This window comes from Amphiura filiformis, chromosome 1 (genome assembly GCF_039555335.1).
Source record: "Amphiura filiformis chromosome 1, Afil_fr2py, whole genome shotgun sequence".
In the NCBI taxonomy this organism is placed as follows: domain Eukaryota; kingdom Metazoa; phylum Echinodermata; class Ophiuroidea; order Amphilepidida; family Amphiuridae; genus Amphiura; species Amphiura filiformis.
The window spans coordinates 44,425,176-44,565,316 of record NC_092628.1 but is presented as its reverse complement, the minus strand read 5'-3'; the positions used below and the strand labels follow the sequence as shown (position 1 = coordinate 44,565,316).

At 35.5% G+C, this 140,141-nt stretch overlaps 1 protein-coding gene and 1 non-coding gene across 2 annotated transcripts; both read left to right on the top strand.

The window, feature by feature from the left end:
* Window positions 1-18,773: 18,773 nt before the first annotated feature.
* On the top strand, window positions 18,774-87,758 carry LOC140147516 (ELAV-like protein 3). The gene is given in 9 exon segments (XM_072169300.1): window positions 18,774-19,207; window positions 35,881-36,086; window positions 64,236-64,339; window positions 73,416-73,602; window positions 74,412-74,667; window positions 77,418-77,483; window positions 79,601-79,708; window positions 79,995-80,269; window positions 80,272-87,758. Coding segments are annotated over 8 exon segments (1,230 nt in total). The 5' UTR covers window positions 18,774-19,207; window positions 35,881-35,902; the 3' UTR covers window positions 80,322-87,758.
* Window positions 87,759-118,853: 31,095 nt separating this feature from the next.
* On the top strand, window positions 118,854-118,926 carry Trnaa-ugc (transfer RNA alanine (anticodon UGC)). Its single transcript has one exon. It is a non-coding gene; the product is annotated as a tRNA-Ala (tRNA).
* Window positions 118,927-140,141: the final 21,215 nt, after the last annotated feature.

Here is a 140,141-nt window from a genome sequence, read left to right as displayed (position 1 = left end):
AGCTACTACCTTAATAATTCATACATGTTTTTCTTCTTTTTCGTTTCTTCTTTCCCCCCTTCCGATAGAAAAAAACAACTTGTTTTCAGTATAGGGTTATTCACCCTGGTCTTTGCTGGGGGTCTTTGATGGCATTTGCTTCTTGTTTCTGCGAGAAGGCATATAGGCCTACATTGTCACCATTTATATTTCATCAAATCCAGACAAGTTTTCAATATCACTATTATCAGCGTATTTAAAGTACCAAACTTTTGTTTAATTAGGGCCAATTCACTTCTGTTGGCTTTGATTCATCTTTTCTACAGAAAAGTTTACTTCTGCTTCTTTTCCATAGCACATGCTTCAGAGAACCGATACCAGTTTTGTTGCTCCAAGTGTAATCAACCAATGCATGTAAAAGAAAATTTGCGACTGCTTTGCGCAAGGTGTTTATGGCGAAGCTTTGATCCCGTTTTATATCATCCGTGTCTATTCTGAAGTTGGGTCTACATCCTTTTTTTTTTAATGCGAAGCCCTATGATATTACATTGTTATTATTATTGTTGGTACCACTGCTCTCCTGAATTCTTATCACCTTACAACATACTCCCTCTTCTGCTTGATGCATGATTCGGATTGTGTTGATGCACCCAAGGCTTATATTAACCAGGCACCCAGGCTTTTTTTACCCCATGGTTGCCAAGTTTTGGCTCCTGGTGTGTCCAATATTTTACACTACAAACTATAGGACCAGGAGCCATCTTTGAGCCCAGAAGCTCATTTTAGCTCCTGGTCCAGGCATACTTAATATAAGGCCTGGATGCACCAATGCATCTAAGGAACAAAAGAAGATACAGAGGTTACTAAAAGTATATTTCCAAAAATTAATTTTTAATACTTGAAAATAGGCATGTCCAGTTATTTCTTACAAAAACATTTGAGATCAAAAGTTAAAACTGTATTACACTATGATCAGCTCTTAAATAGGCTTGAATTATTCGGTTTTTGTTACTGCGCGAGTCAATAAAGTTCCAACTAACGCACGCGTAAATCCACAAAAGCATGCCGCACGCGTCTTCACGCAAAGCGCAATTCGCGTAAGTGCTGCGCCCAGCTGTGTGTAAGAGCTGATCAGAGTATAGTTCAGATGCAAAAGGGGATACATGCCATTTTAAAACCGATTGCATCATGGATTGTCACTTCTTCTGCATCTCTGTGCATCAGCATTAGACCTCATTTTACAGGCATTCAATGGGCCCTATGCCTAATAGCAAACCATGCTTTATACTTTTGGCATATGTTGGTGGCCTTAGTGCAAACGGTTTAAAAATGGCATGTATCCCTTTTACATCTGGACTTCAAATTTATGCATAGCAAGCCTAAATGAATGCACAAATAATTGAGAACTCTGGTTTCTTGATAGAAAAACCTGGTTTCTGGTCTAGCTAGTACTATTAGGCTATGCCTACAATATTTGCAATGTATTGTCAGGTACATTTCATTCAAGGCTCAAAATAAGGAGGGCCCAAAAGGCACTCGACCCCGAAAATCAGTGAGGGCCTGCAAAAGACATATCCGGCGGGCCCAAATGGCCCATAAAATTTGTGGCAATTTTTCTCACTTTTTTTTTTGGTTCATAGGTTAAAACCAATGGCCCAAATTCGGACCCACAAAAATTTGTGAGGGCCCTCGAACATTTAAGACCAACATGACCAAGGGCCCAACCAAATGGCTCTCAGAAATTCTGGCTTATTTCGAGGCCTGATTTCATTGTAAACTGTATCCTGCCCTAGGCTAGCCTAGCATGCGCCGTAGGGTAGGCTACACATGTAGTGATGTACACCATAATAAAATCCAAAATAAGACAATCATCATGATCATGTTTTGCTACATTATTTATGTCTAGGGCTAGGCCTAACCCAGTCAGTACTACTAGTACTACGGTACTAGTTTTGTATCAGCTTTATACTCGTAGGCCTACTTAGTAACAGCTAGACGGTACCAAGCATGCTCAATTGCTCATGTCATGTGCTTAGACTTAGTGCCTGCCCTAACGTTGCCTAAAAGCATGTAAAAAGTTAAGGCTAAGCTAAGCCATGTCATGCATGTAAGCCTAATTAGCCCTAAAGTAACAATCCATGCAAAACACAATTCACCAGACACCAAATGAAGGTAGAGTAACTGAGTAAGTTGGACCTAGAAATGCTATGGCTAGCTAGTCTTAGACAGGTCATTATACAAAACAATGCATACCAATTACCATCATAGTCAACATGGTCAATGAGCAAGGTAAACATGCATGCATTGTAAATTTAAGCTTATACACACGATACATGTCATATTATTACAAGCTGGCTAAACTTAAATGCTTCATTTTGTTTCCTGATAATGCACAATTCACAATCAATCAAAATTCATACAATAATTTACAGAAAAATAAAGGTGTACTTACCTGTTTTTATAAATTTGCAAAATAAGTTCAAAAATACGTGCATCATTTCTCCTGCTGCTTGTCCAATTAGCTGGTAAGTAGTGTTGGGCAGTATCCAATACTCATGTGTAACAGTGTTGAGTGATATGCAATGCAATTGGGTAGAATTAGGTATTGCAAATTTGCAATACATATCAACTTCATAGGCCTATTATTAAAAGTAAATAAATATATAATTTAAATAAATAATTTAAATAAATAAACAATTAATTAAGAATTAAATAAATATTAATATTAAATAATTATTAAATTAAGCAATTACTTAGTTAATCAAATTATTTAATAAATAATTACATTATAATCATTTTTAAAATATATAATTTAAATGAATAATTTAAATAAATAAATAAACAATTAAATAATAATTAAATAAATAATAAATAATTATTGAACTAAGCAATTACTTAGTTAATCAAATTATTTAATAAATAATTACATTATAATAATTAAGAAAAAAAAATAAGAAAACGTTTCATAATCTTTCCTTAGTTTCCTAGCGTCTAGAGTATACATTTTAACATTATTTGGTAACCTTCGAGTCCTTTGAAATGTTATGAAGAAAACCAAGAAGGGTCATGTTTGTTGGGCTTAACTGAGGGAGATAAAACGGGGACCCTGAAAACGGGGATTCTAAAAACGGGGACCCCGAAAACGGGGACCCCTTAAAATCACCCCATAAAGTTACTGACAAATTTCTAGGGGGTCCCCGTTTTTCAACTTTGGGGTCCCTGTTTTACAGATTGACCCAGGGTAATCTGTAAAACAGGGACCCCAAAAACGGGGACCCCTATTTTTCTCTCTATTTTAGGACTGATGAGTCTCCAAATCTCGACAAAATATTCACCATGGATATACTAATATTACAAATGTAATTTATGAAAGTAGTAAGCACTTCTTATATAATTGTCCAATATACAAAATTTTGGGGTCCCTGTTTTAGGGTCCCCGTTTTACAGATTGACCTAGGGTAATCTGTAAAACCACCCATAAATCACCCCATAAAGCTTCTGACAAATTTCTAGGGGGTCCCCGTTTTTGGGGTCCCCGTTTTACAGATTGACCCAGGGTAATCTGTAAAACGGGGACCCCTATTTTTTCTCTCTATTTTAGGACTGATGAGTCTCCAAATGTCGCTAATATATTCACCATGGATATACTAATATTACTCATGTGAGTTGGGGATCGGAAGACCCTGGCGCACCACACATCCACGTGGCCACACCCACAATTAATTCACACAAGGCCCGTGACCTCACCACATATTACACCACTTTGAATTAGATCCAGAGGATGATTTAAGGAAGCCCCATCATGCACCGTAAAAGTGTTATCACTAGAGTTTCAACTGCCACTTTACTTTTCAAATCCCATTGAACTCTGTGCAAAAGATGTTGTTTTAGAATTGCCCGTGTGTCGTCATTACTTGGTCGATTTTAGATCTAAAGTGATGTATGCATGAAGGATAATTCACACCTTCTGTAGATAACATAAAATGTGAAATCGACCAACCTTTAGAAGGTGTTTTTATTGTAAATATATCTGTCCAAATTCAAATTTAACCATGCACGTGTGTATGCAGTGGGCGGGCAGTGGTGTCATGTTCACTCACACAGCTGTGCTAACCGCAAGACTTCTGGGAAGTGCTTAAATCATCCTCTGAATTAGATCTGCGTCATGATTAGATCAATTTTGATTTATGAAAGTAGTAAGGACTTCATATATTTTTGTCCAACATACAAAACTTTGGGGTCCCTGTTTTAGGGTCCCTGTTTTACAGATCGACCTAGGGTAATCTGTAAAAATCTCAACTTTTTTGGGAAAAGTGGGGGATGAGGCTGTGGATCACGAAATGCCCTTTAAGGAACCGTTCACAAACACTTGTTAGGGGCCTGATGCAAAAAAACAAATTCATTGCGAACACAAAGGCTACCGTTGGGGCCCCCCCCCCCCCCACCATGGGTGGGCAGAATAAGCACCATAGTATACTAAGATAAAACAAATAATGTTGGTTACAAGTGAATCAATTAAAAACAGATCAGGATTTTCTACAAAAATCCCACCCAAAAATACCCCCAACACGCCCACCCACCCATCCCCAAACACATATAGGCCTATACATGTAGGACAAGTGACAAAACAAACCACAAATAACTTTTCCATATATATCAGTACAATTAACATGGTCACAGTACAAAAACATGGCCCACCAATGCAAATTACATCCCATTAAAAACCAAGATCAAAGGAAAATTTCTTAAAATAATTACCCAGTTTTCCCTTGCTTTCTGCAATTTTATATTCTGTGCCAAATTTAACTTTCACCATGTTCTTGATTATTATAATGGTTTAGTACTGCATATTTCGGTTTAATCTTCACTAAGCGGCGGCAGGATTTTTTTTTGGGGGGGGGGGGTGGTGGATGTCAGGGGCGGGGGCAAAAAGCAACAACTTTTGCACAAAATTGCCACAAAAGGGGATTTTTTTGTAAGAGGTTGGGATTTTTGCCTAAAAGAGCTTGGGGGGGGGGAAAAAAAAATGGGTGGGGAAATTCTCCTCACCCTCAGCCTGACGTAGTGCCGCCGCTGAAATAAATGACCCGTCGGGTATGCTTCCCTGGAAAGACCGCGCACAGCTCCGAAAGCCTCTGAATTTAGCGCTGACTGATATCAGTTCTAAACGACACCCAAACTAATTTTGGTATAGGTGACTTTCCAACCAGACATACTGCAGTTACTGTCCGTTTTCCTATACACAATACACAGTGCTCTTTCCCATTGACGCGTAACCCCTACAAATAGCCCTACGTTAAAAGTATGGGGATATGACTAGTTAACGTCGCTGTGTGAAAAATAACCGGCCAATATTAAAAGTACTCTTCTTAAGTTCTAGAAAATATAGTTTTTAACATGTCCTAAATTTTTAGCTAATTTAGATGTTTGGAAATATTCGTACTTTGGTGTTTTAGTTAATGTTATAGGTAATAGTACATTGCCTAGTTAACGTCGCTGTGTGAAAAATAACCGGCCAATATTAAAAGTACTCTTCTAAAATTCTAGACAATATAGTTTTGTAACATGTCCTAAATTTTTAGCTAATTTAGGTGTTTGGAGAGGGTCGTACTTTTGTGTTTTAGGAAGGACATGTAAACGACAGATAACACCAAAAATATGAAGAAATTATTTCGAAACCGTGTTAAGTCAACAATCATTATGTTGCTCATTTTCAAGAATGCTGGTTTACAAAAAGCACGCCATTGTCTGATTTCGTGAACAAAGCCACACATACCATTGTTTCCTTTCGTTTCCTTTATAATCGGTTACCCAACTGAAGCTATGAATACCAGCTTTATTGCGATATCGCACATGAAAACAGACACTTGTAGGCTACTTGTGCACAACCAGAGAAGATCCGATTTAATCAGTTGAGCTGTTTCAATGAGTGTTATCTTGGTTTAATAGCTTTTAATGGGGTTAAGTCCTGCAAAGGTCGAGATGAATTCTACTGTAGACATGACTGCATCATGAAAGGCAAGAAAGAACATTTGTTTTGATCGTTTGCACCTCCAAAAGACCACCATTACCTCAAAATCATTCAGGAGGAAAATTCTCACCAAAAATGAAAAAGAAAGGACAAAACACAAAAATGTACATGGACGGGTCACGTGTACAGGGTTATATAACAGAAATGTTCATTGTACATGTTGTAACAGAAGAAGAAATTGGCAGAAGAAAAGATGAAAGGAAGAAGTGGAAAACTAAGCGATGTGATAGCAGTGGCGGATCTAGAGCGGGGGGGGGGGGCAATTTTTGACGCTTGCATGCACGACGCAAGGGGTGTCTGAGGGGATGTGCCCCCCCGCAGTATACCTTTTACACACTGCAAAAACAAGTGTTTATATTTAAACACCATATTGTGTTTATCAGAGCAACACTTAATAAACACATAATTCATGTTAATGGTCTAACCTAATGTTAATGGTTCTAACACTAATGTTCATAAATTAACACTTGGTGTTATATTACAAACATTAGTGTTTGTAATATAACACCAAGTGTTAATTTATGAACATTAGTGTTAGACCATTAACATGAATTATGTGTTTATTAAGTGTTGCTCTGATAAACACAATATGGTGTTTAAATATAAACACTTGTTTTTGCAGTGCATGAAGACCTAATTGAAGCGATTTGGTGGACCATTTTGGCACTATCAGTTTGTATAATTGGAGTTTGAAAAAGCCGAATTTGTGAAATGAGCGCGGTCCATGAAGCCTTTCCCAGCAAACACAAAAAACGTTTTAAAAACGTTTTAAATAAGTTATATTTTGGCTTTTGGTTTAGGTAAAAACGTTTTAATAATATTAAAATGTCGGGTTATATAAAGGTCATGATAACGTTTCAAAACGTTTTGTATGAAAACACACTACAACAATATTTTTAAATGTTTTCAAAAATGTTATTGTAAACTATTTTTGCAAACATTTTTGCCAAATATTGTGTCAATACTTAAATAACATTATGTTAAAATATTTGAACCCAGCAAACACAGAAATGTTCTTAAAATGTTTTTTCCAAACCTTTTAATAACATTTAAATGTCGGGTTATATAAAGGTCATGAAAACGTTTATAAAACGTTATTGAAAATATTTTGGGCAAACATTTTTCGCAAAATATTTTTTCAACCCGAAAATAATATTTTGTTTAAAATGTATTGTATCAAGTTTTCAAGAATGTTTTTGGAATGTTATTAAAATGTTTGTATACCCTTTATATAACCCGACATTTAAACGTTTTCTGTAAAACATTTTTGTTTGCTGAGCAGTAGATTATCAAAAATGTTTTTAAGGTTATGAAAACGTTTTATACTCTTAATATACCCTTTACATTTAAACGTTTTCTGACAACCTTTTATAACCTTTTGCGAATGATGTCGAAAACGTTTTGTGTTTGCTGGGTTCGTGGACAAGTTTTCCTCATTTTTCCCTATAGGCCTATATTGTGTTAAACATTGGCAAATGCACGAAAGCAGAAGCGAATATGGCCAGTTGCATATCGATTAGGCATAATACGCAGGGGGATGTCTGAGGGACTGTTCCCCGTCAGAAGTTGGAAAATTGTGCAAAATGAAGGTCCAATTGAAGCCAATTGGTGCATCATTTTTGCTTTAAAGAGAAAAAAGGGCCTACTCTCATCTCAATTTGCAAAACGGCAGCGAAGTGGTCAATAACCTTGAATTACGAAAAGGTGGATATGCAGAAATGGTACCAAAATTTGAGCAATCTATATTATTGGTTGAAAATAGGCCATAGGCCCCCTAATGATATGAAAAAGAACATCAGAATATAAGTATATGGTACAAATGCGCGCGAAAAATTAAAAAAAATTAAAGCTAAAGTGATATGATAAATATGGTGCAAAGATGGAATAAACTCGCACGAAGCGGGCAAAATTTGGTCCTTTTGGGGAATGGCCGGTAGCCAAATATATGAGGTTAATTTGGTCAGAAACATATGTACTGACATACAGGCGTCAACATGGGAAGGGGGATTGTATGGATCCCCCCCCCCCCCACCACCCACTAGCATGTGTAGCAGGCTGATGGTTTATACAAAATATTAATGTGGATGCACGATCCGAAAGTGTTGAGAATATTATGTCGGAAGCCATATATTGTAGGCCTATATTTAATAGCCTAAATTTTACTTTACGTGCATGCACATTAATATTTTTCATTAACCATATAACTGCTATTATAGGCCTACACATGTTATAATGTCTTGTTTGAGGTATTCAGTTAACTACATTTGTATTTAGCTCTATTGGTGCAAAAGAATAGGCCTACAAGATGGTTTCCGACACTGTTTGTCCCAGTCTTGCGGATGGTGCACATCGTGCATGCACATTAATATTTTTCATTAACCATTTAGGCCTACTTGCTACACATGCTATGTTTAGAATTTGTCTTCTGAGTATTTAGTCAAATAAGAGCCCGCAAGATGAGGTTGAAGTGATGTTAAAATAGGTTTGATATTTCAACGTTGATTCAACGTTGAATCAACGTTGAATCAACGTTGAATCAACGTTGAAATTGATATTTCAACGTTGATTCAACGTTGAATCAACGTTGAAATATCAACCTAATTTCAACGTTGATTCAACGTTGAAATATCAACCTTATTTCAACCTTACTCAATGTTAGGTTGAAATAAGGTTGAAATCAAGTTGATTTAAATTTCAACCAGATTTCAACGTTGCATCAACGTTGAAATATCAACCTGATTTCAACTTCAGGTTGAAATCACGTTGAAATCAGGTTGATTTGCATTTCAACGTTGATTCAACGTTGATTCAACGTTGACATGTCAACTTGTGCCCACTGGGACGTCTGTCATATCACATTTCTCTCGTGCATTTATTATTTCCGGTATGACAACCTCAGCGTGTATACACATCATCAAATTTCTCACAATAATAAATAAATAAATAAATAAATAAATAAATAAATAAATAAATAAATAAATAAATAAATAAATAAATAAATAAATAAATAAATAAATAAATAAATAAATAAATAAATAAATAAATAAATAAATAAATAAATAAATAAATAAATAAATAAATAAATAAATAAATAATAAAATAATAAAATAAATAAATAAATAAATAAATAAATAAATAAATAAATAAATAAATAAATAAATAAATAAATAAATAAATAAATAAATAAATGTAATCAATTAATTAAAACAAATAAATAACATTTAGTTTACTTCTGTGTCAAAAATATCAACTTTCTTAAAAAGATTCCTCGTATCAGAGATCATTTTACCAATTTTTTTTATTTCAAAAACACCTAATAGGCCCCTAAAATGTTTTATCTCAATCAATTAAATTCGTACACTTTCCATGAAACATAGGCCTAAGTCACGCAAAAACTTTTTTGGTCAAAACTGAATAAAAATAACAAAAAGTCACATTTTCATCCAATTAATAAATATATTGAAGTTAGTGATGATTCCGCACACGAAGTATGAAGTTTGTACTCCCATTTAGTTTTAATGAAATAGTTAAAATGTGACATTTTTGGGTAAGAAGTACTAAATTCAATTAATGGGAAACGGAATAATTATAACACGCACGGGTAACAAATTTGTCAAAATGGCAGCAAAGACTTTTCAGACTCTTCTGAACATTTTGATATAATTTGTCCATTTGAAATATCTACCCAACGACGGTATGATAAACCCTACTCTCTAAATGTAAAAGAGTGAATTTTTACTCTTTCAAGGAGTTGAATGAATGACAACCCGTTTTTTAGTGGAAAACACTCTCAAATGAAAGAAAGAACATTTTCTTTAGGCAATTATTCACTCTTTTCAGAGTATACAGACTACTTTTTTCAACCTTCATTTCACTCTCTCACTCTTTTCTTCCACTCGGTGTACATTTAGAGAGTATCACGCGAGACCGTTGGAAGTAGAGGCCTTTTAGAGGTAAATGTCGTGGGGAAAAAAGGGGACATTGGGTAGGAATAATAAGTTTGAAAAAAGGAGCAAATTTGGTAGAAATTGTGAAAAGGGCGTCATTGGTTCGCAAATTCTCAAAACAAGGGTCATTTGCTAGAAGCATGCTGCTCTGGCTGTGCACATGTGTCTGTTTTATATGTGCGATATAGCAATGAGCTGCTATAAATACAGCTTCAGTTTGGTAACCGATTATAAAGGAAACGCAAGGAAACAATGGTAGTGGACCTTTGTTCACGAAATGAGACAATGGCCTGCTTTTTGTTAACCAGCATTCTTGAAAATGAGCAACATAATGATTGTTGACTTAACACGGTTTGGAAATAATGTCTTCATATTTTTGGTGTTATCTGTCGTTTACATATCCTTCCTAAAACACAAAAGTGCGACCCTTTGTCAATCACCTACAGTACCCAAGTTCGGCATACTATATAAGAAACTCATCATAATGCTTGCCAGAGAATAGTTTAAATGTAGCTTGTACCGTTTTTTTGTGGCATCCTTCAGAAGTGAGCGGTCCGATACCAATATTTTCGGTCAAATCTCCATTCAATTAACACGGGGAGTTGGCTAGCTATGCCTTGCCCTCACTCATATTTTACAAAAGTGCGACTATTTCTGAACATCTAACCTAGCTATAATTTTAGGTCATGTTAGAGAAATATATTTGCTAGAAGTTTGGAGAATAAGTTAAATATTGGCTGGTTATTTTTCACACAGTGATGTTAACTAGGCAAGTGCCCATTCTTCCAACATACATCATTTGTAGAGGTCACGCGTCAATGGTGAGAGCACTGTGTATTGTGTATAGGAAAACGGACAGTAACTGCAGTATGAGCAGGTCTAAGAGACTTGGAGCCTGGAGACTTATTTATCTGTTTGTTTGTTTGCTTGTTTGTTTGTTTACATTGGTTGGTCTGAAAAGGGCCACGCTTGTGTCCAAAATGCAAGGAAATTAATACAGTCATGTACCCAGACCGGATAGGCCTACGCGGATCCAGGCGCTGGTCCAGACCCATGCAAAATGCACAGGCCAGCACTGTTTTGTATTATTTTAATGATAATGTCGCTTTCCCTGGAAAAGAGGCTAGCCTAAGTATTTTTGTCGTTTAAGCATTTATGGGTATTTTTTTTAATACCCGCTTTTCATTCCTGTTTCAGTTGCTCAAAACACACACACAAGTTACACAAGTCTCCACTCCAGGCAGATTGCAAGTCTCGATTCAGGGTCTGTCTCGATTGATTTGGTGGTTGAGCGCCCTCTATACAGCATTTCGCGATGGTGTTTTTAATGCTATCTACTGAAGACAGCACTGAACTCCGTCAGTTCGAAACGTGATTATTATAGTGCCATTCAGGCGAGCCTGATTCAATAAGTTTTGCAATATTTTCGCTTTGTTTTCTTGATTTTACAGCTTGAAGTATATCGTCTCATACGATAAATTATTAAACTGTAAATAACAAAATAGGTATGATACTCTCTGATTCCTAAGATTAAAAAGTTAGCAGCGTGGATACTGATATTGAACTCTGTCATTTTTGACATTTGCTTACAAAGTTATCTTAGATTACGATTAGGGACAATTCCGAAATTTAAGCTAATCTTAAAGTTTAGCTAATCTGAATTAGATTACAATTTATAAGATTGAATTTGTAATCTTATCATCTGGATTAGTCTTGGATTAGTTTCTATTTTAATACGGTACAAAATTAATCCATGCTAAGATTTAAAAAGTCAATCTTATGGATTTGAAAGTTAATCTATATAAAATTAACAAATGGCCAAAAAAATACAAATTTGTATCCAAAAGGGGCAAAATTGCAATTTGTGTTCACTGCAAAAAATGCTTACACAAACCCATGTATTTTTAATAGATTCTGAAGTAAAGGCAAGTTCCAATTCTGCTCCTTTTTCAAAGAATTTTATCTGAACCGAATTGGATATGTCCCTTGTCGCAATCCAATAGACTAACTTTTTAGAATTTAGAAAGATATGAACAAAGTTTCTTATATAGTGTTTCTAATTGCATGCTTGCACGGGTGTAGCCATGAGGAGCACCCCCACCAAAAAAAATTCGGGCTAAGCCCCTGTATGGTTATTATATCATTTATTTTACCGACATTATAATACCTGTAATTGTGCATGTGTGCTTTTACAATTATTGCAACTCCACGAGATTGAGGAAAGTTTAGGCATAAGTACGTTTATTAAGACGAAAGTCAGTACAGTATCGAATCCAAATAAATGGTTCATTGTTTTGTTTTTGTTGTTTTTTGCGCCATTGAAATGAAGAACCACGCTATTATAAAACGGGGATTTGCAATTTTATGTAATACCATTTGGTCTAATACCCATTTCATCTACATGTAGGGTACCTGCAGGGAATATGGGACCATTAAGGACGTTTAGCTTATTTGCATAAAAACTAAAGAAGATATGCCCACAAGAGATTGTTATGATGAACAACCTGTCCTTTAAGATTAATAAAACAGGCAATGTTACCTTGTTTTTATGTTTGTTTGGACGCTATGACGTCAAAATGACATCATCGTCAAGTGTCCCATATTACCTGCATGTGCAGGTAATATGGGACACTGTGTTATCTCTATGGTGAAAATCAAAAAGTTCAGAAAATCACTCTTTTGTTCTAAAAACATTTTTGTTACATGATTTTGAATGTTAAATGCAAATTTCTACAAGAAAATTCAATTTTCTAAATAGTTTTGCTTTTCGCATTGACAATGCACACAATTTCCTATGTGTCCCATCCCAGCAAACACAAAACGTTTTCGACATCATTCGCAACAGGTTATTAAAGGTTGTCAGAAAACGTTTAAATGTCGGGTTATATAAAGGGTATATTAAGAGTATAAAACGTTTTCATAACCTTAAAAACATTTTTGATTATCTACTGCTCAGCAAACAAAAATGTTTTACAGAAAACGTTTAAATGTCAGGTTATATAAAGGGTATAAAAACGTTTTAATAACATTCCAAAAACATTCTTGAAAACTTGATACAAAACTTTCTAAACAGAATGTTACTTTGGGGTTGAAAAAATATTTTGCGAAAAATGTTTGCCCAAACTATTTTCAATAACGTTTTAAAAACGTTTTCATGACCTTTATATAACCCGACATTTAAATGTTATTAAAAGGTTTTAAAAAAACATTTTAAGAACATTTCTGTGTTTGCTGGGTTCAAATATTTTAACATAATGAATGATATTTAAGTGTGGACACAATATTTGGCAAAAATGTTTGCAAAAATAGTTTACAATAACATTTTTTGAATGTAGTGTGTTGTCATACAAAACGTTTTAAAACGTTATCATGACCTTTACATAACCCGACATTTTAATGTTATTAAAACGTTTTTACCTAAACCAAAAGCCAAAATATAACTTATTTAAAATGTTCTTAAATTGTTTTTGTGTTTGCTGGGATATTACCTTCACTTTTCAGTTGAAAATCAGAGAAAATAATCATTTATAAAAGGAAAGTGCCACTTGTCAGTGGAATTTTACCTGCTGATAAGCTTAACCCATCACCTAAAGATCATAAAAAATGACGAATGCCCCCTCAGTACCAGAGTTTTTGGAGACACAATCATAAAATGTGACGTCATTGTTTTTATATCAGGCCAAAAAAACGACATAATTTTTTGGGCAATTTCACTCTTTTTGGCATTGATTTCCAAGAGTTTGATACAGAGACTCCAAAACTGCAGAAGCACAATTGATGTCTCTAAACACTTAACAAATCAACTTAAAGTGTTTACCTTCTCTAAGCTACTTTTTGTTAAAATGAAAACAGGTGTCCCATATTACCTGCTGTCCCATATTACCTGCAGCTACCCTACATCCATATTTTGATCTAAACACATGAGGTGTCTTTATACCACTACGTCCAATAACCATTTGGTCCGATTATCCAATGAAAATTCTTGACAGACATTTACATAAATCAACATTTCTTTAGCAAAACTTTCACGAAGGATCAAATCTATTTTATTTTCATCCAGACTTTTATATCTTGTGTTCTTTCTTAGCAAAGTTAAGATCTAAGTTCTCCAAAAGTTCGGGCCGGAAAGGTGCCGATCGCGGACGTAGTATTGCCCAGGGCTGGATTTAACTTTTTTGCGGGCCCTGTAGAATTTGCGAGCGTATCGAGCAAAAAATCACGTTTTTTACGGGGTTTTCGTCAAAAAATGTCCAAATTTTGGAAAGAAAGTCCACTTTTCACAAAATCCCCCCTTGGGAAAAAGGCCACTTTTTCAAAATCAGCACCCCCCCCCAAACAAAATCATGCGTACGGGCCTGGGGCCCTGTATGGGCCAAGACAAAGTTTGGAGGCCCAAACTCACCGTAACTCAAGTGGCCATGGGGTGGCCGTGTAAAATGCAAGTTTTGGTTTCCGAATAAAGAGCTATAAAGATCGACAGTAGCCGCAGAAGCATTACAATTTAGAGGTGGACGAGCATATTTTGTTTTGATTTATTATAGGAAAAAATTCCAATTTCAGACTATAGGCCTAATTAGGGCCTATATTTTTTAGCGCAAATTAAGGGGAATTCTGCTATCTGAAGGGCCAGTGCGCGCGAAGTGCGGAAAATTTTACAATTTTACACTATTTTATCGTTAATAGCCCATAAAAGCAACACATGTGCCATCTGGCCCTGTGTAGTGGCGGGGGCATTTGACCATCCAATTTTATTTCAACGAGCCGAAAGCGCACAATGTTGTACAAAAAAACCTGCACTTTTCGCTCCGCGCCCCCACCCCACCCTCTCTCGAGTCAGAGACAAACTCGATTTTTTTGGTTTTCAGTTAATTTTGCGGATATGGGCTGTAGGCCTACATGTCCATGCAATCAAGCTTTTTAAATTCTCACCCCTCCCCTGGAAAAATTAGGTAAAATTGCATTTTCCAGAAAATCATGGAGGGAATTCCCATCTGATTAGCACTACCTAAAAATAGAATTTGACGTCATCACTCAGAGGTGAATGACATGAGAGATTGACACGACATATACGCGTATCCCAACCCTCATCCCACACCTCATCCCATGTCATGGGGGAGGCGATGGGGTTATGACTGGGTCAAATAGGTATATGGGCATTGATGACCGAGTGAAGATGAGGGGTATTTATCGATCGATTCGTCTGCGAAGTATTCTAACCAGATTTATCCGATGCATAAGCCGGCGGAATTGCAAGCCCGTACTTGCCCGGAACCTTCAGGGTTACCATTCGCTTGTATTTCTTTGTGTTCTCCGGAAGAGAGGTCGATCAAAAATAGGGCAATTTTATGTCTGAGAATTTGCTGAATTTGTGGCATAGTTTTTTCTTTCAATTCCATCTTAAATCATGCCTGTTTACATTTATACAATAGACTTTTAGAGTAAAAGTTTTTAAACGTTAATTTGTTGTTTCTTGATGCTTGGAACTAGGCCTGAAAATGAATAGGAATATAGGCTACTTTCTTGATGTATAAAAGAGTGAGTTTTCCTGCATCCCAAAAAGAGTAAATTTCACTCCAAAAGAAAATTTCACTTCAAAAGAGTATACCGGTATACCCCTAGGAGCCACATGCAGTATAGGAAAACAGTTTCTCTTTTTGGAGTGGTCCTAAATAGGCCTACATAAGCTGGCTTCTTGAAAGAGTAACATTTTACTCTTTTAGAGTAAAATTTACTCTTTTGGCGTGAAAATGTTTTGGATTGCATAAGTAAGCCTAGGCCTACTCAATCTTTTGGTTCACTCATTTACATTTAATAAGAGCATTAATATTGAGTGCGTATAGGCCACTTATGGTTGAAGATTGTTTATATTTGTTGGCAAAATTGGCACTTTCTCCCCAAACGCATGTATGCAGGTCCATTTTTCTTGATCATAAATTCATCATGAAGAATTGAATACCTGAGTGGAAGAAGGGCCCAACTCCAATTTTTTACAAAAATGAGTTAGGCCCAGCATTTTATTGCCAGCAGACTGTTCTTCCTTGTGTGTGAAAGATGAGCCAAAATCCACTCTCTAAATAGTCTTCCACGTACACTTAATCATGAGTTTTCATGGAAGAAAGGCCCAACTCCATGGAGTTGGGCCCTTCTTCCACAAATATTAGAATTTTGGTCATCCATTAAATCTGCTTTTCACTACAACAAACTTACTTGCCAGCATATTACATGCTTCTACTTGAGCAATTAATGGATAATTATCAAATTTCTGTAGCTATTTATAACACTCTTGCTTACGGAACTGGCACTTACAGTATATTAGTGGAAGAAGGGCCCAACTCCAGCTCGTATTAAGACCTGTACCGTTGCTATGGAAACATCATATATAATTTCGAATGTATGTAATATTGTATGTTCATGTCTTAAAGGTCCCCTGAAGATGAAAACATTCTGTCTATTAAACTTGTCCAAATATTAAGTTTTTTCTTAATATCTCAAAAACAGTTTTGATGGAGTTGGGCCCTTCTTCCACTCAGGTATTCAATTGAAAGGGACCCGAGTTCTGAAAGGAGAGAACTGTCCTTCCGATCCTGATTTTATTTCACAAATTCCTGATGTAAATAATTACCTGACGCCTGCTGGAGGGAATGTAGCATACACTTTTCGTGATTTAACCATTTTAAATTGTTGTAATAGATGTTCGGCAATGCATTGCAAGTAAATTTCAACTTTTATACTGTAGGAACCACATGCATGGAAACGGTAAACGTACAACTGGCCATCTTTTAAAACCCCATAAAAAAAAATGCAAAATGTTCATGTAACATAATTATCACAAACAAACAAACAAACAAACCCAACAAACAAACACCCGTATCAAGCAAAAACATTTCTTGTATACTGATTTAAAAAGGATTTTCTTTCAACATGTTCAAAAGGGTAGGTCAAAAGACATTGGATCTACTTTGTTGGCTTTCAAACACCGCGCAAGATTATTATTTCTTCATTGACTGCAGTACCGACTTTGGTCACGTTATGAAGTAAAACACACCTGTTCATTCCGTATGCAAAATAGCTCACCTGAGTCGAGCTTTGTTTTGACGCTAGAGCTGTCAATCATCCGATCTGACAATGTCTGAGGTACACTCGCAAGCTACTCGCGTGGCTCAAAAACTTTCTCCAGTAAAGTGTGTTAGCGCCCTCTGTTTAGCGCTTCATGATGAATGTTGAACAAAAATCACTGAATGAACAAAATAATTGTATTTATCCCGCGAATGGAATCGAGCAAATTCTCTACCGTACAATACAGCCAACTGTTTTTTAAAAAGTTGCATCACTTATTATGTGATGATGATGCGAATAATGATTTCATATTTTGAAGATAAAATAAAAAAAAAATTAAAAAAGGATTAATGATAAATCGAGGCTCCTAGCTCAAAAATTAAAAATCGCATCCGGATCCTCGACTCGTCACCGGCTCCAACCATCATAGGCCTAATCCTAACCAAAACCACAATCCTACCCCTAAAACCAAAGCCTAACCCTAATTCTAAATTCCAGACCTGAAAACCTAAATCCTATTAAATTCAATTTCTTGGGATACGGCGGATTTGCTTTATAAAATTGACCGTCAGTGCCTAAATTTTTAGTCCCGCGCTTTTACTTTTAGTTGTATGATTGCGTCATCAAAGTGGTTGGATTTTTCTGTCCACTGAAGTTAAGCAGGTGATGTATGAAAGCAAAGTAGTCCAACATTATTGTTCTTTTATACTACAAAATTATTCTTCAATGCCCAAACATTGAAGGCCTACAAAGAAAAGGTCGTTCGGCCCCGGGGTCTTTGTCCTATCAACATTGATCATCATCAACAAATTATAGGGCCTATAATTTTTTGGAGACAAGACAGTTTTTGGCCTGATCATCTTTTCCTCTGCCATTTGGTCATCCCGATTCACGTTTGATAGACGAAAAACATTGTGGTTTTAATTCTGGTGAATTGAGCAGCGATTGGAAATATTAAAGTCACTTTTGTCAAAAATTTACAGTAAATGTATAAAGAGGGAACCTCAATCTACGACAATGCGAGATTACGGAGCTATTTTGGCATCTACGTATGTATATTAATATAGCCTATACTTTTATTTCGTTTGAATAACTTTAAAAAAAAAAAAAGATTTGACTTAAGTCAACGAATAAAGCTTCACTATACTTTTATGTCTATTAAAGATATAATTTCCTCCGAAGCTAAGAAAATCAAGATGTTACTCTAGTGCACAATAATTAATTAACATTTATAAAAAAAAATGCCATATTCCTGTTTTGAACACCTCTTTAAATATTACTTCGGAATGTTGTCAGTGTTGCGTCCATTAATATTTTACAGTGGGGAAAATGCGAGTAAAATTTGCTGTTATAAACTTTTATAATAGTTTCCAGGTTTGTTTCAAAATTTATATGAAACGAACCGAAATAACATTTCAAATACACATAGGCCTAACACACTTAAAGAAACCAACCTTTTTTGATACATTTTTTGAACTATCAGGAGCATTTGTTGGGAAAAATTTGGAACTGAGATCTGAAAAGTAATCAAGATGGAATATAAATCGGGGAAAAGTAAGAAGGAAAAAAATGCATTTATTTAGTCTAGACTCTAGACCGACCGCAGTCAGTCACTGCTTTTACCTTTCATGCTTTATTAAAATTGTGTAACGTATTTTATGGATGCCTTCGTCTCTTGAGTCTATGGCACAAGCCAGCCACGCGACCAACTCATTAACATTTTAGCGAGCGGATGAATCCACAGCATGCGGTGATGCGGCGATATATAAAATCTCTATATCACGGTAATTGTGTATTTCAGTTTAGGTACACGGGCAAGTACCAACATATACGTTCTGTTGAAATAGTAGGAAGTTGAAAAGTCTATTTCTTTCTGTATAGAACCCCGTTTTATCAGTTTACCCGTTTTCTGCCAAACCAACTGGCAGCGACAAGCAGATAGTTGCACGCTTTTGCTCCGTGCCACGGAAGTATTTTTAAAGGCAAGCCAAAGAGTGTTCTGAGGCCAATGGTTTTTGCCTCGCAAATCTTACACCGCCGCCGCTAGCTTGGAGCTCCTTGTATTTTTGTTTTGTTCTGGTGCCGGTTAATTTCTGCCGTTGGAATAGTCTTAAGCGCACTTTGGATAACACCCTTGGACCGTGGACAAGGAAACATACATTATTGAACCAACCTTTTTACAAGAAACGATAAGGTAAGGGTAGTAGAAATGTGAAAATTTTAGTAAAACATGGAAGTGTACTGCAAACGTAAAACGTGCATGAGCCTCTGCTCAGCTGATGCGAAGTGAATAAGTGACAGCACCGGGTCAGTCATGACAAGTCGACAATTTTATTAACCTCGCACAACAGATGGAGTGAATCTTTAAATAGTGATGTTGAATTATGTCATTTTGTATCATATGTTATTTTGTCCGGAAGAAAAGAAATGTTTGAGTATTTAAGACGGGTACCGTACAGAGCCAGCCCCGGGTGCGAAGCTCGTGTTGTATACCTGGATGCCCGCCCCCCGTATGTGACATATGTATCTCGTGCTATAACCTTTGCTACATAGCGCGTACGGGAACTTGCTACATTTGTAACTGCGCACGTGGGGAAGTTAAATGCACGTGGGTCGAGGGCAAAAGATAGCTTTAACAGTTTTAATAAGAATAAATTTTGTTATAAAATGTGACTATAATATGTGCGGAGACTCCCAAAGGTGTTGCGGAAGTCGCCGGTGAACATGGAGTGGGTGTGCTAATGTTGAATGAAACGAGTTGGAAAATGAAAAACACATCGATTTTAGTTGCGATTTTCAATTTGTATTTATATATTAAAAAACGTATTAAAATTTTAAATGTCATTTAATGATTTACGATTAGGTCTTCACGATATTCAGCTTTGACATGTTAAAAACGTATGTTTATGCACAATATAGGGATTGTGCCGTGGTAAAAAATCAAAAGGGCAGTAGTGTTCCTATTAAATACATGCAATATTAAGGATGTTTCTCATTACCGGTTCTCCCATATTACCCATATAGAGAAAATGCAATTCATGTTTTTACCATGCATGTTTACTGGGTCTGGGGTTTCAAACCTTGTTGGTACGAATTGAGTTTAGGCCTAGCCAGTTAAACTGTCATTTTAAATAACCAAAAGTGAAAGTCCGCAAGGTCAGGAAGCAAGCAATAATTTTACCGTACAGGAAAAAGTATAATAACGTAGGCCCAGTTTGTAATAATAAAATAATCCGTCCAAATACCCTGTACCGTTATATTTATATTCAGTTGATAATGAACTTCACAATTTTACATGTGTATTGAATTCAATTCTTTGTGTGCACAAATTGGAAGCTGTATAGTAAACACACCGGCTTTTCATCGGTAGGCAGTTGTTTGGGGTCAATGGTGCACATCGACCGCTACTCGCACGTGGCCCACCAGAAATAGCTCTTGAATAAGATTTTGTTTTGTCTGGGCCAATCCGCTGAATTTTATGAATGGATCGACTTGATAACCCTTTTGTTGTCTGAAGGGACCATTAACAGTACACAACATAATAATAGTGACAGCGGTCGCGTGCCGTGTATTGTCAATCAAAAACCTAAAAGTAGTTCCCCGTGGTGCACACTTCATTGCAACATTGGGAACCCAGCATGTTACAGAAAATGTAGACACGAGTTTTTAAAGTCAAATTACTACCGCAGGAAGTATCAGTATACCGGTAAATCATTCTGTAGTTGAATTTGAAACTGATGAAAGATCAAACTGAACCAAAAAAAAAAAAAGTTTTGACTGAAAATAAACATGCAACTTTTAACATTGTGCATATTTCTCAAATTCTGAATACCTAGGTTTCTTTATTTAGCTATTTTATTTAGATAGTAGAATCCCGGAAAAGAGGAGTTGGATACATAATAAACAATAGACTTCACAAGTTGTGCTGTATGGACAAAACTTTGTAAATTGTACTTCTAGTTGTGGTTTCCATAATGCATGATAATTGATATGATCATGATGATAGGGCTGTTAATATAATTATTGTCCTTACTTTGGCTTGATTGAAACCGCCAGAAAATGCAATAAATTTTTCTTGATTTTTAATTATATATTTTGAAAATAAAATGACTGGAGATTAATAAAACGAAAATATATCATGCACCAGGTTGTTTAAAATATTGAAAACGGAAATCCCGACAGATTCTAAAATAGGCATAGGCTACATTCATCTTCCAACTTTGTAAACATTATTTATTGAACCTTGCGATCAACATCAAGTGAAAATTGCACTGAACATGCAATAGATGGCATTTTAGGCAGAAAATAAGTTCCGGACCAATCAATTACCGTGAGATGGCCAGTAAAGTAACTTTACAAATGACTGACGAAACTTCGAAAGTGACAATTTCAAAACTATTCATTTCAAAACTGGTTTGGTTCGAAAGATAATTTCCAACTTGAAATCATAGATTTTAAATTTGTTGTAAAATGCGAAATGTAAAAGCAAAAATCTTGAATGGGATGAGGAACTCTTTGAGCAAAGTTGGAAGACCACCGTCTTGACGTGGACGGTGATGGTGACCGATCAAGCTTTAATTTTGGACGCAACAAGTTCCGTGTCTTCGACAGTAGTGAATTTCGCTTAAAATCATGCCAAAAGAGCAAAGAACAAGAATTTTAGCTATTCCGAGCCGTACCAGAAATCTCCGACCGGAAACGTGGATGTTTCCTGTCCGTGGCCGGATCCTAACAATTGGTAGGCTACCTGGCTCTGAGACGAAAATGGCTGTCCTGAAGAGGAAAGCTTAAACATGTTTTGTACCCACCGGCTTATCGTTCCCTTGCACATGGACGGTGAAGTAGAGGACGTTGCCCGAACGCAAGGTGGAAGATGGCCCCGGGGGGGGGCACTCACATTTTTTTTGGGTAGGGGTGTGCCACCGCCAGTTTCGAACTCGAGGTCTAGGGAACTGATCGCCCGTCAAAAAGGGAGGGTCTAGGGAACTGATTGGCCGGTCAAAAAAGGGGGGTCTTGGGAACTGATCAGCCGCCAATGGGGGTCTCGAGAACTGATCCAGGGTAATTTTCTAATTTTTTTGTTGCATTTTTGCCACAGATTTTCGAAAAAATCGATTTCGATTCTTGTCAAAAATTGTGCATCGAATTAAGTATATGTCGGGATGAAAAATAAATTAAATGTATCTCAACATCTGGACCTGGATCATTCCAAGCAGAATGTCTGCATCACACTTAGGGACCGATCGTTATTTACGGCAGGGTGGGGGATGGGCGTTTTTTTGGAAAAAAATATCAACACAAATTTTCGCGTTCCCCCCTCGCGTCCGCTCAAAATTTCCGCGTTCCCCCTTGTTTTCCCAATTTCTCCATTTAAAACTTCACAATCCCGCCCCTCCTGGTTCAACTAAAAATTTCAGGTTCCCCCCTCTCAAGACTAAAAAAAATTGTGTTCCCCTAAGTTTTCCCATTTACCCCCCTGCCATAATAACGATCGCTCCCTTAGTAGGGAGCCTACAGGGATCTATTCTATACGATGATTTTTATTTTTGGGTGGATCATTTAGAAAGGATAAAATTCAAATTGAGAAAATATTCCAGGTATGACTTGTACTTACCAGAACACGATCATGTTAGAAATTAATATTTTGTTCTGGGTCTGATTATTCGGACTAACTTGTAGGCCTACTATAACATCCAGATCATAAGAAAATGACAAATAGCCTAAATTCCCTGTACTGGCCTACTTTCTCACCTACTGAATAATTATAGCAGCAGTAGGCCTACTACAAGCCTGAGATTGCCGCAAAGAAAAACATTATAATTAATAGTTTTATGTGAATGGATCGAGCCATTTTAATGTCAAGTGTGCAGAATTCGGCAGTCTTTCCACCAGGCTGATAGATCGAAAATCACTTCTAAATTCATTATTCGGGCCAGCCAATGAAGTGTACATATTTGAGGTACTATTATAGTCATAATATTTACTTCCAGTTTTATTCCCAATGATGGTCTCAATTCATCAAAATGTTCATGTCACCATCATCATCATCAGCTGAAAAGCCGATGATTTTCAATGTAGACAGCACATGCACAGCTCGCTCAAGTTTCGAGTGATATGTTTACATTTTGAAAACAATCACAAAACTAGCCCAGTGTTGCCTAAAAAGGAGCCCAAAATTCACCTTATTCCTTACAATGTGTTAAATGGGGAAGAAAATGATGGAAAATCCCCATTGAAGGAAGCTTTTGGGCTTGAAAAAGTAGCTTTGGGCGAGATTTTGGGCTTGTAGCCGGAAAACATGCCAATCTATTGTCAATGAGAGCGGAGATGATGAATTCTGTGAGTCTAGCTTAACGGCTAGAAAAAAAATTGAGTCATCAGAGCGGCAATCAGTGAATTCAGGGGTCTAGGGAACGCCAGCGGCTCTGAAAAAGGGGTCGTCGCCGCGGCACATACCCGTATAGCTGGCAAATGTGAGTGCCCCCCCCGGGAAGATGGCCTGGGTATCGTAGGCCTAAAGTATTTTATACGTTGGCAAAAGATAAAAGTTCAAAGTTGCATACAAAAACAACTCAATGATATTTTGAGCTATTTTGAATTTTCTTAAAACTCAAGTGAAAAGCAGTGCGCAGTTGGGCAGGCTTCACCCTTGTGCTTGAGCCTTTCGACAGGCTTCAGCTTTTGACCAAATGAAAATATCAAGCTTTTGACCACAATGTTGTGAAGTTTTAATGCCACAACTCTAATTTAATTTAGTAGAATCAATGGTTATCAACGTCAATTGCATTGTTGTAAATTCCAGAATTTTTAGTCCCCAGAAATTTGAAAACTGAAAAAGCAATCCTGGACTGGTAGTTTTTCGACCAAATTCCTGGAGGAATAAAATAAATGCTGCACGCTCAAAAGGAGTAGTGGACTACCTAAAGTTTAGTTGTTTATTTTCTGTGATAATGTCATGTGAATTTCAAAAACGGCCAATTGTTGCTCCAAGTAGGCCTACTTGAACTAAATAAAATAAGGCCTACAAGTGCAACATCTTTTTAAGATGTCAAAATAGTTTTATCTTGTAAAGCTGTCAAAATATTAAAATATAGGCCCTACAGTCTTTAAACCAATTTGGCTGAATTTGTCCAATTGTAATAGGCTGGTCTACTGTGTTGTGATCTAAGTGTGTGCTATAAAGCAGTGCTCGAAATACAGGGGAGCATATCGGTAGGCACACATTGATTTTCATGGGTTTTTGGTGCAACGCCAACGGCCCACAAAATGTTGCCCTGGTAAGGCCATCTTAATTTAATAGTTTGTCTCAAAGCCCCCGTGCGCAAAACTAAAATTGCCCGCTTTTTGCATGTTATTCAGTTTTTTCCCGCTGTTTTTTTGTGGCAAATCCACCATTCCACCACACACAAATCTCACATCTGACATATCACCAGACGTCAAAATAGCAAAATGGTAAATCTCATTGAAATTCTTCTTGACCAGTGTAACCTCCTTGAAAGAAAAGGTGGTATTATTGTCAAGAGATCACACAGATGAAAAAAAAGTAAAACAAAATGCATTTTGCATTGGGTTTTGGCTTTGAGACAAACTATTAAATTCAGATGGCCTAAGGTGGACTCTATGCTGATTGCTGATTTCAACATTCAATGGCAATATATGACCATTTATTTGCAAATCTGAAGTCATCCGAAATGTGGACCTGGGTAACATGCAAATGTTGCAAACCGAGTTCTGGTTCAAATGTGAAAATTGATGAGGGCCTGCCTGTTGATTTCTAACTCAAAAGACCAGAATGGTCCTGGAAGATTGAGCTTATTTCAAGCACTGTGCACACAAGTGAAATGAAGTGAAAATTGGTCACACGCACAATTTGTTCCCGAATATCCCAGTAAACCAATCTCAAAATAAACCCCCGGACACCGGAGTCACTCCAAAAATGATAATTTGCAGAGAAATCATCTCAAATATATTGTATTAATCCTAAAGATCAAAATCAAGAAAAATTATATAGTGTCGGACTCCCGAGATATGAAGATTTTTATTTATAAACGGTTCTGAGAAGGGACTCGTTTTGATCGTGAAAAAAATAGTGTCGGATTCCTGTGATTCGAACATAAAACAGTTCTGAGAAGGCCCAGAAGGGACTTATTTTGAACATTAGGCTGGTCTACTGAATTTAATTCAACCTGCAACCTGCAAACCGTGTTTATTATCATGTATAGTGAATGTCTCAAAAGGTCAAGCATTTGAACGAAGGTTGAACCGATTTCTGTTAAGTTAATGCAGAACTCTGTAGACCCAGGTCCGGGCCCAGGTCTACATGTACATAATAGTTGGTGAACAAAGTTTGTGAAATTAAGTGTTCCTGAAAGATAAGTAAAGGACTTCCTGTTGGTGGATGGGATATACTTCCTGTCCCTGAAAGTAGAAGGAACATGGTGGGAAACTAGTCATGTTTTGATAAGAATGCTGCCTGAAATTTGCTGAAAGTAAATTTATAGGCCCTTAGATACTAAAAGGAAGATGGTGGAAAATAGTGCTGCCTTGGCATTTCATTTAATGTCTCGGAGACATGGTGCAAGTGCAACTAAAAAAAACCAAATCAGTTGAAAAAAGATAATACCAGGTCCTCCTGACTGCTTTAAATTTTCTGGTAGTCCAGTGAGATATTGTCATCTACTGCATGGTCAGGGACTTTCTTTTTGAAATGATAGTGTAGTGCTCTTCTGGTCAAATTTCTCTTGCACAACTTAAGAGGAGGTATAGACATGATAGAGGAGCAATTCACCTCATCATCGTCGGCAATGTGCTCGTATCCGAGTATTCGTACCTACTACATGTACCTCATACTCATGACCAATTTGTACATTTGTTATAGATAACAATTTACTAGATACATGAAGCCTTGAAGATGACACATTTATAACAAAAAATGTGAAGATGTTAAATATGGGATTTTAAAAAGCAGATGGTTTGTCAAGGTGATTGCACTTGTGCACTTTTCCGTGCTGTCAACATATCACACACGAAGCATTCATTATATTAGCTTACATCAATCAATTATGCAAATTAGTGGATCAATTCAAAATTAATGAATATATGGCAGTGTTAATATGCTAAACTGATCAATTATCATGCAGAAATGTTTAAGCTGTGTTCTGGATGAATCCTTCAAGTGTTAAACAGTACCCCCCCCCTCCACAGATGTATGTATGCAACAAAATGATAAAAGCAGTGGCATAACCAGATTTCCAAATTTCATTCCATAGAGGACTCCCATTCCATCCACTAACCCTTACCTGTGTAAAGCCTTGTCTTGAAGTTATTGGGCCCTGGGCATCATGCTGGAACATTGTCTGACCAGGGAGGTGTCCGGTCTGACACCACCTAGGTTTAATTAAAAGAAATTTTAAAAAAGATGTAAAGGCTAAACACAAGGTGTTGTTGTTTTGGGGTCTCAATATGAAGAGTAATGTAGCAGCATTGGACTGTGTTGCAACCAATAGGCCAACATTATTGGCAGAAATTTGCAACTTGAGTTGCAATTTGGTGATAATATACTAGATCAGATGATACGGAAACTGATCAAAAAACATTTTCAGGGCATAAAGCAGCACTCTATTTCTTATTTTCCTATAAAATGAGCTCTTCCTATATTTTTCTAGGTTTCAAAATGTCCTATATAATAATTCATATTTTAGGAAATATCACTTTTTTCACTTACAGTGAATAGAAAATATTTGCCAATGCCTCTCCTTGTACTTGACATTGTTGATATTTCATTTTTTTTCTGGCCATATTATGTGTTGCAAATAGGGGCGCTAATTAGGAACGGCCTTTCCCCAAGTCTGAAAACTTGCAGAGGGCACAGTAAGGGTGGGGTCATTTATTAGCTTCAATACAAGTATTTGGATGTTTTCATAGTGCCGAATGACCATAACTTTACTTGGAAGGTAAGCTTTAAATAAAGAAAAGTATCACTTTTTTCACTATTGAATTTTTTGCAAAATTGAAAATATTTGCCTCTCCCTGGGCTTGACATTGTTGATACTTTTTTCTGGCCATATTTATGTAGGGCGCTAATTAGGAACAGCTTTTTCCCCAAGTCTGAAACATTGTAGAGGGTGCAGTAAAGGTGGAGTCACTTAACTTTTGTAATGGAATTTATTTGGTGGGCCCTTAATAATTTCTTGTTTGCAAAATATGAAGACTCACTGGGTGGGTGCAAATGGACAAGGGCAGTTAGTGGAATGACTATGGTACCATACGGTACTATTATAATATAATATTATTTAAAATTAGGTGAGAAACAACTTTGAAATTTACATGAAAATTTATGGATTCCATTTTATTTGGTGATCATTTAATTTATAATGAGATAAAATTGACAGTTTGTCATCAAAAAGATCCATGATACCATACTATTTTTATGGCATTTTCATATTTGCGTCTTTGTTTTTATAAGCCACTATTTTTTCAAGATGATGCTCATTTCTGTAGCCCTAATTATTCATGCTGCATAAGTTGAATTTAGGCCAAGCGTGAAATGCGGCCCATAGGCATGTCCTGCTTGCATGTCTAATGAAGGTTGGAGTTCAAGTTGGTGGCCATTTTGCTAGAACTACCATTTTAAAGTGGTTTGTCACATTACCATGTCCATGAATGAATAAAAATTCCTTTAAAAAGGAAATGGGCGTACCAAAGAAAAGTGCCCATAGCTACTTGAATTTAGAGCTACTTTGGACACTTTTTGGCTTCACATTGGACCAACTTTTTTTTTGAGCCGTCAGTTTTATATAAAGTTACAGCATTTTTGGATTGATTATGATGCATCACTTTTAAAAGCCACCATTTTAAAAGATTGTTTTTGGTGCCCTGACAGTGACACAGGAAAAATATTTGGGCCAAGGGATCATGACAAGGTGAATGACAAGACATGAAAGGGGTTCATTATTAAATTTCTATGTAAAATATTCTCCAAGCTGACCCAACCCAAGCTAATCATTTGATTTTGCATGTCGCCACATCCCCCACACCCCACACCCACTCACCTACACTGGCTTGCCTTCACTTTCCAATCAGCTAGCCCTTTTATAAGACCCGAAGTATCCTTGTAAATGCAAATTTTTAAAAAAAATTAAAGGATTTCTACAAACTCGCGCACATTTGCACAAAAAGCAATGATGAAATTAGTGACATTCTGAATATAATCCGCCGTGTTCTTCTGTGACCTATGTATTACTCTTTTAATAGCAGGAAAGACAAAATGAGACCAATCTAACGATAGACATGTTTATGACGTCTAATTTGGGGTAGGTTTCTAGAGCACTGTGGATCAAAGTAGATTTATTTGTGGGCTAGACAAGTGTATTTCATCTCTCGTTAATCTCTCCCTCGCACTGAATAAAACAAAAATCACTCCAGTGCATTCGCATAATGATTTATTGTGATACATGACTTGGCAACATAGTTACATATCATAATTGTGCTAAAATAGGCTCTGGTTTTGAGTGCTGGTATCTGACGCTGCATCGTTTCCTGTTAAAATGGTACGGTACTTAAAAATGTGCTTGGATTAATTTTACATGTACGGATATGGTCAGTCATGTAGGACCAATTGGCAAGATTTAAAATAAATGGCTGTATTTTTGAAGTAAATGCATGCAAAACAATATCGGGATGAAATGTTTTGAATATGTTGATGTGCATTACAGATTATCTTTTCAAAGACTGGGGCATCTAGTACTTCACTATCATGAAGTAAACAAAATTTATTTATAAAATAATAAACAAAATATTTAGATATGTGCAAAATGTTTTTTGTTTTATTTTAATAATTACAAAATAATTAATATATAAACAGACTACATAAACTACTGTGTTTGAAATGGTATAATGGTGTGTGCCACAGACATCATTATCATAGATGGGATATACCCTATTGTGGATTTGGCCATTGCATTGCTGTGTACCGTACATATTTTAAGGTGCAATATGTTTGTGTTATGTATTCACCCTTTCCAACAGAAGACTAGTTCATAGGATATTCATGTTAGGCCAAGCAAAATAAATAACATGTATATCATCCGGATTTTTTCAATTTGGTGAGGGAGGCCCTTATTATTAATTTGTTACAAATTTACTGTTAGTTTCTGTGTAATATTGCAACTGCAAAGGCATTGAGAGGCCCTAATACTTTTATTTCCCCAAAGCCTTAGGCCTACCCTTAGCTTGAAGGAAGTGTTTTCAATGTGTTTATAAATAACAAGAACTTCTCAACATGTCTTCATCGCAACAATTTGAGAAACAATTAAAGTAAGGGAGCAAATAAGGAAAATATCAAAAATATTTGAAAATTTGTGTTGGATGGGGATGAATCATGATACATGTTATTTATTTTACTTGGCCTTGTGCAAAATATATTTTATTTTTAAGGGTCTTCTATTTTTTTGGAATTTGCTATTCCTTGTGAAAATATATTGATACTGTCAATACAATATATATATGAGCATCATTCATTCACCATGTCTAATCCATGCCCCCAGACGGTGTCGTCGGTCTGACTCGGTCACTGAAGGATGAGCTACGTCACAATGGTGAGATAGTAGTCTGCAGCGACCTGACCTAAGCCGCTCCTCTCTAGCGCTTATAGTGAACTATCGGTATAGAAATGCTCAAGGCAAGCATCTGCATCGCTAATCAGGGATGCCCATTGCATTGTCGTTGACCCAAATTCAATCTGCAGTATCGCACACCCTGAACATTTCATTTTTTTCTCCTTCTTGTTATGCCCACAAATTCAATACCGTACATATGATGACGTCACCTATGTGAAATGAAGGAGCACTCATTTGTTAAAGATGAGATTTGGAGGATGAGAAAATTAAACATTGGTATGAAATCCCTTGCTCAAGCTTGCATAAATCAAGCCATTGATATTGGAGTTGAAATGAACCGTTTAAAATAAATTGAAGATATTTTGTTCCTGATAAGCTATATTTGGACACTGTTTTATTTTGCATTAATTTTTTTAAGTGCTTATTTCTTTTTTTAAGGATTGTTCAGTTTGATTTTCACACACTTGGCAAATGACCCATTTCAATTTTTTGTAACAGTTTCATTCAACTTGTGACTTGCAGAAAATGTCCTTGGCACCAATGTTGCAAATTGAATAATGTTGCTCAATGTGATTGTGATTGACTGAATGTAGCAAAAGAACAGACCGATTTCATTTTGTTAGGAAGTGAACACATGCATGTGCTGTAAGAGCATTGCTTATTGCCCAGACAACATGGAAGACTTGCTTCCTGATTGATAATATTACATCATAGTTGATGGCACAATTCAGGTCAGTGGCTCGCACGTCTTGTTGTTTCCACTAGCATGTGGACAGCTATTGTATCTGGGGATGAGATTATGGTACTGTGACCTATCCAGAAGAACTTGGCAAGGGTCACTAGAAGGTTGCTGAAGAAGGGTCATTCATAGAATGAATTTCCGAGTGAATGCGAAACCTACAACATACAGTATCTTCATTGCAAGTTTTGCAATGTATTAAGCCAGTATATTTGCGTAAAGATATTTTCATGATTTGGGCTTGAAATTTAGCCATTTCTAGGCTGCTCAATTCTGTCCCTATGTACAGTGCAATGCATTATTTGTAATATTTCATGTATTTTTCATTGCACGGTTGCTGCTAGGTTCCCAAAAACTTTTTCTATTAATAACCACTATAAGTGACTGAAAATAAAGAGGAATTTGACATTTGAAAAGTATGTTAATATTCATGAATAATCATCAAAAATTCTGAATCTGATCATCTTGTTAGACTAGTCTGTCAGGATTTGAGCTTTCAAGAAATCTTTCTTTTGAAGGAAAAGTGCACTCTGGAATTAATATTTATATTACGCATTTGGAATTCAAATTCAGTGTTTTATTTTAAGCTAAATTAAGCCGAGATTCATTGTAGAGTGTGCCAAATGAAAATATCACAGCATTTAAAATATTTTGAAATAAGTATCGTCAATTTACTCAAAATTGAGATTTGAGAATTTATTTAAACGGTTTAGGAAGTTGTTCAAAATTGGCAAAGCGTGAAAATTGCTGCTTTTTAAAATACCGTATTCATGTTTTTAAGTTAAATTATGTCGCAAACTTGCCTCTCTTGGAAACTTCAATAAATGTTATGTTCATGAAACCCAATTACTCAAAGATTACAAGATCTTTGGATCTTTACACTTTACAATAAATTATCTCGACTCCCTCAATAGTTTTCAAACATGAAATTGCTATTAAAGCGGGATTACCATCAAAAAGTATCCTTGTTGCGAATTCAGATCGGTACTTGTTAAGTTGCGTCACATTTACTGCAGGCCATCAGATATGAAAATTAAACATAATCCCATATTTTCTCAAAGAATCTGCGTTCCAAACTTGCATATTGAATTTTATTCTGAAAGTAAGACTATTTGGTGTATAATTGGTATCATCTTGCATGTATCAAATTGCTGATGATGATTGCAAAAGCATCAAGGTTTTGGAATGTTCTGAAAAAAATTAATCCTGCGAAAATGATGTTGCCTTGACACAGTAATGTGATGAGACATATATTACAGGAAACGAGATCTGGGTTCCATTTTGCTCCTGTAATCCCATGAGTTGTCATTCAGTACGTATGACCGAGAGGATAATGCAGTATGTTTGGGGTCTACCATGTTCCTGGTATATCACATCGTCGACGGGGACCACCGTTATTTAGAGCTTGGGGCATGTCATTCAGTCGGTAACTGCAGTATTGAATTCGCATGCCGCCGTGGTTTTATCTGCATACGATTATTATAATACGAGTTGAGCTATTAATAGAAATGTGAACATTATATTTGGGTCATAATTTATCATCATGAGAAAATGATGCGAAATGTGGAAGTAGTGAGAAGATATCAAATGCCCAAGCATGATCATGTAGATGGCTTGTAGAAAATTATCCTTTCGTAATTCAAGTAATGCTGGGTAAAATTCTCCATGGCAACGGTAAGATGTTGTAACATTCAAACAGATGCACTGGTATTCATTTTCTTGGACAAATAGATCAAATTTCATTGGATTTGTATCCGGTGTTGCGTATTGATCCACATGTATAATGCACCACACTACCAAGGCGCTTTTTTGTCTTTGCTTGCCTTCCTTTTTTGCCGGCATAATACGTGCGACATCAATGCACGTTCTTTTCAATATAATAACCGCACTTTATTTAACTAATTCATATAGAAGCCGGTGAAAGGAAGCCATAATTTGGACGGACAAAAGAGTGAAATCGTATATGACATGCTTTAGTACTACATCTCACTTTAATTTAACGAGAATTCTGAAAGGGCTTTTATTCAGAGATTAAGAAAATGGTTTCATGATGTTTCTCGCTTGGTTAACAGGTTTAAGTGGTTTATTTGATATGGAAAAATCAATTTCTTGCAATTATTCATTAAAATAGGTGTACAATGTATGCATAATCATTGAAACTTGACTAGGGGGTAACTATGGGCATGTAAATTACCCGCACTCATTTACTCTAATAAGTAGCAAGGAATTGACGATTTTCTGACAAATCCACAGAGAATTCCCAATTTTCGAGAGATGATCATTTTGGTAATGAACCAATTGTTTTTGATTAATGTATAACAAACTTCTTAGAAACTGAAAATGTTGTAAGTTGATTACATTTTATTGCAAAATATTGGTTTCAATCAAATTAGTTATAATTACAATCTGTGAAATTTGTTTTTCCTAAATGTACTCTGCAATTACATAAAAAGTAACTAAAAATGAAAAATATATATTTCTGAATAGCGGCTAAGCATTGCCCCATATCTTGAAGTGGTGATAATAACCGAATTTATAATGTATGTAGTGAAGCTGGATGGCTTTTAATTACTAACCAAAGGCGATGTAAACCAGACTGATTTTCCATAAACGAGTATATTACTGCCAGTACACTGTGGATGACCTTTGCTATATTGATCTATACTTTATGTAATATAAGACAAGATCGTTCTTGAGCTCACATCCCAAGTAGCGATATTTTCATCGAAAAATTATGCAGCGATATATTTTCATCGAAATTATGCCACAATATATCATAAGATATTGTCCTAGAATAGTAGCTTAGTCATAAGGCATACTAAAAGTAAACCTGAGCTACTTTCAAGTGCAATTTCTAAGTGGTCGCTTGCATTTAACCTCTCCCCAGCGCACGCGTGGGTGTCGATCATGGTTAAAGACTGAAATTTTCCTGGTTTAAATAGAATTATTGACCATATTTGTAATCGACATGGAACATGGAAGTTGTACCCAAGCATGCCTAGTATTTTTCTTGGAATATCAAAAAAAATGTCGTAATTTGAAACTTTTGTACAATAAGACCTTAGCCAGTGCAAATGTCTTGACTGCACCATTTATACACTAGGATCCACAGCATGCTCATCTATCAAGGCACAATTCTTTAACCCCAATACAGTTGTTCATTCATCAAATGACCTTTGAAAATTTGGGTACAAAAACTCATACTCTGTAACTTGAGATCAAATTTTTCACTATGATTGTTTAATTGAGGTTATTGAACTACGCCACTGGGATGAGGCCATTGTGGTCCTTAGTGATAGTACTACATGAAGTCAAAATGAAGACATGTGACAACTTGCAATATTGTATACTTCGATGATACGTCTCTTTCCATTATAAAAAATTAGGTTGATATTCTTAAAGAGTATTTTGATTACCTATGAATACGATCAAGACTTCAAATTACTATTAATTTTGAAAACATTTATTTCCCAAATAATTGATTGAGAAGTTGTATCGTTTCTCATAACAAGTAGGACAGCGCATCAAGACAGCTTGAATTGCATTTTGATTCGGAATAACTTGACGGAACATCATTGTTTGAACTGGGGGTAGAATTGAACAGGAAGATTAATATACAACAACAAAAATAAACATTACATTTTAATGAGTTTACTTTCCCCCTACAAGTATACAGTATTTCCCCTCGATCACATTAACAATATTGGAACTGGTATTTATTTACACAACATTTTTTAGTCAAAATAATATATGATCTAGAAACATTTATAATGCTAAGAGCATGTGTGTGCATGTTCTTTGCTCATTGCACGGACTGACTTTCAAATCCTTTTAGTTTACCAGACTTCATTTCCCGAGATGTGCTGACATTTTTCATTAATTACGGTTGGATACTAAAAGCAATATGTATGCTATTGAGACATCCTTGATTTCTGAGTATTGGTAATATTGGGACGATTTTTGATATGCGTGTAACAAATGATGAAGCAAATTCAATGTGATTTCACTGCCTTATCCATTATGCAAATAAAGTACGCTTCAGTCTATTGTACTCTGTAGGCGTAAAGACTAAAGAGTATATTATTTGAACCAATTTTTACTATTTGAAAACTTGATTATGCTTACAGAGCGTATGTAATACAATTATATGAATTAAGATTCTGACCTCTGTAAAGTACCACAGGGCAATTCGCATGATAATACAATAAAACAGGCGATGTGTATGGTTGTGGAATAGAACTAGAGACCTGTCCCCCAACATGGCTGCCATTTCAATTGTTACACCGTTCCGGTTGGTTTATTCCATAGGGTCTATATATGGACATGAATTGCATATCAGATATTGTGTAATGCAAATTGAGACAATACCCACACAAATTTATAATAACATAATAATTTCAATCTTAACCAAATACAAACCATTGTTTTTTACTTGCCTTGAAACATTCTAAGCAGAACCCTTTTACTTGCATACATGCATAAGTGAACATGAATATTACCAGCGGCTTGAACGCAGTCGTGCATACATTTAGTCTGTCTCCTTCATTCATTCATATATTCCATTCACTGGATTTAGTAGTTTGTATCCTTTGTTTTTAATTATTACAGACCCATTGTTAATTTGATGCCAATTTGTCTACTTCTGAGAACAAAAGCAAAACATTAAAAATTTTTGGAAAAAAATATTACAAAATGGTGGATGCTACTGTTGCCTGTGGCTATGATTACAACATAACTGTTACATGATCATCATTTCTGATTATGCAATTTTTTGTGATGTGATGAATAAACTGATGATTCATGATTAAAAGTTCCTTGATAATACCAAAGTAGTTTTAACATTTCCAACAATTCAGGGATGCAAGTTTTCAGGCTTTTGCCTGAATTCGGGCTTTTTTGTAGTCCTATAAAACACAATTGTTATTTTCAGCCCGTTTTAGGTTCTGTTGTCATTATTTTCACCGTTTTTCATGCTTATTCAGGCTTTTTGTCAAAAGTGCAGTTTCATCCCAGCAACAATTATGTACCGTACTGTTCAATAAAATTGCTCAAATACTAGGCTCATGTGAAAGGGGTAGCATTAGCCATCTGATTTGGGGGGGGGTATGATGCACAGGATGCATGCATGAAGGGGGGGGGGTACTCTGGCCATTTTTGTCATTTTGATTGGACAATAATACCATATCTGTGATGCAAGTTGTGTGTGGCTTGTGTACTTCAGCACTTTTTAGCTGGGCAGTGGTCACCTTTTCTTACTCAATAGCTTGTTGGTCTTGCACAACATTAGTTCTGGCCCAAAGCTGGCCCAGTTCTGACCAGGCTGCTATACCGCAGTGTTGTGGATGCTGCATAGTCTAACTGGTGTCCGAGATCTGCCGTAGTTTGCACAAATTAATTTTAGTGTGCAATTTGGGTAAACCTAGGGTAGACTAGTGTAAATATTAATCATTTCTGTTTACTTGTAACTTGTCAATAAATTGATTGTCATTATTTTTTGTGCATTTTCTACAGGAACATATCCCCCTTGGTGAAAATGGAAACACAAAGTGTACCAAGCACACAGCAAATGACAAATGGACTAAACGAGAAAGAGGACAGCAAAACAAACCTGATTGTGAACTACCTACCACAGGATATGACCCAGGATGAAATTCGTTCTTTGTTTAGCTCAATTGGTGCCATAGAATCATGTAAACTTATCAGAGACAAACGGACAGGTGAGTCTGCATTCCATATTGGGAGAAAATGGGATGAGGGGTGGTCCCCCGTTATTGGTTTTGAACTTATCAATTCGCCTTTTTATCCTGCTTTGTAGATTTTGATATAAAATTGGATCGATTGAGTCCATATTTATTGGTCAAGCTACAATTAAAACTCATAGCCAGACCAATAGATATTGGGCATAAAGCATCCAATTTTATCATTAATTAGGTTTTGGATATTATCTGAATGTTTTTCCTCTTGCTTTGTAGTTTTCAGCATTAGAAATCGATCATAATGTTGATCAAAAAGTGGTCTTGGTGTAGATGATTCGAGTAAATTATCAACATCTTGTAATTTTAAACTAATACTGGGACTCGCTTCACTCGAGTCGGGTGCTGCAGAACTTTATGGGTCATGGGGCATCCAGTTGGTGATGATTTGGGTGGAGAGTGGAACAGCCTATCACTCTCATGGATCCTGGTTTTATGAAGCTCGTCGGACATGTTGGAGGAAACACTATTTGGTATGGTACATCAAATTCTTGAAAAATTGATATCTTAGGTTGTCTTGCAGCATTGGTGAAGGGTGCAGCTGCCCTCCTGTGGGATGCTGGCCACCATGATGCCTTGGATCTTTTGACCACCCCCGGAAAACATTGACTACGCCACTGCCTCGCAAATCTGTGGTTATATACATACCGTATTTGTCAATAAACGCCCTTCGGGCGTTACATTTTCCCAAGGGGGGGCGTTTATTAGAGGTCATTTGTAGCACGACAATTCCCGTTAAAATCATTAGGTAAGCTTAAAAGTCACGCTAAAATGACGAACTATGAACTTTTGACACTGACTTTTGGTTCACTTCCGTGTTCCGATGCAGATTTTCGCCAATTATTGACGCTATTATTGACCATGTGGGGAACTTGGTAAGCTTTTCAACTGGGGTACAGCAGAACATGAAACGGCCACTTTCAAATGAAAGTTTGAGGTTGCACCCTTCTGTTTGAAGACAATCTTGAACTTGGTAATTTTAATACCAATGATTTTGAAGAGGAAAGTACCATAACACATGAGAATCTTTAATTGAGGCAGACAATTAACTTTTTGTTGGCAAAAACAGCAAATATTTTTCTAGTTTTTTAGGAAATACTTAGTCCAAAATTCTTATTGACTTCACATGCAAAAGTCTGGTAGCACTGTCTACTTCATTCAAAGGCGATAAAATTATGTTTTTTGTTGCATTTTTTAGTTTTTAAAAATGAACAAAATAACTGCCCGTTAAAAAAAATTGTTGGCCTACTGAAACAGAATTTGCTTTAGTAGCAGTTTGATTTTTGTCAAATTTATCATCGAATACATGATGCAATTTGAAGGAGAACTTGAATCGTGCATGACTTGATGATTGATCCGTTAACTAATGCATTTTACCAGGTGTTAATCGTTGCACTTTTAATTCCAATAAAAACCTACCATAAATTGATCCGTTTTTTTGCTGCTGATCACTAGTGATCAGGTTGGCTTCATGTACTTTCCAACCTTTCCTAGTTTTATTTATTTTTTCATTGGCAGTGTTTTTAATGTACGGGTAAAAATATACCAGTACATGTAAATATTATTACTCATCACTACCTGTGATGGCAAAATTACACATAAATATTTCTTTTTCTTTTTTAACAATACCTACTACTACCCAGGTGTACAAAATCTGGTAGATGCATCATTTAATATTCCCATTATGCAAATGAGGGTTATCTCCTTTGCATATAATGGGATATCAAATGAAGCAACTATCCAAATTGTAGATACGGTATTATAAAAAAACTGCCATAACATGAGCGGAATTGGGAGGGAAAATTAGTTATAATATTTTTACTTATCTTTCATTCAAAGAAAAAATATTGCATTAACAATTTGACCTTTTCATCTCCGAATAAGGAGATATTTTTACAAAATGGCAAAGTGGTACGGTAATCTTTGAAATTTTGTTCTAAAAATAAGTAAAATTCAAAATTCAGTATTTTCCAAGTTTTCTTCAGTCTTGTGCACTAGATTCGGTGACCAGTTTTTAGTTTCCACAGACTTGGACTAGCGTGAAATGCATAAAAATTGTTGCTTTAATTTTTTTACTGCCCCATTTTTTGGGGATAGTTTTTCACAAATATTTTCCACTTCAAGAATTTGAACCCATGTGTACATGCCTACTTGTGAACTACCTATCTGCAATGTGTGAAAGCCAGTCGCTTATTAGCTGTCATAATACACTTAAAGCTATCCTTCTCTATGCAAGCTGCAATAATTGTAATCGGGAACAAAGACATGGCCGCTTGCCTATTGTGTTCAATTCCAGTGTATGCATACATCTCCCTGCTATGAATTATTATTAGCCAGCACAGGCTTTGTTTAACTCCATTTCATCACCTGGTCTAAAAGGAAATCCCCATGCAAAGAAGGTCAATATCTATTCACTGATTGATAAAAATTAGTTTTGTAAAATGGAGGTCACCAGTATGATGATAATAACACACTCTGTATAAAAATGCATTAATTTTGTTGCCTTGATCTTACCAGTGCATCTTCCCTATTATATAGCATGGCTGAGCAGGATGCACAGCTCCGTAACCAATTATTAAAGGCTAGATGATATTGTCAACTAGCTTAAAAAGCATGGAAATAGGCTAGCATTTGTAATTATCATATTTGCAGGAGAAACTGAACTGTGAGTGGTGATAATTTGAGTGGAAAGATGCACTGGCTCCTATGATTAAAGGCAATCGTGTATGTCATCGTCTGGGTCTATTTGCATATACTGAAGGCAAAGTTCATTATTACTGCACCCTATGTAAGAAAATAGGACTGACCATGCATAGTCGTGATTGATATGCGTAACCAGTAGCCAAATGATTTGGCATTGCAAAAAAGGACCGATGAACTTTGCCATTGGTGAAGATATTGATGCAGGCATTGGACATTCAAGGTCAAGGGTAACAAGGCAGATGTTGATGAAGCTTGATGACCAGCAGTCTGGAAAAATAGATAAAGAAAAGAAATAAGACTTTCACTCTGTCCTGTTTATATCCAGAATTTAAGATCAAGTAAACCATGTGTAACAAGTTTTAATATTTTGTTATTAATATTTACCATTTTATGTTTTAAAAATCAGATAGCTTGAAAATGTATTATAAATGTTACCAAGTTCACAACAAATTTGAAATTTTATCATTTTCCAAAATTACTAACATACAAAAATTTTTGTAGAAAATCTATATTCAAAATCCGGCCAAGAGAGTGGACTGGCTGGTCAGACAGACTGATGGTCGGCCATTGATCAATAATGGGATGTTTATGATATTGACAAAACTTGCATTGATTCTACAATGGACTCCAATGAATCTGATATTATATTATTTGGCTTTGTGTAATGAATGATTTTTATGGAATTACCAGCTGTTTTGTTTAACTGCTTACCAGTTCTAAAATCAATGCTATACATTTAGCTTTGGAATAATTTTGCCATTAAAAACTTATTGTTAAATATTGTTGTCATTAAAAATTAAATCAAATGACTGATTTGCAATGTTTAATTAAACATTGAAATGATAAATCAAAACAAAAGATTCAAGTGATGCATAAAATGTACTTAATAGAATCATTTGGTCATTTGTTGTCATTAATTTTAATGGATTTAAAAGATAAACAGTTAGGTTACATTTCAACCAATCCAGCACAAGAATATCATTAAACTTGGGTTAAATTCTTATTGATTAAAATGGAAATTGCAGCTGTTCAATGCCAGAGTAAGTAAATATTGGGATACAGGGACAAAAAGAGAAAACATATTTTAAAGGAGTATTTCGTGATCCTAGCATCATCTTTTTATGACATTTTTCAGTACATATCCACGAAAAAACCATATTCCCAAAATTTCAGTTGATTCCGATTTTATGCTTATGCGAGTTATGCATGATTATGTGTATTACGGCTCCATAGACAATACGTTGTAATTTCGTTCTGGTGCACCAGAACGAAATTCAAATTTCATGTATCTTTGCTAAACTAATTAATCTGCAAGAAATATTTTGTACATAAACATTATGTAGCCAGAGTATTCCAGTGATATAAAAATCTCAACTTTTTTTTGAGTAAAGTGGGGGATGAGGCTGTGGATCATTTAAATGCCCCTTTAAGGGCCCGACAGTCCCAGGTTTTGCATTTTGGGAGATTGTTGTTTTTAAAATTTTTCTAAAATCATGTACATTTGGCCATTTTAGGTGAAAATTTGTAAAAACTTTGGACAACTTTGAAAATATGTTTCTCATCAAATTTTTACCATATTTTTGAAGCTATGATATTTTGGGGTTCAATTCCAACTGACCCTACTTAAAAATTCGTGTTGGCCCATGAAACTCACAATTTGGTTTTTTTCGTCGCCTGAAGGCAATGCATATGATTCTACTTTTTGCTGCTGCTGAACCTTCCATCAACATAAAGCCATAGATCAGGCAACTGCTTTGAGATGAAACCAAACAGATAAATTTTATTTTATCGAAAAATTATGCAAATAGTCTAGAACGGATATTATGATTTGTATCTGAATTGAAAATCAGTATCCAATTTATTTCTGATGTAATCTAATTCTTGAAGTACTGCTGTGGAAAGTGGGTCGGGTTTTTAAGTGTTGACATCATGATGAGAATTGAGAAGAAACAATTTGTTTAAAATTTAGTATGCAATTGTAATGGTTAAAATGTCCTGACTGGGTAAAATGGGGTTTCAAAATATAATCAAAATTTTATGAATTTATATTTTATGCAAAGTAGCACCTTAATACAGCCTCAAAATTCAGGGAGGCTGCAAAGGCCATGGCCTCCGTAGGACTAGGCCTTAGTGCCCCAATGTCAAATCATTCTCCAGTACATGTTTGTCTTGTCCTTTGCTCACTGGCCCTTAAATGAGTGCCCTCAAAAATTCAATTTCAAGGTCTGATCTGATATTTAACATTATTCATGTGATTGAAATGAACCAAATTATAGATAACTTTTGTGCTGCAAATTATAATAGTATCAGTCACTATAATTATGATTGGCTCATTTGTATAGGATTATTGACAATAATCATAAAATGAACTCAATTACAGCTGTTGGTTTTTATTACCTACACAACAAAACAAAATGTCATGATAATTCAGCACCAATGCACATGTAATAAAAACCCGAAAAGTAATAAATAGCAGTTGTTGATTGTAAACATAAAGGTTTTCCAGTTCACTTCCAACTAAAAATAAAATGGCATAAATATATTATGCTAACAAAATTTAAGGAAATTTATTCAACTTCACTTGGAAACATTAAAATTTTTAGGCGAGTTGAATAATTTTGCATTTGTTGAAATTTCTAGCTGCTAGTTTTCCTTGCACTGTTCCTATAAATTTCGATTTATATTGGTAAAATCAATACCTTGGTTAATCCTGAACCAATATTTGTTATGAATTTGAAAAAGCCATGAATATATTTTAATAGATGTGCCACATCTAATATCATGATTGTATTTAAATTTGCCCTGGAAAATAATAAAAACAATTTTGCAACATGTATTTTGTGACAAAGGCTTGCATAATAGTTACTATTACTAATCCCAAAACAAAAGATTTTGTATTTAATTCAATATGAAATGAATTCTTAAATACTTGTATTGGACATGGCCATTAATTGAGCCACTTAACATTCTAGGTTTTCTTAACATGGAGCTTCTATCTGGTAAGACTTCCTGACAAATTATTAATGCCTTGCAGATCTGCATATGACAGCTGGTTACAGAATATTGAATAATAGCCTCTAATATGTAACCATACAATGCAATGTAGTCAATTTCATTTAGACATTTATAATCCTTTTGAATATCAAATTGATTTAATTTGAGTCTGGCCCCTGCTGAGAAGGAACAAAAACATATATTTTGAAAGATGAAGTTTTAAGTTTATATTAATTATTAAAAAATTTCAGATTGGTTCACTGCTGTTTTTTGTTTGTTTTTTAATTATAAATTTATCAATTAATTTTATAAAATCATGCTAGCACAATGCCTATAGGCCACATGTCCAGGGTTCGAATTAGGCTGTATCGCATAGCAGTTTGCTCCGCATTTTGAAGTATCTGCTACCCAATTTTGCATTTGTATAGCACTTTTTATAGTGCTTTAGTATGTGGAAGTATCCTGATTATGAGAAATTAGCCAAAAACTGCTACGCAAATTTTTTTAACGAATTCCAACACTGCACATGTCTTGTATGAGTAAAACTTGTGCAAGTAAAACTTAGGCCTATGTGTCATATTCTGCACAATGTTCAGTTTCTTGGATATAATGCATATGACAGTAGGCTTGTTTTTTTAAATAAGTTTCAAATTTGCTATTTTTTTTCAATAGTAATTTGCACATTCAAAAAATAATTTAGCTCAATCAAAATTTTCTATGAATTGCGCAGTCAATCACAATGTATATTGACCTTTGTGAACCTTTAGCTCTAGATACTATGTACATCCTGGATATCTTTACCAGATGATGGTACTAAGGTTGCAATATGTTCAAGAAGTCACTTGTGCATGTACATTTTAAGATTGTGGTGTATGCAGGCAGTATAGTGTACGTTTGTAGTGGCGTAATGAAGACTTGAAAACCAGGAAGCGAGAGTCAGTCAAGATGTGAACGATGATATGGACCTTGGTTTATCAAACCCTGCAGCTGTGTTACTTTAGAAACCTTTTCACAGAGAAATGAGATAGGAAAAATAGATGTGTGACTTTTTTCTTCTAATCAGATCTTGTAAGCAGTAGTAATATTGAAGTGGACTTTGATTTTAAAGCTTTCATACCATTTGGCATTCTAAATAAATGCATGGAGTCCGGTTTGGAATCCCATCCCTCTTGGCCTACACCATTTCAAGTTTACAAGAAGTCTGAAAAAAAAAAAGAAATAATGAAAGCCAATAGATATAAATTAAATTGGGAATTTGTACATTACTTATAAAATAATTTCCAAGTGGCGAATAGGCGTGACATTTCATGAAAAATAATTTTAAAATTTCTTGTATAAAATGTGGTGTTGCATCAGCGCTACCCCTAGATTAGGTTTTGGGATGGAATGGGTGAAAATTATACATTGAATCCTATTAGGAAAACAGTACAGGGTAGTCCAAAACAAATTGTAACAATAGCCTCACAATATAGTTGATATTATTTCCAAGTGAAGTGAGAAACAAGATGGAGGACAGGAAGGAAATAAGCTGTATAGTGGTCGACAGCGGTTCATGGTTCAGACTTGCAGGAAGTGTGGATTTGAATGGTAGAGGAAGAGAAGTACTAAAGTATCACTTCCTTTTTGTGTTCAGCAAACAGGTCATTGTCAGTGGTTTCCTAGGTGCAGGCCTACATGTAATCTGCCTATGGTTACATGTAGTTGTCTGCAATTGACACTGTAAAATTATAGTCGCAAAAGTACACCAATTTGTTTGAGACTTTTTTGGGTTAAATGTCTCCATGATGGCGAATTCAAAGTTGAATGTATGTAAAATGGCAATATGGGCGAAAAAAAATGCATTTCACCCCACATCTCTAAAATGTCTTTGCAAAGACAATTGTACTCCTATCCGTCATTTCTGAAACAAAGGATCAATGCAAAAGTTTGAACACTAATTCAGAAACTCTAGATAGCAATAAAGGGGGGCCGTAAGATGATGCACATTTCCCAAAACTTCTCCAAGCATAGGTTAAAGGGCAACTTGCAGATGGGTTTTGGAATGTAGTAATTGGAATCCATTGTTGATACATTGGGTTTGGGCTCAACTTTGATTTCATAGGATATGGTGCACAAGTTTCATGGTGCTATTAGAAATGAATGCTTGTGTTGAGGTTATTAAAATAAGCAAATATAATGAGCTAATTCCTTGTCGGAGACAATAAAACAATTAAAAACTAAAATATCATGTTAATCACCGGCAGGCATTATATATTTGCGATAGATTTTCGACAAATTACAAAAAGAAATCCAACATGTACTTTTTGAACATGAAACCTAAAGTTGGCAATTTTGATATTACGTACCCTAGTTGACCCTGATAACTATTTACCCTGCGTACTGTAAGGAAATTGCACGTCAGTGAATTGTCCTTATCAGAATGACATGACAGGCTGTAAGAGTTACTATCTTTTCAACACCTTGCGCACGGCCTATCACGTACCAGATTTGCATGTCCACATGTGGCATTGCAGATAATTATAGGGAAATCCCACATATGTGTGCATGATAGTCTGCAGGTAAAAGCCTTGATTACAAGTTTTGTTGCACACAAAAGTGGGGTCAAAATGTTGTAAATTTTAACTGTTTGGCATTCCTTCCTAGAATTAAAAAAATATCCCTTCGGTGTGACTTTCTAGGATTTTGTAAATTCAAAGAGCCTGCCATAATTGACCTTAAGTTTTTGCACAAAACAAAATTGACTGATTTTGTCAACAAATTTGCATTCAACTTGAAAGTTGTGTTAAAAATACTTCGAATCAAAATATAAAGTTTCCTGTGACCAACATCTTAATCTAAATTGAAACAGGAATAAATAAAATTACAATTTACAATTTCATTTCTCATTCAATTTCCTAAACAAAGCCCAGTACATAGACTCTCTGTCCAAATGTTAACTGCTTGGCCATCCCCAGGTACCCATGGGCTGGAGTTACAATTGACAAGTGCATTTAGACCAGGCTGTAGATGAGCTGGGTGTCACTTGGAGCGTAAACTTATCCCATATGGTTTTTCTAGATCAGAATTTCATGAGGAATAAGAATATCTTGGGTAACAAGCCCCTATCCTGAACAGGCTCCCACAAAAGGGGGTTCTTTCCGGGGTCCATTTTTAAGGATAAAATATCATAAGTTACGTTTAAACACAATAGTGTAGAGCAAACTCTTATAAATCTCATAATGTACACCCAATTAGTAAATTAAGCCCAACATATTTGATGTGGTAACAATCTGGAGGGTGGAAGAGTAGTAGGGGGTCTCTAAGGGACCCCTATTTCCGGGGGGGTCCATTTTAAAGGAAAACATACCTTACGCAAAGTTACGCTTAAACACAAAATAGTATAAAGTACACTCTTTTTAATGCCAAGATTGAACCCACTTATTTAATAAGCCTTTTATATTTGATGTGGTACCAATATGGGGGTGGGTGTAGAAGGGGGGTCTCTAAATGGCCCCTATTTAAAAACAACACCAGTGAAATTTGCCTAAAGTTTATTCTTTGTTTGGTATGACCAGATTTTTATGAAGATTAAGTATATCTTGACCAAGAAAGTCAAACTCCTTCATGCAAACATCCAGCCACCAACTCCCCACCCCACCCCCAAACAGGGGGTGCCATTCAGGCGTTATGAGCATTTTGAGAATATAATGTGTAATAATGTATGATACTGTAATTTCAAATAATTATGATGCAACACATCTTACAAGCTAAAATCAAAATTAATGTTGATATCATGATATGTTATTCCAAAACTCGATGGCAACAATACTGTGTGTGTGTGTGTGTGGGGGGGGGGGGGCTCTAAGAGGAAGTCTCTGAAGACCCCATATTTAATAGACAGGATGGGGTCTTTAGTCTTTAGGGGAATCTTATATTATACGGTTCCAAGCATTTGGGTCCGTAATTTGTAGGAAAATACTTCATACCATTATGTTACCCTTTGGTTCAAATCGGGCACAAATACTTGTTTGTACTATAAAGTTTGCTTTAAAGTTCTACCAATTATGCTTACTTAATCCTCTGTATCGCTTTCATCGCTGTTGCCTACAAAGTCTTCACAATCATGATCTATAAACAGTTCTTGCATATCATAAGGCATAACCTTCTCGAGCCATCTCAGGTCTAGTGATTCTGTCCATCCATTGTCAGCAATGTTTCCAGCCTCATAACTACAAAGGACTGCTGAGTGCCATTCTCTAGCGATAAAGTTTGATCTCAAAATATGAAGTCTCAGTGTATGCTGGCATGGTGGTAGCAATGACACATCAGTGATCTTGTTCTGTTTGGTAAATTTCCGATCAAAGAGTATATACCGGGCCTCGTTGACGCTTTTACACTTTATGCTATACAGCAAGGCAACATATTCTTCAAGGTCTGCCTCCAGGGTTTCAGCAAAAGACACCCCAAGATTGGAGAAGGTATCCAGGAATTTAGGCTTGCATTCAAGTAACTAATTCCAACAAGTTTGTTTACCTTTACAAAAGAAGGAGGAGTTGTAGTCATTGCCTTTGAAGGCATGAAATCCTATCAGCGATGTCTTCTGTGCTGGTGTTAGGTCTATGTCGCTCATTCTAAAAACCTTGCGATATGTGCTTGTGTTTGTATCTAGTACAACTCTTGCACCATCGTCAATGAAGTGTGATAACGCTAGGATTGCAATATCTATGTCACCAGAATGAGATCGGATGATGACTGTGCCACTATCATTATTTCTCAAGACATGATGCATGTGCAAGATAACCTTTGTGTCAGCTTCTTCTTGTTCTGTGGTAAGTTCTGGGACCTCTGCAGTACCTTCTTTGGTCACGAGAGTACATTTCTGGTATGAAGAGAAGTAAACCACTTCACTCTTAAGACTTCCCAGGATAGTTTCTCTCTTGGACTCCAGCACACTCTGGATAAGGTCAATCAGTCTCGCTTTTGTTCTCACCATTGGAGAGGAAACCTGTGAAGTCGCAGGGCAACTTTGATTGGGCTGACCGCACTATTATTTTGGGTGCCGTTCCACGTCTATCTCTCTCAGTTGATTTGATACTCTGTGGTAGCCTTTGGGGATGCATGAAAACACCTTCAAGGCAAGAGCCTCAAATGTATTGGGATACGTTTAAATGTTCTAATTAACGCCATCAAGTCAACCACATAAGCAGCCACGCTTTCATTTGCTGGTAGTCTGCTGGTAGGATCTAATGTGTCGGTAGGATCCAGTGTACTGTTCTGTAATAGAACTTTCATCAGGTCACTTTTGTCATTTTTCCTTCTTGTACCATCTGCATTTGCTAAGCTCAAGGGAACAGGAGTTAAAGGATACTCTAAGGCTTTCTTGAAATCAATGATTTTACCATGGTTTGTTGATGTAGCTCAAGCGCCCCTAAGACATCTCGATTAGCTTCTACTACCTTCACTTTGCCCTTCGCCTTTAATTTCAATCTTCTTACCACTGTCAGAAAACAGGGAAAGTTTGTTGCGTTTAAGAGGATCGTGGAACTTGGTTTCAGTAGACTCAAGTCTGTCTTTTACAAAGCTTTCATGTGCACCTTTCCCAACTGACGCAACATCAAGGATTCCATCTGCTAGATCTTTTTTGACAGGTGTTCACCAGAGCTGAGATTGTACAACTCATCTGAACTTAAACTTTGATCAAATGGGTTGATATATTCCGAAGTCATGACATGGACAAGTTTCTGCACTCGTTTCTCCGATGTTAGGATGCTGGATGGCCTTACTTGTTTGTATACATCACCTAGAGGCTCAGTATTAGAGAATGCCCTAAGTTTACTTGTATTCTCTGCTTGGCTGGCACGGTTGAGAGTCCATTTAAGAATCGACTTGTCATCTGCAGAAAACGCCTTGATTCCACCTGCAACTTTGGAATCTCGGTTGATGGTTTGTTCTCCACGTTGATCTATGGCAGTTCGTAATGCCTAATTACCCTGCCCTTGTACTGATAATCCCTTCTTCTCGATTAGCTGGCGATTTCCAGGATACAGTGACTCAATGTCCTCCATACACTTGGCATAGTAGGTTCCATATCTTGCCAGCATACACTGAGACTTCATATTTTGAGATCAAACTTTATCGCTAGAGAATGACGCTCAGCAGTCCTTTGTAGTTATGAGGCTGGAAACATTGCTGACAATGGATGGACAGAATCACTAGAACTGAGATTGCTCGAGAAGGTTATGCCTGATGATATGCAAGAACTGTTTATAGATCATGATTGTGAAGACTTTGTAGGCAACAGCGATGAAAGCGATACAGAGGATTAAGTAAGTATAATTGGTAGAACTTTAAAGCAAACTTTATAGTACAAACAAGTATTTGTGCCCTATTTGAACCAAAGGGTAACATAATGGTATTTTCCTACAAATTACGGACCCAAATGCTTGGAACCGTATAATATAAGATTCCCCTAAAGACTAAAGACCCCATCCCGCCTATTAAATATGGGGTCTTCAGAGACTTCCTCTTCTAGCCCCGCCCCCCCCACACAGTATTGTTGCCATCGAGTTTTGGAATAACATATCAACATTAATTTTGATTTTAGGTTGTAAGATGTGTTGCATCATAATTATTTGAAATTACAGTATCATACATTATTACACATTATATTATATTCTCAAAATGCTCATAACGCCTGAATGGTACCCCCTGTTTGGGGGTGGGGGGGTGGTGAGTTGGTGGCTGGATGTTTGTATGAAGGAGTTTGACTTTCTTGGTCAAGATATACTTAATCTTCATAAAAATCAATCAAAAAGAATAAACTTTAGGCAAATTTCACTGGTGTTGTTTTTAAATAGGGGGCCATTTAGAACCCCCCCCCCTTCTACACCCCACCCCCATATTGTTACCACATCAAATATAAAAGGCTTATTTAAATAAGTGGGTTCAATCTTAAAATTAAAAAGAGTGTACTTTATACTATTTTGTGTTAAAAGTGTAACTTAGGGTATGTTTTCCTTTAAAATGGACCCCCGGAAATAGGGGTCCTTTAGAGACCCCCCTACTACTCTTCCACCCTCCAGATTGTTACCACATCAAATATGTTGGGCTTAATTTACTAATTGGGTGTACATTATGAGATTTATAAGAGTCTGCTCTACACTATTGTGTTTAAACTTAACTTATGATATTTTATCCTTAAAAAATGGACCCCCCGGAAAGAACCCCCCTTTTGTGGGAGCCTGTTCAGGATAGGGCTTGTTACCCAAGATATTCTTATTCCTCATGAAATTCTGATCTAGAAAAACCATATGGGATAAGTTTACGCTCCAAGTGACACCTAGCTCATCTACAGCCTGGTCTAATTAGCTATTCAATGTAGTTGATTGATGCTGCTTACATAATTCTGGTTCAATTCTATTCCTCAACTGGATTCTCTTCAGTCTGCGACACAGACTAAGTTATGTAAACAGTCGTTGGATTTGATTTTAATCAAGCGGTTCAGTTAATTGTGATTGCAGTTATTCAGTTGGTGCTAATTACGACTATTGTGGACAGAAGCTTAACTAGAAGTTCACAGATTTATAGTAATAACCATTTATAAAATATAATTGAAAGCAGGGATGTGCAATTTCATTTGTTTTAGATTCTGTTAATGTTTAATTCTGTTGGTGTTTTTGATCAGTTAATTGTGATTGCAGTTATTCAGTCGGTGCTAATTACAACTATTGTGGACAGAAGAAGCTTCTAGAAGTTCACGGATTTGTAGTACTAACCATTTATATTGGTGTAATCACAAGTAATTGTTAATTAACACATTTCAACTGATAGTACAATTGAAAGCTGGGATGTGCAATTTCATTTGTTTTAGATTCTGTTTTATAATGTAAATAGTTGTGGGGTTTTGATCAGTTATTTTGTAATTAGTTAATCAGTCGGTGCTAATTACAACTATTGTGGACAGAAGAAGCTTCTAGACGTTCACAACAATAACAATGGATGTAATCACAAGTAATTGTTAGTTTTAAACAAGTCATTTGAAAGTTAATTTTAAATTGATAATACAATGAAAGCTACACTTGTTCAGATTTATAGCAAAATATGATTTTCTTGAATTAAGATTGGCCTTTTGCTTTGGAATGTCCAATTTCATCCGTTTTGGACTCTTAATTTAATGTCCAGGTTGTCCACAACTATCTCTTTAGATTCAAAGATAGATGAACTGAAAATTCTACCCTGCTGTGATCATATAGTTTCATCCAATTTTAATTGTGTGATTATAATCAAATTCTGAATCAATAACAACCAGGGTCAATTTTATACTTGAGCGCTATTTTTAGTTTGTTTATGTATGCCTACTCCACATCAAAAGGGAATTTCCCAAAGGGCTTGGAGTAAGACAAGGTAAACATGAAGGGGCCGGAGAGAGTTGGAGTAATTTGCCATTATTAAGAGGATTTTATGCGTGAAAATGGAAGAGGATTATTCAAGGGCAATATTTTGATTAATTGCGTGAAATATGACACTATACACATATACCATTTTTCAAATGTCAAAGATCTATGTTAATTTATGCAATTAAAAAAATTCAATGGTAATGAATTGATATCGATTTCAAGAAGTCATTTGTTTTAGAAATGGAAAGAATTTGATTAATTAAATAGATCAAAAAATAGTACCCATAGACACTGATAGAATTTGTAAGACATTTTTACCAGGGACAGAAATTAAGTGTCAATAGGTTGGCCGATTTCAAAATACTGCAAAATTTATAGTTAAAGATGCACACTGCTATTTTAAGACTTTTTTTTCACATTATTAATGCTTAATAGTCTCGTAGCATTATAATTTCAGTATTTATCCTCCGTGCTAAGCTGATAGTAATTCATTATTGATTGAAGTAAGCTGTTCATCATGGCTGGCCCATCTTTGTACTCGTAAACTGACCTCGCCTGATCTGATACAATGACGGATGCGCCGTCACATGGGACACTGTGTTTGCTAGAATCGGACCAACCCGTCTTGAGGATCTTGAGTCGTTCACTCGTTGCCAGGACACCTCGCTTAACCATATTCATTCGGACATGTCCAACTAGTGCAGTTTAATAACGCAACCATTTTCCTGGCACTTTTTGGTTAGATTTATTGTAATATTTGGAATTGTGAAAACTATTTGGTTGAATGACCGGTTTTGAAATTGACATGCCTTTTTTGTTTGCAAATCTTGTAATTTTCTGACCGGCAATCCAAGGTAAACATGACGCCATTTTAAAATGTCACATGCAAAGCATTAATGCTATTTTGGGATGGTGTGAGGATGGACAGTGCTCTTGTGATAATGTTTGGATACTTTGATAGTGATACCGTACTGTATCATAATATAGGAACCTGGATTTCGAGTTGGTATTTTATGTAACGCAGTGCTCAGCAAGATGAAGATTTTCAGTGTTCAAATAAATAAACATCTAACATTAAGCACATGTACCATTGTTTTACTTTGAATTATTCTTGAAGAGGTGAAAAGAAATATTTTAATTGCTAAAACTTTTAAATCGGCTACTTGCTTTTTGCCTAACAAAATGGTAACCCTTTTCACCAAATTTTCCATCTATCCTAAAATCTTGATGCATTGTGCAATATGTAAACAGCCATGTCAAAATGCACTGATGCAAGCATAGCTCCACAATGTAGGTACACTAAAGCATGTATAATAACCAATTGTACATGCACCCTCGATTCATGCCTGTACGTGTATAGTCGCTGCACGACTGAATTTACCCCCATTTTGGCTCGTGAGATTTTTCCTTGTTATTTTTACCCATTGTATTATGCAAATGATTTTCTTTAGGGTATTGAACTCTCTATGCAAACACGCCACAGGGATAGTTCTATTTGACGCTGACACAGTTCCAGAAATGTTTTGCAGCTAGTTGCCCAATGGCTGCGTACGTTCATTTACAGACTCTGCAGATGGGCAAGATTCAGTCGGAAAATGACGACGATGCCAGGATGATATTGTTTACCCACTCCTTTACAACATTAACACTACTGTTTTTTTTATCGTCATCATGTGATGTCGCTATAAGGACTGCCGAGCAAAAACTAACGAACTAGTCGAGTTGAGGAAATACGTAGGAATCGTTTAAACTGAAGTGGGAGTCGACAATTATCATCCGCGATTTGGGCTTATTGAGCTCTGGGTATAAATAATAATGGAATATTTCATGTGCGGGGTATCATGTTACGCACTATTGATGTGATATCACATTCGAGCATTGAAACGCAAGAGTGTAAAATAAGACTCCCCTACTAGAATTCCGAATCGAAGTAGGAGGGGGAGCATGTTGGATGACAAATGAAAAAACATTTGGGCATTTTGCACCTTTTATTTAATATCATAACCTTGGCAACTTGAATAATTTAACATTTTTTTTAAAGATGCGTGAAGATTGAATTTCAACTGCCAGATATTTAGCTGGGAAAGATGATAGAACTGACATGAATTGGTACTTTTTGAACCATAGTGGGATCTTATGCTAGGATAGTGTCAATTTGATTCCATTTTGATCGTGCATAAAAACTATCATTTTGAACAAACACAATTCATAGTATCAGTTTAATTTATAATGTGCATAAGATAAACATCCTATCAATTTAAGATTGATGATGGTAATAATACACTGAAAAAAAAAAATGGCAACAGTTAACCTTTTTAAATATCAAATATCAACAAAGCCAATCAACCAAAAAATAAGAATTTATATAAGCATTAATAATTAAGCATTTTGATAAATTAATCCTGGAGCCAACTGAAATTTCGAAAACCTATCAAAAATAGCACCCTTTACCATATTGCCATTTATATAGGATATTATTATGAGTATAATTTAAAAATAATGTCCAAGGTATAAATTTTTAATGTGTTAGATGAATAATAGCTTCGGGGAGTAAGCCGTTAGTTCAGTGTAATATCTGATCAAACTGAATTCACGTCATCGAGTGTGTATGTGTGCTGGCTTTTGTACGTTGGCTCATTGTATCAGTGACTTGTGTATGTATCTATGCCAGACAAATTATCTATGTCTGGACTGCAAATCTATGATTTGATAGTCGTGTTTTGATGATGTAGATTTCTTCTGTATACATCATACATAGATAGCCAGCTGACTGGAACATGCCGTAATCGTAGCATGCCGTGCATTTGCACAGTAAGCACGACCAATAACAATATTGTTGATTTATTAACACCTTAACGCAGCATAGCAATCTTTGTTGTTAGGCTGTGTCCATAAAATATGTAACAATTGCAGTGCAGATTTGCAATGGATAGGTGATGTGAATTCACTGAATTGTATAGCATTTCTACACTGGTTATTGTTTGGTATGGTAACCAAGTGTTTATAGTGTTAACTGTTTGTCTGCCATTATTAATACACAATTATTTCTTGTGTAATAGTCCCAAAATAGAAACAATTTTAAAAAGTACCGTAACATTTAGCTACATTTTTCAGTGATGTTTCTTATACACATAAAACAAAATTGAAACATTTCCAGAAAGCAGAAATATATTTGTTTCTTTTCCCCCAATTGTTAGTTCTGGATATTTCCTCTTATTTTGAGCCAAACAAAGTGGGAGACAAAACAAGAATAACCACTATTCCAGTGCCTATGTCGCCAATGTTACTCTGTCGATCTTTTCCGAGGTTTGTCCTTCATTTTACTAAAATTGTCTGATTTGGTCACAAATACAACACCTGAGAGCCATGATTTTTGCAATGTATGTTAGTTTGTTAAAAAGTACATTGCAGTTGCAATTGTGTACATATCACTCTGATATCAGAATAATTTTGAAAAACATTGAGTGCGTCCTTGTCAGTTAATGTTATAATATTGCTTGTACTAGTAGATGTATTTTAATGAAAATTTAGCTTCTTTATGGTGTACACAGAAGGGTGTAGTATTTCAAGTGGGTTAAAAATCTGATAGAATTCAAGACTACACCCACTTCATCATGTAGCGCCATTCCTGTTGTGTCTGCCATACCTCTTAAGGCTAAATTTGCAGATGAAAAATTTACATATTTAAATGTACCACAAAAATGGTTCAAAATGACGGAAAATGGTAAAAACTAATTTTTCATTGATAATGGACGAATCTTACCCATCAAAATTTGACACCGGATCCAGATAATTTGTCACAAACTACCAGGGTTCGAATTCGTTTTAAAAAATTTGCGTAGTAGTTTATGGCCAATTCCTCTTAATCAAGATACTTCCATATACTAAAGCACTATAAACATTGCTATACAAGTGCAAAATTGGGTAGCAGTTACTTCAAAATATGGAGCAAACTGCTATGCGATACAGCCGAATTCGAACCCTGCAAACTACACTTTCTGGACATTTCGAGAGTATCCAATGTTGCATTTGGAAGAGGCAGGCTTTTCAATATGGAATCTCAAGTTGATGGGAATCTTTTTGATACATCCTGTAGAAAATATTAACATAGTCAGTGAAACCGGGCTAAAACTTGACATGTATGCAATCTATGTACCATGCAGATTCCTCGGTGAAAATAAAATACAACGATTTCCCCAAAATATTACCAATGCCTTAAATCCATACACCTCTATGCACCACCGATTCCATACACGATTTGCGTAATTATGTAGATAAGCCCGTCAGCCATTGTTTCTAATATTTCGGAGCTAGCGCGAAATGTGTAGCGACTGACAATGCTCTAGAATTACCTGTTCACTATGGTGGTCTAAAAATAACTTGAAGAATTTAATACATAGAGACCATCTATAATATAGCAAAATCAATCGCAAGATGATTGTGTTAATTATTGTTGTTGGTCTAGGACGATTCCTCTTTGTTGGTTTGCACATGATGTAATTTCTATACATAATTGTATTCAAATGTGGGATTGCCTGCTCCAGAAAGGAGTCTTAACCTTGAGCTACATTCTGTTTTATGTTACCGCAGCACTTGACGATCGTAATGGCAGAACACATGATGGCAGCAGTGCGTTATATGGCTAGATCAAATCAAGGTGGTTATACAGTATGCATGCGTTTTGATGATGGAATTGGTTTTGTTGATTTGATCAAATTCAGACTCGTTGTCTGAACCGGTTAATCATCATGGGAGCTTCTGGCTCTGCCGCTAATGAACTATGATTCCACATATTTAACCCTCTACACATTATATAAAATTTAAATGCACAAAAACAATTATGGCATATCAACATTTTTATAGCCTGAATGATGAGAAGTACATGGTGTAGTAAATAATTCCGCAGCAAAGTAGATTTGTTTAAAATGGTGCCGTTTTTTTAGCAAACTGTACATTTTACCCAGACATGCATGCATGGTGTAGATAGGGCAAGGAACAGCAAACAGTAGGGATGTACTCCACATATTGGCTAGCTAGTGTCTGTCCCTTAGTAAGGATCAATGTTAGAATGTCTCCAGAGTGCTTTTGCCATTATGAATATATGCTTAAAAATCTGTATGCAGGCATCATTTGAGATGCACAACTGGTCAGCGTAATATCGTATGGATCATGGTAATTTCTGATCGACAGGATTTTTTTGTTTTAATTAAATCTAGAATTAATTTTAAAAAGTTCGGGATTTGAACAAGATATTACAATACAATCTCTACCGTGAAGATTTAGACATGTGCATTTCTTGGTCTAGTTTTGGTTGTTTACATTAACAAAGCGGGGTTCTGCATTAGAATAATAGCATTATTCAACAAAATGTGCAGAGGCGTATTTTGCATCCATTAGAACATGTTCCAAGATATATTTTCCGCATTGTGAATCGAAAAGCTATAGAAAGTCTACATTGACAACCTAAATAGATGCGTACCGGTGCTAAAAAATGTTAACAAATCTGAAAAGCAAGTTTGCCGATTTTATGTGAATCAGATTTGGTAATGAGCATGACAAAGTAACTAAAATTGTGCAATCATGAAACATGCAATAAATGAATTGATGCGATTGGGGGCCATTATCGCTACTTGCATGTAGTTCCCCTCAAGGTGGCATCCTATTTAATGCCACCATGCATATGAATGGATACTTTTTGAATGAGGCAATCTTGACAATGATGTCAACACACAACATCTTGTAGTCCTATTCATCAAGCAAGAATCATTTTTGATTATTAAAGAGAGATGCCGTTATGGTTTATTGACCTGGAATAAATAGAAACTTTGAAAAAATTAGTTCCTCCATGTAGGACTATAAAGGTGATGCTCTTCAGGCAAGCCATTTACTATGCCAAAGGTGGCTATTCCAAAATTGATTCTTACTCCCAAAAAACGACAGCGCTGATAGTATGCATGCTGCCATAAAGTAGGTTAGCTAGGATAGTGTGAATAACTTGATTATAATATAAATACCACTTTTGAAATTTAGAAGGAATTAAGAGTTTTAGTTCACTGCATATCAATTCTATTTCTGCATACATTGTGTACCACATTATAATAATGCCTTAACAAGGGTGTGTGTTTGCTAACCTGCATAGCCTATTTTGCACATCCATTAATGCAGACATGGGGCAGGGAGGCAGGGCCGCTATGCAATTACACATCGGGTCTCTAAAGTTTACCCAGGGAATACACCAAAGCGTATTGAAAGCTATGGTGTGTGCATTCATATCGCCCTGCTGCCTGCCCGCGTGAGTGTGCGCACACATAACTCTAGCTTCATTAGGGTAAACTAAACTTAAAATCCTGATGACATATTTGGATCAAAACGATCAGACAGGAAGAAGAGAGCAATGGAGGTTTCTTAACCCTCGGCAGACGACGGATGAGCGGCTCAAATTGTCAAAAATAAATTAAACCAAAAATAATGGGATATTTTTCAAATGAGAATTAACATTATCAAATGAATACACTTCTCAGTAATACTGATTTAGATTTGGCCGCATCATTTGAGAAAGAATCCCGATATGAACGCCTTCTGCATTTCAACCTCTTCGCACATCAAGTGTTAAGATGGTGCTTGCTATCACGTCTGTTTTAATTGTACATCCGAGTATTATTCGCAAGGGGAGACAACTGTAAATGCATTGTGGGTAAAAATTGTATAAACTGTCGTTAAGGTAACACCTGTGCTAATCGAAGCATATATTTTGCATCTAAGCAGCTTGCCCATATTTTTATTTTTGTGCATAATAGTTGTACATGCAAATTTTATTCATTTGGAGATATTCTGAAAGCATCGTATTTATTTGTATACAATTGTGCAAGAGAATACAAGTAGGAATATAGGCACAGTGCCGACTGCAGAGTGGTATTGATGTAAATAATATTTTCTACATTATGCTGTGTTGCAAAGAAATAAATCACAATTTGATCAAATATGTGCCTTATTTTGCTATTTTGTTCCAAAAATCATGCATGCATGCATGCAAAGTTGCAAACTAGCTGAATTAGCATAGTTTGGGTTACTCCTTCATGTAATTTTACACAAAATTAGGGTTAGGATCAGCATGCACAAAATAATTACATGAGATCAACCAGTTTGCTTGAAAATTGCTTGATGAAATGTTAAAATAAAAACTTATTTTTTTAGAATTTGCATTATATTGCCATTCCACATTTTACATAGTATACAAGTGCAGAGGAATTTGGTCACAAGTTTTGGCATTGCCTATACATTACCAAGAGGTTTAGTTGCATTAATGATGAATTTAAGACTAAGCAGTGTATAATAACTAATTGTCATCTTACTCAACCAGAGTAGGCCTTGTTAAAGGTACCCAACTCATCCAATTACAAATACATTTCAATATTAGTCCATAATAAAAGGGCTGTATGAAAGTCCATAGCTCCTGATGTCTAAATGAGTCAATGTCATAAGGCCAAGGCCATAGTCATTTAGGCTATTGATTCATTGGATACGCTCTCTAATTCCTATTGTCTGTGTTTAAGTCATAAAATTTGTATCTTCCGAAGCTAATAAAATAACAAATTTCAATTTTGTCATGAATATTGTGAATTTCAATAAAATTTAATGGAAAATATCAACGACACAATGATGGTACAGTAGTTATCAATGTTGTTTTTTGTGTATGGTTTTCATGTAGCTTGGCTTTAATTTTACAATTAAAAGCATATATATATATCAAGGCTTACCAGGCTATGATTAAAAACCGTACGGATGCACAATTTAGGTCTCGCTGAATGAATGTAATAAAACTTGCAAATTAAAATTGTCATTATAAACCAGTCGCAATAATGAGAATTTTTTCCCAGTACTATGAGTACATGGTGATCAATCAACAATTTTAATCAGACGAATCAGTGTTTTATTAGCTTGGTAGGCTACTATATATCAAAGTTGCCCCATTTATGCTGGATTTTGCAAATGATTGAAAATCTGCAGTGCATACATCAGTTTTCTTTTTGTAAGCCTCTGTATACCATGAATACAGCAATGATAACAAATTGAAACTTTGACATACATCTTTCAAATTCATTCTTCAAATTGTGACGTGTGCAAACAAAATGAGTTGGCGAGAATGAGATGAGAATAATTGAAGAATGAGCTACATACCAGTAGCGTGTCCAGGGGGGAGCTTTGGGTGCTGAAGCCCCCCGCACTTTGTTAAAAATCATGTAAAATCAGGCGTTTTTGGCGATTTTAGCCATAAAGCCCCCCGCATGAATCTGAAAAAGGGGCTGAGCCCCCCGCAGGAAAAGATCCTGGACACGCCGGTGCATACTTAGTCAAAATAATAATACTAAAATATCATGGAAACGCATTTACTTGTGATGGTTTCATCAAAATGTAGCAATTAATTTGCAATGTGTTATAATCTTATCATAGAGTAAAAATTGAATGTTTGACATGAGAGGCAGGTAAATTTCATATTAGAATTTTGACATCAAGATGGAAGGATATATAAAAAATGCTTTGCCAAGTTTACATAATAAAAGGCATACAGACTAGAATTGAATTTTACTTGGAATTTACACAAGACAAGTGACATAATTCTAATAAATTTGAGTTGTGGTATAAAGTCCAAGTGTGAACAGCATTTCAAGATAACATCCATGACAAATGTGCAAGTCTTATTGGAAGTTTTTCAATACAGAGTAAGGTGAATGAATACTTGACCAGTTCAATCAAGTATTGTCACTCTAGTACATTTATGGGCACGGACATGGTTTCATCTTATAAGAAACTGAAAGGGTTTGAATCCCTGCTGCATGCAGCAAACAGCTTTGTTTTAAAAATGTCAGAATAATTAAACCCTTTTTATACCTAGATTTGTTTCAAGTCAATAAAAAAGTCAATTAATGGAAAATTTTGGAATATGTTGGTACAAAAATGCCCAAAGAGTCAAGTTTTTAATGGCAGATCCAAACATTTTCCCCACTGTCTCTCAAGATGTCAAGATGGTTACATGTGCCTGGGGTCTATGATGAACTTGTCTGAATGAAATTGCATCCAAATTTTAAAATATTTATGTTGATGGCTATCCTTAAGTTTCAACTGAACACTGGTGTGTGTGTAACATAGCAACTTGCAAGTAATTTGGTGCACAATGAATCCTGTTTAAATTGTCTGAATTTGTCTCATTTTGCCTCGTTCACCGTAGTGCCGATTTTCTATTCTCAAGATTTCCCACTTGACCTGCCTGTGTGCATATAGAGTTGGTCATACATAATACACCGTAGCAAGAAACAAAGGTGCCGGCTGTACAAGTTCAATACTGTACACCGATGTAAATTTGCTATAAGAAACAAAGAGACTCGATTACTATGTGCCATTGATGTATTTCTAATACCAGCTAGCAGTTTAGCCAGTAGGCAGCAAGCTAGTCCAACAGGTATGACCAATTTTTCCATGTACACCTTGTGCAAAAAAAGCCTGTTCTCACGAATCGGTACATCTTTTCCATGTAGTTATGCTCCAAAAATTCAAATGGGCAGCTGCATCATCAATTTCATTGAAATTGTACAAGTGTCAAAGCTGAGAAATGCCGAAGTATTAGGGTACTAGTGCTACCTTGATGGCAGTATTAGTGAATGCATAACGGGTTTAGTGCCTCAGTTTTTGATCTTTTGATGTAGGATTATATTCTATTCTATTAGGCCCTTCGCACTTGATTATTAGTTTCCTGTTTAAGATTTTGAAAAAGGGACGAGGTGACTTTTAATTATTAATTATCTTTTATTTTCTTTATTTGGTTTGAACTATTACAAGCAACTATCGACTCGTTTTGACAAGGGCGAGCATTTAATTATTTCACAACAATATTTGATTTTATAAATAAGTGAAGGTGGAGTTGTACTCCTTGTTCATTCATCATTATTGTTGATATTATTAAAGTCAGAAAATGTCAAGTAGAAGTAGTTGAAAGTTATTTTAAAGGAGAAAATTGGAAATAAAAATTTTCAATTTTGGACGCGTGCGGTAAACAGGAAACTAATAATCAAGTGCGAAGGGCCTTACCCGAAGTCCATAATGCAAAATTGCGCACTGCGATTTGTCCAAATGCACCAAGTGAGGGCACATTTTCTGTAATGTGCCCCAATCGCACCCAAATCGCAATAAAGCGCAACACATACTAGCATAGCATTGTGCTTGGTTGTGCTTACAATCTTTCCACGATATGCGCCATAACTTCCACGATATGCACCATGACTTATGCTGTGGATATGCGCGTACGGAGTCCACCTTGGAAGTGAACAACTCTTACATATTTGGGGAGAAAAAGTGATTTTCACTTAAAATTGTCCTATTTTGTGGCAACAGAATAGAAATAAGGGTATAGCATTATCCTTTACACCCAAATAATGTGTCCTTGAAAGTAAAAAAAATAATAAAAAAATAACGGCAAGTGTCAAGGATACTGCATTCTTAATGTATGTAGGTTGGTTTTGGTGAGTGTCATTTTGGTCCGGTTTGTGTGACTACTCTACCATGTCTACCATTACCACACTATAGAACTGAACTAGCTACTGGTAATAAGCTTTCATCTGTGTCTGCTCTCAAATAACCTTTACTACGTCACTTTTTTGTGCTACCCAATTTTTCATGCTTGTCCGCCTTGTAGTGAAAAGTTAAAATTTTCTCCGGTGACTGCACTGTGTAGAGTAAAGAATCATATGGGTGAATTTTTATGAGCAAACATGATGACAAAGCAAACATGTTTTAAATCATGTTTAAAAATATGAAAAAGTTGGCATGCAAAACATTACCATGTCAATTTCCTGATGTCACATGATGCTCATCAACATTGTAGGCATGTTTAGTATTATCTTACAACCTTGAACTTGAGCATGATTTTATTTTAATCCTGAAATGCTTTAAGGTTTATAACTTGTAGTGAGTGAGTATCTTAGCACCTCATCTGTCCAGGCTCATCATATTAAAGCAATGTCTGCCTTGGACACACAACAAATTAAAATATTTTCAACTAGACGGTAAATATCGCCAGGATGGAGATATTTGATAAAATTACCATTTTGGATCTCTAAATTGACGGAGTTTATTTATTGTAAACAAAAACATTCACGGTACCCCATGACTTTAGTAGTGCACACTAAATTGGGCAGTTTCATCAAAATCTGCACATGGTTAAGCAATTACGCAGACAGTATTTCTTTGCGTTGTAATGCCATTGTGTGCAACCCAATTTGTGCAAATTCTGTATTTTGAGTCTTGCATTTAAACTCACTGTTTTGTGAATTACGACTTGGAATGTTTTGATACGAAATTGCCATACATCCACAAGACCTATTGAAATTCTAGTTCACAGGCATATTTATTCAATTGGAATGCCAGCTTGATCAAAATAAGTTATTTTTAAAAAAAGCTAAAGAAAAATGGCGGTATAATGGTACAGACCTACAGTTCAAATGCATGCAATTTAATAGGTTGCCATATTCGGTATGAAGGATAACTGTAATAATATTTGCAAGCATTTCAATACAATTTGTACATGCGTGTATACATGAGATGACTATAATACATATTTCCATATCATCCTACTCGAACTCTTTAATTATTAAAACATACACATACCCCAAGCCAGGTGCACAAACACGGAGTTATCTGCTGTAGTTTAATGCAACATGATATTTGTCAATTTATGTATATTTGCGACTGAGCATGATTTACATGACAGTCTGTAGAATTGAAAAGGAAAGTCGGTCTGGACTTGGCACAGCTGAATTTGCTATTAAACCGATACAATGACATGTTTGAATTAGAATCACATCTTTAGAAAGTAGACGACATGTCGCGGATATATCTGCTTTGAATAATGTATAATGATTTCAATTGAAAGATGGAAGATTTTGAGTGAGAAGTAGTCAAAAGAACATTAATATGACATCCACGTTCATTTTTGCTGTCACCAAAATTATTTTGATAAATCTGAGCTCTAGACGCATGCAGTAATAAAAACGCTATTCTTGGCTTTATTTTGACAACTCTAGTGCTATGAATTGAATTTCAAATGGAAAATTTTAGATTACAAATTATAATCTAAGGTTGTGAAAACAAACCATATTAATCAAGAGAGAAATTTGATATTCATTTCATAAATATGGCATAATATCAACTAGGAGACAATGCCTAGTATTAACTACATGCTGGCGCCTCAATTCTGCAATTGTTGGAAAAGTAAAAATCGAGCAAGCAGTAAAAAAAGAGAAATTAGATACCTCTAGATTGACCATACTGTAACTGTTGCAAAAGTAGTTAAAAAGATAATCGGGTAAGCAGGAAAAAAGTGAAATTAAAATACACCTGGTTAAACTGACCATCCAGCTGCATTTGTAAATGGCCACCATTTAAGGTGATACTGGGATTTACTTTCAATGATCTTTTCTGACTTCTGAAATATCTCAAATTAAATTTACCGCTCTCAAGAATGCAAGTGAATTTGTTATTTTAGGCTAAAATGTACCCAAAATGTTTTTGGTATTTTGACCAATGTCAAAAACCTACTGGGTGAAACTCCAATTGACATAGTTTTGCTCCTAAGAATTGCTAATACAAAGGAAAAATTGTGTCATCTTAAAAACTCTAACAAATTTTACAAGATTTCATTACCTGTACAACTAATTTAGTCAGTACTCTCTTAAGAGCAAATTTGTGGTGCTGCTCATATTAACCATGGCTGGCATGATATAAGCCAGCTTCGTTGAAGATGAAATGTGACCTGAGCATACTTGATAGCCTGTCCATGTCACTGTAGCTAATCTATGATACAAATAAACGTGGATGCAACGCTGATTCCATGCTTAGCTGTCATACCTACTCCATAAGCGACACAGAGTAATGGCAACTCTATTGGATTAACTAGACAGTTTTTTTTGAGTCGTGACTATCTAACCCTAGGTATTTAAGCAATTACTCAGGATTATAACTCCGCTGCGACCCGAAGCTGGGTTTCTCTGTGGTTAAGTGATTGCTGATAACTGATCAGATGTTTAAAAAGTGCTAATGAGCTTGTAGTGCAAGGTTTCTTTGTAACAATAAGGATAAATAAGCCAGATATGTTGTAATTTGATTTGTACATTAATTATCCAAATTGATATTGATTGATTTAGGAAACTGAAAATTGACCATAATTGTTTTGTTCAAAGGATACTTCCTGTGGTCAGTCATGTTTTCAGTGGACATTCAACTTTTTTATGGGATGCTTTTCATTTTTATCTTGTAATCATAATTCTAGTTTTTATCTTGTAATCAGAAGGTTACTGCATGGTGTTAATTACTTGCATATTTTCCAGCTTCCATTCACTAAAGGAAGATGCTATCTACTGAAGATAGCAGTTTCTGTGACTAATAGCTATCTTCAGTAGATGGCAGTTTCTGATAAGCTATTAACTGAAAAGTTTTAGTATCTTTACTCATGATCATCATAAGATCAATTTGAACCTGTACAAATCATTTATACAGTCTGCAGTTAGAGTGCCCTGGTGGCACTGGAACCAGGTTATACTTTATAGGAACATTATATTCTACAGAGTCTATGGATGAACAAGTGATGCACTGTTTTTTCATTCCATTGAATTTTGATTACATTTGTACTAACATGCTTGTGCAGCCACTAATAATAGTAATTCTGTATGTGTTTGTCTTATAATTTAAAACGTTACAAAGTGGACTGAGTAATATCTGAACTTAGCAAAATTTAGATTTGGTATTTTTGCGTATCACATATTGCGAATATCATTTTTTTGTACTTCGGTACTTTTTATCCAAACAAATTAGTAACTACAAATACTCCGGAATTTTAAGTTTTATTGAAAAGAGTACTTCCAGTAAAATAGGAGGGGGCTTTTTGATTCTTTTTATTTATCCGTTTATACTTTTGATTTTTGTCTGCATTATTATTTCTACTTATGTTTCCATTTTTGTTTTGTTTTCTTTATTTTTTACATGCTGCCTACAGGACAGAGCCTGGGTTATGGTTTTGTGAATTTCATGAAATCAGCAGATGCAACGAAAGCAGTAGCAAGACTGAATGGATTACGCCTGGTTAACAAGATACTTAAGGTATACATTCAACGCTGATAGATCCTTCCGTAGCACTCTACACCAGACACTGTCTTTTAAAATGGATACACTTTCCTACAGCTATGTTTTAAAATTGAAAATTACAATTTTATTAGCCTAGTCTTGAAGCTTTTTCCCCCCGAAGAGCTCAAGGAAAAGCCCCATTTTAAAAACCTCTACTTGAAGTGAGCTAGCTATTCAATACCTCGCTTGGAGCTTCCAAGGCAGCTGGAGATGAGCTCTATAAAAAAATCAAGGAACATAGGCAAGCTCCTCTAAAGCTGTGGGAAGGTGTTCAATAGCTGGAGCTTCCAATACAGTCAGAGGGAAGTTGTACGTTCTGAAGACCTAAAAAATGGGTCTTCTCAAATCATCACCCGAACCACAAAAAGTGATGTTTTGAGATGGTTATTGCATATTATAATGCAAAATAGGTTGCTGTCACATATCGCAGGCTTTATTAACAAAATAATGCGCTGACAATGTGGTGGCAACTAGGTAGTGTATGATACAATGAACCATCACAAAGCACCGGGACCAATGGGCTATTCCTGTTGACATCTATACACCCCCTATGGAAGAAATAATGTTAATCTACCACACGGAGAGAGTAGATTTCAAATGGAGTCGCCCAATTGGTTAACCCCATTTGAAATTCACTCCCCGTGTGAAAGATTAACATTTCTTCCATGGGGGTATATGGATTTCAATTGGAATAGCTCATTTGGCCTTGTAGCTTGAGTAAGCTGTTTAGGTTTATTACATTTCAAATTCGGTGATATTGAGCAAGTGGTAATTTTACAAATGAGAAAATTCAACGCAAGCAAAATATAAAAATTACCGCTTCTTTGAAAAGACAGTGTCTGTTACACTTTACACCAACATTCATTGACCTTTCTCTCCCCATAGGGCTCATTGTTATCTTCAAGTACCCCTAAGTATGGTCTAAATGGCTTTCTTGTACTAAATCAAGTCAATTTAGAAGTGGGTGAATGCAGCAAATCTGTGCAGATTATTCTTCAACAAAATCATGCCAATTGCATTTGAATTGAATTTTATTTCTGCACTACATTTGACTATCTAATGAATAATTCTCAAAAAAGGTCAAGTAGTGCATTTTGTGTTTCTTGGAAGACCAGCCGTAGCCGTACATGGGTATTTGAAGAGCTTGCAACTGTCTCGCGCTATTGAATTAATGGCTTGGCTCATACGTTCAAACAAGTCAATTTTTTTGTCTGCAAATTTGAATCGTCAGAAACCATTATACAAGGATATGTAAATTGTGGTGTTCTGCGTTTCAAAGATGTCAGGCAGCTTGAATGTGCACCAAGAAAATGAGCTCAGTTGTAAGCACGAGCCTCTACCCCAACCACAATTTTATGCCCAACCCATATTTACTGGATGAACAATTCAGATTGCTAGAGCCATAATAACCAGAGACCCTGCCATCTATCCTGTTTATAATCCTACTTTCCTGAATGAAATATTCAGCTTTACCTCCCTCCCTACACATGCATTTTTAAAACCCTTTTGCCACAACAATATTTAAATTCTACTCTTAGCTTGTACCAAGTTTGTTTTGGTTCCATTTCAATTTTCTTTTTTTCAAATGTATGTTTCGGTATGTTTATTGTTAGCAGGACTAGTGTAGATTAGGTTCAAGGGCTTTTACTTAAAATAGTATTTCCATTTATAGAACCATGACTTTAGTTAGTTAGTGATGTAGCAATAGTTATTCATCATAAAGTACATGTTATGTGAATGCACCAAATTCATAGAATTTTGTCATTATAAATGCACAGAATTCATAGAATTTTTTATTTTTTGCCAAGTTCTATAGAAGTATACACGTCAATGTGACGGGTAGTAGTTTTTTTTAGTTGGAAAATAAACCTTTATTTCTAGTTTCTATAAACCATGAAAGGATCTCCTATCTACTGAAGATGGGTTTTTCGAGTTGCTATCTACTGAAGATGACATTCTGTGTAATCTCCAGTAGTAAAGCACCTTACGATATATACACTGCATACTATCTATTCTGAGTTGAGCAAGCATGTGCAAGTGGTTTTATAGAGCTTAAGATGTCTGTAACCAATTGGGACATTCCAGTTGAAATCCATACACCCCATGGAAGACATGACCTTAATCTTCTACACAGGGGTGTAGATTTTAAATGGGGTTACCTGAATGGGCTACTCCCATTTTGAAATGTGCACCCCCTGTGTGGAAGATTTTAAGGTTGTGTCTTCCATAGGTGTATGGAATTCAGCTGGAAGAGCCCGTTTCAATTATTGCCTCTTCCCCAACTCCTTGGAGATGGTATGTCTGTTCACCAGACTACCAATCCTGACATAATTGTATGTATGCCAGATTGAATATGGATATTGGTGCATTTGTGCTACACAGGTTATTGTGAGAAAAATCATAATTTGGCATGCCAAAATGAAACATCAAGAACATTTGTATTAAACATCTACTTTGTATTCACAGTATTAGTTGTGACCTACTTTTTGTATGACTACTAAAATATTTATACAGATCCACTCTATGCAGCTCAGAGAACCTTGCTTTTTGCTCAAGAAATCGTTGTTATCACACACTTTATCAACAACATAGACATGGAATATGTATTTCAAAATAGTATTTGCCTAACGGTGTCATACAAGAGAAATGGCATAATGTCTGTGGCTGTAAGCAATGGTGAAGTCTACCAAGCGATTTGTATTCCTTGTAATATACATCAAGACGGTGTAATCAAGTTACTACCGCATCGGTTCAAGTCCAGTTTAGACATGTTCAGCCGACCCTGATGTACCGTAACTAATAATCATTTTTGTTTGGAATTACCGTTCCAGGCATTGGCCCAAATAAATTGATCATATTTCTAATCAACTTGACCGTTCAACCATTTTTTTATATGATAATATTGGTATTGAGGACATCTTGAAGTAATTCAGATTGATTTTGGATCATATTTTATTTCGTATCATGTCTATGCAGATTTGCACACATTGCCATAAGATTGCATGCGTTACCAACTTACAAAAGCCAGCCCAGTATTTTATCCATTGCATTGTGCATGCAAGAATAGCCACAGGTTATTTAGATAAATATTAATTCAGATATCATTTGATTCTAAATCATTATGATCATAGATACATATTTACAGATGGTTTATGTAGATGTACTAGCACATATCGTCACCAAATCAATGCTTAACAAAGCCCATTTGCACATCTATTTCCATCCGTACCACTATGCGTAAGCTGTTAAAAGCATCCATTTGACGCCATAATGGCTCCTACATTTGTACAACTCCCCAAAGCCTGTGGCACTGATGTAAATAGCGTTGTCGATGCATGCTGTAATATCTCCTTGTGCATTGTAAGCAGTACATAGAGGCATCTCAAACAAACACCCACTACAACTTAGTGACTTCTACACTGATTTCAAGTAATTGGTCTTAAAGCAAATTTCGCACCAATTTAAAGCACCCTTTTTATGTCACAAAAAAGATTTATATTTTCTACAAGCACTTGGGAATGTTTTAGAGCAGAAGATTGCAGTAATTTTGAAATATGTTGATTGTATGCGAACTACAAATTGCAATCCTGAATTGCAATAGTCTGGAGAGCATTTCAAATTGTGTATTACACAGGCATGAGAATTTTCAGTTTAAAAACTGAATTCAGTTTTTTTTATAGTTAAAATTTCCGCAACTTTATTTAATTTCAGCCCGTTTTTGGTACTTTTTGCCCAATTTCACGCACATTTTCAATTTTTTCAGTTATTTTTAGGAAGGTGCAGTCTCATGCCTGATTACAGAATGGTTGCGCGACATTATGGAGTGCTACAAATTGCTTTCCTAGGAACAGTAACAATGGTATCGGATTATGCATTACATTGTGACCTCTTGTTAGCAGAATTTAGGAAAAACTAATACTAGCAGTACTCCCGAGGAAAAGGTGAACCTGTAGATAGTAATTCGCTATACCTTGGAACTCCTGAATGAAGTAAAACAATTGGTTTGTCAAAAGTATTCAGAAGCCAATTTGATCGTTGCTTTCTACTCAATTTGCAGTTGTGTCCCTACTACTAAATGAAGATGACATTTAGATTTGATAATAAAGGGGCAAATTGACAATCGAAGTGGACAAACCTTATGAAATATTTGAAAGGATGATGCCCATGAAATTTACAGCCCACACATGCGCCAAGTTTTTATGTGATGGACAGGTGTGACCTATGAGAGCCGTTACGATGCTCAAGATGGCGGCGTTTGTCGTTGGTTGCTCATTCGTACAAGATCAATGTCCCCGATATGACCCGCTTTATGAATAGCAAACTTGAGCAGATGAACACTATATCCATAAGATACGGTGCAGGAAGACGTCCGCTCATCAGTGTAGACTTCTAAACATTGCTATCTGATCCCATCTCATTTACTAGTGATGTCGTCAAGGCTTAATTGCCATCAGATGCACACTGCATACAAGATAAGACTGGGTATAACGCTCTATCTCATCTATGTCATCTCAATATTGCAGAATCTTTAGTTCAGTGAACCATAGCAAGTTGTTACGGTTGACACTGGGGATGATGGCATGTGCGGAATCTATTTTGGGGTTGGTTCATGTTGCAGAGGGTGAACATAGTAAATAACCTGCTGTGCAAGAGATGTTTCAATTCCAAAATATTGATCATGAATGGTGTATTGGAATACAATACGAGTGCAATCATAAGCACAATACATGAAAAATATTGCAATATTAATTTTAATCATGAAAATACAACAGACAGACAAGGAAATGATTCATTCTAGTCTATCAGAAACCAGTGTATTTGCCTGAAATGCCAAGGTTGCAACCAAAGTAATCTTCGACTGGGAGCCTGATAACCATTTTGGTAAATGTTGGGGTTGACAGAAAATGCCTCGGAATTATTTTGGTAGTTTGCACCTAGAATCCCAAAGCTGTTAGTTGTTAACTTGAATGAAGATTAGCAATAAAAAGCCTTTGCAAATGAAACCACTCGACCAGTTCAGTGTGCGCAGTCATCTGCACATCAACGTTGAGGTAATCCGTTTCTTTGCAAAGGATTGTGGGTAATGCCAAAAAGGTGAATCGCCATTACTATTAGTATTAATTTGACAAGCAATTTTGATCAAAGTTTGGCATTCTGGGTACCTTTTTAAAAACAATCCTGGGGAAAATGATCCTTGATTTAAAGGATGGTGGCAAACATGATTTTATTTTAATGTGCAGTCTTTTAGCTAATTTTTTACCGAAATCATTCCTTGATAAAATGATGATGGAAAACATGATTTTATTTAAATGTGCACCGTGCAGTCTTTTATCAAGTTCCTATTTATTTTTCATCAATGTTAACAATATACATTTTTGTTGTGTTAAGAAACACCAGAAATTACACAAAAGGTGGATCCGTTGCTTTTTTTTCTCTGAAATAATCATGGAAGTTTCATGTTTTATTTAATTGTACCTCGCTATGCATGTTCAAGAAACATGAATTTGCCTTTAAGGTTATTGCTTTCATGTCTTTATCTGTGCATGTCAACATGCACTGAATGCTATCTGTGCTCTCACAGAAACATGAAATTTGCACAAAAGGTCGTTGCTAAATCATTGATAAATGTCAGCTTTCTGTTGGAAAACAACTTCCTCCCAAGATGTGAGGGATAATACTAATGCCAAAGCTGCTTTATCATACTAGGCATACACGGATTCAACGACGGAATAAATGTATTCCATCTTGTGAAATTAAACAAACAGGAAGATAGATAGATACTAATGCAATTTTGCCATGCTTCAACTAGTTTCATAAAAATGCAATGCACTAGAGAGTTAACCACCTGCCTGCTTCGGTGGGGGTGTATTGGACAGTGTACCAAGGACTTAATCTGGCTCTTTTGGTGCTAATTTTATCTTTAACCTTTTGGATTTTTTTTTTGCATTAAATTTAAACTGCACTTTTGCTTCATATTTTTTGATAATGCAGTGAAGTGTTTTTTGCAATATAGACTTCTGTAATAAATGTAAAACATTTCATGTGATCATCTACAATCAAGAAAAAGGATTTGCATTTCCTGTGGAAAAAATTGTTTTAATTGACTCCTACTCATCTCCTGAACATTGGTGTCATAAATTTAATATTTTGGTTTCATAATTGTTCCAAACTTACTTATTATCTTGGACGTTCACATGTGGCCAAACATTTATTTTCCCTCCAATTCAATTTGAAATGCATACACCCCCTGTGGAAGATTCTACACGGAGTGTGAATGGGGTTACCTGAATGAGCAACTCCTTTTGAAATCTACACACCCAGTGTGGGCGATTTTAATCGGTGTAGTGTCGCTGTCTTATATAATCGGTGTTGTGTCTTATATAATGGGGAAGTAAGGGATACAGATTTCAAATGGAATGGCGCAATGCAGTTGATTATTTTTCATGTTAAATAAATTGAAAGCAGCTAACATAGTAACATAAATAATCCTTAATTATTTCCTGGCTAGCTGACTGTTCAAGTGAATTTGATAGTTTGATTTGAAATATGAAAGCAAGTTTTGAACCTTTTTTTTTCTTCCTACTAGCATGTTATGGAACACAATTTTGTTTTTCCTGGCCAGAAGTAATAACTAAAAATGACAAACGATATTAAATTACAACTAGGAACAGACAAGCGAGACATTTCGGGGCATCAAATTTCAAAATAAAATTGCTCTTCAAGGAACAAATTTTATTTCACATAGATTCAAATTCCAGTTGTGAAAAACAGTGCCAAAAATGCGTAATTTATTTAGATTTTATGATGAACGTGCATATTTTAGCCCACTTAAGAAAACCAGCACACTGATCACCTGTTTGCAACATCCCTAAGTCATGTAAGTAGAAACCTCTATGATCATGATGATTCATCCAAATCAATATCATCAAAACCTACATTAATATGTCAAACTAAAATTTAGTTTGATGTTAGTGTTACATAGTGAATTCGGATTAAATTCAAGGCCCAGATTTGAGGATGAATTTATGTTTTAGATGAATGAAATTTGGTGTAACAGATCTGTGTTGTGTATCTAGCTTCATTTCATCATAAATTGGTTTATTTTAATGGTTTTAAATTGCTGTAATTTAACCAGATCTAGATCTGTTTTGGAGTTCTTGATAGAAAAACAACTAAAATACCAAAAAGTATACGAAATGCTATTAATTTTACCAAATGAGCTCTAAATAATCATTCCATTGCAATCTGAAACTAATTTTCAATATTTATAACAGCCCCACTACTTAGGTTTAATGAATGACGGACTGGTCATGTTTCCGGTCAGATTTCTCTAATCACGGTTCTCCTAGGATGCCAAATAAATAAGAGGCCATGTAAATTATGACTCGCATCATTGTCTTTACTCGTTGTGCTTGGTTTCCCAGCAAACTAATTTACAGAGCTGCGGCATAATACCATTTGAACTTGTAGTGTAATTGACTTTTTTGTTTTTTGTACATGCACCCCGTTCGCAGATGACTGCCCTGTGGTGTAGCCCGTGCGCTATCTTCCTGATAATGGCACGACGGTGGTGGAGTAAAAACACAGGCGCGATTAATGAACAGAGCGTGTCGCTAATTGATGTATCTTACCACAAAATGTTCTAGACAGTTCGGATAGTGATCCACTTTGAGCGAAAGTGCACGACAGTCAATTGTAGGAGAACAGCAAGCGTGAGCTTTCTGCTGTTCGTATTTGAAGAATATTAGTGTCTATGGTAGTGCCTTTGGGCATAACGCACCATGGAAATGGACATGTGCATGACGGTGAAAAAGAGGATTTGTCGCTCGCTGGGTTGATGTCACTCGATTCCACTGTTGTATAACATATACTGAAAAACTATACCATTCTTATATTAAAAACTTGAAGCATCTTTTCTTAAAGGGTTTCTATGTTGGTAATTTAAGCAGACCAGTTATGATTTGCTTTGAAATATATGGATTTGGGGAAATATGAGTTTTTGTGTTTATGCAGACGTGTGCGCTGTGCCGTAGCTTACAGGTTGTCGACATGTATTGTTACAGATAAGACGGATGAACTGAAAGCCACCGTCTGGTATTATTGGTTCTGTTGGGTTGTTGGCATATTTGGTTTTCTTGATGTCAAATATTTGTGCCAACATTCTTACAAGGTTCAATCTGGTCTGAAAACAAAACTGGATTATGTTTTTGATCAAATTGGTCATGACTGTCATTTTTGTCTGGGAAGGAAGAGGTTTTACATTGAACATGATTCATAGGCATGGTTTTTTAAATGTACTAAAATCACTGAAATTTTGATTTGAGTATAGAGTAGATGGACCAAGTCGATTTATATTGGCATATTTGAATATTTGACCTGTTCCAGGAATGCAGTTTCTGCAAGAATCCAAATCGATTCTCTCGATGATTCTCTGAAAATTAGTTTGCAATGAATCCAAATTGATTTGTGTAAAAATGCAAGCAATTCTTGTGGGTAATTAGATAAGAATCGATTCTTGCAAAATTCTGTGACGATAACCAAATTTTGTTATCCTAAGCTACAACAAAATTGCTCCCCTGCACCCATCACATTATCAGATATCCTCGTGAATCCATTTCCAGAATTCTTTCTGCCTAGCCTTTTTTTTTTTTTAAATGCCTAAACATTGGGAAAATCTGGACAAAAGCTACCTTCTGGCTAGGATTTTTTTTTAGGGGTGCAAAATTTCCACAAAGTTTGCATGCATAAACTGGACTTCAACCCCCTATAAATTGACTATTTCATGTTTGAATGGCTTTATAATTTTGGACATTATTGGGTACATTTTGTTCTCTGCAAAGTGGATTCTTTCTTCAGTTTGGGGAGGTGTGTTGCTACACGACTTTTCACTTGTAAATAAACTTGGTTTTTAGGCATAATGTGTAATACAAATTGTTAAGCACTGTTACTATAATATAGCATGTATCGGGTTCCATTGAGCTCTTGCAATTTTCTACTTAAAAATTAAAGAAATTGTACTAATATATCATTGCATTTTTTTCTCTTTGCCCAGGTATCATATGCACGGCCCAGCAGTCAGGCCATCAAAGATGCCAACTTGTACATCAGCGGTATCCCAAAAGACTACACACAGGCCGAATTGGACAGATTGTTTACCCCGTTTGGTCGCATCATATGCTCAAGACTTTTGTACGACCATGAAAAATCTGATGCATTACATTCAAACGACGAGACTGAGAGTGAGTTAATTGTTGCCAGCTGCTTGGTAAAATGGACGCAAATTTGCGAGAATTTTCATCTAAGAACCGGTTCAGTTTTTGAAAATAACAGCCTAAAACCTGGCATCCTAACAATGGCTGCCTAAGTGCACCTCTGTTTAGACCTACAATGGTATGCAAATCAGTACCGTTGTATATATTATTGTGAACGTCATTTTGGTTTACAAAATGTGACATTTTTGGACACGCATGAATTTGGCTCAAAACTGGACAAAAAAGACCCAAGTATAAAAAATATCAAATTATGGGATGAAGTCTGGACTGACTACTCCCAGATATTGGCCAAATCTAACAGAGCAACATTTTATGGATATTCTGGATGGATATGAACAAGTTCTTGCTGAATTTCTTGAAATTTTCCACTTTCATCTACTGGTACATATTAAGACCAGTTAGTATAATTCAGTATTGGCAATGCTAAGATCATTCTTCAGAGAGTGAAACTAATTGAGTCGTACGATGGCTTTTATTTTTTTATTTTAAAAATTATCAGCAAATTTCTTCTCCAGAAGGAGGGGGGGGGAGTTTGTTTTAACATGTTAACATGTTAACTAAATTCAGAAAGTATGTCATGAACTTCATGCATGTTGCATTTCATAATGAAAAGATGGTGCTTTTTTGTACTTAAAATGTGTTGCAAAGTTATGACATTAAGAACTTGTGATGCAAAATTGCTTGAATTAGATTCAATGAGAAATTGATCAACCATTCCAGTGTTTGCTAAATTATTTTGAACCATAATAAAAGTTTGTTGTCTTCCATCTTTACAGCTGGGCGTCCACGTGGTGTTGGATTTGTTAGGTTTGACAAGCGCATCGAAGCACAGAAGGCCATCGATGATCTACACGACACAATCCCAGAGGGCGGTACAGAGAAACTGACCGTAAAGTTTGCCAACAATCCCAGCCAGAACATTCAGAAAGCGCTCCAACAAGTATACATGAACTGTCTGTCACCGGGTGCAGCCCGCACACCAGGACGGACATATCCCACAGGACCTGTCAGACACGCCACACCCTGTATCAGGTAGGAATTGGACACACTTTTGTAGCCATTTCTACATCTGCTCAGTGCATCGTCTGCTAACTTCAAAAAAACCAAATCTGGTCTGAAAATTACCACCAAAAAAAAATTAAGAGAATTAGTTATATCAGCTTCCATATATGCTCCTCAGCTATTGCATGACTCAAAAGTACTTTGATTAAAGTGGAAATTGTTGTGATGCTATATATTTTGTAGCTGTATGTATATATACACACACCTTGATTTAACAATTTAAGGAGTTGCCATATTATAATTCTTTCAATGGCAATCGCAAATTGGCGTTAATTTGGAAAATGTACAAAGTTCCTTGAATAACCAATACATATACATCTTCATTGCTATGTGCAATTGTGCATCATTCATTGGAACCTGTATGCATCATCCATTGAGTCCCATCATTGGGAATATAATAAATCATTTCCATTTTCAGAACATGTTTGCTTGACTGAACTGTCTGTCTGGGGGAGGGGAATGGATTAATGCAGAAAGTACAATTGTCACATTAAAAATAATCTCACTAGGCTCGAGACTGTAGACATGAAAGTGGGGCTAGACATGCTTCGTAAATGCATTTCCAAATGCCGAATGTTCTGCATTGCTTACCCTTTGAAATAAACATCAAAATCTGGGACCAAAATGGGGGTAAAAAAGCACAAGAATTTCCACTTTACTTGTAGTTCCTCCTTATAGAAACTTGCACACAAAGAAATTAACCAGAAATCTTGTCTTGTGATGTTCTGCAACCATTATTGCTGCGTGGACCATACATACAGCGTGTACGTACGTCGTTGTTGTAGAACTCTGCATCTAGCATACTGCAAGATTAGTTGTGTGTGCATTTTAGTGTAGAAACTTAATGAATAGGAGCTAGATGATAGGGGAGATTTTGTCAAATAATTGATATACCAGTTAACCGCAGGTCGTACAACCAATGTTGTATGACAATTACTCCCTTTGAAATGAAAATATAAGCGAGCAGATTTATGCAGTAAATAAGGCTGTGTGTTTATTCCTGCCAACCCATGAGCATTTGAAAATGAAATAATAACAGTGATTTTTATTAGCAGACTAACAAGCAATGAGTCTTTTTTATGATTTATAATAATACTACACTTTTCAGAAATTAACAATAAACATGTCTTTTTTTAACCTGAATAATAAGTTTTAATCCAATTTTGTAATGATGAATGAACAGCGAGGCAAAGGTTGTTGCGTACAAAATGAGCCAATTTAATAAAACGATCAGCATTTTAGGCTCAAATTATCCCATGTTGCCGTATCTAGCTTGCAGACAGACTGGGTCTCCACCAAGAGACCGTATTATTTCAGTTGCCATGCATCGGCCAGCTGGAAGAATAAGCTTAAATCAATAAAACATAAGCAATACTGAAGAAAATAAAAACCATAGTTTGATTTGGTTTCCGTTGTTATATCCAGGCATATTCCACTGATGAAAATAAGTATCATAGGCAATTTTGTCATTTTTGGTGGCACACTTCAAAATCTTGGCGTTAAAATTTGAATTTAAAACTGGTCGTTTTTAGATTGGCAGTTTTGGCACCCTAAATGCCTTTTTAAAATCTGGGAAATAACTTAATGTTCATCAATTTCCAGATTTGAAGTGCAAACGTCTTAATAGTTTTTAAGTACTGAATGAACATGATAGCAAGTAGATAAAGTTCTGTGACCTATTGGAAGCCTGTACTGCGGGAAGGAATCAAAAAGATATCTTTGGACACCTCTTTGCCATTATCAAAGATAATAAACCAAATAGGTGTTTAGATTGTTTCAGTTTGGCACATTTTTTGCAAACTTTTATTTTCTCCAATGACATGAATCATCCTATATACTCCCAAAATGTGTTGTATTGGCTCTCAATTGTACCTATACAATTGGAAATATTGGCAGATTTGGGCTACATCCAAATGTAGTCCAAATGACCAGCCAGTGAGTATCAATATGAAGGTAATAAATAATGTCACGAAAATTTTGTCAAAAATATGTGGCAATATTGTCATATTTAGCTACCAAAGTACAGGCCTCTATTTTATAGGCTCCCAAATAACAACATTCTACACTTTTGTAAAAGTGGGACAAAGAGTTATTTCACAGATTGCATAATTCTGCCGAAGTAGAGATCGAAGAAGCCCTTTTGGTTTAATTTTTTTACTCGTTGTTGGAACCAAATTGTGAACATGTTTGTTGCCGACCCACCATTTGACATCAATGATGTTTGCAACAAAAACATTCAACTATGTTAGTCATCAATTTTGCATTTCAAATTTCTATTTCCAAAAACATGATCTTGGCTGTTATGAGAATGTTCTTCCATTTACCATGCAAAATATTATACAAAGTTGTTATGCGGTCATGCTACTCTGCAAGTCATATATCTTTGGACATGAATCGAGAAACTACTTGCTATACCAAATGCATCATTACTTGTTTCATTGTGCATGACGAAATTGGGGCAATGTCCGAAGAAAGTACGACTTCAAGTTTAGTAGACTACAAGGCCAACCAAAATATCCTTTCACCTCCCATTCTCGCTTATGTTTATAAATTGCCTGCCCCTTCCTTTCTGCCCCCTTTGTCCATCCAAATGAGTAAATACAACACAACACAATGTAGTATAAAAGCAAAGACCAAGTTGTTGCTCTTGGATCGCCCACCACCGTGATCTCAACGTAAGCCATTTTTGTTCACAAATGCTTGGTACCTATACCTCCCAGGTGGCAGCAACTGTCTAACAAGATGCAAGGACTGCTAGGAAAAGTCATTCCTCCAAAAAATGAAACGTGAGTACCACCCAAACCATACAACGAGAAAAACCGACGATGACGCTACAGCGTTGTTGTTGCATACGTACGTGCATGTATCGCCCAACCCACAAGTTTTGAGCTTTTAAGTTTCGATGGTTATCTAGTCAACTTTTTTTTTTCAGTTCCGTATTTTTTTTTAAGCATTCCTCAATTTGGAAGCTGATGTTGATTATTGCAGACAAGGGTGTTGATTGTCTTGCTGTTTCTCTTGCTTTATTGTTCCTGTTAGTTTATTCTTTTTGTGTTAACCAACATTTTGTTGTTGTTGCAAGATTTTTTTCCTATTATACACAAATTCATCACTTGAACTATCATAATGATTTGATGTTGTTTTCTAAAGAAAAATTTATGTTACCAGTGGTTGCACTTTACAATTTCACTAACATGATCTTATTGCAATGTTGGCAATGTGCCTATTCCAAATTTCTGAACGATGAAACTCGCTCCATAGTGTGATTAAAAGCTTGAATGTGTGATAAATGCTTGGAAAATACAAGAAAAACTTTCAGCCAAGGGGAAATACCAAAAAGCAGACAATCCTAGCCTTGTGTGCTACTATTTCATGTTGGCTTTCCAAATAATGAATGTGCTTATATTTGGCAAATTTTTATTTTGATGACACCAACTTGTCTCCTTTCCCCCATGCGTCCGATGTTAATCTTGCGTTTACTTGGCTTGCACTTGTTTTCCATTATATAGCATCTTATTAGTTGTAATGGCCAGGTGAAAGGATATTTGGGAATTGACATGTTTTTTTATGATTTTTGTTACATCTTATATAATCCCTTCATTTTGTTCTTTATTCATTGCATTTGTTTGTTCATATTCATTCGTTTGTTGTCTTGTTCATTCGTTAATACCACAGAAACTTTCTTTTCCTTAGTTTTGACACTCACCGAATTGTATTACTAGCAGTTGTCTGACTGTGTTTCACACCTTCTGGTCTATCATAACTGGAGTGGATCGAGCTCCGATCAAGTTTTCATTTTTTTTACTAAAATATCGATGTTGTGGTGGCGGACACCAAACCTAAGGAACGGAAGCCACTTTGTTTTCCTGTTTATCATCAAAATGCTTTTGTTTTATCGATATGTTCGATTAATTTGCCTTTTTTTCACTTTCGCTGCATGCAGACAAAAAAAGACAAATGAAGGGGTTTGCAAAGTGTCCCTCCTCCTTACATTTTTTTCTGTTGACAAACATCTCCTTGTGTGAAACCTCATCTATTCTCTGCACATTTATTTCCTTCTAGCACGGAAGAGTGTAAACTAACTGTCGCGCAAAATCCCATCTTAACTTTGCATTCATACATTCCTACCCTCATTTACGTTTTTTGCACAGTGACGACAATTCAAACCACTGTACTACTAAACTCTCCTAAACTTGTGTCATAAATTGATCCAAAAACCCTCGAGTTTTATTTTTTGTCTGCATGTAGCTTTACTGTTCTGTTTTGCAGTGGGGACGTACGTGCGGTGTGCGTTGCGGTTATTTCCTGTAGCGCCATCTGTTGGCTAAATGAGTGAAATGGGGATTTGCAATCACTGCCTTGTACATGCATGCGCCTTATATTACACAGATATAGTTGCTACGTCCATCGTCGCTCGCTTTTTGTGATATTTTGGTCAATGTTGTGGCATGTATAATCGTACAAATGTATTATGCCTATTATATAATCAGTAAGACACCTATGCTATTATAAGGTTGTCTAAGCCATCTTATCTTTTAGGAATTCATAAATAAGTGTTTATAAAATTAAAATAAACCTACAAATCGTCCCATATCCAACATATCAGATAGTGCAAATAATATAGGATAAAGTCAATGTTTAAGGCAGTATCGCAAAACGCCATTAGCTCATTTTTTTTTCTCACAATTCCTCATAAATTTCTAAATAAGGCTTCATATTACAGACTGGTGATCATTATTTCAGCCACGCAACAGCTCCGGTTTCTGGACACAACCGACCAAACCATCCAATCTTTGTGCAACCAACCATCAATTTTTACCTCCTTTTTAATACATATTTTATACATTAGCTTAATTTCAAAAAATTATTCTCCAAGTGGTTTTTGTTTTTTCTTGAAATACAGTAATCCAACAACCACACCCACCGGCTTTCAGGACCCTACTAGTGCTATAATTGGCACAAAGAAGAAACAGAATGGTCAGTTGCGTACAACGGTGCTGAACGAAATTAGGTACAAAAATTTTTCAGCTCTTAGTATTTCTCTAACCAACCACACCCATACCACTCCTGCTCAACATTTTTTTGGCATTGCAACAAAATCACTAAAATATTTTACCCTCCATCAACCTCGGTTTGAAATGAATACAAAACGGAGGGGTGTCCAGAATTGAGAATCCGTTTTTAGCTGTTTAGGCTGTTTTGGACTAGTTTGATCTATTTTAGTTGACCTCCCTTTTTCCATACCACTGGTGTTCTCCAGGCCTTTTGGGACTAACTTTGATTCCCATTTATCACAGGTTCTCCCCGTTCCGACATGATGCCGCCGTGTTGCAAACCATGAGTGTACAGGCTTTGACCAACAACGGACACGGCTGGTGTATCTTTGTGTACAACCTTCCACCTGAGACAGAAGAGGCACTTCTCTGGCAAATGTTTAGTCCATTTGGAGCAGTCACGAATGTGAAAGTAGTGCGTGATTTCAACTCCAACAAATGTAAAGGCTATGGGTTTGTGACAATGACCAATTATGAGGAAGCATTCCATGCCATTACCAGTCTCAACAATTATCCTCTCGAAACCGAGTACTGCAGGTGTCTTTCAAAACCAATAAGCAGAAGTCATAAAAAGCGCCACCAACTTTACGCAGGGTAACTAACAAACTTTAAAAAAACACTGAACTTTACATGGAAGCGTCGACTTGTGGGTAAGCAGACGCACGATGCAATGGGGTTCGCAACGACTACCATCGACAACGACATGAAAAAGATTTAAATGGAATTATTTTAAAAAAGCTTTTTGTGTCCGCTACAAGCAGATCTTAGAATCTGTGAAGTTTTGAAATGGATTAAAAATATTTCAAGGGACAGATATTTCTGCCTGATTCTTATTGCTTTTAATTCGCCCCTGGCATTTTCTTTAATTGGGCTATAATTATTAATTACTATTATTAACGTTTTACCATCTTATGTTACATTGTTAATTGTTAATCTTTATGATGTTTAGCTACATGGGAGCTATTTTTTTGACTTTGTCCAATTCAACCATTTGTCATGTTTAAAACAAATCAAAAAATATTTTTCTGAAAATTCCAGAAAGTGTGAAATCCACTTTTTTTTTTTTTTAAATGTGGAAATAGAAAATGATTTTGCAAAAAAAAAAAGTTGAAAAGTTTTTTCACTTTTAAGAATGGAAGATGTGACAGTTTTTGATCCATTTAGTAGTTGTTTTACGCCTAGGTCTAATCTGTAGCTAGACAATGCATGCTCAGCATCAACATAATTTCTACTTTAAATGTCAATTGTGTTGTTGTAACGGTTTCTTATAATTCTTCTTAAAAAAAAAAAAACACTTTATGAACATATTTAACTTCTATTGATGAAAAAATTGAAGATTTTAAAAACACTTTATGATCACTGGGTATTTACCAGTTTATTATTATAGTAGTTTCTAATGATTAAGTTGTGATATTTTTGTTGTTGTTATGTTCTGTTGTTGTATTTTATAGTGACCAGATTATTAAGAAAAAAGTATCTATATATATTATATGTAAAAAAACAAACGGAGGAATACTGGCCCAAGAATCTTTCTGTTAATATTTTACAGCAATTTATTTATTTCGTTGGCACAAAACTTTTTTCGTTGCATTTATTTTGGGCTCTATCTACTGAGTTCAGTAGTAGAAAGAAAGAATCAAGATTTTTTAAAAAGCAAACAAAAAATGAACCATTCCATAAAAAAGGGGCATGGTGCAAAACTTATATTGCTGCCTATACAATGACATGCAACTACAAACTGTACTATTATATACCGTCGTATGCCACTTATCATTCATATACAAGGGTTTCTTCTCCAATCCAGTGCAAGCCCGCCTTGGCGTCTATTTTTCTAAAACTCAAGCCTAATGTAATTTAAGATTTGTTTGTTTTTTCTTTTCAAAATGTGAAAAAAATGCAGATATATAAGATGAAAGAAATAAAAAAGGAATAAGAATAAAGCAGCTTTAATAGGCTTATACTGGGTTGAAGGAGAAACGTCTTGAACATTGTTACAATATACCATGTTTATTGCATGTCATCATGGGGCAAATAGAATGAAAAAAATGTTTAAAAAATAACCAAAAGTATATCACTCTTCCTGATTTTTTATATCCACTACAATTTTGGATAATAAAATAGTAACAAAAGGTTGTAGCTTGGGACCATAAAAAAAAATTCAATGGTATCAAAGCTTCGACCAATGTCAAGAAAAAAAAATTCAACGCTCTTCCGTCTCTTCAGAAACAGTTTTCGAAGTCTCCAGTTCCAGGCTTTTTTCCCATTTAATAGTGCATATCGCATGTATTTGTATATTTCTGGTCACAAAAATTTAATGTAAATATACCATGGATGTTTGTGTGATTATTATCGTCTCCAGTGAAAAAGATGTTTTACTAAAAAAAAGCAGGGTGTAGAGTTGAGAAAATAACAATGATGTTCCAATGCCCTCCAATCGACCATTTTATGGCAAATTTTGAAATTTAAGAACTTGACAATCATTAACATCTATATAATAGGCCTGATGGGCAAAATTGGACACAATTTATTATTTCTTGTTCTATTTGGCCTCTACAGTTTTTCCTTGTAGATTTAATTATTATTATTATTATAATTATCATATTATTATTATGATTATGATTACTATACTTGTTGTTTCTTTTGTGGTTTGTTCATTTGTGGTCAATGTTTCTTTTACGCATAAATTGCTATTATATATTTAACTTTTTGTCACAATATTATAAAAAACATTTAACAAGTTGCAATATGTAGTAAACCTGAATTCTAAAAAAAAAAAAAATTAAGCAAAGAAAAATATTTGGGTGCTACTGAAAAGTGAATGTAATGCTTACTGCATATCTTGCCCAAGTTAATATATATTTGGGCTTAACTGTTTTTCACACACGTCTTATGTATATTCATATAGGTATTATTATCCTTTTACATTTAGAGAGCAGATTTAATCGTTGCTACACTTAATTATTATCTCGCCACTGTGTAAACATGACGACACAGTTTTAATAAGAAAAAAGATTTAGCGTCAAACTGTAGATGTCATGTCAGATCATTAATTATTACCTCTTTATATTAATAGTGAGTGTGCAGAAGAAATAAGTTCTGTGTAATATCTGTGTAATATTTTATTTCAATTTCTTTCTCTGTTTGTGGTTCTGTTTTGTTTTCACGGCTTGGATTGCATACCCAAAAAATGACGCCTGGCAATCTTTGTGAAAAACAAGAGTATATATATATATTATATAAAATGATTATGCCTGGCTGTCAGTCGGTCATGTCTCATGAGCTGTGTGGTATGGGTTCCAAGATATTTAAGCTTAATACCGTTAATGCAACGTTATGACTTTAAAAAATTATGCCAGAAACTAAATCTTCCCAGATTCAAGTTCAGTGTATTATTCATGTTAGTTTTTGAATAATTGGTGCTTGCAGTTTGTTTATCAAACTAAATTACCAATGCTAACGATATTGTCGAGTGCATTGAACTATGTTGGTCAATTTTCAATATTCGTGTGCAGAATTCACAATGGCTGTTCGGCACCGCAGCCAAATTTGGGATCTTCCGTCGATACGGTTTCAATACTTGTTAATGAACTGAAGATTTATTAATAAAAATTAATCTTTGAATATCATTGTCAATACATTATATACCATCACAATTAGGAACAGTCAATTGATTCATTTACAAGAAATGACTAAACTTTGATGGTCGTCGATCGAAAGATCAAACAAAATTTGGCTCCATTGCCTGGAGAAAGGCTGAACTTGGGTCTGGAAAAAATGGTCGTGGTACAATTTGTTATTTTAATATCAAAACTCTTCAGTTTTTGAATTATGGAGGCAAACAAAAAATTTTGAACGTTTTGTAAAAAATGCAAGTTGCATTTGTAGAAACCAGATTTTCTGTTTTGAGTTTAATCAAATTGAATTTACAAGTTTTGATTGTATAAAATAAGTAATATTATTATTAATAACTTTGTTTTGCCTTCATAGTCGTCATGGTGATGCGTAGGTCTTGGTATTTTACCCGTGTAAAAACAGCCCTGCATTTTACTGTTTTTACTCGAGAAGATTTTCAGAAATAATTTAAAAATCAGGTTTTCAATAATTGCAGTTGATTTGACAAGTTTTCAAAATTTGTAAAACAAATTTTAATTGAATTTAAAAGCAAAACTATTAACTATGCCAAAAGATTTTTTTTTTTTAATTTTGGAACCACAAAAATATTTTTACTTGTGGTCTTTAATAAACACGGTGTGTGTGGTCCAAAACGTTTTGTTGAGCAATTTGATTTTTAATTCGGATATGGGCAAACAATTTTATGGAATTGCAACAATTTTTAATCTATAAAGGCAAAACTGGTAAAAATCACAAATTTCAAAGAACTGCAGCAATTTTCACACAATTTGCCTCGATTTATGAAGAAACTGTAGAAATTGGGGTTGCATATAACTATCGGTCACCAATGCTACAATAAGTATATGCTACGGTTAATTATCCACCAAAAAACTATATTGCAAAGCGGGCATACTCTCATCCCCCGATGCCATTGTTGACTTGATCCATCACTACTTGTGTACAGAAATATTTGATATCTAGAATCTAGATATTGTGCTATGGCTTATGTCCAAGATAAGTGTGATGTAATAATAGTGGGGATTTTGTACTCGATGGTAGTTGGGTTATTGTGGATGATGGGTACTATTCATCCTGGGCTTTAAGAAGCAAGCATATTTAATAACAAATTGCCCATTCCACACGGTCTGGATTACAACTTCAACTGCGTTATTTTCTCTTCACTAGGTAGAGCGTAATGTGCACAAGTAGTCATGCAGGCTCTCCATGTGAAGAGAAAATGGCGCAGCTTTTTTTATTGAATAAAAAATCTGGACTTGTTTTTTTTCTTTGTTTTAGTGCAGCATGAAAGCTTTTCCTCCATGGTCATGTGACACTTTTTACTGTTTAAAACGTATTAGCAACAAGAAAATCAATTTTCCAGTTAAAAAACACACTTTTTTGAACATTTTAAATGTTGCTCTTGTAGCAGACGTGTTTGCTTCTGATTTGTGCATTTTCAACTTGTTTAGAAAAACAAAATGGGATTCGTGTTCTGGTTTGGTTGGGCAGTTAGTGTTCAAATTACTTACAGAATGGGTACTTACTCACTTCATGCAAGCACTGAATTGCAATTACCTCTTTGCTTGCCGATTTAACCCCACTCTTCACTAGAGTTTAGAATTTTGAAAAATTCTGTTATAAATTTCATTCTTAATAGATCTGCAATAGATTCAAAGACTTGTAAAATATTGACCCGTATCAAATTCTTGCAATTTGCGGAAGTTCAATGATTCATAATTTTTCATTTTGCAAAGTATGCATACGAACATTACTACGTTCCCGTTGTATCACTGGAGTGGAGAGTGAAGTTAATCGGAGCAGTGAGAAAATTGCATTACATGCTAGTAGTAATTGGTGTATAAATGCAAACATTACACCAATTCTCTCAAATTCAAATCACCAAGCATTGGTTTAGGGTTCACTTAATAAACAGAAACCCACCTTTGTGGAGTTCTACTACCGTTGCTACATTTTTAAAGCCACTTCTTTTTAAACTTACCTTGTGTGCCACAGGGTTTCATATTGGGTCCACAAAGTGGGCTACAAGTGGCAGCAATCACTGGTACAACTCTTACAAATGTAAACTACTTTTAAGATAAGGGATAAAGTTGATCTTTTGAACTGAGAGAGACGAGGGTATTTGTTAAACTCTTATCCCCTTAAAATAATGCAGCTTTTGAGCAATTGGACACATGGTCTTTATATGCACACATTTTTGTACAATAAAGTTGTACATAACAGAGTAAAAAGAAAGTTTGTACTGTACAAAAAAAAAAAATTAAAAGTTAAGTACAGATGTAGCTACTAAGAATGGGGTTTTGGAGGCCCAATCTAGGGTCCCAACTTTGGGTCATTTTAACAGGGTTTCCACACAGATTTGGACAAAACATTGAATACCAAAAGTAAGGGTTAGTGAGATATTTTGTATTACACCATTGACTAATGCGAAGTTGCCAAGCAACATGTTATAATTTTTCCTTATTGGAATGTAAGAATGACATGAGTACAAGTTGTCGGTCTCTACTGTATATTTTTCAATTTTGAGTGTGGGCAAACTAAAAAAATAGTCCCCCATAACTCTTTGGCCTAGCCACACACAATTTTTGTGTCAGTATTGAAAATATTGTGCCGATAGGGCAAAAATGAATTCAGTTTCATGTTCCAAGTAATTGTGAAATAAAAGAATATATATATATAGATATACTTGAATGTTTTTTAAGTTACCATTCGGATGAAATGGCAAAATTTTACATCGAATTCTGTGCATTTGTTGACAACGAATAAAATTCTTGGAATAATTTGTGGTTGCATCTTGTCAAACAGGACTGCCACACCAACTTGTGTGTGCCACAGGGCTCCAAATTGGGTCCCGGAAATATTTTAGGTAGTCGTATTGGTCGGTGGTGTGATATGAACGCTAACCAAAATTGAAATCATGTGCAATTGTGATAACCAGCATCAATCACCTGATGCTGTTAAATTCACTAGACTGAGTCAAATTGTTAAAAGGACATTCTCCGTTTCCATGGTTTCTATGGCAACGGGCAATGTTTTGGTAACCTTTGACCCTGTCCATAGGGGAGGAAAAGCGTCTATGCAAGCATCTCATCCCAATCCATGCCTAGAATCATTGCTGAAAAAAAAGCTAAATAAACATTTCTAAAGGTACAATTGCGATAAATGTCAGTTGCGCAAATTATGATGAAAAAAAACTATTTAAAAAAAAGATTTTTTTAAAAAGCCTTGATCATTGATCACTAATATGGGTCTGATGAGTCATTGCCTGCACTTTATTCAAAATAAAAACTTAGTGGTTGTTACCATTGTTAGGCAGCTGCCAAATCCCTAGAGCTCTAGCTGAATCCTGCTGCCTCATCCCTAGGTGTGTGTTTTAACTGGAGTCGCTGGCAGGATTGACCTCTGACACTGATATTCTCATCTCCCAAGGAAGTTGTCACCTGCTTGAGATGGTCAGATCGCCAGGTTTATGATCTGATACGTGCAAAGTAAGAAGTAGTTGTGTGTGGACAAGTAACCAAATGGGAAGACGATTATAGTAATAGTTCAGAGAACTTTGCATAGTGGAAATGAGAATATTGGTCAATATAGTATTGTCATCAAACCGGTACTGCACCAATCTTGTGTCATTCATTATACAGGGTGGACTATAAAAGTCCACACTCATGAAGTGCTCATCAATATGCAAATGGTTTGCGTTTGGGGTACAGAACCAAATCGATGGTTTGAAATGAAAAACAAAGTTGGTGCAGTATAGGTTTCTACTACTGACATTTTTTCTTAATAGGAGATGCCAACCCCTGTTTCAAAGTTGGAAGAGTATAAGAGACAGCAGTAATGTATGGAATGGTGCTGGGAATACCGGAAATCTTCCGTTATGGCAAAGCGATATATCTCTTGCTAACCTTGTACTTCGTTTGGGTGGTGTTTGTTCCAATGAGAAGGTGCTAAAAATGAAAATAACAAGAATTGCCTTGACCAAACTTCAGTTTTTTGAACGGGTCGTAAGGGAAGGATAATTTGGTCATTCCAGTATACAGCCCTTGTGGATGTAATTTGGAAATGGAGTAATGATGTAAAAAATGGTATTGGCAGAAGAAATTTAGAGGCATTTTGCTATCATATGGGAAAGTATAAAATTGCATGATATGTCGTTTTGCCATAGAAGGGCGGAAGATGGAAAGTGATGCAACACTACTAAAGTGGTTGCGGTGAATGATTAATCAAGTCTGTCCAAGAATGCAAACAGTCCGAAGGAGAACTTAGATATGGGCGGGATTATGCTATTTGCTTACATTGTTGTTAATGGCTACACATTTGTACTTTTTACATGTTGATAGTGAAATAAAACAGCAGAAAACTTGCTGTTTAAGAGTTTGTCTTGTTATGATCTTTTGTCTTATTTTTTAAACTGATTTTATATCTATCTGTATACAGGTTGATGAAAATGGTGTCCAAAGTTGTTGTGAAGTTCCCATTTCTTTCTACAGCCCATTTTTGCTACGATTTTAGAGTTTAAAGTAACCCTATGTTGAATTTTGCAGTGGCAGGTTCGAATCTGTGCATTTAAACGGTTTCATTACTAGCAAATGGACGGATTGGGTAGGTGTACACGAATCGAATATGCCCGTGCGAAATCCAACATGGCGTTACTTTCATCTTGAGACTGGACAGAATAAATACCATTTATAATGTGCAGTAAGCTAGAGGAAGAACAATTTGCCATCGTAGTGCGAAGTCGAAATAAGATTGTTGCTTAGTCAACTGGTTCAGGTTCACGCTAGCGTTGTTCAGAACCTCAATCAAAATGATCACAACACATCAATGCTATCAGGTGTGCAAACCGGTAACCAGGGTACGACATTCACTTCGATGGCAAGTGCTGGGTATTTCCGCTCCCCTATTTCAGGCAATGGTTAAATGCCTTTGCCCCAAACTTCCAAGATTTGCCATTTGTTCATAATTAAACTGGCAATATTTCAAGGGTGCTTTTCCAAAACTCGTTCAGCCTACCACCATATTGCTAAATTTTGAGCCATTCAAAACAAAATTGTGCCATATCCTGCTATATCATTGCCATTTCAAAATACCAATTGGCATATTTCTTTTTAATCCGTAAATATGGAAACGGTTTTTCAATGGGTTTCTAATTTTTTTGAGCAGTATAGAGATGCTCAAGAAAAGAAATAACATGGTTGTAGGCAATTGTTTTGCAAAAGCATACATCGATGGTTCAGAACCAGAAAGCTGTAACTTGCTATGACCAGCTCTCACAAAATGAGCATGAAGTTGGCTCCTTGCTTTGGTATCGCTATTTCCGCTAATGTCTTGTTTTGATTAATGGACTATTTCTAAACACATCAAAAGAAATAAGTCCCCCTCTGAAAATTTCGTCGTAACATCGTAATCGTAAAGTAAAACTTTGTACCAATAAAACTTATTTGGAAATAATTATAATTGTTTACTAAGTGTTTTGTGAAAATGAAAGATTTCCATGGTTGAATTGAAGACAAAACCTGCCCTTTCCAAAAGTCACAAAGTAGGCATTATGCTTGTTAACTGCAAGGTGTATTGGGACAAGGAATGGAACTGGCCATCTTACAACTCACTGTGCTGAACTCTGCACCAAGGGGATGTGCTTGGCCGAATGATCAAGAATCGTACACATTACAGTAAATGTCCACTTGGTGAGGATTTTAAACTGCACTCGAACACATGGGTTTTTTCATTAGTAACAAGCCACGAATCCACTTTTGTGACAAGCATAGGCTTTTGAAAAGAGCAGTATTTACCTTCAATTTGGGCTCATTCGTCCCTGAAGTCATTGCAATCTCTAATTTTCACACATCATTTAGTAAACGGTCATATAATTATTTCAAAGTTTTATTGGTACAAAACGAAACCTTAATGTTATGACGACATGTTCAGAGGGGGACTTATTTCTTTTGATGTGTTTATAGTGCCCTGGCTTATTTTGTGGGAGCAGCTGATTGAGAGTTGAGGCTTTCTGGCTCTCGAGCCTCTATGGATGTTCAAATATTGCTCCATTTTGATAGGTCCAGATTGGAGCTACGTCCAGTTGACAAGGCCAAAGAGTGAAAGTCCTCATGTTACACATTGGTAATGCAATTGCCATTTGGGGATGGGCAATTTGCCATTTTTGTGACATGATCTCAATTTTCTTCACGATGCTGTATTTAGGTTCTTAAAGATATGGAATCTAGAAGCTCATTCTGTGGACATTTTGGGATTTGGAGAATTTTAGTAGTTCATTCAATATTCTCCAATAGGCAACTATAATCCTTTGAATATTTTGGAATAGTACTGAATGAAGGATCTACTGAAATTTGACTTCCAATTTATGAAATGCCTAGGAATTTATGGGAGATGTTAATTGCCATCTTGCGAGTTCTGCTAGTCTTCCTGGGAAATATTTTTAATTTCCATCCAGCCTTGGTGAAAGTCCTTGGCTGAAGATTCTCTTCATTGGTAGTATTTGGTACCCCTTACTGGATATTACGTGTTCAATTAACTTGGACAGGTTTTAATTATATGAAAGTGGTCAGTTTATCACGAAAAGTCAATGTAGAGGTTTTTCTACCCAAAGAATTCTACATTGAAATACATTTTCAAAATGAGCTTCACAATACCGGTAATCAGTTTTTGTGATTTTATACAGGCTGCTAAACCCCATTTTGCAACTGCTGTCAAAGCTCAAATAGGCCAAAATTGAATTGCAGAAATGCCTAGGAATTTTGTTGAAGATTTATTTATCTTATTAGGTTCCAGGGTGCAAAAACCATTTTCATAACATTTAAGGAACAATTAAAACATTGCATCTTGGGTAATTGAACACTAATGTTGTTTTTACAACAAAAGCAAGAATCAAATGTATTGCATACAAGTGAATTGTCACTTCGACCATTGAGAAGTGAGGGAAGAAAGTTTTCAACGTAAACACTTGCAAGACCCATCTTAAGCATACATGAATAAAAACATTTTTCATTTCGCAACCTGCGATTTACACGAGTCTGTGGACTGGTAAGGAGCATCGGGAGATTCCCAATGGGCTGGGGACAACACTGAAGGGAAAAATACATTTAGATCTACATTTGGGCCATTTCAAAGGTCCCAATTTTCCTGGCAGCTATGATAAGGCCATGCATTTTGAACTTTTCTCCCTTTTATAAATATTCACCCTGCCATATGAACAGTACACATTTTCCAATAGGAAATTGTATGAAGAATCTAAATATGCCATTAAAAAGTGCAAGTCGAGGGTATGTGACACGATCTGGTCCATGCAGGCCAAAGGCAGCAAATTTGAGATCTAGATAAAGGTAAAATTGTGGGGTAAAAAAAACACTAGAAAATGGACGTCGCAAAAGTTCAGAACTTTGGAACCAAATATGCTAGACCTTTGGTGTTTTCAGTATATGAGCGCTAGTGTTTGTATAAGGTATAATAACTCAATTAAAAAAATGCTTTCTTTGGCCTCCATGGACCAGATTGTGTCGCATATTGAAAATACAAACCAATTTTGCACACAAATTACATAGAGTGCACTTCCACTCTACCACAGGGTCTACCACCTGCTCAATGTTCCAGATAGGATTAGTAATGTCCCAACCAAATAAATTAATGTTATTTACCGAGCAAATAAAAGCTTTAAAATGAGACCATGTACAGAGTTGTAGCTTATGTTCTTGGCGATGCAGAAAAGCGAGACACTGCCCCTTTTTGGGTGACAAGTTAAAAAAACATGGCTATTATACGCTTTCATTCCAAGTAAACACCTCAAATAAAGAAAGTCCGCAGTCATGTAACCCGTCCAACACCAAAACCTGATCTTGTTATGACAATTTGATTGAAAAGGTTGTGTGCAGAATCTTGTTAGCTGCAATTTGATACTAAATTTGCTACCGAAAACTCTATTCAGAGAGATTGATACCAGTACATATGAAATTTGGTGCATTTTCAAAAGTTGCAAATTAAAAACGGACCACGCGGACCTGTAGAGGTGAATGGCAGAGCGCGACCATTGACAGCCCGAAACAACCGCTAGGTCATATCGATCGCATCGTGCCCTAGTATTCATCAGTAAAGCACTGTAGCAATCCATGTGTTTTAAATTAACAATTGAATAAAGCGCGCACTTGGGATGGTCGACAGGGGCCCATCGTGGGCAAGCAAGCTTTACCATATTGCCAAGCTAAGCAATTTCGACCGCGTGCTTCGTTTTGATTTGCAACTTTTGAAAATGCACCAAATGCCATAAACTGGCATCAATCTTTGTCACTTTTGAGTGTTTGGTAGCAAATTTGGTATCAAATTGGAGCTAACAAGATTCTGCACACGATCGTATCAATCAAATTGTCATAACAAGATCAGGTTTTGGTGTAGGACGGGTTACATGACTGCGGACTTTCTTTATTTGAGCAGTTTATAAAGTCCTGTGGTAAATGCAGCAAAATGAAATTTAAGAGGACTTGACGACATGTATCAAGATCAAGCAAAATGAGTCATTAGTTGAGGAAAATGTCTTAAGTTGAATCATGTGGTTTCTGCGATGCAAATTATTTTCACGTTGAATGAAATATTAAAGCCTTACTGTATGATCAGTTTAAATAAATTTCGTTAATTTGTTTCCCCGAACCCAATCTTTTGGCATTTACACGTTTCATCTTGCACCTTTATTTTCCAAAGTTTTGGTATTTGTAGGAAAACAGAACATAGAGCTCCACCGTTAAATGGTCATATAGTAAAATTGTTGTTTTTTGTTGATTTATCTTGTATTTTGGCCTACAAAATTGATAGCTTCCTATTTTTGATATATAACAGTCCTCGAAGTAAATTATATAAATCTAATGATATATTCTTTAAGTGTATGTAGCAGGGAGGAAAAGCCGACGGTCAATTGAAAATTTTGACCTTTAATATTGAAGATATGGATTTTTTTCCCAAAAAGACCTAATTTTTTTTGGTGTTTTGGAAAAAAAATCCATATCTTCAATACGAAAGGTCAAAATTTTCAATTGATCGTCGGCTTTTCAACCCACCTACATACACTTCAAGTATAAATCATCAGATTTTTTAAAGTTTACTTCGCGTACTGTTAAATATCAAAATTATCAATTTTTAATGATTTGCCATAAAATGTGTATTAAATTGCTAATTTCAAAAATTCAAAATTATTTAATATCAGAATGACATTCTTCGTATTCAGAATGCAATTCGATATGTCTGATGTGCTCTAATGTCCTAAAATAAATACTGTCCAAACATTCATACCCCAGCCCTTAAGATCAGATGTAACACAAATTCACTTCATTGTACTTCAATTTTACTATTTCTCAATTTTAGCAACCAATGACTGGTTTTACTTTCACACAAATCCAAATACAACACCATGAAAGTTCAGTTATTTTTAAATATCAGTTTTTATTTACATAATTATATCGGAATCAAAAAATATCCGATTTATCTATGGTTTGATGATGCTATAAAAGCTGTTCAAATATCTTTCTCGGTAACGGTGCATATATCTCCGATGTAATATCATTCTACATTCTCATATTTGGCTGAACCATTCATCCAGCTTGATGCAATTTCACCCTACACTACACATGAAACCTGCAACTCCCTATTATGTCAATTCTAAATAAACAATAGGAAACTAGAGTACACAGGATTTATTTCACAATCTCTCCAAGTTAGAATATCCATATTTCAGTATCCATGGGTTCATGCGACATACGTTAAATCATTGCAAACTGGGTCTTCAATCCACTTTCATATGAATATAAAGATAAAAACCTTGGGCATACGAGTATACGTTCCCTGCCATGGCGCTATTGTACAGCCATTCTATCTACATCGTGGAAGATTCATTTTCTTTATTAATCCACCTTTGTCAGTTAGACTTCCTTAAGTCTTGCAATTTGCAAACCTCTTCTGGCAGGATGTGAGATGGCTTGTAATGCTTCCTGTAGACTTGGGCCTGTTACTATTTTGGAATAAAATACTCTTATCTGGAAATTTCATTCATTTTATCAAAATACAGAAGAAATTGTAAATATTTAAGATATGAAAGTAGACTGGTCCAAGTCTTAGCGCTAACTCCTGCTTTGAAGAGGAATTTGACCGACTTGAGTCAAAATCTATCAAAATTTAATCACCGCATACGGTATCTATTTTGAGACTTATTTTCCCCTACTTGTAACAGTCCCCTTGTTGAAAATGGCTAATAATTTGTCTACAATATTCATATTTTCAATTTGTAATTCGGCATGATATTTACAAAAAGTCTGGTTAGCAAATTGCCCATACTTTATTCAAGTGTTTGAGGTGAGTGCCCTGATGAGTTGGATGGTAGGAGACATACTTTTCCAGTTTTAGCCATATAACTAAAAAAACTGCAGTGCATTTCTTACTGATCTTCAAGAAATGAGTCATGGAAACCAATATTCGCATTTGTTCTATGTCTTGCGGTTCTTGAGTTGAGACCATTAGTATATAAAGTTGGGATCTCCTGTATTCGCTGTAGAAGTGATGATGTAACAGGATTAACTACTATAGCATTAGCAATAGGGTAACAATTTTCGAATATATCACCCTGCACTACAAGCAGGTTGCACTCATCACCTGTGTATGTCTGCAATCATAGATTGTATACAATTCCACTCTTTTCAAAGATACTAATCTTACAGGTGCGAGTGATCAGCATGATATGAATATTATATAGAATTACAATCCAGGTCTTTATCAATGTTCTTTGACATGTGGTTCAATGTAGAGGTACCGTGTGAACGTACTAGTGCAGTGCAATATATTCAAAAATTGTTTTAACCTATTGCCATGGTAGCTAATACTGTTACATCATCACTTCTACAGCGAATAGAACCCATACCAATCTTGTGTGTCTGCTTTATTTGTCTCAATATTTGAGTTAAAACACCGCTAAGACATGATCCTCTCCAACTTGCCTTAACAGGCAAAAATAAGAAAAACAATTTTAAAAGTAGGGCATATTGATTTTATTTTTATTTCAAGAACAATTGATGCAACTTGAATGACAAATAATGTACATTATAAAACTACTTGACCTATATAATCCCACACAAAGCCTGCTGCATCCTGGGAAACTAGTCAATATTTTGCGGGCTCGGAACCAAAGCTGGCGATGTTCAAAATGGATTGACGTTTTGAGTTTAAAAGTTTCATAAAATACCTAGTTCTCCTTGATATCATTTTGTAACATGGGACATGTACACCAAGTGGACATTTGCCTGTTCTGGTTCAAGTTCACGATATAAACTTTCTCTGCCGGAGTGAAGTTTTTAAAACTGATGGTTTTATCATGTGACACTAACAAGCCCAACCCCTGCACATGAACATCAACTAAATGCCCATAGAAATTCTAATATATATATTTACATAATTCTTTTGGAAAAACAAATCATGCACAGATACACATACAATCTTCATCTTTTTTACTGTATTCAACCTAAATCATTAAGTTGGTCATTTTAGGGGCGCTTATTAAAGGCCTATTCAGTGATTTGCTCATCCAGAACATCGTAACATCGAGTTGCAACTTTGTTGATACTGCCGTTTTCGACAACTTATGCCCCCGTCAGACTTTCTTGCCGCTGCGGCAAGCGGCAGGGCGATTCAACCAATGACAAGCCTTAATTGTGCCCATTCGTCTGTAATGCACGTGCGCCACGCGGCAAGCGGCAGGTAGTATGAAACCAGCTTTATTCATTTCCAAAATACCTAATGACAATTTTAACGACTTATTTTTTAGTTTTAGGCAATTTTATACACAATTTTATTTTTTTGACAGTTTTGCTCAGATCACTGAATAAGCCTTTAAAAGGATGTAAAAATAGGGAATTTACACACAGAAAACATGTATAATATACTGTATCTGAAGTCAAAATTAGTATAATCCAAAGTTGCTCAGTAATTTGCTTAACTTTATTTGTTCATGCCCCTCATACAATTAGAAGGGGTGGCCCTTGTTAAGAGAAGCCCGCTAATTAGGTTGAATACAGTACACAATATCAAATTGACAGTATTATAATCGGTGTGGTAACCGCTGTTTCTCGCAGTCTTGATTGCCATCAACAGAATATAAACTGGGCTCAAAAAGAAACTTGTAATTTTTCACAAGGTCATATCTTAAAATCCTGTCTATAAAAATGAACAAAAATTACACACAAGATTACTTCAATACTCTACTCTAAAACACATGTAAGTAACCAAGCAGTTGTCCAACTGACACAACAGCAAAATGCACTGACATGGAACACCTTCCTGGACCACATTCACAGCCCAACAGATTTCTTTTGCTGGCTTCCAATTATTCACCTGTGAATGTGGTCCCGGAAGCTGTTCCGTGTCATTGTATTTTACTGTTGTGTCAGTTGGACAACGGCTTGGTTACTGACATGTGTTTAGAGTAGAGTGTTGAAGTAATCATGTGTGTAATTTTTGTTCATGTACAGGCAAATAATTGAAACCCAGCAAAAGAAATCTGTTGGGCTGTGAATGTGGTCCAGGAAGGTGTTCCATGTCAGTGCATTTTGCTGTTGTGTCAGTTGGACAACTGTTTGGTTACTGACCAGTGTTTAGAGTAGAGTATTGAAGTAATCCTGTGAGCAATTTTTGTTCATTTTTATGGAGAGGATGATATGACCTTGTTTCTTTTTGAGGCCAGTTTAGGTCAAAGTTTGGAGTAATGCAACACTGGCGGTACATGGTATACACATTGTTTACCTTTTGACAAGATGCGATTTTCAGCTGAAAGGTGCATGTTTGAGATTATTTTGGTACTCCAACACACTTTCTCCCAGTGGACAGTAATATTATATAGAACCTTGCGAACATACGCAATTACCCTCCCACACACCTCTTAACACAGGTCTCTTAGATACCAGTCTTGAAGATATTTCAGGGAGTTTCTGTACAAAAGTAAAAGCATAGGTACATTTTCATGAAATCTTCAGCCATTTCAGGATTTTATGACAAAACCGATTCATCTCTAAAGCCGGATGGTTATACTAAATCAAATGACAAACAAATAAGCTCAAAATGCAAATCCTTGTTTTCATGTCCCGATTTCTTATATTTTTACAAATAGCATTGCTAGCCTGTAAATTGTTTTAATATAAATACACATATCTTTGAATGGCTGAAGCTTTTTACACATTTTAATTCCGAGACGCACTCTTAGTTCTAAATATAGACAAGGTAAAATGATGACTACAGTAATTATCTCCTACGAAGCAAGCCTGCCATGAGACTTGTATCAAGTCTATTTTGAGTGGAGTCTTCGCCACACAGCAACTAGCACCTGCAGATGTGAGTAGTGAATTACTATCATGGTCGATTTGTTGGATCATCATCTCACGACAACCCACGATTCCGTTCAATCCCACGATGCATTGTGGCTCAACAGGCAATCTCATTTTCACTGAATTTCCCTCGGTGTACAGGTGTCAATTTCAGACAAGTGAAAGAAGAAATTTTGTAATGAAATTACCCTTTTGAATACAAAATACACATTTTCTTAAAGCAATATGCAATTTTTTGTCATTTATAAGCCAATTCCCTTGCTACGCACATAACATGATGACAATAAAACATTTTTTCAGGCAAAACTGACCAGTAAAATATAATTGTGATGCTATCAAACAAACAGGTTGTATGTCAGGTAAAATTTAATTTAAAGAATTTGATTACAAATTAAGGCTAAATTTTGCTTTTTAAATGGTGATAAGATGTGCAGTTCTGAGATGAGCATTTTGATATTGCTGAAAACAATGTCGAATTGTCAAGCAATTGTGTTATAGTTTAACTACATCTTGAGTTCAGGGCATTCCACATCCTGTTATGATTTTAACATGGTAAATGTTACTTTTAGTTCAATACATTTTCACCTTTCTCAACATTTAAAAAATTATAATTTTTGCCCAAACTAAGCCCATGTGAACAAATACAAAGGCATTTGGCATGCAAATTCACAATTTAGCCAAAATTTAGCAATTTTTGTGCGAGACAATGTCATTTGGCACCAAAAAAAATCAAGACTGAAAATAGCATATAATCAAGATTTTCTGACATGCCCCAAATGTTGCTTGATTTACATCACATTTTGTAATAATCATTCTTATAATTCATCACATATTTACTCAGGTATCATCATCACAATTTCTCCCATCCACATAGGTGTCAATTGTTCACTTCAAAACACAAATTTCTCAAAATGTCAAACAAAATTTTGGTTACTCTTGGGTAAATTTTCCTTCATGGATAATTTCAATCTTCACCGTATTTTTTTATCGACACACAGGTGTCAATTTCAAGCAACAAAACAATTTTCAAACACAAAATGAAACAATACACACGTACTATTGTATTACAGATACTCTTGGGTAATCTTATTTTCACTTTCTATATATTGCAAGTGTCAATTTCAGTCTTACAACAAAGGCTGTCAAATTTTAAGATAATACTGATAGAAGAAAATTTTGTTTTCATAAACCTTTAATTTATTATAACCCCAACATTTAAATGTTGTTTTTTTTTATCTTTCGACACCAACATTTAACTGTTATTAAAACGTATGAACAAAATCAAAAACGTTGTATGAACAAAATGTAAACATGTTTTATACATCATTTAAAAAACATTTTTGTGTTTGTTGGGAGTTCTGTTCTGTTGTCATTTTGCCATCGTGGTTGTCATCTTTGGTCAGTGATCACTATTGATCCTAGAAATACTGGTGATGTCTCTTGACTCATCATCACAACATTCCAATTAACTCAATTTTCCACTGGATGGCATACAAGTCTTTACTTTTGAAATATGAGCCACAAATGAAACTTTGTTTGTGTTTACTGTATCAAATCTTAAAAAATAAAAAATAAATGTTCCATGCTATCTTGTGTAAGCTTACCAAGATGCACACATGGTTGCTAATGGCTTTGGTGGTTTGCGAAAATCTGATGGTAAACCTGGAAGTGAACTGATAGTCATCATTCCTAAGTTCATAGTTCGTCATTTCAACGCAAGTTTTAAGCTTTCCCAATGATTTAACGGGAATTATCATTTTAAAAATGACCTCTAATAAACCCCTCCCCCTTTTTTGAAAATGCAACACCCCCCGGGGGCGACTATTTGAGGAAATACGGTATACAGTTTTACTTTGCAATCAATTTCTTATGCTAGAGTCTATGCCCCAGGTCTACACCAGTAATTTCAAATATGAAATAATAATATATTGGCTATAAAGCTTGTCAAAATGCTAACATTCAAAAGTTGTCCATCAGTTTCTGTGACTTCTAGCTTTGTCCATTACATTGTACGGAGTACTTGAAGAACTAGGTGATGGGGGAAATCAGAGTGCATGCTGGGATAGATGATCCCATATTTTGATCTTGCAGTGAAAATGTCAGTCAGTCTAGTAGCCAATCGCAATTATACAAGAATTCACGGCAGACCTGAGGGAGGTTAAAGAGAGAACAAAATTTTACAAAATGGGAAAAATAGATAGGTAAGAAGAAATAGAAATTAAGAATTTAACAGTGATATTTTAAATTTTTATACCCAATAACATTTTCAATTTCAAATGTTAGTGCTGAGAATTACCTGGTCATGTTGCCATGCATTTTTAATTTACATTATACCTGGAGGAGATTTCGTTCGAAATTAATAACAAAATTTTACGAAATTGTCAAAATAAATTGGCAAGAAGTATAAATTAAGAATTTGACAGACATTTTGAAATTTAACCGTTATGAAATTTTTACAATTTCAAATCTTAGTGCTGAGGATTTACCTGGTCCTGTGGCCATGCAGTCACAATCCTACGCAGATTCATGGCAGACCTGAAAGAGATTTTTAAAAAACAATTGTTAAAAACATTTTATGCAATTGACAAAATAGATAGGCAAGAAGAAAAAAAAAATAAGAATTTGACAGACATTTTGAAATTTAAATTTTTAAGCCCAATAAAATTTCCACAAATGTTAGTGATGAAAATTACCTGGTCTTGTCTATAGCCAGATTCATGTTGGACTTGGGACAAAATTATCCATCCCTTATCCATTTGCAAAATAAAAGTAAGACATTCAAGTTATGGAATTACTGTTTTGTAAGTTACCAATTAATTATTTTTTTGTAATATTTTGCAAAGAATAACCAAATAAAAATTTTACCAAAATTGTATATCGGTCTCAAGGAAATGTCCAAAGTAGTGTCAAAAATGTGATATAATCTATTCCAGAATATTAGGTTTTTATTTTGTTATTCTGACATTTGATTAAAGGAATAACTATGAGGTGTTGTTTAAAATTCAAGTCAAAGAAAATATTGATAATTTGACAAACTATTTACTATCCGTTCTCTAGAGACCAAAAAGAAAGCATAGTGACTGGGGCATTAATAATCAATATATATATATATCCAGTACACGCAGGAAAAAAAGTAGAAACTAAGATTTATGTATGATTTTAAAATAAGCAGCTTAACCAATAAGTGGGTCAAATATTCATAAAGAAGAAACTAGATGAATTATACATAATTATGCCAAGTCTAGATGATCGTGTATTAGGGGTAATATTGAAGATCATTACGGTATTTAACAATGCACAGAATAAGTCAATACTGAATATCTCTCCGGCCATTCCAGTTAAAAAACATACACCCCCTGACATGGACCATAATATGGGCTATTCCAGTTGAAATCCATATAGACCCCTAATTGAAGACATGACCTAAATCTCCCATGCACGGAGTGTGAATTTCAAATGGGGTTACCTAAATGAGTGACTCCATTTGAAATCTACACCCCCTGTGTGGGAGATAAAGGTCATGTCTTCCATAGGGGGTATATGGATTTCAACTGGAATAGCCTATATCATGGTCCATCCAGTATACTGGTTGTTGACGATGTCCTGTACATGCAGGTGCATAGCCAGGATATTATTTGGGGGCTGTGTGAATTGGGCCATTCCATTTAAAATCCATACCACCCCTGTGGAAGATTTAGCTAAAGTCTTCCAAAGAGAGAGTATGAGTTTTGAATAGAATAGACAATTGGGTGACTTCATTTGAAATACTCACTCCAGACCTGTACAAAGATATAGGTAAAGCCAAAAAATGTATCATTGAAGACTCACACTTTCATTTCCCCTTTTGTTGTTGTTGTTTTGTTTATCAAATTCAACCAAATAGTCCCTTACTCCAAAATAAGCCACAAAGGTGATGGGGAGGGGCTTCAAATGTCCACATATTTTGTACATAATTATTTGCCCAGTAAATTCATGTTCAGGGTGTTGCATCATGGCAAAATTTTAATTTTGCCTTATTGGAAATTAGATGACATAATTTGTAATAGGCCATTGGCACCTACAGTAAAAACAGTATGAGATAATTATCACCTAATATGATAGAAAAAAAAAGTTGCCTAGCCGAGCACATAATTTATTAATCAATTTGTGATCACGTAGCAAATTATTTTTACAAAAAACTTAGAATTTCCATTAACAAGCAATTTTGTAAGATCCTGATACTACAAGACTAGGAAAATGATTAATGCTTAGTAGTAAATGGCATCCCATTAACACAACGGCCAGCCATGTCATTAGTCCATAGTAATGGATTTGACCAATATTGTATACTAATGGTGTGGCAATCTTCATAAGCTCAAAGGCAAATGGCCAATTTTGTTATAAGATTACATAAATCCAACGACGCTGATAATTCTATTTCCGATTACAGAAAATACAGAACTAAAGTAACAAATAACATTCTGTATTCCTAGATGAAACATAGCTCAGTCATAATCATTCACTTTGATCTAATGGGAATAAAAGTTAAAATTTATAGTAAAAAAAGGCCCAAAACCCTCCTTTAGCATGTTACAATAACAAGCACTAAATTCACAGATTTGGTACAAGTTTAAGCATTCAAAATCATGTGTATATCCTTTTCTTTTTTACATTTTGTCTTTATTTTATTAAAAGGTTATAAATGGGAATATGTAGTACCATTGCTAAAACTCGGAATAAACAGACTGAAGTTTCTGATTTTGTAATACTAATAGTCTAATTGTTCATACAAAAAAGACCTTGCAGTTTGATGTCAAATTTACTAAAGAATCAGGATTAAGCTTTTGTGTCATCTTGGCAGAGAGGATAATATTTTTGATTAGTTATGTATTTTTATTTATTTATTTTTTGAAACTACACCGCAAGTGTATCAACAAGCTGCCCTTGTATGCCTGTACATTTGATAATGTGACCAACAACATCTACATCACTGCCAAACTTGAGGTAAAACAATGTGTAGAGGCTGTTGTATAGACCACTTGACATCAATGTTTATCAACAAAGGCGAGGGACTGGTCTATCGATATGCTTGAATGAACCGCTACACTGTTCAATGGCTTTCTTGTACTATATAAAATGTGGTGGGGGATTTAAAATGCACATGCTCTGAGCAAACTACGATGCCTACACACACTGCAGGGCAAAGAAAAATGGAAATTGCAATAATTTGCACGCATACTGCCGGGCAATGACGTCACATGTCAAGTGGTCTATATGCCTGATTCCTGGATGATTTATGGATGTTAATGAACTTCATCCCATCCCATTAATAATCTTGACTGTGTTTATATTGGTAAACTATGACTGCATGATCATGGTCACTGCCAGATGGTGTTTATTTTTAGGGACATCCTAGATGACCCTGCTCAAATGATCTGATGAAAACACCTTATTCTCTCAAATGTATGCATTGACACACCCTTCATTGCATACAGGCAGTGGTGGCACCACAATCCCCCAAACTTGGGCTCTGCGCTCCCAGTCGTAACAAAAATATCACAGAAAATTCCACTATTTTGTTGCAAAAATGAAAATGAAAATTCCGGTGCTGCTACTGTACAGGTATGAATTGCAAAAAAAAAACCACATATTTGCACAAAACAAAAAGGCATGAGAATTTTCAGGCTTTTGCCTGAGTTCATGCAGTTTTGTTGTCCAAATTTACGCATGTTTTTTTTTTTGGGGGGGTTTGTAGCCTGTTTTGGGCCTTTAAGGTCAAATTCACATGCTTTTTCAGGCAGTTTTCAAGAAAGCCATTCTCATGCCTGCACAAATTACTGATAAAATTTGCTGAAAATGTCAGAATTATTTAGTATTTCATATCTAATTTGAAAAAATCTGCCCAACAAACAAGGATTCAATACTATTCTTATAGATGATATCTGCCTTTGATGTTCACTTGTGTGAGATGCAAAATTCTGAAACAAACAAATGTCATTTGATTTTGAGCCGACTTGCATCCTCGCTAAAGATAGATCTCAATATATTTCAGAAAATTGATCACAAATTGGTGTGAAAACTGCATAAGGTATTAGCATGCAGTATATAGGATGCCTGACACCTCGTTCCATAGTGGCCCGTCAGTGTCAACACCGACCATATACGACACGCTCACGCCTTTTTCTTCTTAGACACAGCCCGCTGGGAAATGAAACATAAAGCCTACAACCATCTTTCAAAGGTAACCAGTGAAGAAAAAAATAGATGAATAATTTACAAGAGCTGTGTGGCTAGAATTTTAAGTGAAATTTTGTGGTTATATCGTTGCCATTTTCTTCTAAAATACCATTTGGTAAATAACCTTCTCAGTGCAGATGATGAATACTTCATGCAGTCTATGGGTACTAAAGTGTATTAAAATTGTATATTTGCAAAATTAGATATTGTCATTATATATATATATACATGATACACACTTTCAAATGAGTACAAACAAGCCCAGGCACATAAGCAGGATTTCCAAAATGAGGACTCTCCCCACTTAATAATCCACATAAAGGTTTAGTTTATATAGCAGCAAAGTGAACAGACAAGTCATTTATTTATTATTCATTAGGCATGAATAATATTCAGTCATTTCAATACTTTTCAATACTTTCAATAACATTTCAGAGTAAAATGTTGATTAGGACTACTTCCATCTTGTTATCTTGACTTTTATGTGCCATTTTTATCCAAACTGATTTAAACCTAATAACGACATGAAATTTACTAGGCTATAAGCTTCAACCTAATATTTTTGAAAACAAGAAATAACAATCTTTCACAACAAATTACTTAGAAAATTTCAAAATCACAACTTAAAAGAAGCAATCTATAAACTATAAAAACACTATGCTGCGTTTTTGAAATCTTTAAGGCATGTCGGAGTAGTTAAGGTCATACAACACACACAAAAATCAACTTTCATTGTCGAAATTCGGGATTAATGAAGTTACACACTAAAGATTTTAATGGGTGCGGAATACAAAACATGCACTTTAAAAAATCACTTAATGTATTGTGGATCTTGTGATATGTGTTGTGTATTAAAATGTTTTGTTTTGATTTGCTTTACATCCTAACTCAAGAACCACAAGACCTACATAAGCGTAACTGTGATGTTTGATTTTTTTTAGGCAAGCCCATATCAAAATAACCACAACAATTTTCACCAGAATTCATTACCTTTTCACAGGATACCAGGATTCACCCAATTCACACCAGCTAAACTACTCTAACTGGCCTTAAGGAGAGGCTAACTAGAAACGATGTGATCCGATTTTTAAAAAGTCTCTTTCAAAGTTTATAATCTGGAGCACAGCTATAGTAAACACGATTCAATCATCCTTAGGGAAAAGGTAATTCTGATTTAAAAAATAAAACTATTTATGTTCCATGTAGTAACAGCTTCAACAAGTTACACACATAATAATTGGGGGAAGCTACATGATACCTGTGATTTCATATCGATGTAGACCAATCTGGATTATAATCAATCATGTGCACAGCAACATGTTACACTTATCATGTGCATACTGTGTCACCGCATACTGTGTGCACATACACCTATGTGTAGATTATGCATGTGCACAAATCAAGCTGTATTAGATCTGAATGATAATTCTCTCACTGCTGCCTATAAAAATGTACTATACGGACAACACAGGTATAAGTTGACCCGGATTGGACTGAATATAAAAGCATCGTTTAGTTCACCATGATAAAAAACATAATCCGACAGGAAAATTTAACTAGAATTAAAAGCCACGGGCAACAGAAATTAACCTTTTCACAAAATCCTCCTGATAAAATCCTATGAATCTGAAAATTGGGTCAAAGTTTCATAATTTGAAGTGTTTTCGTTGATATTTCATCATAAAATTGTACTAAATAGCACAATCCTTAGGCATGGTGTCATTAATATTCACTTGGATCTGACAGTATGATAATATAATCTGGTAAAAATTGCGAGTGAGAATTAAAAGCCACGAGGGCTAGGCGGAGTGAATCCCTTGCCATGTCACACTTGTTGTAAACTAACCATATTAGGCTATTCTATTTAAAATCCACATTAGCCCTGTGGAAGATTTAGCTAAAGTCTTCCACTGAGGGAGTATGAATTTTGAATAGAATAGACAATTGGGTAACTTCCATTTGAAATACTCACTCCAGGTGTGGAAGATATAGGTAAAGCCATAATACAGGGGGAGTATGGGTCTCAAAATGATTAACCCAGACCAATTACATTTAAAAAACATAAATGGAACATATTTCCAAAATCTTCCACAGGGGGAGTGTGGATTTCAACAGGAATATCCCATTGCCATCCTGTCACAGCTTATTGTCTAATGCACCATCTTTAAACGTCCCTGATAACGATTTTTACGCTTGTTTTGACTGAGAACCTGTATCTTAGTAACTGATTTGCGTAGGTGCATCTATACGTGAGTGCTTTACTTGCTTGCTTGCATAGAAATTGTGTTACTTTTCATATTACTACTGTGACTTCTATGAAAATTGGTATTACAAGATTGGTGATAGGAGTATAATTGTCTTTTAGGTGTCATCTTGAAAAATGTTTGGAAATTTATTTGCTTACTTTTTTTTTGGATAAAATTGTTGACAAAGTGAATAAAGAAAGAGTTAAACATATCGACTGCTCAGTGCCAGAAGTGGGTAAGTGCAATAGCTGCCATGTGTAGATGAGTACTGTGTGTAAATTGCCAAATGTTCAAAGGGCAGCAATTGCACTTACCCAATTCGGGAACTGAGCAGTCAAAATTTAAACTCATTATCAAGGATTTTAGATAATTATGTATTATCTTGTCAATTCTTTCCAGTCTTTTAGTCAAAAAGATCTTTTGTAATTATTATGCTTAGGCCACATAAAATTTTTTAATTTGTTTCACGTCCCCACGTTTTTGGAAACGTGAGGAGGGTAACATTTACATTGCTAGCAGTTTTCAGCATCTTTGAGGAAAAATGATGAGGCAGTTTTTTATTTTAAGATTTATGAGGGTTGCACTTTTTCGAGTATCATAAAAACACTTGAAAGTGATCCATGCCAACTAAGTAACTTGTTTATTTATGATTATAGCATTAACATTCAAACTTAAATTCAATATGGAAAAATCAAAATATTACAGATAAATATGAACTGATCCCATAAAGTGAAGCGGCAGACGTGAAGCAAATGCAATTTTTTATGCGGTCTTTTAATACTGCGGCCATCCAGATCTGTGTTTATCTACTATTTTATTTATACTTCTGTCTATACTAGTGGTGTTTGTCACACACATGTACTTATTAACCTAATACTTGTTATTGTTGTATAATGAAATTGAGTCTTGGACTGATGGGGACTTATGTTCTAATTATAGGTTGAGATAAACTGGCCAGCTTTACAGATAAATTGCTCAGTTGGTTAGTTTCTTGTTCCCCAGTGGAATGTTAGGTAAAGACTATCAATGCAGTCAGTACTTTGTGATCAGAGATGAAAAGGTAAAATAAAGTACTGAACAGGTAAGCTTAAGGGTAAACCAGGTATTGTTGTTGGTCAAAGCAGCCAAAAACATTTGATGTTCAGGATCTAAATCAATATATTATTGAAAAATAATAACAATTTGTAAGCTTAAGGGTAAACCAGGTATTGTTGGTCGAAGCAGCCAAAAAAATTTGATGTTCAGGATCTAAATCAATATATTATTGAAAAATAATAACAATTTGATGCTTTGCAAAAGTTTATTCTACAAATCATGTACTTTGAAAACTTGCCCAATTTATTGTTGGTAATGAGTTATTTATGTTTTACAAAGGTGTTGTTGTTTCAGGCCTCTTGCAACATAACTCAAGAACCACAGGACCTACTGAAATATATCTGTGATATTTGAATTCTTCTACACACTTGCTATGAAATGATCAATGCCATTTTTGTCAAAGCTCACTACCATTCACAAGATGCTGTGAACTACCAAATTGCAACAGTTTAAAATAGTTGCTAACCTTGACTTATTTTCAATACCCAAGTACTTTGTATTATTGTGAAGTGTGAAAAATTAAGTTAAAGATAAATGTAGTACTTCTACTTCTACGCTGCTACTGCTAGTACATGCATGAAGACAAAGGATTTGAAAACCATCTTAGACCTGATTAGTAGAATGGACTGCTGTCCTGGGACTATTATGACTTGGGCTGAATAACGGTTCATCACAAAATGACCAAATACACAGCTTTCGACGTCATATCTAACATGAATGGATGCTGTAACAGCAAAGATGAGCTATAGATGAGTTGACCTCAATGTTTATCAACAAAAGCAAGGGACTGGTATATCGATATGCTTCAGTGAACTGCGTACAACAACTACACTGTTCAATAGCCTTATTGTGAGTGGCGGGAGTTTTAAAACCATGAGCCCTGACCAAAATATGATACCTGCGCATACTGCCAGGCAATGACGTCAAAAGTCAACTCACCCCTACCCAGCAAACATAAAAAACAGCAAAAATGTTTTAAAAACAATAATTATAAACATGTTACAAACACATTTTGGTTTTGGTCAAAACATTTTTAATAACATTTAAATGTCTGGTTATATGATGGTCATGAAAACATTTTATAAATGTTTTATATTATAAAATATTTTGAAAATGGTTTCAAAATGTTATTGCAAAGTATTTGTGGACAAACATTTTTACAACATATTTTGTCAACATTTTGTCAGATTGTTTTGGATGAATTTTTCAAAAATGTTTTCTGCATGTTTTCACAAGTTAAAAAAAATTAATTTGATCAAAATCATACATTATGGCTTTAAGTAAAGTCACAATTTCTCCGTGTTACAAAATTGAAAATCCATGCTACAAATTGGACGATTCCGTGATTTTCCGTTTTCCAATAAAGCACTGAAAAGTGAAAACAAATATGTTTTAAAAGTGTATTTTGTGTTCCGTTTACTGTAGTATCCCCTCAACATTGCCATCGTAGGCCTAGAATTAATGCTAGAATGGATTGTTTAATGGTTGATTACTGCTAAAAAATCACTTTTCTTTGTTTTTCTTTGCAAATCAACACAAAAGTTAGACATTTTACACAGTTTTTCACTATTTTGTGGCATTTTCAAATTTCTGTGAGCAAACCCCGAATTCCATGAAATTCTCCGTTTTTCCGTATCACGGAGAAATCGTAGCTTTAGCTTTAAGCAGTCAGTAGTAGGAAAGTCTATGATTACTGTATCTTTGAAGCAATAAAGACTCACACACATCAAATCATGATTCTTTATCAATTGTTGATCATTTGAAAGCTTTTTATACTTGCAGACCTTGCGTTATAATGAAACTAACTTCCTGTTGTTCTGAGTAAATTAATGTCTTATTTATTATTTTACACTTGCAATATGGATATGTATGCAACATCCGATGTCAACAAGCGGAAAACAAAATGACCTTTATGGAGTACAATGGCAGTGGGTAGCTAAAGCCTCTAGAAATCATGATATCAGTAGAAACTTAAAGCAATTATGTGTGATTTGTATAAAGGATAGATTCCTATTTAAATATTAGTTGTCACTGATCACATTTCTTTTATTTTAGTGCCAAATTCTGGAGCTATAACTCTTCTTCATCTTCTTTCATTTGTAGTGTAGGCTATTCCATGTAGCATGTGTAGTGCACATCACAAAGCAGTTCTGTTATAATATAGTGCTATTCCAGTTGAAACCCACACTCCCTAATTGGAAGACATGACCTTAATCTTCCACACAGGGGTGTAGATTTCAAAGGGAGTCACACATTGAGGTAACCCCATTTGAAATTCACACTCCCTGTGTGGAAGATTAAGGTCATGTCTTCCACAGGGGGTGTATGGATTTCAACTGGAATAGCCCAGGGGAAATCAGAATCAGTTCATTTTGAAGATTGTGAATACCCACTATGCACCAGCACCATGATGTATTGGGACAGGCTTTCACCCTACTAAAACTGACTGTGAAATACATGTACAGGTATGACTCTCTGTGCACCAGCTCAAACATGCCCTCCAAAGGACAGAGTACTCTCATGGTTCCATTACCTAATTCTAAATGATATACTGGGGGAGCAGAAGTCAGATGTTATCAAGTAAATTCATGCTACTTTTCTTCTTTTTCAAGCCAATACCCCACTGGAGATTAAACCCAGGTCCTCCTGTACCAGATGCCTCATAATGCTACATCACTGGTCATCATCAACATCATCATCTTTAGCATCCCTGTAAAAGCTACATTAGTGATTTTCAAATTTGAAGAAAATAATACAAGGTAGAAAGTACAAAAAAATCATGTCTTTCTTTGATTTATAGTCCAACTTGTAGAATGTATTTTTATATTCTTCCACCTTCCATTAAGAAAGACCTAGAAAGAATTGGAACTGATGTGATACTAGCACTAGCAGACAGCCATATGCTGGGGAGAATACCTTGTCTGTACAACTGTCAAGCAGTTCTACTTATTCACATAATAATTGTATGGGAAAGGGGGGAAATGAGGTTACACGTGTAGGACTATTATTTGACCAATACAGAGTCTGACATATTGCGTAGGTGTATAAATGCTAACATAAATATCAGCTCAATTCATCAAACCGTGGTTTCTAGTCTTAAGACTTAGCTCACGACTTAATTTCATCATTTTGCCTACTTAACAAATCATGGTCTGTCTGGACTCTCTAGAATTAGTAACTGCACACAGTGGCAGTGCCAAGATGGGAGTGGGCATGGGGAGGACTAATGCCCCTGTCAAAATTCTTGCTCCCCAGTTAAAACTCGACATTATGAACATTTTTGATGCAATTTTTTTGCAAAGTTTGTTGATTTTCCCTCCCCGGCCTAAAATTCACTTCGCCCCCGATAAAAATTCCTGGGGCCGCCACAGACTGCACAAAAGCTAGGTATTATACAGTGGAAACTCATTATAACGAAGTTGTCAGGGACAGAGAAATTAGTTCTTTATATCCAAATTTCGTTATATCAGGGTTGTAAAAACAATAAATAACAAAAGAATTTTGCATCTTGGTTCTGGAAAAATACTTCTTTATAACAGGGTTTTCCTTGTATCCAATTTCGTTATAAATGAGGTTCTACTGTAGTACTCATTTCAGTACAGTGCTAATATAAAATATTGCCACTTTCTATCTGATCTCGCCATTTTTATTTTAAAAGCCAAAAAATATTGATGTCACATGCGCCCACCAGCACCTGAAGCATAACATTAGAATCTGAAGACATTCCAAATCAAAGAGACAAAGTTCTTTAACCTCCAATATGAATACATTAATGGCTTGACATTATTTGTAATGGGTAATGGGTATGATGCTAAAACTCATCTCCACAATGTAAAGTCAATATTATGATTACACTGAAGAAATGAACTCTGTCATGATAAATGAGACCGTTTGGCTTGTGTGGCGAGACTGATGTTCAAAGTTACTGTAAAAAAGCGGTCATTTTTACGAATATAATTTTCCGCACCTTTGCCGATTTTGAACTACTTTTGTTTGTTTTTAAATATATAATTTTGAGTTTTCTTACATATAGACCTGGACATAAAAGAACTTATTCGCACATTTTTATTTTCACAGTAGCCGTGAGTGCGAATAGCGCAAAAATTACTTTCCGCGAAAAATCCACTTTTACAGTCGACTAGACCATCAATATCCGTCAGAATATTACTAAAACAAAAGATAAAATAAATCTGACCTACATTATCTTCATTTATTATTGATTATTCTTTATTTGTATAAAATCATTGAATTACAAATCACAGTCTTATGTACTAAAGATGCATTAATTATAGACTAATTTAGATCTTGAGCAAACATTTTTGTAATTATTATGGTTTTTATCACCCTCTCTTTACTTAATCACTAAACAAGGTCATATTTCATTATACCAATTTTGATTAATATTAAGCTAATTAATTCACTAGCTTGTACATATTTTATATAAAATAAAATTGAAAAAGTTCTTAGTTTTTGTTTTAATGTCACTCAACTTTGAATCGGCACAGTTTCTTTCTTTCCTTAATTATAGGTTAATGAACGGGTATTACTTGTTGGGAGAGGAATTAGTCAAAATAATGCATGCGCGCTGACGTTGATGCATCTAATGCACAAACTCTGCTGGGGGGACTGCATTAGACACAGCAACATCAGTGCAAGTGCATTATTTTGTATAATTTCTCGAGCAACAAGTAATATGCGTTTATTAACCTATTTCATACATGAGAAAAAAAAACCCATGATTTTTGCTGTTTTTATAACAAAATTATCACTAAAAATGTTGGAAAATAGAACCAAATATAAATGCATCAAGCCGCCCGAAAAATGAATAAATCCTATGTGATGTGAATGTGTGCGAAATTAAAGCACTGCATGTAGTACACAGAGTGCACATTATACAAAATCAATGCACTCCGCATACTTTTCTAACCACTTTTCTGATTGGCTGCTTTGATATAGGACTGTATGAATGTTGGTTAATACGTCTTCTCAGCAAACACAAAAATGTTTTTTCAAATGTTGTAAATGTGTTATAAGTGTGTTTTGGTTTTGGTCAAAGCCTTTTAATAACATTTAGATATAAGGTTATCATAAAGGTTCATATAAAAACACTACAACAACATTTTTAAAGCCATCAGGGCACAACATACATAGAGCTTATATGAGGGCTAAGGAAGGGCAAGATTCCACAAAATATAGTCTGTGTGAAAAATATATTCAATGGCAAGAAATACACAGTGGCTAGTACTTTGTGTTGAATCTGTTCAAAATAGCCTGTGTATAAATAAGAAATAGTTATATTAAATGAAATCCTAGCACAAATAAATCGCCTTCATTCAATTGTGCTCTCTTTAAAGCAAGTAGAAATAGCTTGTACACTTTCAACATGGGAACACGTTATGAAGTATCTATAATTAGTGAAAAGATGTAGCTCAATGCCGGCCAACAAAAAAGAAATTGTCTATAGTAGGCCCTATACGAGAAACAAGATTTCTCTCTGAATTGGCCGTATTTTTACGTGTAAGAAAATCAATCGCATTATCGTGTTCACTCTAGCGTAAGTTTGGGCCCTATTTGACTCATTGGAATGTTCGAAAGGAACCCCGTGACTGTCAAGGTAAAATGAATCAAGTATAATAATAGTAACTGAAATGGTAACCTGAGCTTTATTCCTTTTTATTTGAAACCAATCCTCTTACATCCCATGCAAACGATTTTACACCTCTCCCACTGCAATAAATATGTTTTACATTTCCAAATCTTTCTTTGCTTTCTATTCTAATATTACATTATTGTTTTAAAGAACAAAAAGTGTCCAAACTGTTACATTGCTGCACATTACATCAAAGCTCCATTGGGCGCCCCATTCCTTTTTTAAAGGAATTTTTATTAGTAAATGACCTCACAAATGATTGCAATTAAGGAGTGCATTTTTTCTTCAAAACATCCACTTTATGAATTAGCAACACTCATATAACCAGGTTGTGGTTTGTTTGTCACATTATATTACAGTATAATTACACTATATCTATGCCCAGTAAGTTTTGATAGCAGACAATCAGGTCAAAATCTTCTCTCTTATTATTATCATCGAAAATGTCATAGTCTTGCTTTTACCCGATAAAATTAGATTTTACACAATGAATGCTTTCAAAATACACTTACAAGAATTGGATCAAACATTTCAAAATAGCCTTTCCTTAACATAAAGAAATGTGTGGTGATTCACATTAGGAAAAAAAAAATTGTTGTGTTGCCCTCAACCATCCGACCCTAAATCCTGAAAAATCAGGGTCGCAATTTTTTTTTTTTGGATGATGATTTTTACAGATTTGTTCAAAAACTCAATGTTTTTCACTTAAATTTAATATTTTATTGAAAGACTAGTCTTTAATTTATGTCTAACGGGTATCCAGAAGTCAAAATTGACAAATATCCCTAATTGAAGAAGCATTATTTAATATTCGCGGGATTTTTAAAAACTGAAGGTTTAAAAAAAAAAAAAAAAAAAAAAAAAAGAAATCCGAACGTCCAACCCAAATTTCCCATTTTCCCACTTGAGGGCAACACAACAATATTTTTTGTTGACCTTACTATATTTTATACACCCATTTCCCAAGATTACTGCAGCATGTTGTATGTTCAACACAACATATTTCTGCAAAATAATGTAAAGCATTAGCTTCTCTCAGTGTTCAAGTCTGATGTAGTTTTGAACTAAAATTTTGCAATGTATTATTGACAGTGCCATATCCAGGACTTTTTCAGAGGGGCATTCATTCTTCCATAAAATTCTATATTTCCATCAGCAAAGTGTGTTTATGATATTTGTTTTTGATAATAAGTCTTCAATTTGATGAGACATTTGTAAAATTTGGTCACAATACATTTAACCTTTAGAATTAAATTGTTATTAAATCACACCATTTTTTTCTATTCTAGAAGAATAAATTTCACTTGTCTTTACAAGCAGATATTATGAAAACAATTCAGCTTCCATATAGAGACATCAAATACCTATAACTGTATATTTCAAACATTTAATATTACTCCTTTGTTGAATTCAATTGTAATCCTGTCAAACCAGTAAGCTTTTAAATAATAACCATTCTTCTATCATTGTCTATCTCACAGTTGAACACTCTAGGTATATATAGATATATATATAGCACCCATCAATTTAACAATCTGTTGGTTGCAGCATACTATTACTGCAGATACACCAGGAAATCGTAAGCGAGACTGACACTTGTGTTTCTAAAGGTTTAGAGTTTTTGTCCGTTTTTGAACAATAGTATGAGATAAAATCAGAGGCTTATACCTTTTATATGCTGAATTTGTGTCCACTTGGTGAATCTAAATTGAAGGGAAAAATATATTTATCAATAAGATAATATATATTTTATATATTAAATGATTATATTTAAAAGCTAAAAAGGACCTGCGTGGAATTTAATACAAACATGCCTGGGGTTGGTCCACAGATTCTTGAGATTTGGTGTGAATTTTTGATAGGAATATGTTAGCATATGGTTAGCTTTGTACCCATAGTACTGTATAAGAAACCTATAGTTTTGTATAATGGTTCAGTTTGAGCTATAGGTCAAGATAGCTAGGACTTGTGTAAATATATCAAACAGTTTGTTTCATTTCTGAGATTTCATTTTCCAATTAATTGGTATGTGTTATAGAGTTACACATTTAGTTCTATTATTTCAAAACAGAGCTCATGCTTAGAAATCCAAATTTGCTAACAGTTTCAAAAATAAGTAGTTATTTTTAATTTCTTAAATTTAGATTGCAAGATCCAGGTAGTTGTTACTATGAATAATACTATTACATTAGAAACAAAGTTGCAAAATTTGCAACATGACTTGTTAAAGCTTATAAAATGTTAAGCTTTTTTGCAATGCATCAAAGCAATAATGTGCGATTTCAGCAAAGAATAGATAGAAATAACACCAACAAAATATTACAATCAATTTAAACAAAAATCAAGGCAATTCGCTCTTTATAAATTCATTTAATCATTATAAACATAGTAAAACATTTGCAATTAGCTTTATATTATTAGCAGTTAGGGACCGTTCACAAACACTTGTAAGGGGGGGCCTGATGCAAAAAATTTTTATCGCGAAAATTTTTCGGGCCCCCCTTTACAGACCTCGAAAATTTCAGGGCCCCCTTTTTGACATGAAAATTATGGGTCAACCCCATAGAAAAGCATATAAACTCAATTTTTCCAGGAAAATTTTTGGTCATTTTTTTCATGGCCCCCCTTAGGAGGGTCAAAAATTTTCAGGGCCCCCCTTTTTGCATCAGGCCCTTACAAGTGTTTGTGAACGGTCCCCTATTGCAACTTTTCAAAGATATGCAATTACCACAAATTTTCTCAAGTTGAAACTTTAAAAGAAACATAATTCTGCACCTAACCTCAGCAATTTTGGGTGAAAGTGAAGAAAATAAATTCTTCAAAAAATGTTGACCGATTGACCGAATGACACATTTAAGAAACTCTATTTTTGCCTTACAAAGTAATGTTATTATAAGATTTTGTCACGTAACCAACGTTAAGTCCGTGGGATTTAAAGCCTAGACTTGGACTTTATTTGCTTGTTTGTTTGTTGATGGTTATTTCCCTGGCTAAACAAGCCAAAGGCATTTTATTGGCAAATATTGTTGCTTGCATCACACACATTGTCGTATCTTACAAAATACACTTTCTGAGAAAGTCACAATTGAAATTCTTTCAGAATACATTTGTGTCATGTATGTTGCTTTGTACGTGTATATATTTCATGAAATAATTTTCTATAAAATTATATAACGTTTTTCATCTTAAATATGACATGAAAGTCATAGATCTGTATGTGAAACATGTTATTTCCATAAGTGCTTTGATTTTTGTGAGAGTACAACCATGGCATTAGAGATACAATTCACATTAGGCCATAGGTTTCGAAGCATGCGGGCGGTGGATGCAAATCTAAAACTTTCATTCCCATGGCCTTAGAAATATGACAGTATGTGAAATTCATTTGTGGGTGGTGTGTGCCATTTTTGCGAATATGATACAGATATGACAGTATGGGAAAATGCAAAATATTAAAATTCCAACCTATAACATATCTGCCTAATTAATTAGACAATAATTTGGTTTTGAATTTTGGTGTATTTGTAGTACATAACATAACAATACTAATACATACCCCACATGCCTATATCTTTAAAAGTACAAAATGTAGAGATACGACAGCATGTGATGCAAGCGATGATTTGGAAATGCTTAATTTCTGATAAAATATATATTATATTATAGCATTGTATTATAAACTATAGATGGGCAATGCACACTGGTCAATGCTCTGAGACATGAAGCCCACTAGTGACCCAGATGACCGCAACTTAATCAAATTATTCTCTTTTAGCAGTCAATAAACTTCATTTTAATTTGGGTTATTTCTTCCTATTGAATGACTAGTATACTCAAAGCACATTGGTGTTAATATAAAATAATGAAGCTGATCGCTTTTTACTACGGTCAATGACATTTTTTCCTCAAACACCACAGACTTGCGAAAGGTATAATGTATGCTGCAATGAATGGGTATTTTGCTGTTTTTATAATGAGATCATGCAGTTTAGTGTCAAATTTTACAAACATGCAGTCTTGGTGCGATTTACACACATTATTTTCAGATGTCACTGTTATTACTAGCTACAATTTCTGCTTCATATACATTGATGGTCACAAGCAACGTCCAGGCCTGTATGCAGTGGGGCAGTCAGATCTCTTATTATCTTGGGACCCCCCAAAAAAAATAAAATAAAATCAACAAAGGTCCATTTGTTGCATTTTTTCCAATAAAAAGGTTCAAAAGTGGGAGAAAATTTGACAAAAGGTCCACTTTTTGGAGATAAAACATTCAAAAAGGGCAATTTTTAGGTAGATGTAGGTCCATTTTTAACAAATATCTCCTCAAGTGACCTTTTTATTCAAAAAGGTCCACTTTATAATGAAAGTTGATTCTTAGTTTCCCGTCACCCGCCCGCATCACCTTTTCAATTTGACCAAAACTTTTCATAAAAAAGTCAATTATCTGAAAATTGAGATGGAAATAATCAAAATTGAAACTTTCAAAATATCTGACATCCCCTGCTGATCATAATCAGCAGTTTTTCTTAGTTATAGGGGTAGAGGATGTGGTAAATAATGGAAATTTAAGGATTACCTCACCAATACCATGTTTCTAGAGATTACAAAAATTGCAAATTTCTTTTCATTTTAATAAAAACAAATTCAAATCTTTTCTCAATTTGTTGCAAAATGTCTGTAATGATGATCTAAGCATTACTACCTGTTTGAGATGGTCTTTCATCAACAATATAGGTAATAGCCATATAAATGAACGTTTTGACAATAATGAAATTTTCCAAAATAATGAATAATGAAATCATGACCTCATATTTCACTGAAGAAAATGTGATGGGAAACTAATCATTTCATTTCACTAGCTTTATAGAAATCTCTTACCCCTAAGCTAGAAAATTTTACTTTTCTAAAAAGATGGTAATTTAATTTTGACATTTGACAGAATTTAGCCGTACAGGTGCATTGGAGGGGGCACTTAAAAATTGTTACTGAAATATTTCTATAGGAGGTGCTAATTAGAGGAGGGGCACTAAAGTTTTGCCATATTGAAGCTAAACTGGTGAAATATGGTACAGAAAGCGAGTAAATGCGCGTGAAGCGTGCAAAAATTTGCACTTTTTAGGTTAAAAGGGCAAAATATAATGTAAATTTGTTCAGAAACACAAAATAGTCTTAAATATCGGGCGGTCACCATCCCACGGGGGGGGCAAGAGGGGAAGACTTTTCACAGGGGAGGAGCAGCTGCCCCTTGGCCCCCTAGCTACGCCACTGTAAGTCAAATGAACTACCAACACAGTTCATTCCTCACCACTGCACATTATATTAATCTGCTTGTTTTGTTGACATCAGCATTCAATAAGCTTCTGATTTCTATTTAAAAACTAGCACATCCATTTACTTGCAAGAATCCAATAAAAATCCACATTATGTGCATGATGAGCAAGGCATAAGAAGAAACATAACACTATTTCGATATCATGGTAGGAAGTCATTAGTGACATTTTCCTAATCATCGATTCAGTCAAGTATGAATTGGGAAATCTTGAGGGAGCACATCCTATCTCAATCTTTATGCAATAGAGGTATAACTGAACGGGCTGCTCTCTGAGCGTGTTTATAGCCGGCCCGGGTTTATAGTGGCTGTATTATACGGAAAGATTATACAGCAATATCCATTGTTTTCACAGTACTTAGGTCTATACGCTAAATAACGGATAATCTAGCTCAATATAAACACGCTCTCTGACATATTTTAACAATTTGGCATTTATACAACTGAGCTGTCAGGAGATAGGCCTAGTGGTTCTTGTGGTGCTGACTTGAAACCATCTCAATTCAGTGCCACTACCGCATTCGACCTAATTAGCGCCCTCCACTAATAAGTGCCTCCTACATATTTTTCAAGTGACAACTGTAATTACCTTACTGAACATGTTCATCAGGACTGTTATTGAAAATAAAGATGAATTTCATAGTTCTAGTCCAATAAAACAGCACTTACTGTGGACGTTTCGAAATCTGTCAGATTTCTTTGGCAACCGAGTTGCTAAGCAACAATGAGTTGTACACAGAAGGTCCGGGTCGTCACAACAACATCAGTGTTGATAAAGAAATCTGACGGATTTCGAAACGTCCACAGTAAGTGCTGTTTTATTGGACTAGAACTATGAAATTTGTCTTTAACTGTAATTACCCTATTTCAATGCACTTTTACATTTAAATGTCATCAAATGTCAATTACCATCTGAACCTTTTGGCTTAGATTATGAGGATTTCGCCTTCAGTAATTACCTCTGGTGCTCTACCATTTGAACCAACCTACGATGGATATGGCAATCCCAATTACCAATATTTCTGCTTGGGTGCTGGACAGAGCCGTTAAACTTTGCTGTTGTGTGGCCGGGGATCATGTCCACCGTTACGATACAACCTGGGAAGTGACAGAAGAGATCAGTAAAGATGTGACTTTTAAATACTTCTAGTAAACAAATCACTGCCGTAGTGCACGTTAGTAGCCATTGGTTACTGGTTCAAGCCTGGGCTTATACACCTGTTCCGAATTATGATCAGTTACAGGCCAGCCGGCCAGTCGGGCCAGCAACTAGATGCCAGTCAGAAAAGTTACCGGCCAGGCCAAAAAGTTACAGGCCAATGGCCGGCTGACCGGCCCTATTTCGAACGCTGATTATGATATGCCATATAGGCTTTGTGTTGTGATCATTTCGATCAGTGGTTCGTAACAAAGAAAGAGTGAGCCAGTTGACCTAGCAACGGACATATTCTAACATGCACTACGATAATATTAAATGAAGATAATAATATTAAATGAAGAAGGGGACAAAGAAAATTGACCAGCGCCCGAGCAAAGATATTGGTAATTAATTGGGATCGCCATTCATCATAAGGCTGGATAGCTCAAATGGTAGAGCACTGGATTTGCAAACCAGAGGTCGCCGGTTCAAATCCCGCTTAAGCCAAATTTTCTTTGCTCCCCTTCGTCATTTAATATTATTACCTGGTCAGTTTCCCTGTATAAATCATTTACTATATTTCAAAAAGCATATAGCAGCTATTGTAATTATTGAATTCTCATAAACAAATGGTGACTGTTCTCTTGTGCATGTCTCAGTTCTTATTACTTGAGTCTTCATGGTCTTGAGTATAGTCAACAGCCATTTCTTAATTCTATTTTTATACAGAATTTGATCTTTTTATGACCATACTGGAAATTTATATCAACATATGTGATGCGATCAAGCAAAATCAGTCAGAACTCGGAAATATGAAATTTTCAGTTTCTTATAGGATAGAACAAACATTTACAAAGCTGCATTTTGCAGAAAACCCCATTGAAATTATTGAACAACCAGTTCCAAAGATATGAGCAATTAAAGAGTTTCCAAAACAACAGGAAACAAAAAGAAATATTCGCTTTGTTTGGCTATATTTCAAATTCAATATTTCCGAGTTCCGACTGATTTTGCTTGATCGCATCACATATATCAGTAAGTACAGATAAACTTAATTTTAGTCCAGTGATTCCCTTAGCATGCTTAGGTATTTTAGTCTCAGTTAAGTCCTCACATTTTAGACGGATCATCAAATTTTCCAACATGTTACAATAGACACCAGGCATAGTTAAAAATTCACCAATAGAAATTCTTAGATTGTTCCAAACTTGAAAAACAATGCACCAAAAAACAAAATGATATTTTTATACTTAATTTAAAAGGATTTTTCATTGTTTAAAAATAGACATAAAAATGTGAAAATCTTGTGTTTTTTTGGAGGTCGTTTTTCCATGCTGGGAGAGTATTAACATGAATAACACTTTATTGCACTCAATAAAATAGCGAAGTTCCTGCTCGATATGTTGTAAAATAAATTTTAAAAACAGCTAAAATTATTTAATAATTAAATAGAGTTTTGAAATAAAGGTTCTAAATAGAACCTTTTTTTGTCAGAGAACCCTCCCTCTTGAACCTCTCAAAAAGCTTCATTTAATTTTGGAGAACCCTTAAATGATCTCTAAAGCACCGAAAACGGTTCTGTATCACATTTTGGGGGCCATTTTTGATGGTGTTAGAAGCATTTTTGGTTCTTTAGAGAACCTCAAAGGGTTCTCCTGAGAGGACAACTTTAGAACCTTTTTAGAACCTTTATTTATGAGAGTGTAGGGTGTTAAACCTTGTCCATCCCAATCCAAATCAGTGCTGTTTGGACCAGGAGGCGAATGGCATGATGCATGATGGTCAGAAAGATCAGATTCGCTGGCCATTGCTCAAGCTGGCCATTGCTCCAAGCTACTTAACTGGACTTCAAAATCCGAAGGAAGGAAGCATATAGAAGACTCATGTTCTTAAGTAAGATACTGGCCTAGATAATACAGACCTAGGAAAAGCATTGCACAGGACAGGATACCCATGTAGTTTGAGGACACTCTGGTCTTAATTTATATAAGAGGCCAAGTTGATCAAAAAGCATTGCAGCAATCGATACAATCTTTGTCCCCCACCTTTCAGCAAAATTACCCATTTTGTTCTTTTCAGTCACATTTTGACAATTCAGGCTGATTGCCCCCCCACCCCCACCCACAGATTTCAAGCCAGATTGGTGCTAATGCATTACACAGCTAACTTCTACCAGTACTGGGCCAGTAATAAGCCGCTTTATCGCTCGCCCAGTACTAGCGCCAGTACTGGGCTAGAATAAGTCAGCGCTAGCACTGGGCAAGACAAAGTCGGCTAGTACTGGGCAACTACTAGCGCGCTACGTATATGGCTCGCAATTGTGCCGGATCAGTGCCAAGTGCTAGACGACTTTGACTGGCCCAGTAATTATTTCACCAGATCTGGCCAAGTACTTGTGGGTGACGCGCTCATACTAGCGAAACAGTTCCCAATCAATTATGTTTTGAGTTTTTTCACCCGTTTCACCATGTTCACGCGTCTGGTTGTGAAGCCAGTTTTTAGGCTTTTAAATAATATTAGAACTTCGGCACTTCCTCGTTGTGGATATGAATTATAGGCCCCGATGCTGAGCCTTCGTATAATATAAATGGCAACTTTTTTTAAAGCAATTTATATTAAAAACAAGCCTGGCTTTGCCAAGCCTCATGCATACGCATAGGCATAGCAAATGCACGAATACCAGGCCCTACGTCTACAAGACTACATGTCTATTCCAACTTGTACTGTATAAATTATGTAACACCCTATTTTTGAAAGTTTGAGTAGGCCTAAATAAGGAATCAGTACAATGAGAGTTGTAAATTGTAACGGCCTTCAAAAAATGATACGGTAGGCCTACATGCCTTGTGTAGTAGCGAAATGCAATTTATTTGGATCAGCTTAGGCCTAGGCCTATTAGTTTAACGGTTTCGATCAGTATTCTTTCTCAGTGAAAAAGCAAGTGCAAGGCAATTTTAGAGCTAGGCCATAGGCCTATTTGTAAATTAAAAATCCATTTTAGGCTAGGCCATATTTTAAAGGTGTGAATCGGAAATTTCTCTATCTCTTTTTTGTCAATGTTAAGCCTTTTTCTAGAACTAAAGTCTTTATAATTTTTTTTTTACAAAAACGATGTGGGGTTTTAGACTGATGAGGTTCCGACAAAAAATAATTTTGACTAAAAGTCGTTTTTTAATTGAAAAGGTTGCTTTTTTCTAAAAATACGTAAAAGTAGGCCTAACCTTTTTTTCTAAAATGCCATCTTTTTTTCATCTAAGTCGTTTTTGTTTAGCCCCTGTGTTTAGCGGGGTTTCGGACTGACATGGTTTCGGACTTTTGGGGTTCTGCCGAAAAGGAAGTCTTGCTTTTTTGTTTTCTGAAATGACATCTTTAAAAAAGTCGCCTTTTTCTGAAATGTCTTTAAAAAAAATGCCTTTTCCCTGAAATAACGTCTTTAAAAAGTCGCATTTTATAAGAATATCTTTGAACAAATCACTTTTTTTCTGAAATGACGTCTTTTTACTAAAGTCTCCTTTTTTCTGAAATGACGTCTTTTTAAAAAAAGTCGCCTTTTTCTGAAATGACGTCTTTTTAAAAGTTTCTTCTTTTCTGAAATGACATCTTTTAAAAAGTCGCCTTTTCCTAAAATGACATCTTTAAAAGTGACATTTTTTCTGAAATGGCGTCTTTATAAAAAGTCGCCTTTCTGAAATGTCTGCTTTTTTTTCCTGACATGACGTCTTTAAAAAAAGTCAAATTTTTTCTGAAATGACGTCTTTTAAAAAAAGTCGCTTTTTTCTGGTATGACGTCAAAAATCGGAAATGACGCGTCTTTAAAAAGCCTCTTTTCTGAATGAGGTCTTTTAAAAGTCACCTTTTTCTGAAATGACGTCTTTAAAAAGTTGTTTTTTCCTGAAATGACGTCTTTAAAAGTCATTTTTTCTGAAATGATGTCTTTTTTAAAAAGTCGCGTTTTTTGAAATGTCTTTTTTTTTAAACAGCCGCCTTTTTCTGAAATGTCTTTTAAAAGTTACCTTTTTCTGAAATGACATCTTTTAAAATAAAAAGTAGCCTTTTTTCAAATGACATCTTTTAAAATACAAAGTAGCCTTTTTTTTAAATGACATTCTTTTTAAAAAAGGTCACCTTTTTTCTGAAATGTCTTTAAAAAGGTCGCTTTTTCTGAAATGACGTCTTTAAAATGGTCGCTTTTTCTGAAATGACAAAAATTCGCCTTTTCCCTGAAATGACGTCTTTAAAAAGTCGCATTTTTCTGAAATGGCGTCTTTATAAAAAGTCACATTTTTTTCCGAAATGTCTTTTACGAAATTTCTTTTTAAAACAGCTGCCTTTTTCTGAAATGTCTTTTAAAAAGTCACCTTTTTCTGAAATGACGTCTTTAAAAAGTTTTTTTTTTCCTGAAATGACGTCTTTAAAAAGTCATTTTTTTTCTGAAATGTCTTTTAAAAAGTCGCGTAGGTCTGAAATGTCTTTTTAAAATAGCCGCCTTTTTCTAAAATGTCTTTAAAAAAGATGCCTTTTTCTGAAATGACATCTTTTAAAATAAAAAGTAGCCTTTTTTCAAATGACATCTTTTAAAATAAAAAGTAGCCTTTTTTTCAAATGACATCTTTTAAAAAGTCACCTTTTTATGAAATGTCTTTAAAAGGTCGCTTTTTCTGAAATGACATCTTTTAAAAAAAGTCGCATTTTTCTGAAATAGCGTCTTTTTAAAGTCGCCTTTTCCTAAAAAAAACATTTTTTTCTGAAATGTCTTTTGAAAAAAGTTGCTTTTTTACTGAAATGTCTTTTAAAACAGCTGCCTTTTTCTGAAATGTCTTTTAAAAAGTCGCCTTTTTCTGAAATGACATCTTTTAAAATAAAAACTAGCCTTTTTTCTCAAATGACATCTTTTTAAAAAGTTACCTTTTTCTGAAATGTCTTTTAAAAGGGTCCTTTTTCTGAAATGTCTTTAAAATAGCCGCTTTTTCTAAAATGTCTTTAAAAAGTCGCTATTTCTGAAATGACATCTTTTAAAATAAAAAGTAGCCTTTTTCTCAAATGACATCTTTTTAAAAAAGTCACCTTTTTTCTAAAATGTCTTTAAAAAAAGGTCGCTTTTTCTGAAATCACATCTTTTTAAAAAGGTCACCTTTTTCTGAAATGACGTCTTTTTAAAAATGACATCTTTCCAAAAAGTTGCCTTTTCTAAAATGGCGTATTTTAAAAAAAAATCGCCTTTATATGAAATGACGTCTTTTTTTATAAAATGTAGCCTTTCTTCTCAAATGACATCTTTTAAAAAGTCAACCTTTTTTCTCAAATGCGTCTCTTTTTGAAAAAAGTCGCTTTTTCTGAAATGATGTCTTTTTTTAAGGTTGGTCTGAACCCTGGAATTATGGAAACTTTCAGGCCTCATAACTTCTAAATTGTTGGTCTAAAGTATATAAAAGTATACATATCTAGAATGGCAAAGACTTGATAAGTTCATTTTTTTTGTATTTCATGCCCGAAATCGGGCTTTTATTTAAATCATTTCATGCGTTGCAAATAAAAACAGTACAATAATAATACAAGCACAAAAAAATATACAAAAAAGAATATACAATACAGATAAGTTCCAGGGGGTAATATAAAACAATACAATATTCGATTCCAGTACACTTTTATGGAGTTAAGGATTTAAGTCGTCACCACACCCCCTTACAAACCCGTGACCATCCTTGCATTCCTCTCAACAAATTTGGAGAAAAATGCAAAAATAGGCACAAAATTAGCCAGGGTGCAGTACCATCTTAACGGTATACATAATATACAATACAATAAAAATATCCAAGATATAATGCATCACAACAAGTTCCAGACAAGCATATAAATGGGGTCATGAAATTAATATGAATTTTCAACAAACAAATTCTAGTACACTTTTATGTAATAAAGGATTTAAGGCGGTACCACACCCTCTGACAAAACCGTGACCATCCTTGCATTCCTCTCAACAAATTTGTAGAAAAATGCAAAAATAGGCATCAAATTGGCCAGGGGTGCAGCACCATCTCAACCGTATACATAAAATGCAATAAGGGCAAACTGAGATATCCCAGATATAATGCATTACAACAAGCTGAGAAAGGGATCCCACTTTTTAAAATGTAAATCCAACTTAAATTTTCTTTGTGCACAAAAATGTTCAAGCTTCAAGGTATCAACAACAATATTTTTGAAACCATTAAAAGATAGCTTAGACTGCTCACATCTACACTTGTAAATATATCTTCTAGCAATGAGCATAATTTGATTAATACCTGCCCAGTAATTAACATTTGTATCCAGTAAACCAAATACTTTACTAAATTCATCGAACTCAGGTATGAAATCAAAATAAGTCTGAATACTTTGCCAGAAAGAGTTCACAATATTAAAAACTAAAAAAAAAGATGTACAATGGTTTCCTTCTCTGTTTTACAAAAGACACATTTATCATTGTCAACCAAACCAACTTTGCACTTGATAAGTTCATCTGTGAGGTCAAATTTGGGCCAAAATGGCATTTTTGGCCCAAAATCCCAAAAATAACGTTTTTTGGTCCACTTCTTTTTCGTGCATCGTAACAAAAAAATTCTTGGGCCAAATTTTTTTTTATTAATTTTTAAAGACTAGACAAAAATATCTAGGACGCATTGTTTTATTTTGACCAACTTTGAGAAATTTGCACCAAAAATGGTCAAAAAATGCTGATTTTTCAAAAAAATCATAAAAAAGCCAGATTTTGGCCCAAATTTCAAATATTTTTGGCGAAATTGGTCGAAATTCAAAAAAATAAAAAAACGTGTCCTAGATATTTTTATCTAGTTTTTAAAAATTAATAAAAAAAAATTTGGCCCAAGAATTTTTTTTGTTACGATGCACGAAAAAGAAGTGGGCCAAAAACCGTTATTTTGGGCCAAAAATGCCATTTTGGCCCAAATTTGACCTCACAGATGAACTTATCAAGTCTTTGCCATTCTAGATATGTATACTTTTATATACTTTAGACCAACAATTTAGAAGTTATGAGGCCTGAGAGTTTCCATAATTCCAGGGTTCAGACCAATTTTACCTCACAGATGAACTTATCAAGTCTTTGCCATTCTAAATATGTATACTTTTATATACTTTAGACCAACAATTTAGAAGTTATGAGGCCCGAAAGTTTCCATAATTCCAGGGTTCAGACCAACCTTAAGTCTAAAATAATGTCTTTTAAAACCACCTTTTTTCTGGAATGACGTCTTTAAAAGGGTCACTTTTTTCTGAAATGACTTCTTTTTAAATAATAAGTCACCAATTTTTTAAATGTCTTTAAATATATTTTTTTCTGAATAAAACCTTTTCTCAAATGACATCTTTTTAAAAAATCGCCTTTACTGAAATGAAATCCTTTTAAAAAGTCGCCTTTTTCTGAAATGATGTCTTTATAAAAAGTAGTCTTTTTCTGAAATAGCGTCTTTGTAAAAAGTTCCTTTTCTGAAATTATGCAAAATGTGTTTCTTTCTGAAATGACTTTCGGACTGACAGGGGTTCGGATTGACGGTGTTTTGGACTGACGGGGGAGACCCCACCACAAGTGCCCCTAAAAGCGCCCAAGGCAATTAGGGCAATGTGGGTACTTTTTGGGTGTTTTTTCTTATGAAAAGTGTTACTAGTATACTGATGGGGTGGTAAAAACAGCAAGAAGTAGGTAGAATCAGCATCTGAAAGTGTGGTACATCCCGCATACAAAAATCCCCAAATAAGCCTCGAACCCCTTTTTGTTTTTTTACAATGTCATTGAAAGAGTTAATGGTGGTTTTAACCCAGGAATTATGAACATTTTTGGGCCTCATCCTCATAACTTGATGGATTCATCTGTGAGATCAAATTTGGGCAAAAATACTAATTTTTGGAGAAAAACCACCCCCCCAAATATAAACAGGTTTTTTTTGGCCCAAATTTTTATTTAAAAAAGGCATTAATTTTTAAAAACAATTTGCAATCATATAGCCCAATAGCCCGTAATTCCAGGGTTATTATATTTGCCTGATAAGTCCTGGAAGATTACATATTAAGGCCAAGTAAAATAAATAACATGTATATCGTCTGGAAGCAGAACTTATTATTTGTTACAAATTTACTATTCATTTCTGTGTAAAATTTCAATTGCAAAGGCTTTGTCAACACATAAAAATGTGGAGGCCCTGATATTTTTGACGGTATTACTACCACTAGCTTGAACAAATTGCCAAAAATGGATGAGGGAGGGACAATATTCATGTTATTTTACTTGGCCTAAAAAAATAATGGAGACTGAGACTCGCTCAATGAAGTGCAGTTATTTCAAATATAATTGAAATTTAAAAATCAACCTTGTATTAGGTTTGAACAAAATTGCAATTTTCACATCTTATCTTAAATCTGCTTTTTAATAGATTTGACCTTCAGTATTTAGGATTGAACCATTAATATCATCATTAGGTGTCATAAATCCTAGAGTGACATAAATGTATAAAAAATGTACCTTCGTTCATGTTTGGTGCATAATATTAATGATCATGCTTCTTTTCAGTCTCAAGTTTATTTCATGTAGAACCTTTCTGATTTTAGGGTAGTAATATTTTGTCATATGTACATTTGGCCCCTGAATATGGATGAAGCAAACCCTTCAATATAAAGTCTACACCTACAAGGCTTTATCCATGTTCAAGGGCCAAATGTAAATATGACTTTTTTCCTGCATGTACTTTGGCCCTTGAACATGGATGAAGCAAACTCTTCAATGGCCAAAAGTACATGAGACTTTTCCCGCCCAGTGACGGATTTACCCTTTATTTCTTAATCAGATAATCAGATAATCTGTTACCCTCACAATCCAGAATTAAAAATGTTTCATAGCATTACTGAGGATTTTCAACCATCTTATTATATTCTGCTAATCTATCCTGTGAGAATATTTGTGCAATAAAGTGATTGCTTTCCTGATTCTCCACCAATTGGAAGTCATGATACTGATTGTGTCAGTTTTCTGAAATTTTTTGAGTTTAAAAGTCTATTTTCCACATTTCCCAGCTTCACATTTACTTGCTTGGAAATAAAGGTAGTATATTTCCACTTTGTGTTCAAGTGTCCAAGGCAGTCCAGCCTGGTTGGTAGCTGCAATTGGTCTGAAAGGCATGCTTTCCTATCATAGTGAAGGCTAAGAATATGTAGAGTCCGAGCATTTTAACAAGAGTTACAGTGGAAGACGCGAGGTCTCCATGATGTTGATTTTCAGTGATCCCAATCGACTACTTTCACTGCCACCATGGCACTGTCAACGCTGTTGATCAAGTCATGGTACTTTCTGATGGTCCTTTCTGAAACAACAAAATAACAATATTGATACAAAAGTTATAAACAGAGCTGTTGGACAATTTCATTATTATTATCCACAGCAGAAGCCTGTGAAGTTATTTTGTTATCCACAGCTGAAGCCTGTCAAGTTATAGTGTAAAATGTTCTTAAAATCCCTGCACTTCCCAGGCTGCACTTTCAATCCTATGTATTATTTTTACAGTCCATCTTATTTGTTACATTACACTACTCACTAATGATATTTCAAGCATACTGTTATCTTCAGTAGACAACAACCCTGACTATTTTAAACCTTGTTGTTCAATGATATTTTGAAATCAACATCATTAAAAATCTTGAGGGTGTGTGACCAGATTGTGGTCCAAGTGTAACACTTTTTGTTTTCTACCTCACATTGAGGCACGCCACCCAAACATTCTTATTCCAAATTTGCTCCAGTGATTTGGATTCTAGAATTATCTGTATTCCAGTTGTTCATAGAACAGTACATCTTGTTTGAGGGTTCCCTAACTATGAAGGAGTTTCAATAGAGGCCGTCAGCCTTTCGCCATCTTGTGGGTACAAATGATACTGGCGTGATCATGCGCCGGACACTACTCGCAGGGCGCAGCTTGCCACGCAGCTGTTATCACGCATCGACACGGTGATTTTGCTGTTCACGCATGGAGATCGAACGATCATCGCAGTGGGTACCCACAAGATGGCGGCATATGACGCCACGCTGACGGCCTCTATAGGAATTGTTGCCTAATAGCACACAGTAAGGGTGGATCAACATAATTCTACCCTGTAAATTTCGTGACCATAGCGAACTGTCCACAAGGTTATCCGTCCCTTGGGAGAGGACGCTGTTTTGAGATTTTATGCTCTGGACCCATTTTTAACTCCACCCAATTTCAAACTAACTGTATAAAAATGCTGTGCTCATGATGCCATAAGGTCTTCTCCTTCGGCCGATCTAAAAAAGGGCAGGCAAATTTGCGCCCTGTTTCTGGGGTTATAACCACTCAACTACCATGTTTTTGTTCATACTGCCTCAACTATCTATCTCAGTCCTAAAATTTCACTGGGGTTATGAGAAAATATGAGATTTCACCTGATAACAAAATCTGCATATTAATGGGATACCAATTAAGTGGGGGGATGAGGCCCGGGATGAGGCTGGCAATCTAGTCACCCACCTTTACTAGTCCATGACAGAAAAGAGGGTGGATAATTTGCTACCAAAGAAGGGTACCATACCAATTCTAGCAATGCATTTTGAAAAAATACATACATGTAGATGTACAGGGTGTCCCAGAACAATTAAATTACGGTACCAGGCAAATGAATTTGGTCAGCAAATCCACAAGTTTACTATCTTACCCACTTACTGCTTAACTGTGGTGTTTTGTAGGAGATTTAATATCTTTAAATTGCTCTGTTGTCCTTCAGGCACAATTGATGAACTTGGCTGGATTTCATTAAGATGGGACATGTGCAAACAAATATATGCAAAACAAATCAGGTTTGAAAAAGAAATTCATTTAAAACCATACATTGCGACTTACAGTAATTCAGCGATTCACACTTACATTAATTTTGTTCTGTTATTAGTCTGGTCAAAATAGCAATTTCATTGCATAAATTTCTGTCAGTTGTGACTTCTGACACCTTCCACCAGGGTGCCTTTATGTATTGCAGCATTACATCAATTTACATGTATTTAATGATGATCAATATGCAGAAAACATGTAATACAAGTCTTCAAGTGCTGTTCTCCTAACAAAGCTAAGCTTATCCAAGGAGTAAGGTGATGATGCTCATACATGTAAATGTGCAGAGTGCAGAACAACAAACGGTGCAAGTAAAAAGAACTGGAGAGCTGATTTAGATGACTTGGTGAGTAGCAGTAGGCTGCAAGACCCTCACTGCTGGCAGAGCTATGCGGCCCTGATTTGGTAAAACGATCTAACTTGAAATTTGGACATTTTGAGATAAATCCATATCTTGGGTAATGTGAGGGCTCTCTTTCCATTGGTGACATCCTCAAATCACCACCATGCCACCAAATAATGAGATTTTTATATTTTCTAAGACATTAGATCAGTTTAATAATTTATTTTATTCAAAAAGAAAAACGTCAAGTGTTCAAACTTAAAAGCTCTTTTTCTCGAAACAGCGATTTTAATTTCAAGTTAGATCATTTTACCAAATCAGGGCCGTATGGCCTGGAAAACGTTGACAGATGGTGCTGCAACTGCTTCCGCAGGTAGCCTGTTCCAAGTTGGAATTGTCCTCACAAAGAAAGAGTATTTGTAGGTGATCTTCTGTGATCTGAAGTGATCTGCACCTGAATAATAAAACAAAAACCAGACCCTTATTAGTTAATACCCCAGAAAATAAAAGACAAGAGATGTACATGTATAAATTTAAGCCGCCTGAAATTAATCATTTAAAAATAGCAAATGAACATGATGAGGAAAATATGCATGCACACCCACACAAGTGACTTGTGCTAAAATTGCAACAAAATGACAAATTCAGTATTGCCTGAGGATACAGTTTTGTCATAAATCACTGGCCCAGATGCAAAGAAACATGTTGGAGTCCATGCCTCCTCCATCCATAGAACCCATTCAACATGTTCAATTCGCCTATTGCGCGGTTCCGCCATATGCGAGGAGAACCTTGAACTGGCAATAGACATGAAAGGAAGTATTACGTAACTTTACGCAATGTTATATGACTGGTTCAATTCCCATTCATGCATGCTGCCAGATCGAGGCTCTCCTTGCATGAATGGCAGAGCCGTGCCCAGGGCGAAAAAGAACAAACTATGGATAGTGTTTGAGAAATACATACTGCATGGCTTAGTTTAATCATCTGGTCATGGTGTGGCTTGCTCTCAGATCTTTCCCTGGGAAATAAGGTTTTTTCAAAATTGGGTCTTCAAATTTTCACACATTGTAAGTTCTCTCTAAATACTTTTTAACATAAAATTGTTAAGGTTTTTACAAAATTATGAAAGTTTTTGGTACGGTAGCCTTTTATCATGTATTTAATAGGGGCAGTGGAATCTTACAGCCTGTGGATCCTTTATAGGGAAGTGTTCAGAAATACTTTGGTGGGGGGGCTGGAAAATAATCTTTTTCATGTCGAAAATTTTTTTATCCCCCCCTCTACGCGAACCCACAACTTTTTGACCCCCCTCTTAATGGACCTAAAACTTTTTTGCCCCCCCCCCTCATATAGGTTCAAAACTATTTTAACCCCCCCCCATCATAATGTACCATTCTACATCAAATGGCAGAGGAAACATATTAATGGATTTAATGATGCTAAAATTTGTATTCATGTGCAATGAAATAGTACTCATTTCATTGGTATGTGGAATTGAGGAAATGTTTCAAATTAAAGTAGCATAAGTATGTTTATTCAACCCACTGAACCCAGTATTAATAAACTATACATTTATGATTGGAATCAGTGGCGACGGAAACATTATGATTTAGGTGGGGGTCGGGGACGAGTATATTTTGTTCTGGTTTTACTGGGAATTTTTGTTGCGGCGAAGCACGCAAAAATCTTAGACCATTTTAGCCCAAAATACAGGGGCGTAGCACAGTGGCACAGACGAAAAAAGAAATTGCAGTTGCAAATACATACCGGTTTTGTTTTTAGAGAGACTGGGCCAGATACATCTCAGCTCCCACCCAGTAAATTGGTACTCATCCCTGAGGGCTAGGGTGTCTGTGTGCTCACTACTCACTGCACATTTGTCTGGGACATTTGTCCAATTTTGAGATGTTTATAATTTATATCACACAGCCAAATATTTCTGAAAAGGTAACTTTCAGTTATTATTATTATTATGATGATGATGATGATGATGATGATGATGATGATGATGATGATGATGATGATGATGATGATGATGATGATGATGATATTTTTTATAATATTTGAATACATTGCCCTTCATTTACATGTATGCTGCACACAACCTATAGGGACACTGCAAGTTGTGAGTTGACAATACATGCAGTGTGTAGCTGTGTGTCACACCTGCATTCTGCACACACGCATAAATACCCCCACCTGACTGCTTTCTGATACAGGTGGTCTGATACATGTAGTTTTTACCTTCAGGAGTTACCTGTTCATGTGTATGTGTCTTTGAAGAGAAATATGTATGGTTGGTTGATGGGGTGGGGTGGGGTTTGGTAGGGTGGGTTTGTATAGGAGAGCAATATGTGGTGTGGTGTAGTGATCTTTGACCAATGACCTTCTTTTTGTACAATTTTATCTTCAAAATTCCATATAATTTAAAAGCAGAAACTGTCAAATTTTTAAATTAGAAACAAAATATTAAATTTTGCTCCATTTTTTGAAATTATGTTCCACCCGGTGATCCATTTTTTTCAAAATGTTATACCAAATTGACCCCCTTCTTTCAAAATTTTATACCCAATTTTTTTACACCAAACGACCCATCTTTATACAATAGGCTCCTACTAAGCAATGTCAGTAATGACCCCCTCCCCCCCACAAAAAAAAAAAAATGGCATGGACTCTGACCGAGTCCAGACTTGAGCTGGACTTGGTGCTTATTTTTGTTGGACTCGGACTTATACTTGGACTCCAATCCGGACTCGGGCACAAAAGGATTCGGACTTAGATACCGGTACAAGTGGACTTGACTCAGCTTGGACTCGGATGAGCTGGACTCAGGTACAAGTCTGGAGGCCAGGCAATTTTAACACTGGATCAAATGCACTTTTGTTGTGGTTCAATACTGGAACATTTGCACGCGCAACCCCCAGCGCGCGAAGTTTTTTACCCCCTCCTACGTACCGAAATGTTTTTAACCCCACCTGTTCATATACACCCAAAACTTTTTAACCCCCCCTATTCAGAACTCCTAAAATTTTATGACCCCCCTATACTCATAACATCGTGGATTGATAATTTGATATAGAACGGCGTACACACAGCTGGGCGCAGCAGTTACGCGAACTGCGCTTTGCGTTAAGACGCATGCTTTTGTGAATTTACGCGTGCGTAAGTTGGAACTTTATTGACTCGCGCAGTAACAAAAACCGAATAATTCCCGCCTATTAAGAGCTGATCATAGTATACATATTTTCCAGCCCCCCACCAGAGTATTTCTGAACACTCCCTAGGTTAAAATTTACTTTTTGACATGATTATAGTGCAGTGGCGCAGCTTTTGGGTACTTTTTGCCCAATTTCACTTGCATTTTAGTTTTTTTAGGAAAGTGCAGTCTCATGCCTGTGATAGGGATGTTCATAAAATTTTGAAGTTTAATATTTTTAGCTGAAAGTTCTTTCATTTGAAAGAGAATCAAATTACCTAAACAATAAGGGGTCAATGATGTTTCTAGTGCATATACTTTTGAAGCAGGGCTGTCAACTTTTTGGAATTTTTTGGCGTGAGACAGAGGCGTACTGGGATTTGCCGACTTCAATGTTCATTTTGACCCATGATTATTTAAGCCATGGCACTCGAAAATGTGAAAAGCGGGGGGTAGCAACAACAATTTTTTCATGGCGATGCGTGAGATTTTACTCAATTTTCAGCTTTTTGCGTGAGATTTACTTTCAGGCGTGAGATTATACTACCTTGGCGTGAGACCGTGAGAAAGTGACCCAATGCGTGAGACTCACGGCCAATGCGTGAGAGTTGACAGCCCTGTTTTGAAGTTACAGACAAAAATAGCATCACCAAATTGCCCAAAATTTTGTGTGTGAAATTGTGACAGTAGGCACATGTACAATGTACACTACTGTATGTGACCCCAGACGATCTCCTATTCTTTACTGTAAGAAAGCTGTTTTGGATGGTCTTGATTTACACACAAATTGCTTTTGCGCTATAACGAGTGTCGAGTTGGTGGATCATATATTGCACTATGTGATAGTTTATGAATCCAGTATTATGCCAGTACCAAAGTAAGTCAAAGTCATTTAGGTTTTGGTTGTCAAAATATATTAATTTTTAGTGATTTTTTCCATTCATGCATTGAGCCCCACAGTAAAGCCATTTTTGGACCGTACAGGCACATTCCACTTCCCTATGGACGAATAGTGCCACCTATAGTGTGTGATGTGAGCCTGCCTACCTGTGATAAGCTTCACTCATTGTGCCTGTGTGCTATAGTCCGGGTTTGTGGTGCGCAGGGGAAAGGATACAAATTGGCACCCCAAACCTGTGAATGTACTGACGGAAATATTTGTTGTTGTTGTTGACCCCCAACTTTTTGTAGCCTGAAGTGCTCAAATCAAATGGCCCAAGGCTTGTAAAGGTCGTATAAAATTAATGTTTTGAGAAAAGAAAAAAAAATCTGACAAACCCCAGAAACTGATGAGGCCAGGAGGGAGAGGGCAAGAACCAAAACATCAATTTTATCCCAATCAGAGTCCATGCTTTTGATGACAGTGACCCCCTACCTTGGGTTTATATCATATTGTTTATTCTCATTCATATTCGATTTAATTAAACCCTGTTTTAATTAGCAACATTTTACAATTTTAGGAAATTTAATATTGTTTTTTGTTGCCCAATTTACACTCGCATAAATTCATAAAAGCATGTGTCAGTCACGCAATACGCAAAGCACACTTTGTGCAAGATGTCTCGGGTTCAATTCCCGCAGGACAAAAAAAAAATTAATTCCGCTTTCCCGTGGCTCACCTGGTAATGGCAGGGCAGATGACCCGGACAAAGACCTTGTTAAAGTCGGTTCCAATCAGGGTAATAAGCCCGATTGTTGGCTACAAGTCACAATTTACACTTGTATAAATTCATAAAAGCATGTGTCAGTCACACAATATCACGCAAAGCACACTTTGTGCAAGAGGTCCCGGGCACAATTCCCCGCAGGACAAAAAAAAATAATTCTGCTCTTCCCGTGGCTCATCTGGTAATGGCAGGGCAGATGACCAATGACAAAAGACCTTGTTGTTACAGTCGGTTCCAATCAGGGTAATAAGCCCGATTGTTGGCTACACTTGACTGTCCTGCAAAAATCCCAGACCAGCTATCCACGGCAGCCCCTTCGCTCACCAGGTCACTAATTGTGCCTGGTCGAAGTTTCAAATCAGCGTTATCGCCCAGATTTCAGCTGTTAAGGCCCTTCGCACTTGATTATTAGTTTCCTGTTAAAGATTTTGAAAAAGGGACGAGGTGACTTATTAATTATTAATTATCATTTATTTTCTTTATTTAGTTTGAACTATTACAAGCAACTATTGATTCGTTTTGACTAGAGCGGGCATTTAATTATTTCACAACAATATTTGATTTTATAAATAAGTGAAGGTGGAGTTGTACTCCTTGTTTATTCATCATTATTGTTGATATTATTAAAGTCAGAAAATGGCAAGTAGAAGTAGTTGAAAGTTATTTTAAAGCAGAAAATTAGAAATAAAAATAAAATAATTAATTATTTTGAGATTTTCAATTTTGGACGCGGGCGGTAAACAGGAAACTAATAATCAAGTGCGAAGGGCCTAACATGGTTTAATGCCTAGATATGCTCGACATAAAAAAAATGCACTGTGCTCACAAATGCGCGCACTCCCAGTCTCCATCAAAATGTTACTCGTGAGTCAAATAAGTTGAACAAAGATAGTAGAATGGTAGGCCTACACTACATGTAGTTCTTTGGCACTTTTTTGCCAGTATAGCGTTTTAAATAGCGGCCCAGTCATGGTTTGTGCAAACAATTCCCGGGGACAAAATTTCTCCCATCTACCTATGATGACCAGTGGCGTGGCCAGCACATTGAAAGTGGGGGGGGGCAGGTTGTTAAGTTCCCCGAATGGAGTCTGATTAGCAGCAAATTTTGACGTTTTAAACATTTTTCTCCGAATGACCAACAAAAGTGGGGGGCATGGCCCCAACCCCCTTCTTTGCGCACGCCACTGTCACTGATGATCACTAAAGTAATATTCACATTTCCTTTTACAAATTAACCATCGCATATATGTGCGCGACGTCAAGCGTGTGCATTGGACCATGTGCAAATGCGCTGAACAGCTAGCAGTACGCTTAATTTGTAAAAGGAAATCTGAATAATACTTTAGGCCTACCTGACAATGATTAAGCTTAATGATCATGATGATATTTATACGGTGACATACCCAACTGGTCAGAGAAATTGAAACAAAAATAAAACAATCAAAAAGCGCTAGGCTTAGCCATGGTATACTACAGTGACTATGCATGCCATACATACATTGAATAATGATAGTATTGATACATGCATACAATGACATGCATACTGAGGCTTTATCATACTCATTTCATGTCATGATTTACTTACCGCATAAAACACCACGGTGTTGAACTTCACTCAGTAGTTAAAGCTGTGCCAAACTCACAAACCAGTTCACACGTCTATAATACTGCTTCTTCATACTGCTAAATATTAGCTTTTTGGGTAAATAGTACTGGTTCTGAGAATAAATCCAATAAACATGATAACCAAACCCACGGCGTCCCATGAAAATAATTTTAATTTCAGGCAACTTTAGGGACAGCCCGTGGTACTACTAGAACTGGGCCAGTACTTGTGGCTTGAACTGGGCAAGGGTGCACTACACTAAATCCTTCCGCATTTGGTGTAACCCTTCATAGTTCCGGTAAAAATAGCACCTATGCGAAATATATCGGCGCCCCGAGGGAACCAAATTTGAGTGACTCTTGGTTGTTTTGATAAAAAGATAGAATAGGAGCTCAACATTACATATCTGTTCAGAAAATTTTCTGAATCGAATGTGCATGGGTAATAGGCCCTCGGAACAATATCATGGCGGAACTGGTAAGGAGGCGAGCGTGTCGGCTGAAATTCGGGATGGCGCTGTTCAGGAGTTCGTATCTCTCAAGTTTGTCTTAACTTGTCCCGAAAAATTAAATTTAAATAAAAGTTTAATCTTTATTTAAGACATTGGTTTGATAAAAATATTTAAAATGTTGTTACATGGGGTAGAAAAACAAACTTACTTTCTTGTATTTTCCCGTGTATTTCAATGGGACGATTATTTAGTGGTGTGTGCCCTTCGAAGACTCATTTTTAAATGCTATGGACATGATTAATACCTGATTTTAAGTGCCAAAAGTTGAGATTTTTGACTGAAACTGATGTCTTTGCAAAGAAAAAGTCTGTTTTTCTATTTCCGTCTACAAATACGCGATTTCATTCTTAAACGCACGAGAAATTAGCTTCAAAACGCAAGTTCCCGTCGAATTGACAATTTAAGACCGTGTTTGAAATTAAGCTATTTTGGCCCCAATATCATAGAAGTGGTCACTTTTGGTTATCTCGGTGCTGAAAAATGAAACATCTTTGGAATTATTTTGATGCAAAATGTAATTATAAGATCAAAACTCAATTATAACCGCTTTTGAAAATAATCACTGAACCTTTAATTGGGTCTCAATAGACATTTAAAGTCAAAGCATACTATATTATGGCCTAATGATGACAAAATAACGGCATTTTTATCTCATGACCAAATGTTCAATTCCCAAGAGAGAAATTTATCAATTAATTCTAATGATGGGGTTTCTTAATTTTAGATCTTGCAAAAATAATACACGCAACTTGGAAATTTAACATTTTAGAGTGTCAAATTACCGTTCTATCTACCCATAATACCCCCCCAAACTTAAGGCATATGCCTATTGACACGCCCTTATATTATGCATGATCTAAGAGTGGGGGTGAAATGATCACATGTCTTTTCGGTCATGTTAAATTTGTGATTGTACATAAATTTTTGTAAACAAAGTCACTTTCCTGATGTTAATGGGATTATAAATACAGTTTAACATGGTCAAAATGTTGCTCTGGCCCTTGAATGCTGAAAATTGCGAAAAGTATCATATTTTCACTCAGTCCGAGCTTGTTTGGAGCCCTGTTTTTTAACTTTGGAGTGACTAGCGATAAAAAGCAATTACACTTTTTTAGGATGTTGACCACTGATTCCAAAAATAAAGAATATCAAAAATATTTTTTCTTATAAGGGTGCACTACACTAAATCCTTCCGCATTTGGTGTAACCCTTCATAGTTCGTAAAAATAGCACCTATGCGAAATATATCGGCCCCGAGGGAACCAAATTTGAGTGACTCTTGGTTGTTTTGATAAAAAGATAGAATAGGAGCTCAACATTACATATCTGTTCAGAAAATTTTCTGAATCGAATGTGCATGGGTAATAGGCCCTCGGAACAATATCATGGCGGAACTGGTAAGGAGGCGAGCGTGTCGGCTGAAATTCGGGATGGCGCTGTTCAGGAGTTCGTATCTCTCAAGTTTGTCTTAACTTGTCCCAAAAAATTAAATTTAAATAAAAGTTTAATCTTTATTTAAGACATTGGTTTGATAAAAATATTTAAAATGTTGTTACATGGGGTAGAAAAACAAACTTACTTTCTTGTATTTTCCCGTGTATTTCAATGGGACGATTATTTAGTGGTGTGTGCCCGCAATTGCGAGTACGCTAGAATTGGCCCAATAAAAGTGTCACTTTTGCCGGCCTAGTATTGGGGCTTTTTTTATAGCTCAATCCGTGCCGCTAGATCTTGCCCAACACTGGCCCAGTACTGGGCTTGAAAAGTGGAAAACCGCTGTGTATACAGAGTAAATTTATTCATTTTAATGTGCTTCATGCACTTTTAAAAAGGGATAGATTTTAAAATGTTCATGCTCTCGCAAGAATATGGGGTATTTTTGGTCTAACAAAGTTAAGGATCAAATAAATTGAAATTATTTACATGAAAGCTAAATGTACACACATATTCAGTTCCAAAAAAGAGGTATTGGTATTTTTTACAAATCAGAGTGCAATTATCATACATGGCTCATAGAGACGTACATACATGCTAAGTTTCAAATCTACATGTACATATGACCACAATACTGTCTGTTGAAAAAAGTACATATAGTTCATACATTTTATGTCCATATTCATTTTTGTATACAAGGAAGTGTAGATAGGAGACAATTGGCAGGATAGGGAGTTGAACTGCAAATCAAAATATTCTCAATGTCCAGGGCACAGTTCAAAAATACTAGTTGTTGAATGGGTCACTAAATCAACCTTGGGTATGATGTTAAATACCTAGTACAGCATATGATATGTGGCTAAGTTGTGGTGCATATGGCCACGCGTTTTGAACTCGCCACCCAAAAATGGTGGTGGTGTTACGCTTTTCCAAATCGAGACTCGTTCAAATTGTTATATCTCTGCTTAAACAAAAGGTATTGAAGTGTGTTTGGTGTCATTTTGTAGCTATATAAGTGCCCTAACAGACCTCCAAAGGAGAATTGTTTATCAGCTAAGATAGTAAAGTTAGAGTTGTTTAAGTTCAGAATGACCGAGGTGGTGGATGAGGCGGTGGCGGATGAGGCGGTGGCGGTATGTGCAAAGTCTATGGGAAATAAAGATTTTGTGTGTGTGCGTTGAATCAACTGATCATATCTTTGCATCCATATGGGTTACAGACATGGTTAAGAGCTCTTTTGAAAGATTATTAATTCTGCTAATTGTTTTTAATCATTTTTAACTCTTTATGATTGGTTTAGTCTATAAAATGCAAACTTTTATGTACAAAACTACCCGCTTTCATATTAAACACTGTAGTAAGCAATGCGGATGTCTTCAAAATCTAAAAGTTGCTGTAAATTTTTAATTACTTATCCTATCATAGTCAAAGTTTACATTTTCTGAGAGGAAATTTGATGAGGAATCTAAAGATGGACTTACTTTTTTTGTATGGGTTAGGGGTAAAATGTTTCAGTTCAAAATATGTTGAATTGTAAAAAATTTGAACATATTTTGGGACACCCTGTATTCGAGATTACCAAACAGCTGTGATTTTTTTTTCTTCCAGAGTCAGTAGGCTCCCCTAACCTCTAACCAAATCAATGTTGTTTACTTTCACTTTATAAAGCAAGTTAGTAATAAGCAATGCATTAAATGACCCATTTTTTATTTGGATTTTTTTTATTCCACCCTGTATAACTTCAAGGTCACCCTGTACAGTGAGTTGAAATGTGTATATTTAAATTGCTTTTGCCTTCAGCTTTCCAAAAATGTATACTTTTGCTAGTTTAGGGTTGATAGTTGTGGAGATATTCTAATTTGAAACTTGATTGGTGTAAAAATTCATAATATTTGTGATGTAACGCTAAGGGTGGCGAGTTCAAAACACGTGGCCATATAGTGTTATAAGTGAACTTTGTTGTGAGGGGATTGTGATGTTTCAGATCCTTGTGTTGTGCAGTATCTTGGCAACAAGGTCTCCGCTTATCAGGAGCAGGAAGACCAGGCTTCCTGGCTGCCTTTCCTTTAACCCTTTCCA